Below are 144,179 nucleotides of genomic sequence, written 5' to 3' on the forward strand. Positions count from 1 at the left end.
GTTGCGAGCAACAACGCGATGAACCGGGGAGCAACTCAAACACGTCCCAGCCAAGTCGCACGGCGGCCAGCGCCGGCACCCCGCGCCGCGGCGGCCGGGGCAGCGATCCCTCCCTCCCCCGGGTCGAGCAGAGGGGCCGCGGGCGAGGGGGCTCTCCCCGTTCCCCCCGCTGCGCCGGGCCGGTGCCTTGCGGGGGACCGCGACAGCGGGCGGACTCTCCCCCGCAGGTGGGATTTGTTGGTTCGTTGGGGTTTTTCATGTGTTTGGTGGTTGGTTTTTTGTTTGTTTGTTTGCTTTGTTTTAACACGGTTTGTATCTGTTTCGTTTGGTTTTAAGAGAGTGAGAACATTTTAGCAACCCGCACGCAAACCCCCGCTCCCTCTGGAGGGATGGAGCGGAGCGAGGGGGCGAGTTGACGCCCGGGGTCCGCCCGGGGAGGCGAATGTCGCCTGCAGCGGCCCGGGGCAGGCCAGGGGCGAGGGCTGCCCTCCTCCCGCCGGTACCGCGGACACAGGCCTGCCCGGCTCCCACCCGTGTCCCACGGCCCCGGGCAAAACCCTGGCCGGAGGGCGAGGCCTCTGACTCCGGAGCCCTCGGGCCGGTTGAAGAGCCATGCCCGCCTCTTTGCCCCGCTCCGCACCGAGCCGGGAGAGGTGTCAGCCGCAAGGCTGGTCCCAGCGATGCCGGCGCGGAGTGCAATTGTCGGGGCGCTCCTGGAAGACCTATCAGCGGGGAGCGGCGGCCGCGGAGCCGCAGGTTACGCCGCTTTGGGGCTTTCAGGTGCGCCCGTGGTTTTCTGCCTAAAATCTAACTAGGTCGTAAAGAGGCCGGCGTTTGGGCTGCCCAAAGACACCGCCGGCAGCCAGCAAGGGATCCTCCGCCGAAACCGAGCTGCATGTGAGGCGGGGAAGCCCCCCCGCTCCCGCGGCAGCAGCTCGGCTCCGGGAGCGGCGGGCGAGGAGGCGGCCCCGCCGCTGGCCACGGGCGGAAGGCGACCTGCAGGGACTACCTGCTGTCTCCAAAGGGCTGCGAGTTGCTACTAGCACTGGGGATTCATGTCCTTCCGGCCGGAGTAGGGACACAGCTATCAATAAAAATATATATCTAGGTAATAGTGCTCGTAGGTATTTCAAACAATTTTTTTTTCATTCTTAAGAAAAAAGCAGGAAAAAAAAAAAAAAAGCATGGGAGCTAAAAAGGCTACACGCAGCCTTTTCATGCACGGCCGATTGGAAAGCAAAACAGTGCTTCCACACAGAGCAAGAATGGCCAGAAAACCATAAGACGGGTGGAAAGGCAAAGAAGAGTCTGATTTTCACCTCCTCAGGGCTAGACGGCATCAGCCTGGGAGCAGGGCCGCCGGCGGGCCGGGGCAGAGGGGCGGGGGGGGCGGCGGGCTGGGGCCGGGGCTAGCGCCCACGGGGCAGGAGCCGGCTGCTTGGGGTGGGGGTGGGGGGGCACGGGGTTACCGCTCTGTTTCCTAAATCGCTCCGTAGGGAAAGCAAATCCTGCAAGCGGTGATGGCTCTGAAAGACGCGCTCTCCCTTTCCTGCTGCTTCGGAGCCCGACTCTGCCTTTCGTCTCCCGCGGTTTGAGGACCCTGTTCGGCACCGGCGCCCTGCTCCCCGTTAAAGCCAACAGACGGCGAGTCCGTCGTCCCGTCCCGCCGCCCCCCCTTCTCCTCCTTTCCTCCCGGGTCGGGGCAAGACACTTCGCCCGTGGATCTGCTCTCCGTCGGGCTTAAGCGGGCAGGGGAAACTCTTTGTATCGCAAAGGACTCGAGCGATAATTAGGGATGAAATGCGCGTGGAGAGGACTAATATTATTTTTGGCTTGTGCGGGAATAATACAGATTTGCAAACCGTACGAATAAAGCCGGGGCAGGCTGGGAGGGGAGGGAGCGGGGCAGACCTGCGGGCTGCCGGCGGCGCCCGGGCTTGGTGGCGAGGTTTGCGCCGGGCTTTTCTGCTCGGGAGAGGGAAAACGAGGGACGGGATTTGCCTTTCGGCACTCGCGTGCGGTAACGGGCTGCGGCCGCGGGGTGCCCGGGGCGATGCGGGGGCGATGCGGGGCGGCGAGCGGGGGCGCAGCCCGAGGGGCACCGCCGAGAAGCCGCGGGGCCGTTTTCCTTCGTGGGGGATGTCGTGAGAGGATTTACCGAGGTGGCGGCGGCGCCTCTCTCTTCTGCACGGCGGCACGCTACTTCGAAATGAACACAGCAAACAAAATTTTTTACTTGGCTAATTAAAAAAAAAAAAAAAAGACGATTCGCGGCTCCTTTTATTCAGTTAAGAATAAAAAAATATGTCAAACGGAGAACTTCTACAGTCATATTACATTTTCCCAGAGACCGCAACGAGAAAAGAATACAGGCGCTCACTCGCTGGTTACAAACGCCACTCCGCAGGGGCGCAGACTGTCATTTTGTCAAGTGACATTTTGTCTGGTTCCTTTAATTTTTTTGAAATGTACTAATTTATCGGATTTTAAGAAAACTAAAACGCCTGGAAGAAACGGACGATTTTCCTCCCTCTTAGAGAAAAGCTTTTGCGTGTTGCTTTAGAAAGTACGGTCTGCGCCGTGGCTTCCCGGACCCTGGGAAGTTGTGCTTAGATGTCTGTCTCCAGGCTATGGCTCGAGGGGTCACAATGGCGTAGTTTTAGCAAAAATACCTCCGAAAGATACTGAAAAAGCCGCTTCGTTTTTGCGAACAATTTATTTCGCTGAAGAAGGATCAGAAGCGAAGGTGCAGGGGGGTGAAAAAAGATTCTATCGCAAGCGCTCGCCGTGAGGGGCGAACTTTAAAAGGAGAAAACGATATTTTATCTTAGAAAAAATATATGCAACCGTTGCAACGTAGAATTTACTTGTAAAGCGATCTGGCCTCGGGAAGGCTCTCGTTGTCAGGGCGGTGGCAGAGACCTTTTGCCAGGCGGGGTGAGCGGGGGGCTGGCGGCGCCGGCTGCCGGCTGGGGAGGCCGGTGGGGCCGGGGGCGCTGCCCCCGCGGGAGCGGGACACCGGGTCCCCGCGCGTCCCCTCCCGCCGAGGGCTGCGTGACTACGGGGGGTGCAGAGGTGTCCCTTGCAGAGGACATCTTGCAGAATCCCTCCCGGCAGGGTCCGAAGCCCCTCGTTCCCCTGCTGCCCTCGCTCCTCCGGGAGGTGCCTGCTGGCCGCTCGGGACAGCCGCCCATCGCCGCCGCATCCCGCCGCAGGCAGCCCCTCGCCTCCTTCTCCCTGCACAGCCTTCTCTGCCCGGCCGAGCGCCTCTCCCCTGTCCCCCGGCCGTGCGCTCGGGGCAGAGCCCTCGGCCGGACACCGCGGGCGGCGGGGCGGGAGCTCGGCGGCCCGGCCCCGGCAGCGCGGTCGCTCCGGCGCCTCTCCCGGGCCGTGCCGGGCTGCTCCCGGCCTCCCGCGGCCCAGCGGGGAGGGTCTCCTCAATGCCAGGCCTGTGTATTTGTAGTTTGATTTCGCACGTCAAGGATAATTTCTTCATACAACTTAATGGACGCGGCTTGACATCCATAATGATCGCTAATCATTCAAATTATTTTTGCTAGCGCCCAGACATGTTCCAGTTGTTGTGATAGATCGCGTTTCACCCATAATGACGGACAATTACCATTTCTAATTCGCCGGCTTTTGACACCTAAATCCACCCACCATATGTGGCTGAAACGCGCCGGGCTCGGCTGTGAGGAGGCCCTGATGACATTTGCAGCAAGCCCTTCTCCTCTGAGGGGGGCACCTGGGATGCCACCCCCACCCCACCCCCGGCACCCCCGGCCCTTCCCCAGGCCGCTGCAGCTCGGCCGTTCGCCATCGCAAGCCCCCGTTCGGCAGCTCCGTGGCCGCGGGCGGGAGTGGGGCCGGCCGGCGGGGACAGAAGTGAGCCCGATGCCTTCCAGGGGCGAACGGGCCGGGCTCGGCCTCGGGGACGGCCCCGGCCGGGAAAGCGGCGTGATCCGGGAGTCCGCGGCGGCCCTGCGGACTGCCGCCTCCCCGCCGCCGCACCGCCAAGGCGGCCAGGAAAGCCCGTGGGTTTAGTCGTGCAGGGCGAGAGGAGGCCGGCTCCTGGCGCGGGAGGAAGGCCCCGGCCCTCCTCGACGTGGGGACATTCGGCCTCGGACCGTCCTATACGGGACAGACGGATCAGGGCGCCGGGGACATGCAGTTGCCAAAAGGGCGCGGAGTGCCGGGGCACGTTTTGCCAAAAGCAACCGGGTGAGAATTTACCCTGGGTGATTCCTTGGGGGTTTTTTTTTTTTTTTGAAGCCGTGGCGTTTGGTTTTAACCCCCCCCCGCAGGCCCGACGGAACCGCCACGACACAACATCCACGGCCCCGCGGCCCTGCCCGGTGCTGCAAGGCGAGAAACCCCGCGTTCCTGCAGATCGGCAGGCACCGCTTGCTTCTTAGGCCCTGAATATTTCTGATGCACTAACGTTTAAAGAGCCACACGCAGAATTTCCTTCGGCAGGACTCACTGGCTGTGGATATCCCAGCCACGGCTGCAAGGAGGGGCAGAGGGGCCAGAGCCGGAGGCCGCGCTGCTCTCCCCCGCAGCGCAACGCTCGTCGGCGCAGCCCGAGGCCTGGTTAGAGCGACGGAGACGCGCAGACAGCGTCACGCAAAGACACGCGTGTTTCCAGTGGGACAGGCAGATCTGCCCGAGAGCTGGCCATCACCGGTGTGAGCGCCACACGCTCGAGCACGCCGCGCCGTTACCCGGGGCTTCTCTGTGCCCTCAACTCCTTGCCTTGCCGTGTCCCGAGCGCCTCTACCACCCCACGCATGGACTGGCGTCTCCCCGCACACAGCCCTTCCCCGCTGCCTTGGGCATCGCTTCCCTTTATCGCAAAAGCCTAAAAGCCGCCCAAACCCGACAGCTCCGCTTTAATACCCTTTTTGATTTTTTTCCCCTGCTGTTTCTTCGCTGGCCACCCGCAAAAACGCTGGCGGCGGCGGGAGGGCAAGGGGGCGCCGACTCCTCCCGAGGGGACGCGGCCGGAGGGTGCTGCGGGGACGCGGTGGCCGCTGGACCCCAGCTCGGGGCGGCGGGAGGGAACTGTCATCGGCGGGAAAGTGCTGAATTTTGCCTGACCGCCTCCACCACCCCGGCCCCGCTCCTCTGCGGGAGGGATGGAGAGTCCCCCCCCGCCCGGGGAGACCGCAGCGAAAGAGCCCCGGAAAGAGCAAGCGCACCGAGGCCTGCTTTGGGCAGCTGGGGGTGAGGAAGTGTGGTTCTCATAGTCTGTTTAACGGAGAAAGTGGAAGGATTTCTCCGTTGATATGCTTTAAAAAAAGGGCTAGAGGGATTGCCTGTCTGAGGTTTCTCCGTTCCCGGCGAGGCATTTTGGTTAGGAGGTCTATTTCTAGTTAAACTTCCACGGCATGTCTGAGGTGTTATTGTAGTTTCCTCGAGAACTAAACAAAATACTTTCTCAGCCCTCGATTTCGAGGTAAAGACGATGGAAAAAACCACCAGCCCGCTACATGTTAAAAATTAGGGCACTGCGAGCCAGCTAGTGCCGACTGACTACCAGGAGCGAGGGCTTCTCGCCTGGGAAGGGCAGGCTGGTCTGAAACGCCCCGGTCCTCAGGTGGAGCCGAGACCGCAGGGGAAGACGGCGGGGTGGACAGGGAGGTTGGGAGCCGGGACCCTCCAGCCTCGCTCCCCTCGCATGCAGGACACCAGCCCCGTGTCTTTGCTCCCCCCTTCCCCGGGTGCTTCATCCCACCAACCCTGATTTTCGCAGGGTCCTGAGTACCATTGAGCTCTCCCACCCGTGTCTGCGCCACCGGGGCTCTCAAACACCTTCTCATCCCTCCTCCCCTCGCCCCCCTAGGGATCTGCCCCATTTTAGGTTAATGGTAGAAGTGCTTGGCTTGAGTGTGCTGTAATGCCACGGCGTGAAAGTTTTCTTGGTTGCAGCCAGGAGGTTGGGGGGGTCCAGAACTGCGTCATGCAAAGCAACAGACCCCATGTCCCTCAGTGGGAGCAGGACTGGGGCTCAGGCGCTCGGCACTGCTAGCAAAGTCATCAAGGAGACCCCAGGAAGAAGTCCCTGAACTCAGCAGAACAATAATCATTAATGACCTTCACCGGGTTTGGACATACTGGTGTGAGTAAAGAGTTTTCAGAGTTTACTTCCCCACCAAGACTGCCGGTATCTGGACTCCAGATAGCTCCACTTCTGCCACATTTGACCTGGGGGTTTTGCCACGTTTTAGTTCATGTTCGCACTTTCTCCTCTCCGACCCTCACGTGCTCACCCTTGTTGATTGTAATGAGCTTCCTAAAACAAGGAACAAGACAAAACCATGACATTTAAGAACTAATAAAATTTTTTTATTCGACGACTTTGACAAAGATTAGGCTCTTACTCTATGTGTCGCTCTAGCCAGCTACAGAGATAACAATTTTGGAAAAAAAAAAAATTAAAAAGCTAACACCCTAGACCTCTGTTCTCTGCTAGGATAACCCCAGGGAAAGAAAAGCAATGTTCCAGCGACAGAAGGTCAGTTTTCCTTTATAACTTTGCAAGACACATAAAAATTATTTTATGTCTTAACACACCACCTTAAACCTGGAGATCTCAGAGATCTGCAAGGAAGCAACACCTGTTCCGTAGAGAGTGCTGGGTTTTTATTCCTTCTGCAGGGTATTTTCTAGGTATTCTGGGAACACAAAAGGTCTCCCAGCTTCCTAGCAATGTTCCCACAGGGGTATCAAGGAAAGCACCAAGTCCTCAGTGCTGCTTGCCTCTGTCCCCGCTCACAAGAGATCCAGCTGAACCAGCCTGTCATCCCCTGCTGGCTTGGTACGTGGTGCCTGACACTGCCATCTTGTGTTCTACAGTTTCAGCTATTATTTGCAAAACTAGAGTCTGCCACTAAGTTTCAATAAGAAGGTGTAATTTTTAAAGAAGGAGGTGTACCTCAGTCTGCAGACAGTTTAATACATGCTCTCAAATGGCAGTGCCAGGAGCCCATTTTATTTAATGCACTAAATTTCAATATTTTAGCCTCTAACAAAAAAGAACATGCCATTTTGGTGAATGGCTTCAATAGGTAAAACTGCATGAAAGAGAAAAGCTAAGAAAAATAATTCAGATGAGGCAAGACAAGGAAGTTTTACCCTAGCTGAATCATTTGAGCTGACTGGTGCAGACATTTGGACAGTGAGGACAGATGGAGGTGAACTGAGGGTGATATACCCATTTTGTACTCACTAATGCACGTGGAAATATTTTGGGGAGCTGGAAAGGGAGAGGTAAAATGGGGGCAACAGAGACATCTCTGGAAATGCAGAAGGCATGTCAAACCATATCTTTAAATTGTCTAATTTCTTTCCTTACAGAGAAGGCCTAGTTGCTTGTTAAAGAGAATGACCCAAAGTTTATTTAATGTTTCATGGCTTTTTTTTTTATTAGTTTTTGGTATGTTACGACCTAGATTACTTAAACACAGTTTTCTTTTTTAATTAAAGTAAGTATAGATTGCAAATCACTGTATCCTTTTAAAAGTATTAAAGTCATATAAGAATGGTGTAATCAGAGTAAGTGATGAAAACTTTCTGGTCAGGACTTCAAAACATGTCAAATTAATAATGAACAACTTGAGTAAGGTGTTGCAAACAATGTTAATTAAAAATGTCCACGTGCAGTCCCTTTGAGGGTATGTGAATAAATATCTAATAGTTTCTATTGGGGTCTCAGTTTATACTGAAAATGAGGAAGTCTTTATAATTCATAACTATTACAGAGTCTTTATGAATGGTCTTTCTCATATTTCCCACTGGAAACCATTAGATAATCTGTTTTTATTATACAGAGCCAAACATTTGGCATAGTATTTTTGTTTTAGAACAGACCACAGAGTCGTGGGGATATTAGCCATCTCATAATTTTTAGGGGTGCCTTAAAACCATGTACATTTATTCCTGTCTTGAGAGTTTCTTAAAGTTACAATCTTTGATCCTTGTTCTCCTAAAAATGTTACCCAAGACACATATAAAACAGGCATTAAAGGAGTTTCCTACCCTATGTTTCTTCATTAACCATCTACCTTACCACCCACCAATGCTGTGGATTTAAGAGTCTACATAATTGAGTCCGTAAATTAACAAAAAAATCCAGACAGCTGGAGGAACCAGGCAATAGATGGTACATTGGCCTTAATGTTCTCATATTAGCACATTAAACAAGCAGAAAGGGAGTTTTTAATTATGCCTGGGCTTTTTTTTTTTTTTTTTAAATGGCAACAAGGTACATGTCTTTCCCTTACCTTCCTGCAAAGTCAATGTGTTTTTTTTGGTCCAAAGCTGAATTAAGAGAGATAACAAAAGAATGGAAGGATTATTCTGAGTATCTGAGAAAGACTGTAATTAGGAAGTCATGGACTTCAAGCACAATCCCAGCTGGTGTTTGGTGTTCTAAACTGTGAGTTATTCAGCATTTCAAACTGACAGCTTGTAAATGTAATTTTTTTTTAAATGCAGAGCAATAAAATTTTGTTAAGTTTCTGTCATTTTGAATTTTAGTGGCTCAGACTGAAGCCTCCAGCCTTTTAAATCACAACTTGTACGAGCACAGCTCTAAAGCATTCACCATTCTTAAATGTGTGCTTTTCAAAGCCTTGTTATTGCCTTTGCTCACGAAACATCCTTGTCAGGATCCAGGTATGCATGTCTCACATCAATGGTAACCTGACAGGCTCATGCCCTCTGTTGTGTTTACATTGTGTATTGTATAAAGCTTTCTTCTCTTCCTTTTCAGTAGGCAGAAAATAAAACAGGGTTAGCAGTGATATCACCCTTCAGACCAGCCAGATTTCCTTCTTTGATCTCCAAAAAATTTCTCTGCAAGTGCATGGCAACAGTCTGGCTCAAGGATCCTTGGTTTGCACTTGAGACAGATACTGAAAGATTCAGGGCAAATGAAAGCATACCAACACCTATCAGTTAAAGCTAAAATCTAGCAGGGAATATTTTGGAGAAGTTCTTGCATGACAAAGTGAGATCAGTGGAGATATCTGGCAACATTTAATGGCTTAACAACACTTGAGGAGAAGGCGGTTTTGTGTAGGCAAAGGATCTTGGCCAAACAACTCAAACATTTATGAGAGCAATTTTATTCAGAAGATCACAGCTGTCACTGAAGCACCAAAGAGAAGTGACAGAATTGCACAGCATCCAACAGGTCTGTGATTGCCAGGGGATCTAAAATTCAGCCACTTCACTCGATGTGCTCCAGCAGTCACAGATACATATGTCAGTATGTGCGTCTGTGGGTGTGAGTGTGCATTTGTCCATTTAAAGGAATAATATCAATTCGAAATACCAGATCTTCTCCCCAAAACATGTACTCTAATTACAAGTAACCATGGCAAATTACTCCAAACATTTCGAATTGTGTTGCATGGTGAGAAAGATTAAAGAGCCAGCACATATAATTGTAAGTCCGAATCTCAGTTCTCATAGTACTCTAAATGTGTATTTTTTCATAGTATTTCATCAAGTCCATGTAATAATATGGTCCTTGTAATAATCTGGGCAAGCTCTTAGTTCATTTAATATATTGCCAAACTGCACACTAATTTTATTCTGTTTTTAACCAGTAAGAATTTTGCCTGAGTAAAGTAACTAAACTACACTAAACTAAACTAAACTAAACTACACTAAACTAAACCCAACAGGATCCGATCCACTATTAGATGATAAAAGGATCTGTGGTGGAATCCTCCAGACACTGAAAATAATACCTAATCTCTCATTAGTAACACTTGCCTGTTCTCAAAACCTTAATTTCAAGGTTTCATCCTGGTCTACTTGGGTACAAAATTAGATATGTAAATTCTGTTCCAGGTGTTGCTTTTAATTTTTCCTTGTGTGCTTTTCTCAGCTATTGCTTCCTAACTACTTTCTATATCCACCTGACTGTTAATACATCTCTATAGTTTGGCTAACATAGGTCTGAGATAATCATCCCATAAAGCTACTCCAGCTCCATCTAGAATGCCTAGGCAGTGGTAAATGAACTGCCCTCAAAAATGTAAAATTTCCTGGGAGGAAATTAGATTGGGAGCACACAGACTAGTGTCGAGTGAAAGCATTTTGGGTGAGTCATGACTTTTGATACCACACCAGAAGAAAATAAATACAAAGCAAGGTTTTGAAAATCAGTTACCCACGTACGTAATGCTGCTGGTCATACTCACTTACGGATATTGTTGTGTGCCGTAAGAAAGATGGACAGGAAAAGTGTCGGCAATTCTAGCCCTTTGTCATTCCAGCTGAGACACATTAACAGTGAGCTATGAGCTTTACTGTGTTAAATAATATCAGTAATATCCAAGAAAGTATATTTATTAGAGCTACAACAGGCCAGCTGCCGAATCGGACTGTGATGCCCAGCTGCCCAGCCAGGACATCAGCTCTCCAGTTTGCTGGATGTCACAGTAGCTGGAGGGACGGCAGGGACTTGTGCCCAGCCTCACTGCTTATGTCATGGCTTAAGTCACTGATGAAGATGAGTTCATGCAAAGACATGAGGCTGTGGTGTGGATGAGGTGTGGGTGCATGTTCATTGCTGCCAAATCTCTTGGTGTGGTGGTAACCGAGGCAGAGGAGGGGTAACAAATAACGGAGGGGGTGGGGATGATGACATGCGAATTGCTGCAGGTGTTTGCTCTCGGAACGTGAGTCAGAGCCCTCTGCCACACTGGGTAGTGACACAAATGCCTGTCAGGCACAACAGACATTTCAGAGCTGTTGAAGACATGTTACATTTAATTAATCAAATGGGGATAATTTTCTGGCAAAGTACACTGGGGTAGTTAGTGTTTCAGTCATCTTTGTCTGCATTCACTGACATGTTGCACTGAAATGGCACAGCTGATGAATAGCAGGATGGTTTGTGGAGGTAATGTTAGGCTTCATCCTCTCTTGCCCTGTATCTTATATAGTCACTAACAGCAGTACATACCTGAGTAGGAGGCTAGTAAATGACACTTTACAGACATTTCAAATTCATTTTGGACTGGAATAGTTGTCTACTCAAGAAAATCAGGCTCGCGTGTCTGCAGGCAGTGCAAACCTACCTCTCCCATGAAAGTTTCACAGGAAAGTGTGCATCCAGATGACAAATTCCAGACTGAGGTGTACACCTGACTGTATTGCTCATATACTCATAGCAGCTAAAAACTGTAGTCAGGCACGAGGATCTCAATTCACTAGGCGATGTACCCAGGTATAGCGAATAGACCATATTTGTTCCTTAAAAATTGCAAATTACAATCTAGGCATGAAGAAAGAAACAGAAACTTGCCACAGTCATGGGGGAGAAGCAAGAAACAATGAGACAATTTTATCCAGTATGACAGACAACTGTACTGGATCATCAGTACCTTCCAGCTGCCAAGATGTTTATAGACAAGGAGGTTGAGCAGTGAAGGAGCGGAGGAGTAGGTTCTTGTCTCTTCACATCTGAGTCCTTCTGTACTTGGACTGGTAAGGTTTTTTCCCATCCAATATGGGAGCTTCTTGAAAAACTATGTAGATGCATAACGAAACCAATTCTAAGTCTAGAGAGATATATTTCTGAAAAAAAGCTCCTAGAACAGGGATTCATGTTTTGCCAAGTGGTTCTCAACCCAGAATATTTTTCTATGCTATATAAAGACTAGTAAAGTAAAGCCTAGGAGTCCAGGGAACTAATTAAGTTTGAGCACACCGAAGTATGGTTGGTATGCACTGCAGTGAACACAGAGCTGCATGTTTAGGTATAACAGTCATGACTAACATCTGTAGTTTAGTGTTGGAGATAAATGTATTTTTGGAGAGGTCGAGGTAGGAAGCCCTGAGCCTTTGAGGCCGACATCATATATGACTTTGAGCAGGTCAGTTAGACTTGACAGAAGGGGAATTGCAGTGGGTTTCCCATGTCAAGATTCATCCAACTCATGTATGTGCAGTTCCTTGGACAGAGACCAATAGTGAATGATTATTGTTGGAGGGGCTGATCATAAAAATGCTGAAAGGGATATATTCACTGTCATAGGAGTCATAAAACATTTGCAATTAATAATTTATTCATAAAATTGAGTTTGTCTTCTTGTGTTCACAAGTAGATTATATCTTACCAGATTGGCACATTATGTAAAGGCACTTACTGATTGATGTACTTCCAAGGGATTTCTCCTGGTATAAAACTCAGTGTGAAAAAAGAATAATTAATAAGGACCTCCAGGCAGATGGAAGATAGGATACACTGCAAGACAGGCTTACTTCATGTGTCAGATTAATGTGACGGGTTTGTTTGCTGAAAGATTTTTTAAACAAGGGCGATATGGTAGATATCATCTATGTGGACTTTGATAAAGAGAGAGTAGCTACTCGTTAAGTTAGAAAGGTGGAAATCAGTAAAGTGAGGATGGGAGAACTAGCTAAAGAGAAAATGACGATGGATATTACTGAAAGAAGTAGGTTGCAGAGGATGGGCTACCTCAATGACAAGCTTCAGGTGCAATCTTGTGTACTGCATTTCTTAATGAGCTGCCTAAAAAAGTAGGGTTGTGCTGAATAACTGGTAGGAGGATGTTGGGAAGCTGTAGGGCAAGACTCAAGATATTGGGCCAAAAGAACTGGATAACTCTGTGGTCTGAAACATTTGATGTGGGATAAGATTCAGCCTTATAAAGTGCAAGGTCATTCACTTGGAAACTAGTAATCAAATCTGCAGAAGAAGAGAAGACATCATAGCTAACAATTTAAGAGGAGAGTGAGATGGCTACTAGGTCTATTGGAAATGCGATTTATTTGTAAAAAAAAAAAGAAAATGCAATTGTAGTGCTCAGCTATAAAAACTGGGGGGAAAGAGGAAGAAAGGGGGACATCTGAGGTTATGGCATTTTTCTTCCCAAGTAACCGTTACACATGCTGAGACTCTGCCTTCCAGGAAGCATCTAAACATCTACCTGCTGGTGGGAAGTAGTGAGTGAGTTCCTTTTTTTGCTTTGCTTGTGCATGTACATTTGTTTCACTTATTAAACCATCATTACCTTAATCTTTATTTCTTGCTTTTGCCCTTCCGATTCTCTCCCCCGTCCTGTTGAGGGAGAGTAAGCAAGTGACTGGGTGGGAGATCCACCACATGGAGTCAAACCACTAGGCTCTAGAACAGGCTGCCAGCAACAGTGGTGGGGGCAAATGACTATCCTGCTTTGTGATGGAACTTGATGGTTTTCTTCAGGAATTCTACAACAGGACACCAATAATTCAAGTGGGTCCTTCCAAACCTTCAGTCCTAGATGCCAGAAAATAATCCTAGAATTATTTTCCATGCTGTTATGAAAGGAAGAAAAAATTAATGGCTTTTTATCAGATTGGAACAGCTCAGCAGTGTGAGAAGGACAGCTTTCTCCATTATTCTAACAAGCATTATGGTTTGGAGACACAGAACAGGAGTTCCCAGTGATCCTGTGTTCAGGTAGAAAACTTCAAATTTGTGCGACCCTCTCAGTAGAAGTTAGATGGACTTTGTGCAAATTCCAGTTGCCTCTTTTATAAATTAGTTGTTGTTCTGAAGGTCTTTTTGACGCCTTCTCTTTCTCTAATTGTTGTTATTTAGCCTGGCCATTGCTGGGTTTTCTACTCTGAGTTGGCTAGCATGCTTTCCTTCAACAGTGAGAAAAATGTTTACCACACTGAAAATGTGGTGTGGCTTTACTAGCAAATTTGGCTAGTGGAAAGATCAGAGGACTTGTTTGTGCATTCACACAACTGGAGAGCAAGTTTCCAATGTGGGTTTTCATGCTAGTTGTGGCCAGAATTACTGTTCATGTCTTATATACTAGCCAGGTGTCAGTTGGCTATTTCCTTTTCCACAACGCAGGGAAAATTTAGCACCTTACACAAAGAAAAAGGCTACTACTTACTTTACTCTTCTCTCCCCAGCACAGACACTGCAGGAGATATGTTGTTTGGGACCACATGCCTTGATCACTTTTGCCGGAGGGAGGGTGCGGTTAGCCTTCTCTTAAACATTTAGCTTGGCCTCCATAGTCACATGCTTGGTGAACCTCACTGGTCCTGTTTTACTGGGTAGTTTGTGGGGAACATCTGGCTAGCGGTTCTTCTGTGTTTTATTAGGCAATGTAGTTCATAAAAGTTGCGGCCTTCAGTTTAACTATATTCCTGTGTGGAAAGTCTTGTGCACTGCAGCGCCTGGGCCAGAGACATTTACATCATTGTAATCCACAAGCACTTAATGCAGCTATTCCTTAAATGACCTTAGGTTAGCAGGAAGCAAGATGGAAGAATGCCCGTCCAAAAGCAAGGATTTCCAACTTGAGCAGGAACTGTTTTTTACGTGTACAAAAACAAGTGATTATTTACCATTTCCACTCAGTTGTCAGTCTAGTCAGCCGCATTAATCACTGAGTCTGACTCAAGGCACAGTAATCAAGCAGTGCAGAAGAAAAGACTATCTGGTAAAGACATTAGAGGTGATACTGATGAAGAAGAAACAGTTTGGTTTTTATTTGCAAATCTCTAGTGCAATTAAAAGTAACAGCTGCTTTCTACTCTGCTCCAGAGCAGAGTGGCAAAATCAACACAATAACACAGGTGAACCTGTTAGGTTTTTTTTTTAACACACGTTCCACTTTTTTTGCAACAGTTTTGCTTTTCTTTTCAAGAAGGACATTTTCCTTGTTCAAATAGATGTAATTTCAATTTCCACCTTGAAGAAGAGGAGGGTCTATGGATCCCAGTTACGGACACTTGAAATAGAAAAACTGATATGAATGAAACAAAATGGAAATGCATGTGTTTGTGTAAGCACAAGAAGAAACAGCAGAACAAAAGTTAAAGAAATGGCCTCTGTTGGTAACAGAGGACACAGCTCCTGTCGATCACTGAGAAATGTGTTGTTTCCATCAAGTGCTGAAGAGGACAGCATGACTCACTAGCTAATGACCCTGCATTCCTGACAAGGATGGCAAAAAGGTTGCAGACTCTCACACATGCCGTTCCTTTCTCTGTCAGCCCAGAATTCCACCTCATTCAGCTTGATTTGCACCTTTCCTCTGAGCCTGGGAGAAGCGTATGGCTCTGACACAGGGAAGGATGACACAAGTGATTCTTATTGTAGCTATTTCCTATGTAGGTAGTGATTTTTGGCTCTTTTGGAGATATTTGCATGTAGGAAATGCAACCTTATACTATATTCTGAAAAATTCACACATTCACAAAAGTCCAGTTTGCATTTGTACAATAGGCAGTTGCAAAAATAGTGTAACTGAGGATAACACAATTATTCAGTCAAAGTAACTTATGAACATGGGGCAAAGGAACCAAAACTGAAACTGTGCTATTTCTTCTTCAAACTGAAACTGATTACCAGCAATATTTTCTAATTAAACCAGAACAAAATGGTGTAAAAATGGTGGGGGAAAAAAAGAGTATTTCTGATTGCCAGTTCAAAACAACAGCAGAAATGAAAAGCAATGGCTTGCACTGAAAAATGTGACCAAGAGGGTGTAGGGGAAGATGTGAGGAAGGGAAGTGGTGGCCTTTAAGAGAGGCACAGAAATAGGCAGGTACCAGTTTCTTTTGACCCAGATGAGGAGTGACCTTGGTATGTGGCCCTGTCTCCCGGGAGGGAGGGAGATGTTGTACAAGAGGGGCTGACTGGAGAGAATGAATAATAAGAAGAGATCCCTACACTTGTTTCTGACCCTCAAAAATTCATGCAGATCTTTCCCAGCACCAGCTTCCTACAACACCCACTCAACCCTTCCAGCCCCCCCTCCTTACCTACATAAAACCTCTGACTCCTCCACTACTGCCTGTCTCCTAAGTCTCCCTGGCCTCTCCTGTCACTCTCCATTACCTCTGTCCACCCAAACTTACCCAGCAGCTGTAGCGACCCCACTTAGGGAGAGCTGCCAAGCCTTCAAATACTCAAGCCTTTTCAGCTAAAACTGAACTGGAACAACTTTGGTGATAATCTGAAGATGAAGAACCAAACTAAATGAAAACATTTATTAAACTCACTGCCCAGCTGATAAAGGTGGAAGGTTCAGTAGTGGCACAGAGCAACAGCAGCAACGATCGGTCTTACAGACTCTTAAAAGTCCTCAACTGAAAGTGAAAATCTACACAGGTGAAATCTAAGCCTTCAGGGTTTGCTTTTCTCAGCAACCTTCCAGGGAGTCCTGCAAGGCGCTTTTGAACACTTGGGGTTCCACTGATCAATAACTATTGGTTTAGGGAATTGAAAGGAAGTCATATAGCTCTTCTCTGACTTTTTCTGAAGTATAGAGACAGGAAACGGTCTATACCATTTGGTTTCACATACTAAAAAGGCTGATTTAAATCAGTAGAAAATGTTCAAGCTGAGTAGTAGGCCAAAACTTGAGAATGGGGTTACAATTACTTTCTTATTTGGAGCCTAAATGAAATATGGGAATTTAAAAATTGTTGCTATCTCACAACTGACTATATTCTCAATTACCAGTAGATTATCAGTGAAATTTCTTCATAAAGAAATAATACAAAGAATATAGAAAGTATAATGAAAAACAAAAAAGTAGATATCAAAACACTGGCTGATTGTCCACTAAACAATCACAGAATCACAGAACGGTAGGGGTTGGAAGGGACCTCTGGAGATCATCTCATCCAACACCCCTGCTTGAGCAGGGACACCCAGAGCAGGGGGCACAGGAACACGTCCAGGCGGGGTTTGAATGTCTCCAGGGAAGGAGACTCCACAGCCTCCCTGGGCAGCCTGTGCCCCTGCTCTGGCACCTGCACAGGAAAGGAGTTTTTTCTCATATTGAGGTGGAACTTCCTGTGTTCCAACTTGTGCCCATTGCCCCTTGGCCTCTCGTTGGGCACCACTGAAAAGAGCCTAGTCCCATTGTCCTGATGCCCATCGTTTAGATATTTATAGGTATTGATGAAATCCCCTCTCAGTCTTCTCTTCTCTAGGCTGAACAAACCCACATCTCTCAGCCTTTCCTGATAAGGGAGATGCTCCACTCCCCTGATCATCTTGGTAGGTCTCTGCTGTACTTGCTCAAGCAGTTCCCTGTCCTTCTTGAACCAGGGGGCCCAGAACTGGACACAGCACTCCAGATGTGGTCTCACTAGGGCAGAGCAGAGGGGGAGGATAACCTCCCCTGACCTGCTGGCCACGCTCCTTTTAATGCAGCCCAGGATACCATTGGCCTTCTTGGCCACAAGGGCACGTTGCTGGCTCAGGGTCAGCTTGTTGTCCACCAGCACTCCCAGGTCCTTCTCAACAGAGTCACTTTCCAGTAGTTCAGCCCCCAGCCTGTACTGGTGCATGGGGTTGTTCCTCCCCAGGTGCAGGACCTTGCACTTGCTTTTGTTGAATTTCATGAGGTTCCCCTCAGCTCAGCTCTACAGCCTGTCCAAGTCTTGTTGGGTGGCAGCAATGTATATTTATTTTCTGTGTCATTGGGTGACCCAGGCATTTTTCAGGGAAAGCTCTATTCAGAGGCACTGCTCAATGATTTTTTTTCTTAGTATTCTAAAAATGCAGAAGAAGAGTTTCAATTTATTTGCATACTGCCATCAATAAAAAAAATTGACTGCAGTGTGTTCTGTTTGTTAATTCCAGTGCTTTCCAACATGCTTCATATATTTCCTTTACTTGTAAAGTATCAAGCAGTTCAAGACTAGCTTCCTTTCATCTATAGAATGTTGTTCATATTTAGAAAATAAACTATTCGATACTGTAGCGACAAAAACATTTCAATTTGAAAACCTCCCTAGAGGGGATGTGCCAGTACCAACAATCTGTACATAAAATAACAACACCCTGCCATTAGTGTGCTTGCTGAACATCAACAAATAAGATGTGTAAAGATTTGTAGTCTGATTGTTTGCTCCATTATGCTAGTATAAAGTGAAATAATGGTAAACACCACTCTTTTGTAGTTTTATTCTTAGTTAAAGTATTAACTCCACAGGGCAGATTTAATCTTTTACGCTGATTTTTTTTTATATAGCCAAGCAGGATTTTAGTACACCCCTGTCATCCTCATCCATACACTTAGCAACTGCAAGGAGGCTCTTGGGGGCCGAGGTGTCCGATCACGTTACTATGCTGTCTCCTGGGCTAGGTTACATTCATCTTTCTCGGTAGTCAACAGCAAACATGCATGTTTATCGATATCAAGTATTCTTTGTATTTCTAAGACTATGCCTTAATATAGAAATGCTTATTTACATAGATCTGATAAACAGCCTCAAGACAACTTTAAGCCCACTAATGGCATATTCAAGATGAAGCTGTTCTTTCTATATTGTTCACTCATTTAGATGACGATACTAACTTTTAATAAGCTTGGGTGATTTGTGGAGGAATAATGAATATAAGCTAAGGGAAAAATTAAGTTTGGGGATATGTATTACAACACACATATTTCTTTGTCATATTTCAAATGAGAATACATGTAGCCTGGAGACCTGGAGCACCTTCCTCTCTGATCATCTTGCTATTGCATACGCAGCCCAAACCCCCCTAATTCTCACCTTGGGGGTTGAAGCTTCTCCCCAAAAGCACTGTGAAGCTTTGAATTAATCTTTTATGTTATTTCTTAATGTGATTGAGGAAGGATTGGCAGGAATATGAACAGTTCCATCAATGGTGGTTTATCAATCACTTGTCTGCCTCAGTGGGAGATATGGAGCTTCTAAATGTCTAATGCCAGTTGTACAACCATTCAGTATGTCAGAAATCATAAATGAAAATTCTGTGTTTGTCCCTGTTCCTCCTCCTTCCAAGAAATGCTGTTCAGCTGAGCCCTGATGCTGATCTTGCTGAAGTTCCTAGTGAAGAGAACTCAGAGTATAATTAGGCTAAAAGACGATTTGAAGTGGAAAATCCTTGATGAGTAACATGTTTAATTTGTTCTAAAGTATGAATAAAGTGACAGAGATGTGTGTCTCGTTTTCCATTAGAAATTAATGCTTTTCCCCCCCTTTTTCCGAATGTCATTGGGAAAGCATTTGGCCTCAATTCTACAAACACTTGAATACATGAGTAATAAGGAATCTTCTTGATCCTGCTGAGGATTGAGTAAAACAGTGTATTTGCAAGACTGGAAATTTCTGACACATATTTCAAAAAGAAAACCTGAAAGAGACTGAAACAGGAGTGATTTCTATTCACACATTACACAAGGTTGTTTTAAAAATTCTTAGCTTGATATTGAATCATTAAAGTACACCTACACTTTAAACAGCTTTATCTGGCTCTTGTGTTCAAGTTGTGTAAACTATGTCCAAAGAATTGTTATCATTCGTCATATTGGAAGGATATGTCAAATAGGGGCTTGCAGAGATCTGGTACTATTGGATATCTCTATTAATGACTTTGGAATAGAAAATATGATTCTTAAAGTTGCAGATATAACCAAGTTGGAAGGGATAGCATGCATTTTGTGGGCCAGGACTCTAAACAGAATTATATAGACAAATTGTACAAGTAGCCTGAAACGTAGGATGAAATTCAGTGCGGACATGAAGAAAGCACTACAGTTAAACAGGAATAAAACCTCAAAGTGTTTGAAATTCTGATAACAGGAGAGGATTCAAAGGTTTTTCAGTAAATCAGAAACAGTATGAGTCAGCAATGTCATACCGTGAAGAAAGCAAACATCATACTGGGATATATAAACAGGAGTCTCGCATGTAGGACACGTGAAGCAATACTTCCACTCCGCTCAGCACTCATAAGGCCTCAACCAAGGTACTGTATCCAGCTTTTGGCACACCACTTCAAGAAAGTGGAGGGGGGCCAAAGGAAAGCAACAGCAATAATCAGAAGTCTAGAAAAGACAACCCAGGGCAAGACTGAACGAAGAGGAGTTGTTTAGTCTATGGAAAAGAACACAGACTGAAGACACGCTAACAGTTTTCAAATACGTGAAAGGCTGCTGCAGAAGAGGAGGTTATAAACTGTCCTCCGAGGTCATCGTGCAAAATAAAACGATGGTTTAACATTCAGTTAGGGTGATGCAGACCAATTTTCTTACTAGTGGCCTACCTGGATAGGAAAGGCTTGAGTAGATCGCCAAAGAAAATGGTGGCAACCCTGTCTGGAGGGTTTAGGAGATCGGACAAAGAGTTGTCAAGGACGGCTGAGCTACAACGCGGGGAAATTAGTCCGGGCTCGGTGCAGCACTTGCTGCTGTTTGCTTTCTATGCTGGCACATTGCTTGAAAAATATAAATACATCTCGCTGCTGGGCAGACCCCCGGCCCAGCAGGCGGATGTAGCTGGGACGAACAGGCAGGAGGGCAGGGCAGGGGAGGGCAGGGGACGGGGGTCCCCCGCCCGGGCCGCCGGCTGCTCGGGATGGCGGAGCGCCTCTCCGCCCCCGCGGCCCAGGGCACCCGGTAGCCCCGCCCCGCGCCCCGCCCACAGCGCCCCGCGCCCCGCCCAACCCACCGCCTCTGACCTCCGCGTTCCTTAGTAACCGCGCGGGGCGTCACGTCGGGGCTGAACCGCCGTAGCGGAGAGTCGGGCTGAACCATTCACCTGCCTGCCGGGGGGGCACGGAAGTGCGCCCGCCCCAGCGCTTGGACGTGTTGCCGCGGCTCCCGCCCGCCAGCCACCCTCTCCCCCTTCCTTCCTGTGTACCGTTGGTTTCGCCCCGCGCGGGCCATAGCGACGGCGGGCGCGCTGAGGGAAGATGGCGGCTCTGGCGTCTGCAGCGCTGCCGGCTCCGTGAGCTCGGCACTCCCTCCTCTCCCTCGTCCCCTCCTCGCTCCTGCGCCCCGTCCCTCTCGGCCGCCCCCCGCCCGCCTCTTCTCCCTCCCCGCCGGGGCGCAGGGACCATGTCGGACTCGGAGGAGGAGGAGAGTCCGGACCGCCAGCTCAAGCTAGTGGTGCTGGGGGACGGCACCACTGGCAAGGTCAGTGCCGGCCGCCGCCGGTAGCGCCCCGCTCCCCCCCGTCCCCGCGGTGCCCCGGGCCCCCGCCCCTCCCCGGCGCTCCCGCGGAGTGAGGAGCAGCCCGGGCAGCTCCCAGCCCGTGGCGCTGCCGTTACCGCCATGCCCGCCGCCGGCTGACCGCTCCCCCCTCGCCCCCAGCCCCGCTCTTCCCCTTCTCCGGCCTCCTCGCCGGGGCGCCTGGCACCGGGGCCGCTGGTGCCCGCCTCGGCAGCGGAACCCGCTGCCGGGGTCTCCGTCCCCTCGCGGCATGCGGGGAGCCTTGGAGAACAGGCGAATACGGCTTTAATCCAGTTTTCCTGACCCTTAATAAAACGAGCGGCTAATAGCGTAGTCCCAGGGGTGGTACGCGCTGTGGCGCTTCCCGCCAGCCCCCTGCCTCCAGCGCCCCCAGACCGCGCTCTGGTGAGGGGTCGCTGCTCGGCCGGGGCAGCCCGAGGCTCCCCGCGGTGGCTGCCGGGGGCTGGGCCGGGGCCGAGCCGAGCGCCTCAACCCGCAGTTCTGCCGAAACGACGGGCAGGGAAGGTTGCCGAGCTGCGTGTCCGGGCTCTCTGCGTTTCGGCTTCAGAGCTGGTAACCTCGGGAGGTGGACAGAGCAGTTTGCATCTATTTGAGTTACTGTTTCACAGCTTGGAAGGGCACTTCTGGGTCAATTTAGTTTTTGTTTGTGACTTTCACGTTTTTTTTTTCCTCTCTATAATCAACATTATTAAGTACTATTTATAAGCAGTTTGTTTATAAACACGATATACTTGTCTTTTTAAAAGACAACTTTTGACAGAGTAGGAGGCGAAAGATACTTTGTTACCTATGGAGATAGTAACTGATCTTTCCTTACACGTGTGGACGTGCCTATTGCAATATGTAGCCTGAATCGTTTTGTGAGATACACATTAAAATAGTGATTCTGTTGTATTGAGTACTTGAGGAATACAGTTTTTCCTCTTATTAACTTGAAAGCATGAGGAGGCAGAAAGTCTGCCTGCCTCACAGTTCAGATGAAAAGCAGAAATATTCTTAGAGGTGGTTTAGATGAACTGCCTCCAGTAATAGAAATGAGCTCTTAGTGAAGGTATATACATGGTTTTGCTCATTTATGCAGAGCTCTGTGAAGAAACAAAACATTTTTTGTCTCCAGCAATTCTAAACCCAGTCTGAAGCGGTGTTGTATTTGTCTGAGTCAGTAGATGGGCAATTTCAAGTGACTATGTGATGAGAGCATAATAAATGCATAGGATTGACAGCTGAAGTGCTGTTTCACTGGTGGCTTTCCCCAGGAGTTTTCCATTCAAACTGAGGAATCCTTTCATTACTGCTGTTCAGCACCTTGTGGCAAGACCTCGTCAAACATGGATTTTCAAGCATTCTTGAGTTTTGATGTATATTCCTGCTGGTTCCTACCTCTCACCCGGGAGTTGCCCCTCACTGAATCTCCTGCTGGCTCTAGGAATCCTGTGCTTCAAGTGCAGTTTATTTTGCATGAACAGCAGCTATGCTATGGTGGGCTGCCTTTCCTCCTGTCCCCCCTAGATGATGCTGTAATAGAAGCTTCTTCCAGCCATCCTGATGGCCTGGCAGCAAGAACTTGCTATAATAGATTTATTGTAAGATCTTATAAAAATAAAGTGATTGGGTCATGGAACGGAAGGATAAAATGCACCTAGTGCTGTTTCAGGCACCTCAGAAGACTAAATTGTTGAGGTTCCTCTGTTGGCTACTCATTCCGCTTACTTCTTGAAACATGCCTATATGTTTTCAACTCTAAATAGCCTGCTACTCACAGCTGGCTCACAGCTGGTCTTTGCACACATGCATGCTTAGCCTCTCGTTTACTGTGGAAGACGTTGTTTTTTCTCTTCCTCTGTCACTGGCATCATTGGACAGGAGGACTGTAGGAAATAATAGAATATATCTTTGAAATATCGCATCTCATGTTTAGTGTGAGATGCTCACATTTGACTTCTTTCTATTGCTTCCCCCAGCCACCAAAAAAAAAAAGTGATTACTCCCTCTTGGCCATCTGGGCTGGTCTTCAGCTCTCCAGGGAAGAAAAACTATGTCTGTGAGCCAGCTGTCTGAAGGGTGAGGAAAAAGAAACAAAGCATTTAGAAGCAATGTGACTCCAGTTCTGTGCAAGGGTTGGTAGCAGTTTAAAACCAAATCCATGTCAGTTCAAGCTGAGGGTAATGTTTTTGCTTCCACTAGTTAGGAATTGCTCTATCTGTGATGCAAAGGAGGGATATTGTGCTTTTATTAATTTGTTTTGTGGTGGTTGAATGAATAATTGGATCCTTAGACTTTTAAGGGTAGGAATATGCACTGCTGGACCAAGCTCTAAGGAGAGGAGAGTAAAAAGGGAAGAATGAGAGAGAGTAGAATCTGGAAAAGTATTAGGGTGAAACAGATGGTAAGGAAATGGTAAATTGTTGTAAAGAAAGACTGAGGAAGGCAAGACTGGTCAGTGAGAAAATAATAATAATGATTTTAATGAAATAGACAAACTAGGAAAACAATCTGAAAAGGAATCAGAAGTGGGGACAATGTGAGATGAAAATAAACAGTAATTATTAATAGCAGTTGGCTCTTTGATTTAGATTACAGGAGGGAACATACATAAACACATCAGCCTTATGCATCTAGGTTTTAAAGCAAACCAGTCTTCCCAAGCCAAAATGATTTTACATTAAAATAAGGCAGTAGTACTAGTATGGACTGAAAAAAATGACACTATGATCCAGATATTTCTACTCTTGGCATGCACTGATTGGCTTGATATTGAAGTATATAATGATGCTGATTTGAAGTAGAATAACTCTTGTTTTGCTACTATTGAGAAATGTTTTGGGCCTCTGGTAGCAAATCTTGGAGCTATTCGTGGGAAGGGAGGTCCTGAAGAATAGGTGTGCAGGAGGAGCAAAGCAGCTGAGGTTCTGCCTTTCTGCAATCTGTTGCACCTGGGGCTAAAGTATGGTAGCAGAAACATCCTGCCTTTTCCTTCTTCTCTTGACAAAGGATGACGATAATGAAAGGGTAAATGCTCGACCTGGTGTGGGGATTTGCCGGAGCTGAAATGTAGGCTGGAATGCAGAGTGGTGTCCTGCTTGCTTTAGGATGCCAAACTTTTAAGCATTGTGTCAATTCTGGATCTTGTTGTTAAGCTCATGGGCTCAAAAACTTTATCAGTGTTGAACAGTGACAACAATGTTTTTGTCAGTCATGCAAATGGAAAATTGCATCAAGTGTCCTGTGCAGACTGGCCTAGCTTCATAGAGGCATGTCTAACGTCAAAAAGTCTTGATAGCTTTCTCTTTTTCAGTGACCAAAGTTTCATTAGTAGTTAGGAGTGGGGTGGAAAGATACCACCTTCAGGTGACAGAACTACTTCCTTTGTTTACAAAAGACTTCCTCCCCATAAAGCTAGGTTGTTCTCAGTGATGGATTCTCTGTGTTGGACAGTTACGTGGTTTTATGCGAGTTAAAGTATTTTGTTATTTAGCCTAGTGTTTCGTTGTTTCATTTTGTCTGTCTCAAAGTCCTTGCCAGTAGGGATAGGACATGACCGAGGGGAGAATGTTGATATGCTTGGAAAATGGCATGGATGCTCTAGAAGGGAGTGAGGGAAGGGATAGATACATGTTGCATTTTGGAAAGTGGATTCTCAATTGGCTGGTAAAGTTGGTATGTGAATAGAAATTCATGGCTTCAGAACTATATGCTTGCACTGAATTTGGGTTTTAGTTTTTCTTTCTTACAGCTGTGATACTTGTGGTTTATCCTGGTAGGCAGCTAAACACCACAGAGCGTTTGCTTGCCCCCCAGACCTGGGGGGATGGGGGGGGAATAAAATTTGTGGGTTGAGATAAAGACAAGTTCATAGGACAGAAAAGGAAGGGAAAATAATAATAATGATAAAAGAATATACAAAACAAGTGATGCACAGTGCAGCTGCTCACCACCCGCTGATCGATGTCCAGCCTGTCCCTAAGCAGCGATCGCCTCTCCTGACCCGCTCCCCCAGTTCATATGCTGAGCATGACGTCATATGGTATGGGATAGCCCTTTGGCCAGTTGTGGTCACCTGTCCTGGCTGTGCCCCCTCCCCTCCCAGCTTCTTGCTGGCAGAGCACGGGAAGCAGAAAAGTCCTTGACTAGTGTAAGCACTACCCAGCAACAACTAAAACATCTGTGTGTTATCAACATTATTCTCATACTAAATCCAAACCACGGCACTATACCAGCTACTAGGAAGAAAATTAACTCTATTCCAGCTGAAACTAGGACAATGCTGCACTTTGTCATTGCTTCCTAAAAGCTTTCTTCTATATGCTTTTACTCAAAGAATTGTCACTGGCAAGATTTTCTCTACAAGTTTCCATGTAGTCCTGGTGAGTAGCCAGTGTCAGAGCTGGCTGTCGTTGCTTGCTCTGTTTGACTTGTCTGCTATATGACATAAATATTGTTTGCTTTTTTCCTGTTTATTCACTATGTAGGTATTTAGGAAGAGCTTGTCAGCTATTTATACTGTCGCTTGTTGAGACTGAAAAATAGGAGCAAGAAATTGTCGTGCCTCATCTGTGATGTTTAATTGCATCTTCGTTTGCTTCCATTTCTTTTTTTTGTCTGAAAGGAGGGAGATTGTAATGCCAACTTTTAATAGTGTATTGCTCCTCAGAACAGCATGTAAACATTTGCTTTGAAGTATTTAAGACAAATGTGTGAACCTGCCAAACTGGGTCTAATGGAAAGTCTGCTATGAAAGTTGGTGGCCCGGCTGTCTTGGTGGAGATGTGAAGGAACAAATCCTTCTTCGTATCATACTACCCTCTGATCTCTAGATTAATGGCTGAAATTTTATGAATGGAGCATAATCTTTTTTAAAAACAGTCACTGATCACTGATTTGTTTTTACAGCTACAGTTCTACTGAACCATTATTTAACTTTGCTTATTTTTTACGTAGGTTGTACTCAACATATACTTCAGGCAAAACTGTCGTGGAGTCTTTTATGGCAAGCATGGCAGAGAGCAGTTTTAGGGTTGAAGGGAGTATTTGCATTGTAGATGTACTTGAATAGGCATTGACATAACTTCTCTGTTTACTGTTGTGGAGAAGTTTGAACTGTTGCTCTTAGTATTTTGTGGATAAATGCTTGTTCTGTGAATAAATAGAGGACTCTAGTCTGGTAATCCAACACCTTCCTCGAGCTCTAACATTTATTAGAAAAAAAAATTAAAAAGGAGTTAGTCAATGATTTTCTGCTATAAATTCCTTTGCATTCAAGAGCACAGTAGAGGAGAATTGTTTAAGAGAACTTTGCCGTGCTGTTGATTACTTGCTGCTCTTATTGGTTGGCTGTTAATTGAATGATGCTGTTTATTTTTACTAACACCCTTAGAAGCCCTCAGGGAATACTGAGTGTCACAGAGTGATAAAGCTAATATTTACTGAGCCCTTAAAACAAGAAGGGAGTGGTTGCTTATTTAATGGGGATCTAAATTAGTGTGTTGGAGAATACAGAATGCTATGATATAGGCAGATGATATTTTAATGTGTACTCTGGGTGCTGGTAACTGTTGCAAATAGGAAAATTTTAAGGAGAAGATTGTATGGTGTACTCCTGAAATGTTCTTACTGTTATCTACATCCTTAAAGTCATGGCATATTAAAAATAATGTCTTTGTAAACTTGACATGCTAACTGTTGTGATTAAAAGAATCAGTTCTACTGACTTTTTTTTAATACTACAGTCTAAATCTGTATTGAATTTTATTTTGTGCTTGTTAGTGTTACTGTCATATAGCTGCAGGCAGAAGAATCTTCTCACGATTCATCCTCTGTGATCTTTACCATTTCCAAGTGATATAAATATATAATCATACTCATGCTACTTCTGGTTTACTTGCTTTTTATCTATCTATCTATCTATCTATCCATCCTATCGTCCTCTCAGGGCTTGAGTTCAGTGAAATAAATGAAAATGTTGCTGTAGTCTTTAATTGATTTTTTGATTACTTCCTAAACTTATCTTCTGATGTCAAAATATAATTTATTTTACATATATATGACAGTGATAGGAATATAAACGTGATATAAGAAAACAGTAGATCTTGTGTTATTTACTTCACAGCTAATTTAATAGTTGAATAAAGCTCTAGTATGAATAGGCAAATATTTAATGCTGGAGCTCTGGTGATCATGTTTTCAGGCAAAAAAAAGAGTACGTTAACCTTTTCTTGTGTATATTTTACATTATTAGCATAATTTAGATCTTTGTTATAACCGTTCTATTAATAGAACTTGCCTAGTCTCATTTTTCAGAACTGTTGGCATTATTTTGCTATTGCATTTTTAACTAAATGACTTCTAACAGCAACTTCTAATAACTGTTGATGTAACTCATCTCTTCGGGTCTTGATGAACAGAAAGCTGGCAAAAAAATTCCTTCTTGCCCATTTTGAGTTTTCTCAGACAGTGGAAGGGTTTTGTGAGACTGTTAAGCTTTTTCCCCCTATATATGTAAACACGTATTTAGATTTTTTCTGCATTTACTTTGTTTTTATATTTTCCGATGTCATGTCAACAAGAGATTTGTAAGCGTACACCACTAATATGATGTATGATGTATTTTATCTATGTAACATTCATTTTTAATATAATGGTTAATATTTGCCAAAATATGAACTTCTGTATTCTTTTACTGCAATTCTGTTTTCTTTTTCTCCTTTCCTTTTTTTTAACCTTAGATTGTGGGGTTGTGGGGCTTGCTTTCTTTTTTCCCCTTCTATTTTTTTTTTTGCCTTCCATGGCGAACGTAAATTGCTAGTGAAAGAATATAAATGCCTTTATTACTTCATTAGGTTAGTTGTGTGTCCTTTTAGCAGTATGTAATAAAAGCTGATTCTTTATTAGGTCAACAGTGTATTGGGTCTACTTTCATAAAGCCACAAAATAAATCAAAGAAATAAGTTTCCAAATTTCTGCTTAAAGGAGTGATTTTGCAAATGTGCATTCATAACATGAGTTTAGTTTTTTCTGTGTACAAGAAAGTAGTCTTCTTATCTTAGACTTCATGTAATTCCTGATCCTGTTAGTTTGATGTACAGTGGCAGGAATCCTGCCATGCTTTGGAGCCCCTGTGGGACTCTGTGCTGTGCAGACATCTGATCCTTCCCAGAAAGTTGGTCTGGGATCATGGTGTTCTGTACCAGGGAAGGACCCTTGTTTTGGAATGAGTGATTTTTGGAAACAATAAGCTCTTCAGGTATGGATAGTGTCGCTTACATTTGCGTCAATTTGAGCGTACTAATGGTACCTCATTAAAATGTAATATTTTGTAATATTAATATTACAGTATCTTTGAAATACAGAGAAAATACATGCCTTGCTGCTTTTTGCATATATTAGTAGCCTTTGCCACCTTTTCTTACTATGTTGAAGTTGGCTGTAATGCTTGTCAATCCAAATCAATGAACATTGTCAGCATGCATTGATCTAAAAAATGCTTAATTGTATTTCATACTTCTGGTTTAACATCAAGTTTTTTTTGCTGTTTAAAATGACAACTTAATTTGATAATGTTCTGTTTTAGACATCCTTAGCCACACGTTTTGCCCAAGAGACATTTGGAAAACAGTATAAACAAACCATAGGACTGGACTTCTTCTTGAAAAGGATAATATTGCCAGGTAAGAGAATAAAAACTGACACTGAAACATTGGGTAGCAGTAAGACTTGCAGAAACAGATTCCTCAAAATAATGTATACTTAATAAGCTTAGTACAGTGCCTTTTATGGCAAAGTACATTAGGTTATTCAGAGAAAATTTTGTTAGTATGTCTGTGCTAGGTGACAAAGGGTTATGCATTTGAAACATCATATATCTTTAAGTAAAACAGAATTAAAATAAAAGGAGTGCTATCTATAGTAATGATTTTTACTATCTCCACACGTGGACAGCGAGTACACTCAAGTATAGCGTAACGTACAACAATGAAATGGAATTTGAAATATATTAGTTGAAAAAGTATATGTTTTAAAAGAAAGACTTTTTCTAAAATGAAATACACAACTTGTATTTGAGTTGTGTGAGAGAAGCATAATGCAGCTATGGAATTGCAGTGCTCTAATATGTGAATGCTGTTTTATGCAAGGCAGCATGAAATTGCTGGCATTTAATAGACCACTAAAATTTAGGGTCCCTCGGCACTCATAAAAATACAGTTTGAGCATTCAAGATGTTTCACTTCATGACTGCAAAGAAACTATTTAGATGCCAGTTGCAGCACACTGCATGGAAAATGCAAAGAAATAATTAAAAAAGAATAGTTGCTGGTTTCAGTTTGTCTCTGAACAATTGGGTGTTTGAAATAAGTCTTTTCATTGATTTGTGGTTGTTCAATTTCCAAGTATGAACGTATTTAATTAAACACATTTTCTTCTGGTTTCAGAAATCAGAAGTTAGAAGTTAGAAGACATACATGTAATTATTAAAAGTTGTAGTGAGATTTGATAAAGTTGATGCATGTTCTGTAGTGCTGTCTTTTTAACATGTGGAGGGCAGGGAGGGAAGCAAACCCATAAAATAAACCATTTTAGCTATAGCCTGGAGTTATAAGAAAATATATGCAGTTTTTGAACTTATTTTGTTAAAACTATATTGCCAATAATTTCTTGATTATGTTTATATATTTTCTTATGTGAAACAGAATAATCTTTTCAGACTATTCCTGCATTCGCTATTTTGGTTTGGCCATTTTGCTGTACTTTTTTAGTATCTGGTGAGTGATAAAGTACTAAATTTCAGTGCTTATTTCTCCATAAAATCAACAGAATAATTTTTTTATTGTCCTGCTCACGCCTCTAAAAATACCAGCGTGCATAAGACTTAACAGCAGTACTTGCAAGTGGAATGTGTACACAAATCATGCAGTGTGCATGCTGAGAACTTGTATTTTGCAAGTTTTTTTCCAGCTGTTAAGCATACAGAAGCTATTAGTACATTACTGGGTTCTGAATATTCTTGAGTAGAAAATTTGGAAAATTATCAACTATTCATTCATTCATGTTTGACTTTCTTCTAGTTTATTTTGTAATAAAATCAGAATGTAGATGAAAATAGCACCAAAATAGCAACAAAGTGGGACATCTATTTTCCTCATTTATTATTAACCAAATAGTAACGTTTGTGGAATGTATTCAGGAAGAAGCATTCTTCTGTAGATTGTCATTCTGGTTTTACCTGTGCCTGTATATGTGTTTAGGTATATATAGATTTCTGTATTTTATGGCTAAGCTGAACTGGTGGTGGGGAGTAAGAGGGATGGGAGAGGGAGGTAAAATTTCTAAATACTGGAATGGGAAGCAGTACTTAAGTAAGTGGATCTTTCTAATTTCTTGATTAGTTCAGGGTTTGCAGAGCTGCTATGTTGACTTGAAAGGTTAATTCATACTGCTGTACAGAAATCACAATGTGTATATCAGTAGGAAAAAAAGCCTCAATTTCTCCTATTTAGGAGGAGAATTGATGAGTAACTGATTCAGTATTTGATTTTTTTTCTTCTTTAAATGTAAGCAAAGATTTCAGACGTTAAAATTACTGATTTCTGGAATTGCACAGAAGGATACATCAGGCCACATTAGAAATGCATTTTGGCTTGTAAAATAAAGTACTGTTTTTCTGGGGTTTTTGGCTTCTTTTAAAAATAAAAGCTGTATTAGTCTCCAGTTGTTTTAGTAACTGGTGCAGTTTTGCAGTGAAAAAAGTAAATATTTTACATGGTAAAACAATATGGTGTAATACAAATAGTAAATACTTTGATTAGTTTTGAACAATATGACTTTTAGTGTTCAACTGTTGACAAATTCTCTTCATGCAGTTTGTTCAAAATATTTTTGTCAAATGCAAGTCAATTTCAGTATGTTTATTGATACAGTATTTTGTATGGTCTGGATGCAACCATGGTGTAGATTTTACTGTTTAAATAGTGTACCTGTTAGTCAGAGAGTCTGCTGATAGAGATTCTTAAGAGCCATAGTCAAATACTTTTAGGAAGGTTGTGGGTGCAGTCCAGTAAACAGGATTCTTGTGTCAAAACGTTTTAAAGTCGTCATTGCAAAAAGTGGGCAGACTCGTGTTTTTAGATACATCTTGACTGTGCAGCACTTTAAGTAAGGTTAACCAATGCACCAAGTGTACTTCTGCATGATCACTACTGAATCAGCCCAGTGGCTTCAGTTCATACCATAAACAATCTACATAGCTGCACTATGTTGCCTTGGGTATTTTAACTTCGCACTTGTGTGCATTTTCTACAGAGTGAAGTAGTGCAGTATTTTCTTTTTCTATATCATATTAGATATTATTTTTATGGGATTCTTCAGATATTTTGATTGGTATGTTAACCTTGTTTCTAAGAACTCTTATTAGGCATGGTTTCTTTTTGTTCTGTTTTCATCCACCAGTTTGTATGTTCCTCTTAAACCTGTGAAAAACCAGAAGATATGAAACTCTTGGCAGAAAACTTCATGTGCTACTATCATAGTTGTTAATTAAATATTTGTTAGGCAAATTGTCCGTAGTTTTTCCTTCTGTCAGAGTAATCCTGATATCCTTCTTTCTCCTCCAAAATCAATCAGAGCACAAAGCAAATATTACAGGACATAGCTGGAAAAAAGGGAAAATGAAGCAGTTTGCACTGGAGATGGTCAGCATGAATTTCAGTAGTTAGTGAGGCCTTAATTAAGAACCACTTCACCTTAAATGTACTTTCAAACCTTTTTTCCTCCAGTTTATTTTTTCCTGTTTTTAGCAAAAGAAAGTTAATAATTCATAGCAGTAGATTTTGAAGTTGAACGGTCAAAATTAGACCATTTAATTTAACTTTTTGCACTGAAGTTTCTCAGATAATTTCATACAGTTATGCAGATACTAAGCACAGTATACTATGCGTGATTACTACGCTTAGGAGGAAAAATGAAGTTAGAAATCTTTTAAAGCATTTGAATACAAACTTAGGCATCTGAAAATTGTTGAGTTCGAAAGCGATAATGTTTAAAGCTTTTTTTTTCCAAATAGCTGGCATGAATGACGTGGGAAGTTTCTGGTAGAAAACATACAACCAAGTTAAGGGGGGAATACTGCAGCATGGTGAGTGTTTGAGCATGTTTAGGTTGTGTACCCACTGACATTGCATAGTCATTTCAGACTCTGGATTCACCAGTTTACCCATGCGAGATACTTTATGGGAGACTCTCCTGCATTATTTGCAGTCGCTTATGTTCTAAGCTTTAAAAGGAATTAATTAATACATAGTATATGAACTGTCAAAACAGAAACTTTTTATTCTATGGAAGGTTGCCTTTATTGAATGGGAGTGTTATGATGTATTTACTAAGCTCCATGCAGAAATTCTTGATCTTATTAGATAAAACTCAGTGTAGCTTAAAAGTACTGTGAATAGATTGTCTCACATTTGTTTCTATATATTTGAGACCAAAGTAGCACTTCAGGATATCTGCGCTTTTAACCAGATTAAAGGAAGATGCATCATAAAAAATATAATGTGCTATATTTAATACCGAGTAGCATATATTCAGCTATATAGTTCTATTATGCTGTTTATATTCACCAAGTGCTGGGATATATTTCCATGGAGTACACTCCCTTCCATAACTAATGTGTGTTATAAATGGATGGCTGAATAGGTAACATTGTGTAAAATAAGGTTGTTTTAAAAAATAGTTGAATTAAGAGTATGTCTGTCTTAGCAGCCCAAAATACTGCATTCTTCTTCACTTGACTCAATTTTTGTGATGTGGGATTTGCTGTAATATTTTTAAAATCTAGGAATAAAATTAATAGTTATTATTTGTGAGTATGTAGAATTATTATTATGTAGGTCATGTGAGTTGTATATAGATTAGAAGAATTTTCATCAGGCCTTGCTGTAATAGAGTTTGGTGCTTCCAGGTAATCAGTACAGTTTTGAAAACAGTTCTTACCATGCAAAATGAGGCAGATTATACTTTAATATGTTTGTATGTATTTGGTGACATACATTGCTGTGTGTATGTTTAGTCTATGGGTTTGAGTTGTTAGCTTGTGGAATCTGTCTGACTTGTAGTATAGTAAATATTCTGTGTTTACATGGATTTTTTTGTTACTTTGTTTTCGAAAACCTGTTAACGGTTTTAGCATAGCTTAAGGATGGCTTAGAATAGAAAGGAAGATCTAGTCTTGGTGTAGATTCTTCAAAGATGAAATTATGTAAATCATGTCAAATTTAGTTGCCTGCTTTGGGGTGGTGGGTGGAGGAAATGATCATAGTTTGCATCCTCAAATTAGATGTGTCAGTATTTCCATTTTTTAATCTGTCAGCTGTGTAATTCTTTAACTGTATAGTGCTAAGAGCATCACTACCAAAGTGCAGTTACTGTGAGGATCTTCCCCGCTTCTAGATTTGTAAAGAAAATTTGTAGGTGGGGGGAAAGGGACATAGGGTGTGAAATAATGTGGTTAAGTTGGCATTAATTGTGTTACCTTTCAATTCCAAGTACTGTGCTGTAGAACTTTACAGAGAAAGTTTTACATGTTTCTTCGCTGTTATATGTTCATATGTCATATGATTTCTAGTCAGGAATGTTGTACTTTATGGAGTTCCAATTCTTTTCTGTTAATATTAATTATGCTAATATCTAGTTTTACTGCATCTTAATGACTTAGCTGGGCACATGTGACTTTCTTACAAATGATACAGTAATTTGTGTGTTGAAATTTAGTTACTATTTATTTTACACTTGTAAAAAGCTATTGCTGTTGATATGCTAGACCTGTATTACCTGCTGTGGTAATATATATTTAATTTTATTTGTATGTACATTTTCCAGGTTATATATCTTTATCATTTTCTTTTTCAGGAAATTTGAATGTTACTCTTCAAGTGTGGGATGTAGGAGGGCAAACGATAGGAGGCAAAATGCTGGATAAATATATTTACGGAGCTCAGGTACAGTATAACTTATGATAATTTGTTCTATAGTAATTATATAAAATTCATTGAAACTTTGTTCTTAAAATTATACAATCTTCCAGGTTTTGTTTTGTAGATCTCAAAAATATTGAATCTCTGCTTAACCTAAACTTAACTGATATTAATACACAAGTCTACTCTTGGTACATAGTTAGTTTTTTAGAGCGGACTTAAACAATGCAAGGGCTTGCATTTGTAGATCTGAATAACTCTAAAGAACAGATGTATGTTTCCATGCTTTGTGTCTTGAGTTAAGAAAAGCAATCACAGCAAATAGTAAAGGCCATTTGGATATCCACATGGTAGATATAGTGGCTGCTTTTAGAACAGATGGCTCCTGGGGGAAAATAGTAGAAGGAGGAAATTAAGAGCAATCCTACACCATTAAACTCATACATGCAACTGGGGTTATAAGAAGGCAAACGAAAGGAGGCAACCAGGTAGCTAAATAATTTTTCAGAACCCTTATCCAGTGAAAATTTATCTTGAGGTTAACTGAACAACTTAAAGTGAATGATAGGATTAAGTAAGAGCTAAATATAACAGTATTTTGAGTTCTGAGATGATTTAGGAGGATGTGCTATATGCCAAACTTCTTAACATGAGTGATCACAAAATGTATTCTGTTCTTTAATTTGGAGTTTGTAATGGGAACAATAGGCATAATGTTTTATTACATAACATTGTATTTAGCCAAAAAGAAAACAAATGCACCTATTTTTCCCTCAATACTTTAAGCATTAGGAATAAGGACTCCTAGAACTTTTATTGGACAGAAACTTGGTACTAATAAGTACAACACAGGGATGGCCAGTTAAGGAGATTAGGATTTATTAGTTAATAGGATAAAGAGAAACTTCTCAATTTAACATTTTGTCACTTTCAGAAATGTCTAAATGGTTTTTAGCTGTTGCTTCTGTTTTATAGCATTGTCTTATTTTTTAATAAAAACCATTTTGCTGCCCTGTTAGAGATCTACCAAGCAATAGGAGAAGGTGGCTTCCATGACAGGGAATTTGATTAATCACAAATTGTTGCCATATGCCCGAAGTAAACTCAGTGAAAGAAATAAAAGGCTATTAACTTTCTCTGTATTCAATTTGGTGATAAACTTAGCAGTTTCTTATCAGAAAAAACAGGTCAAAAAGTTAATACCAGTGCCCCAAAGTAGTGAAAATGTAGATATCAGTAAGCCTAAAGTTAAAATAGTCTGATTTTTAGTCTTTCTGAGCACATTAACAAAAAACCCTACATCTAGTCACTTCTCCTTTAATCCTCCCCCAACCCTCATTGTAACTCTAATTTTTTTAACGAACTAGTGGCTGTTCTTTCTCCCACTGTTGGCATGGATTGCCAGTGTCTGTAATAGGCTTCTTATCCTCAAAGCTGAGTTGTAACACATTTTTCTATTAGCTTTGTAACAGCACCTGTTAAAGACACATAAGACTATCCTTATTTTCATCAATTCATGAAACACCATGAATAATTTGGAAAGGCACTGCTTTCAGCTTATTTCTAGGCAGAAGCTTATTTCACATTGAACATCTGTAGCTTTGTTGAAGAAAAAGAAGAAAGATAAAATAGAACAAGCAGTAGTATTTAGGAAGAAAAAACCTTTTAGGTATGTATAAATTCCTGTGAATGGACAGCAAAGCAGCAATAAAGTAATTGGGAAGAGAATAACATGGAATTAGCAAGGGTAAATTGTGCCCAACTAACTTGATTGCCTTCTATAGTTAGATGATTGGTTCTGTGGAGCAGTGGATATCATTTACCTTGACTTCAGCAAGGCCTTTGACATAATCTCCCATAATATTATTACAGACAAAATGGAGAGATACAGACTGGATGGGTGGACCAGAAGGTGACTGAAAAGCTGAATGGACAGCTGGACTTAAAGGGAGATGGTCCATAGCTCAGTGTCTTAACTGGTGCCTGGTTATAAGTCATGTTCCTTAGGGGTTGGTACTGCGGTCATGTCTTAGTTCCATTGTTCAAATAATTAATAAAACCATTGTTTGTAAATTTGCAAATCACACCAAATTGAGGAGTAATGGTCAATATGCTGGAGGGTACGGGTGCTATTGAGAGAGACCATGACCAACTGAAGGAATGGACTAACAAAAACCTTGTGAAGTTCACTGAAGACAAATGCAAAGTCCTGCACTTGGGACGGAATAACCTTATGCAGGCTGTGAATCAACTGTCAAGGAATCAGCTGGAGACCATCTAGCGAAGGGCTATAAAAGCTGATTAATGGACTGGGCATCTCTTCTATTGGGAAAGGCTAAGAGAGCTGGGACCATTCAACTTGGAGGAGAGAAGGCACAGGGGGATCTTATAAATGTATATAAATACCTGAAGGGAGGGTATAAAGGAGGCAGAGCCAGGCTCTTTTCAGCAGTGCCCAGTGACAGGACCAGAGGCAACGGACACAAACTGAAACACGGGAGGTTCCTGCTAAACATCAGGAAACACTTTTCTGCTGTGAGGGTGACTGAGCACGGACACAGGTTGCTCCGAGAGGTTGTGGAGTCTCCATCCTCAGAGATATTCAAAAGCCATCTGGACATGGTCCTGGGCAGCTGGCTTTAGGTGACTCTGCTTGAGCAGGGGTGTTGGGCTAAACAACCTCTAGAGGTCCGTTCCAACCTCAGACATTCTGTGAAATGGCTTTGGAGAAAAGAAGGTGGGTGTCCTACTGGAAAAAAAACAAGTTGAATGGGAGTCAGCAATGCGCCCTTGCAATGGTAAAAGCTAACTGAATACTGGGCTGCATCAGTAAGAATGAAGAAGGCAAGTCAAGGAAGGCGATTATCATTCTGTCTGACTTTTTGAGGCTACATTTGGAGTACTGTGTTCAGTTTGGTATTCCCCCATGCAAGAAAGCATTTAAAATATTGGAACAATTCTAGCAAAGGCTACTGCAAAAGTATGTGTACCTATGGTGTGTTGCACTTGGTCAGTGTGTGGTGCAACTGGGATTTTAAACATCTTGTTTGTAAAGGACACAAGCTATACACTTAAACATAGAGTAGATTATTTGGATCTGTTGCAGAAATTATGTTCATCTGCATGTATTCTTCCAATTAAATAATTCAGATTTAAAGTACAATAGCTTGCAGCATGCCTATAGAATGCATCATGCTTTTATCCAGTATTTGCAGCTGCCCGCAGCCTTGAATAGACTTCATCTGATTGATCATTGTGAGATTCAGAAGTCACAAGTGGCTGAATTCTTGGTTTCCTGCTCAGAAATCCAAAGGTATGGTAAACCTGCTTATAAAAGTAGGTACAATACAATCTAAAGGTACCATGTATGGTAGACCTACTTATAAAATAGTAAGACCAGCTGGAGATGGAAGTTTTGATAATCTACAGCAACTGAAAAGGTTATCTTAATAGCAAGTGTACAGTTCACTTGATCTCGGCTGAAATTTGATCAGGTTACTGGGGGGAGTAAGTGGAGCATCCATCTCTACTTTGCTGTAAACCTTGCCTCTGGAGGTTTCCTTTTCTTTGAATGAGAGCTAAATCAATTCTCTAGGATAGATATTTTGGTTAAGGGACTGCTAAGGTGCAATTTTTTTACTGAGGTCTCTGATTTCTTATGCCATGTTTTCTAATTTGCTTGTGTGGTTGCACTTGGAGAAATTGCAATTCGCTTGTCCTGAAGAAGTTGCTTTTCTTTCCCCCCCTTTTTTAAAATCTGGTATTGCTCATCCAGAACAATATAGTTGCTGTATCCCATATTGGTAGCTGAATTTCACTGATGGGTCAGAAGAACGCTGCAAGCTGGGAGGAAATAAGAGCTCTTTGATCTTTATAAATGAAAGGCGCCAATAAACAGCTTTCTGTCAGTGTTGATTAAAACTGACACATTTATCTTGGAATTGAGAGAGGCTAAGAGTAATTGTATAGTCAGTTGCCACAGCTGAGCTGATAGACAGTAGCTCATTCAATTATGGCAACTCAATTGCATGTATTTGACCATATCCTAAGTATCAGCAGAGACAACAGTATATGTAGATTGTAAACTGTTTTCACCTGTAAAAATAGCATTTCTGCAGATGTGCAAGATACCATAATGAAGTTACTCTTTGCTAAAATTAATATTCTGTGACTAGAAAAAATATCTTAGAATTTTGTTCTGACATATTTCATGAATATTAATGAAAATTTGAAAGTTAATTTAGTTCCTTCATAATAGTCATAGGATAAGGGCAGCTAAGGATAAACCTGAAGAAAACATACAGTTTTAATTACTGTTTTCTGTAGCTTTATTTTATTATGACAGCTCTTGACATAAACTTCACACCTTTTCAATGTTGATTGTCTAGTGTGAATATATTGCCTGGTTACAACACTTCCATAATAGCAGTTCTGCTGTATAACAGCACTGCTGCTGTTTGCATGGTAAATATTTCAGAACCACTCCCCTGTCACACCCGTAATTGTTCCCTGTACCCGCATATCTAGTTTAAAGTATCTCTAAGAGCTGCCACACACTACCTCATAAATTGGCTGGTTAATAGGATGAGAGTACTGCAGATTCTACCTTCTCCAAAGATCAGCAAACATTTCTGCAATATTCGCAGTTTCCAGTGACTTATTTTTGAAAATACTCTGTAATTCCAAAACAAAAAGCACTCATATAATGTATGCAAAATGTTTCTCTTACTAGAATGCAATTATGCAAGCAGGGACTATTTGCCACTTTGCTGGAGATTAGAGAATTAACATGCTGTTCTCGGCACGTTGTCCTCCATATGTTTCAAACCTTTTTCATGGCAGGGAAATGTCCTGCTTTTGTGTAAAAAAGGCCAGCGTTAATTTTCCACCTTAATTCCTCATGCATAATGGGGAAATAACAGCTTTTATACTGCCTACCTCATCTGTACTCCATATACTTTAGGTTTGTGGAAAAAAATATATTTTTTTGTGAAATGAATGATGGGGTTTCTATGTTAAATAAAAAAAGGTGAAATAAATTTTAGCTATGGAGTTATGACTAGTCCTTCATTAATTATTTCTATCATGCTAAGTTGGTTATAGAGTGCTCTTTCGGCAAAAACCTAAGCAAGAAGTATTGGCACCTGGGTGCCATGCTGCCTTTTTTGCTTCTCTAAGATGTCATACCTGCCATCTTTGTTTCTTAAGAATAGCAAATATTGACAAAGATAAAAAAAAGTTAAGAATATAATGCATTATGGCCTAGACAAGAGGTCTGTGCAGTGGGTGGGGAACTGGCTGACAGGCCGCACCCAAAGGGTGGTGGTAAATAGCTCTTTATCAAACTGGCAACCTGTCACTAGTGGAGTCCCCCAGGGATCGATATTGGGCCCAATGTTATTCAATATCTTTTTAAGTGATCTGGATAACGGCACCAAGTGTAGCCTGATGAAGTTTGCAGATGACACCCAATTGTGCTGGGAAGTAGACACTCCAGAAGGGAGAGCTGCTCTGCAGGAAGATCTGGATAGGCTGGAAGAGTGGGCCAGCAAGAACCTTATGAAGGTCAACAAGGAGAAGTGGGGAAATATAATCCGGGAGTGCAGCACAGACTGGGATCCACCTGGCTGGAGAGCAGCTCTATGGAAAGGGACCTGGGGTCCTGGTGGACAGGAAGCTCAACATGAGCGAACAGTGGGATGCTGGGTTGCATCAAAAAGGGCATCACCAGCAGAGAGAAAGAAAGTCATCATCCTGCTCTACTCAGCGCTTGTCAGGCCACACCTGGAGTACTGTGTACAGTTCTGGTCCCCGCTGTACAAAAAGGATGTGGACAGGCTGGAAGGGGTCCAAAGAAGGGCCACCAAGATGATGAAAGGACTGGGAAGCTGCCATATGAGGATAGGCTGGGAGAGCTGGGTTTGTTCCTCCTTGAGAAAAAGAGGCTTAGAGGGGATCTCATCACCATGTACCAGTAATTAAGGGGTAGCCACAAAGAAGATGGAGACTCCCTTTTTACAAGGAGTCCCATGGAGAGGACAAGGGGGAATGGACACCAGTTGCTCTTGGGGAGATTCCGACTGGACATGAGAGGGAAATTTTTCACAGTGAGGACAGTCAACCATTGGAATAATCTCCCCAGGGAAGTGGTTGACTCAGCCACATTGGAGAGTTTTAAGATTTGTCTGGACAGGGTGCTCGGCCATCTTGTCTAGACTGCTCTTCCTAGAAAGGTTGGACTAGATGATCCCTGAAGCCTCCTCCAATCTGTGATTATGCTTTAGAGGCAATGTTTTAAATCATGGAGAAGGAGACCAAAAGGAAGTTAGGTGAGCTCTAGTTGCAGGCTTTGTTCAATTTCTTTCACCATAAATCCACTGTGAATATGTGCTCTTCCAAAGGTATAGGTAGGCAGCAGTTGGCTAGAGGACATGTGGCAGAGTAGCATTTTGATGAAGGATTAATTAGAGCTGACCAACCTTAAATGCTCAGATGCTATTAACTTTATCTTATATCTAACTCTGATTAAACTCTTCAGTGCTGAAGATTGTGTAGATAGTCTGCTCTGTTTTTGTGCAAACTCCAAAGAGAACTTGACCACTGGTGAAAGAAGCGTGCCATGTGCGTTCTCATTTACAACTTTTGGCCTTATGTCTGTGGTGTTTTTTTAACCTTTACAAAACCTGTCCTTTAGCTTGAGTTTCTTCTTTTCCACTGAGCATTTAATAACATCAGTATGTCCTTCCTAGAGCAAGGCTTGTATTATGAAGACAAATATATACATGCACAGGCATTTGGGTAGCTCTACAAATAGGAGAAGTTAACTCAGATGCAGGATATTAAGGAATAAATTGTACAGAAGTTGGAAGAGGGAAGTAGGTGTTTAATATTAGATTTGATTAGTAAAGTGAAGGAGGAAAGATTGCAAGGGAAAAGATAGGTGTCATAATTCTTAATTTCCTTGAAGGAACTGGTGAAAGCTGTTACTCAGAAATTAGCAGCAGCCATCTAAATATAAGGAAAAACAACTCTGCCAAGGAGTCGATGGCATTGAAGAATGAAATAGATTTGTATTGGTGTCATAGGGTAATAGGATTTGAAAGGATCTCAGTAGAGTCTGTTACCGTCCTCTGAAGCTAAACCTGTATGATGTCTGTTTAATTTTTATCAACCTTCAGAAATCCTTTGGTGACTCTGCTGTCCCTGAAGGTGGTGTGTTTCAGAGCTTCACTATTTTTATTGTCTACATGTTTTTTCTATGTACCCTTGCTATAATTCTTGCTATAATATATAATTCTTGCTCTAAGTTAAACCTATTGCTACATGTCATATTGATCACAAAGTTGTAAGAAAGTTCAGGGTGGAAGGGATCTCAGGAGGTCTCTAGTCAAACCTCCTGCTCAAAGTAGGGTCAGTTGTAAGATGGGACTAGGTTGCTCAAGGCTTTATCCAGTTCCTGCTTGTAAACCTATAAAGATTGAGACTGGCCAACCTATTCCACTGTTTGATTCTCCTCGTGGTAAAAAAGCTTTTCCTTATATTTAGTTTGAATTTCTCTTGTTTCAACTTGTACCTGTTGTGTTTCATCTTCTGGCCTTGTGCTCCTGTGAAGAGCCTGGCTCCATCTCCTTTGTAGCTTCCTCATGAGTGTGAGAAGGCTGCTTTTAGGTCCTCCTAGGGCCACCTCCTCTCCATGCTGAAGAATTCTTTTTCCCTCAGCTTTTCCTTATGGGACTAGTGCTCCAGCCTCTGATCATTTTGGTGGCCCTCTGTTAAATTTATTTGAGTTCATTGATGTCTTGACGGGCCTAAGGCTGGATGTATTACTCTAGGTATGATCTAACAAGTGCTGAATAGAAGGGACTAGCTGCCTTGATCTAGTGGCTGTGCTTCTGCTAATACAGAGCAGGATCACGTTGGCCATCCTTGCTGCCAGGGAACATTACTGGCTTATATTTGGCTTGCCGTCTAGCAAGACCTGCAGGTCATTTTCAGTTGCTTCCCAGCCAGTCAGCCTAGCCCCGCCCCGCCAGCCTGTACTGTTTATTACTCCCCAGCTGCAGGGCTTTACATTTGTCCTGGCTGAATGTTGAAATGTTCATGTTTGCCCATTGCTTGAGCATGTCTACATACCTCTGAATGGTAGCCCTGCCCTCAGGCATATTGACTGGTCCTCCCAATTTAGTGTCACTTGCAAACTATGTGTAAGAGCATATAAAAAGAGAGCTCCTGTTATCTTCTCTTGAAACTTTTATCAGCAGCATCATGCCTGTCATCAGTCTTGCGTTTGTTGAAACCGTCCAGTTTTTTGAATTTTCTGATGTCAGCCGTGGTTTCTAAACCTCTGATATTGTTACTGGTCTCTTCTAGCCTACCCGTTTCTTAACATTCGGTGCCCAAATCTGGATGCATTATTTTACCTGGAATGTTTCATGCCAGTGTGATATTTGCCTCTTTGCTACAAAAAGAGCTTGACATATTCAGTGTGATAACTCCTTGATTCTATTGTATAGAACTTGTTAAAGCCAGATGTTTTCTATTGTGCAGTTGATTATGGCCTCCTTTGAACTTGTCATGCTACTTATTGGATTGCATACTATTATTTTTAGATTGTTTCTCATCATATAATCTAAACTCTCCTCAAATAATCTTGCAGTCTCTACCAGTTTGTCATCTGTGAAATTAATTTAAGCGTGCACTTTATTTTACAATCTAAGACACTCCTTGTGAAACTATCAAGTAAAGCAGGGTCCAGACAAATACCTGAAAAACTTGACTTGAAAAAATATTTTCTATCGACAGTGGGTCATTGAACCAGTTAATTTTGTATGCATTGTATTGGTTTTTTAGAATATTTGTGAAAATTTAATGTGAGGAACACCATGCAGTTTTAGGGATTTTTTTTTTTCCAGATGTGAACACCGTCAGAGCAAATGCAGCAGAAGCCAATTGTGACTTTATTCCTCATTTATAAGATGCTTTGTTAGGGTAGAGTGGAAAGCAGGGGCAGAAGACTGAATAATTGAGAGGAAAGTGATTTGTTGAGAGCTGTTCATAGAATTATGGAGGGGAGAAGGTGGACATGTGGACTGTTAACAGGCTGTGATTTATAATATTGGATATTGGCTCTGAGGAATCCTCAGTAATGTCTTTTTCGTAGCGTGGCTCAAAACCTCTGAAATACATGTGACTCTGTTCTTTTTGACTGCTTGAACACATTCTTAGTTTCTCCTTTGAAAGTTTAAAGATTGCCAGTACTTCTTGCTTGTTTTCTACAACAGTGCAGAAAGGCATCTGGCCGTTCTCCCTGAAGAGCAGAGGTGCAACAAGCAATGTGCAGAAATGTATGATTAAGCTGCTTTTTCTTTTTCTTTTTTCTTGAAAAAGAGAACAGTGAAACTACAGATAATATTAGCTAAAATAGAAATCCTTCTCCAGTGTGATTTTTACCTTCCTACTAGCATGAACTGCTTTTTGGGTTTTACTGAAAGCATATGCAGTTTGAAATATTTCTAATATAACTAATTGTGCTCTTTACTGAATTGCAATATATTTTTTCTGCCCTTGTAGTTCAGTTGGCATCTGAATTTGGAACACATAGAACGCAGGAGAAATTACTGTAATAAAATGTGTTTATTACAGAAGCTTATAATTCCTTTGATTATTTCTCAAAAGAGACAATGCCATTATTTGTTAATGCTCTGTTTTATGGTAATAATAATTTAGACTGATGCAAATGTTACCATGTTCAAATATTTTTATAACCTGTAACGCTTTAAATATATCTTTTTATTTAGGGTATTCTTTTGGTTTATGATATTACCAACAGCCAGAGCTTTGAAAATTTAGAAGACTGGTATAATGTGGTAAAAAAGGTGAATGAAGAATCAGAAACACAGCCACTTGTGGCCTTGGTTGGAAATAAAAGTAAGTTATTCATACTTAAATATTAATTGAAATACTCTGGGTGTTGCTCTCTATTGAAGAAATGGCACAGGGCATATATCTTTAGTAAAATGAAACTAAATGCTTCTTATGTGTTGTTGCTGTGTACAGACGACATATTTGCGTGCACATCAGGGTTCTGGTTCTGGGCAGTTAAGTTGAGGGACTTGCTGCATCATGCTTTCCCTAACCTGCAGCCTCTCTGCCTGTGTTTTCTTTACTTGGAGAGCAGCACGCAGGAGTAGAGAGATCTCTCACCCATGTTTGAATTTGATAGGGCTTCAGGATATAGCCATGGCATGCATCTAGACCGGAGAACTGGGAAGCATTCTTGGATCTAATAACAGGTATATCTCATGGTTCTGTATGTCAAGAGACTGCTAAATTAAGTACTGGTATATATTATTTAAAATAGCTACACTATGCACAAGGCATAATGGTTATGAGCTGCTTATTAGTCTTTTTTGCATGCCATCTGTAGTTTTGCACGAGGTTACTTATTTCCTGTTGATCCTGGGATTTTTTTTTTAACCTGTCTTCTTTTTGATCATGGTTTGATAACAACGGTTTTCTTCTGACCACCAAAATATGCCACTTTAAATAACCATCACCTGGTTAGTTTCCTAATTAGATGAATTCCAAATTTCCCTATTTCCACCTAAAAACCTTACAGAAACATCCTTATTAGCATATCTGAGGTCTTAAACTTGGCTCTCTTACCTTTTTTCTATTGAAGATGATAAAAGCAACAGAAAGCAGTTTTAGAAACCAAGTGGTAGAAGCAGATACAGAATTTTTTAACAATGTAAATATATTTATTTTAACAACAAAAACTATATTTGATTTTTTTTTTTACTTTCCAAGTAATTTGTGTCCATGTCACAATGTCCGTATCATGGACAAGCCTGAAAAAAGACCTCATCCAGCAAGTTAGTATTGTTTAAAAGCATTTGAAGACAATGAAAACACTTTAATTCAGAACCATTAACTGTAGTGTTGCTGCTGTGATGCTGTAGTGTTTTATGATACTAATTATGAAAGACTAATTATTTTTCTGGGAAGAAAACACAGAAGCTCTTAGAGTTACAATATATAAATAGCACTTCTGAAAGTGTAACATAAACAGTGTTGTACTCTAGCAGACCAGAGTCAATAATACAGATTCTGTTGAAATTCAAATGAAAAATATTTTTCACTGATTTATATTTTGCCCCCGAATTGGACTTCCTAGCTGGAGTTCTGCAAATCTTGTGAAGTATTTACAGTAAGATACACTGTAACATAGGATAAATAAAGTTCTTTTGCTGGAATGGCACCATTGAGGTAGAAAATCAGACACTGGTTTCCATTTGGAGGAGTTTTATCTCTGTTACATACCTTAAGTATATATATTTTTCCTATATACATGCCTGCAATTCTTTAAAATCCTTTTTCCTTGGGGGCATCTGCAAATAGAATATGGTTTCATAGATGAGTTTCCAGGTAACGGCTGACACTGACTAGTGAAGGGGCTTCCATTTTATTGAAATAGCAGCTGAAGGAACACTGCTTGCTACCTTTATTTTTCATTCAGAAGCTATGTATAAAGAAAAAAAGCAAACTTGCTTTCACGTGATTCTAAGGATGTTTGGTTGTTGTTGCACTTGTTGAGTATGCAGTGGATGCTGCTTACAGAGGTAATTTTTTGCCTTTTTTTAAATTTCAGTATAATAAAAATTAAGCTTTTAGAAGTGTAATGCTTTTCTGAATCCTATAATAGGAGAAGAATGTCTAGGAGGGCTTCCACTCCAATACTTCAATGACCTGTGAGAGGTATCTGTAGTCAGGCTCCTGTTGTTACATAAATAGAAAACAAGGGTTTTCTATAGAATCATGGTGTTGACTCTTGCATATTATGAAAGGATAAAGCTACCAGTACTAACAAGTTATTCAAGTGGAATCACTGTGTTCAGAATAGCTCAACTTCTTTACTCAGTAAGTGATAAGACACTGCTACACAATGAAAGAGCAGTAGTAGGTTTAAAGCCAAGAAAAGCCATTTGATGAACTGATGAACTTAATTGACCTCATGCATCACACAGGAGAAATACTTCCAGTCACTAGTTTCTGTCTCAAGATTGTACTTGGGTTTTGAGTTACACCTCTCTTTCAGGAAAATATCCAGGTATGCTTAAAGACTAGAAACATCTATATCCACAGGCAAGTTATTCTAACAATTTTCTTTCCAATAAAAATTTTAAAGAATTCTCAAGAATGCAGTTATTTTCATTTATAGCAAGTGGAAAGCATTGGGCCAGTATTTAGATGCCTGGGTAAGAATTAGGAATCCCAGCTGAAACCAACAGTTTTGAAACCTTGACCTTAGTTCAGTGCTGCTCTTTTAAGTATACTTAGTTTGGGCTTAGGCTGTCATTTGACCATTTTCACTTACTAATGCTGTCTGAAAGAAATGTGTATTTTTCCATTTTGGGTGAATACACCTGGGATCTCTGCTGTAGTGCTTCAGAAATAAGAATAAAGCTATGGTTTAAAAAAAAAAGCTTGGAAGAAAACAATGAAAAATATTTTTGTTCACAATGAAATACAAAAAACTGTGCACATGAATCCTATGAGATAAAAATCATTTTCTTGGGTAATTTTGTCATTTAGAGCAAATTACTTCAGATGTAGCAGTATATGGTGCATAACTGTGTACTTGCTGCTCAGTTTCCTATAAAACTGCATGATTTATTAGTGGTTTTTTGTATCAGTTTGTAGTAATTCTGTGAAATGTGTTGTTTGTAAGAATTTCTTTAGTATTCCACCAAACTTGAGGGAATTGTTCAGTTTTGATTTAAATGAATCAGTGCTAGTTTTGACTATTCTGTTTTCTTGTACATTGCAATAGGTGAAGCATGAACACAGTCAGCTACTGTGTGTCTGTTTAAAGCATGATAATTAACTTCAGAGCAGAGGCAATTTATTAAAATGTCCTGTTGTGATTATAAGAGATTGTTTTACTCATGAAATATTGGAAAGGTAATTTCTACATACAAAGCTCTGATCAGTCTCCAGTATCTCATCCGTCAGAAATTTGTTTGAAAATAATAAGAGTAGTACAAATTGGAATCTCCTAAATCTGGACCTCCCCACTCCTCTTTTTTCTATTTTTTTTTCCCCTCCCCTCATTTTTTCTTTTTCCTTCGGGACTAGCTAAAATGAAGGACTGTCACTTCCCACTAATTTATTAAAAATAATTGGGAGAACAAGAGCTTCAGAGATGCAATCCTCATTTGTGAAAGAGGTGATTTATTTAAGGTGACTGTCTTCCTCCTGGGTGTTTAGTTTTATTTGTCATTCTTTCTTCCTTCCTTCCCATATTTTTTTTCTCCGTAGCCTGACCTACACATTTGGTCAGAGAGAGCAGAAAACTAATTTGAGTCAAGACCTTGTCCAGACAAGCTTCCTGCACTTATGTCCAATTATCAGTTAATTTTCTGTCTTTCCATAGATTTTTGTCTGTTCATTTGGTAAACAACAAAAGGATTTGTAAAATTTGGCGTAGAATTTTTCATATTAATTGTAAGTCATAAGGTCTTAATAATTCTAAAATTTACAGTTGGTGTTGAATCTTAAATGTAACTTTCCTTGTAACTTACTTTGTGGCATTTTAATTTTATTTAATACAAAGTATATTTGAAGCGTACTTATTTCTGTGTTGCTAATACCACTTCATTTGCACCAGAAATAACAGAGTAAACCTTAAGATCAACAAATGCTTTTGAGTTTCAATGCAGTAACTTCAAATTTTATAGATACGTTGCTGTCAGATACTTTGTCTTAGGTTGTATAGGATAAATTGAACTATAGTTACCAGGTGAATACATTGTGTTTTGTACACTTAGAATCTTTGCTTAAATTTGGTATTGGCAAAGTTCAGTAATCGCAATGGATCTTCTAGTTGTCAATGTGAATTAGAGAGGTTTTACTGTGTTTTGTATGACTGATGTATTTCTTTCCTTTCTACCTTGACTGCTTTATTTATTTTCCTCTGCACTAATCTATAAGCAGACTCCTCAAGTGTTGTACCAACATTTTCAGTGGGTATATTGTAAACAAAAATTAACCCAGGTTGCATGGGAGCTACACTCATTTTGATTTATGGCTACCAAGATGATCTTAGGGCAGTGGTTATCTGTAACTTACACAGGGAGTAGGAATTATCAGGTACCAGTGTATAATGGATGGATGAATTATTTCTATTCTTAGAGATATTAACCAGATCCACTCCTCAATAAAGACTAATAACTCAGATTTTTAAACAGTCTTCATGACAGATGAGGGCACAGAGGAGAATGCATCAACACTAATTAAGAATGTTGACCGTTTGTTCGTCTTAGCCATGATGAATTGATCTTGGAGTGCTATCTCTGAACAGGAAGTGGTATGCTGTTACATTGTGAAGTTTAAAGGTTGCATTTTAGCGTACCCTTTAACTTGCATTTACATACAACGTAAAATGTTTTTGCCTACCTTATCTGAGCGCAGAAAGAAATATTTTTCAGTCCAGATACAAATGAACGTTTGGTGTACTGTGTACTAATGTGAATCTGGTAACAGGAGAGACCTAGTCTGCTTTTAGACTCTGTTACTGCCTTATACACTTAGTCTCCCCAGTTGTTTTCAGAAAATTTCTTCATTAATACTAATTTTGAGATTCTGGCTTATTAAAATACAGAAATATGCATTCATTCTCTTGTCTCTCCCAACCTTCCCCAGATGTTTTCTGTTCTTGTTTCCTGTGGGCTTGCACTTGTTAGGTCCTTCACCTCTAATTAAGACAAGTGTTGAGCAGTAAATGCAAAGATCCCTGTTCTTTTGAGTCTTATGCCTGATTAAACTAAAGTTCCTGTATGCCTGACAGCAGGTCCAGTCACCTGAGCCTCACACATGCTCCTGGGACTGGAGGGTAAACTACTTACATGTAGACTCCCTTAAAAAGAAAACCTTGTCCTGTGCTACGGTCAATTTACCAACTCATTTGAATAAGTGTAGAATGCTACCCTGTTTTAAAATATGTATAGAATGTTTGTCTCAACAAACTTGTAAGATTAGTAGAAAATTGCAGTCTTAGGGATTTGTTTGTCTCAATGGTTGGGCAACTTTTTAAAAGTTGTTTTTAACAAGAAACTTAAATTAATGGAAGGAAAAATCACGGGAAAAATCTTTTATTCACCTTAATAATATATTTCTAACCCAGTGTCTGAATGTGCTCTGTATTACTTTAGGGATGGGAGCAATCTAGAAACATACACATTTTTGAATTATAAAATTTCCTTGCTTGTCTGAGAAAGCGTCTGACTTGCGAGATTTTGATCGGAAGTCATGCTTGGCATAATATTAGTGGTGTTGGCTATCATCACTGCCAAAGTGGTCTGTCTAGTTATGTCTTTTAAGTTACCATGTGAGCAAGTCTACTAAACTGTGATATATGCCACACAGAGATACATAAATGGAGCCTGAGCTTCAAGTGTAGTTCTTTAGAAAGTAGCTGAGCTCACAGAAAATTATACAGAACCAAAGAAGGAAGGTTTATTGCTGTTGTGTAGTCTTTACTTAGACATATTCCATTGGCTGAGAAGGGAAGACACTTGGCAGGATAGATCACAAGGATCTGGGCATGTGTAGTCTGTTCTGGCCCCAGTCTCACAGTGTAATCTGCTGTGATAAATGTATCTGTTGCATCTGGTTGCAAATCAGCCCATGTTTTACTTGGACCCTTCTTTCAGAATCCTTCATAAAATGATCTCTTGGATGGGAGGTCACAGTGGACACAGCAGCTGCTAAATCACCTGGTTAAAGTCAGATGTTCCAGCCATTACTGGAACAGCTATATGGGATAGATTTTGATGGAGGCTCTCAAAAGCCAAGTGGCCTGTGCCAGAGTACTAAATAAAAACATAGAGCAGAAAGGGGAAATCTTTTCTGTCATGCTGTTCAAAAGATAGTTAATGATCATTATCATAATTTTCTGCCCTGCCTGTCTTAAGACCAGTTTCTGATGTTCAACACAGGTAGGATTAGCTAGTAGTGAGATGGCTTTTTGATTTGTCTCCTGCTGCAGCATGGGATTCCGTACCTGGATGAAGCTGAATAATATATACATCTTGGCCACAGAAGATCTGTTACTGTAATACCACTTGTCTCAGTTTGAGATTTGCACAGCTAGACAGAGCCGTGATATAAACAGGTGTAATTCTATGACAGTCAATGAATTTGCATTGATTTGAACCAGGACAGATTAAATATTTTACAAACTGTTTGCTGAAATTAATGTTTTCTTGTTTGGATCATGTGGTGCTTTAACAAGAAAGTGAGGGTAGTCATGAAGTAGTCCAGCTGATAGACTGTTCCTATGTTATGCTTCTTTATTTTAGCCAAGTGTGAATAACTTGGTTTCTTCTTCCTGCACTTAGAATCTTAAAGCTGCACTTCAGTTTTTTATTTGTGCACATAAGTTTTGCCTGCTAAGACCAATCAAGAACTAAGGCAAAGTTCAAGGCCCTGGTGGAATACAGTTAGAGTAGCTGGAAGTCAAACGCCAGTGTGACAGAAGTGCCAGTAAATAATGTATTCTCACTCACTAACAGTTATGCTTAAATTCAGAAAAAATCTTCGAGGATGTCATTGAAAAATGGAAGTAGAAGTAAACCATTTAAAAACAAAGGTTAGAGCAGTATATGTATCCTATTTTTGTAATAATACACAAATGAAATGCTGAGAGATCTCTTACTGTTTCCATGGATTTTGTCTGTAGTTTATTTAGCAATGTAGACATATGTCTAATAAAAAAGATGCTGCATAAACCATAGTCCAGGCTGAATGTGCTTCTGTTTTTGGTTTAGGTAGAAATGTTTTTTCTGGCTGCGTCCTTCATACTTAGGTCTTCTTACAACAAATGGAAAGCCCTTAATTGTACCTAAGGGAATAGTTAATCTACGGTGGACATATGGTGGACAAAAGCTGAGTCTAGTAAATGAAAAAAATTATAAACAGAAAATGTGTGAATGTCTGCACAGTCTGAGAGTCATGGGAGATACTGTACTTTTGGATTGTAGCTTATTTTAAATTAATTTGCTGTCCTTTTCTATTAGTACGTTAATGGAAGTCTGTGCAGCGTAAAATACATGGTTTTAAAGCCTGATCAATTTCATGTCTATTTTATTGGATTGAAAAAAATACCTGTTTTTCAGAGAGGACAGAATTTCTTTTCTTTGCAAGTTGTCCTGCTCCCATTGCAGGGACCCATATGACATAAATACAATTTGATTTCATTAGTGGAGTGAAGCTCTCTGAAATTTTTAAAAGTTATAACATTTGATTGGGGGCAGTTAATCAGCATTAACCCTGAGCAGCTCTTGCGCTTTATGGATTCAGGCATTATATGTGGTTGCACTGCTCCAGCAAAAGGTTAAGTATTAATGGAAAATGTTCACAGCTCTTTTACTCAAAGAAAACATGTTACTTGTAAGTTTTCTTTTGATTTTACTTTTACAGTTACATTGAATGTCTTCATTCATTTAGCCATCCATAAAGCAAATATTGTTGCACATGCAGTGGATAATAAGTCTTTTTAGGACTACTTGTGTGGTATGTCACAGATCATTAACTGCAAGTAACCACCTGACTTGAGGGAAGTCTGGAAGCATCATTACAGTGAAATAAGCTTTTATTTCTGTATCACTGCAGCACATTGATTTGTAGGAATGTCTCCATTAGCTACTGTGGAAATATATTCTCATATATTATTATTGAAGGAAGCTGATGAGAGAGGATAACCAAATTTCAAGTGTGAATAGGGCATTAACATTAGGATTTTGGACAAAGGGAGAAAAAGACAAGTGCTATTGTAGCATTATTTTCTATTTAAGAGCTAGATAAGTCAATAACGTAATCTTCTTGTAATGCTTCACTGTTTCAGGGTCAGACTAATAAAATATGGTAGCAGTTGTACAGTACTTATGTGTACACTGCAACTTGAACTGAAATGCATATAGTAACTGCCATGTTTACTACTCTGTACAGGCAGAAAGTGTGGAAGTTTCTTCCTAATCAGCAGGGAAAACTTAAGCTTTTTCTATTTATTTTGATGAACCATAAAAACTTAAGATATTTATTGGAAGTAACCAGTAATTATTTCAGCTCAATGTAGAGGATGAAGGATAGCCTGTGTTAATATGGGAAATAATCATAATGGATAACCTTCATTAATGTGATTAATAGGAGTTTCTAGTATGAAAAATGCAATTCTGAAACATTGTTCTGAAAATATTTTAGAAAATTTGAAGTTCATACAGAGATTAAAGTTAAAATAATACTGTAGGATTATCTTGCTATGTTACTGTTTTTCAAAATGCTTTGCTGTCTGATCCTTTAGAGGAAAATACAATAGAAGACAGGTAAACGAGTAGAGTGTTCAAATCAACCTCTCTTAGTGGTATAGTGTGAACTACGTGCATGCAGATTTAAGAATGAAGAAGAAAAACTATGGGGAATGCATTAGATGTATATTTTAAAATTGTATAATTGCCAGGACATTATCGTGTTTATTAGGGATTTGCAAGAGAAGTGGAAATTAATGGTACTATTTCAAGTTTAGTCCACAGTTATAGCTCCATATACTTGATATAATGAGACATTCTGAGTTTATGATGCCCATTTCAGTATAGGAGCATGTATACTCTGCTAAATGTGTGCCTTTTAGATAGATCTTTAAGCATATTAATGTCTTCATGACATTAGCACCTCTGGTTATGAATTCTTCATTGTTCCAGTATTTGAGATGGTATGCCTTAACGAGGTTCTGAATGAGCTGCAATTTCTTTCTGCTATCTACTTTCGTTTATTTTATAAGTCTTTTGTGTTTTTTTTTTTTGAGGGAAAAAAGGTATTTCATTATTTGTCTGTGTAATACGAGACTGTGAAGTTGTTACCAGGGGAGTAACTACTAAACTTTGTTTGATCTTAATAGTGCACTGAGATAAGCCAGGTAGTTTAAATGCAGACAGCATCGTTGTTACTGTTGTTATTTACACTCTGTGGTTCCAGCCCTCGTGATACGGAATATAACCTCAAAATATGTTTGTTGTTTTCAAGGGAGAGATCTAAGATTCTGTAGTGCCAAAAAAAATCAGTGTTAAAAATCGATTAAGATTTGCTGAAAGGTTGATTAAGAATGTGGAGTACAGTGATGATGAATGGTAAATTAGAAGTCTAGTTTGTTTATTTAAAAGAAGGTCTTAAAAGAGGAGGGCTTTATGTACATTGTACACGGTTTCTATTAAAAAAAAAAAAACATGAAATGTTCATGATATATTTTAGCTTGTTTAACTCAAATTTTTTGCAGTAGTAGTGCTTTCAAAATTTTATCTCCCTTGTTTAACAATGCAGCAGTATATTTTGTGAATATGACAAAGGCATTGTAAATACGTAATTTCTACTGAACCTTTTGAGGAAGTTTAATTTCGTTCCATCCATTCATGCTTTGATGCTCTGAACAAGAGGAGTAACATTCCATCTCATCCAGATTAGTATTTTTAACACTTAAAAGTTTTTACAACTGTAAAATGAGCCATACTACATTTGCTGAATTCTTTTGTTTGGTATGGGGAATCACTGACCTTAAGATAAAAATTTTGGTTGTTTACATAGATGTAATTTAGAGCATGTTTAGTGACTTCAGATGAGCTGCTCCAAGTTTACTCTGGCATTCTCATGACTAGCCCCTAGATTATAATATTCTTCTTGATTACTCTCTCTTTCTCTATCTCTATCTCTCTCTATATCTATCTATCTATCTCTCTCTATATATCTATCTAGTGTTCGTTCTTTTGCAGTAAGTACTGGCCAATATGTTTACTTAATTATGCTTGATAATAGGAGTATATCATACCAGTATGATACTAGTATGTGATGGTATAATTCATTAAAGTTTTGAAACATGTATACCGAAAGAGGAATAACATTACCTTTTCCTGACTTCGACTAGAGAAGTCATTCCTAAGCTTTCCTCATAATAGCATTTGAAAACTTCCATCAGAATCATTGCTCTTTTACTTCAGATGCTAAGCAAACACAAATTCAAAAAAAGCTATAGATTAAATAATTGAATGGAACACACAGAATAGTAAAATGTCTTATGAAAGGGTTGCTTTTGGAAAATACTGGGATATAATAATGTATATTGAGGGCAACTTTAAAATGCTGGATTTTGCAATCTTAAGCATCTTTTGTGGTAGATAATTTGAAATGAAGGCTGGAAAAAATAAGATTTGTACAGATAGCGCCCGATTCTGTGGAAAGAAACAGAGAACCTCAGTTGGTAAAAACTTACTTTATACATTTATAGAAGTTTGAAAAGTCAGTTGCTGTAGGCATGCTGAAGGAAGAAAGCAGAGTATAGGAGTTGCTGGTAAGGCTCTTAAAAATATTTTTGAAACAGTTGAACTTATGTTTGGCTGCCCACATGAAAAATGGTGGCACTTTGGAGTCTACTTCTCAGTCCCCCTTCAAAACCATTATGGAAAAGCTTGAAGTATTTTGATTTAGAGATACCGCTGCTATGTCTCATGGGAGGTACAGTGCTGATTCTTCTCTTGCCATTCTCCTACAGGCAATGCTCCTGATGCCATGGATATAAAGGCTGCTTTTGGTTTTGTTTTATTTTCACCTTTGTCTTCAACGATGTTATCACATCCTCTTACGTATGATAGGACTTTGTGAGAGTAATGCATCATAGATACTGTCCAACTGGCAAATCCAAACTTGGGAGAAAATAACAGTGTAAGACAAACAAAAACGCCCTCTCATTAGGCACCATACTGATCTTTCTGAATCAAACTGTTCCGTTCTCTGGGTTGGAATTTTTTTGGGGATTTAGTTTTATATGGAAAAATGAACCTTTTTGAGCAGAAGAAGCAGTTTGCAATGTAATGAAAAACCCCTTGTAGATCTGACTGATAATTCTGGACTAATCCAACTGTAGAGAGATTCCAGAGTTTTTGATTTTGATCCATTGCTCAATTCTAAGAATACTGTTGTGTTGGTTTATTCTAATAATGTTATTCTGTACTTGCAGATAATCGTGGAAAAAAAGCCTAGTTTGGTTACATTGCAATTCTGTGAGGTTAAAAATGGTTTTGTATGAAGAAGATTGACAGTTCTTTCACAGCAATATTCAGTAAACAGTGCTGTAGAGAAATTTTCTAGAAAGCACTGTATAAAGCAGTCGTAAAATATGGAATACAAGTTCAGGCTGTAGAAAGATTCTGGGTTTTCCTAGAAGTTACGTGTTCTGTTCTTTACTCTGCTAGTTCTTGTCATCCTACAGTAAGTTGATGCTATAGTAACTAACTTTCTCCAACAGTACTCATGTTTATCAGGAGCAATTACTGAAAATGTCTGGACTTAGTAATTTTGAACTTACATGTTTAGGGTTTTTTTATGTGAAGGGCTTTTATTTCTTAAGTTGTCTCAAGCTACACAGTAGAAGTAAAGGAAACAATGTAATGAAACAACGTAAGAGCAGTCATTGTAGAGATCTCTATTGCCAGCTAATAGATTGCCTAATTAATAATTAACAGTTTTCTTGGGCTGGCTTTTTAGAATACATTTGTTAAGGTGATCTCATACTCCGTAAGTTTTGCAGTTTCATTTTGGGAATGGTGTATCCAAAAGGTTTCTAGAGAATAGTTCCTGGTGTAGTTGCATGTTGAAGAGGTTGATCACTAGGGCAATAATGCTGGTTTCTGAGCACAGCCAGTACTTTCTCCAGCTGCTTTATAGTGATATCTTGAAGCTTAAAATGTAATCTATATTGGTAAGCCACAAAAGCCACTATATATTAAAGCAGACTCTGACAGTAAATCAAAATTGAACAGCTGGCAACACTACTAAAGTCATAAACTTATTTATTAAAAAAACTAAACAGAAGAATTATATTAAAAAGAGAGGAATATGTTCTGCAGACCAGTGGATACAGCTTAAAACCTGGAAAGTGCTGCAGATTAAGGGCCCAATTTATGAACATCTGTTCTGGCAGTTTCTCTGAGATTCTCATGTTCTTTACAATAAAAGTGTGAAACATGTTTTCCCCCATACTAATCATGCTTTTCTGCAGTTCATAAAACTTGCATTGAGCCTTATGCAACTGGGCCTGTCTGCTTTATACACTTGCTAGAGTAATTACTATTCATGAAAGAGTAAGTACTATAGCAACGTCACAATTCCACGGTCTACGCTTATCCTGACTTGTTCTGAGCAAGCTCGTTGGCTTCAAAAGCAGTGAAAAAACACTGAAGTTTCCTTCATATATTTAAACTTAAGAGTGTGGCAATGAACTAATAATGGAAGCGGGCCACTAGAGAGCAAAATGGACAGAAAAATGTCTTGTACGTGGTTTCTCTAAAATTGAAGCATACTTACAAATCCGCCATTTTGTTCTTCAACAGTCATCAAAAAAACTGTTACCTCCTCTCATCTCTTACTTTTGAAATAAATTAACACATAATGATTATTTTAAGTATGATGTTTACACTGAGTAGTACCCTACATTTTTGTCATATTGACGGGTATGTGGGGATAAGCGTTAGGACATTCTTGACCTGCTTTGAGAAGGAAATGAAAAATCATAAATTCAGAATTGAGAGTCTGGTTCTGTCAGCGGTACTGTTTCGCCTTTGACGTCAGTGTCACCAGGATTTGTTTTGGAGATTTTAGCAACAAGCCCTGGTTTATAATCGGGCTTGGTCTGCATGGCATAGGACATAATATGTTGCTCTCTAACTCTTCATCTCTAGTAATTCAGACTGAACTAGAATAGATCATCATGAAAAGGCCATGAGTTTTTCTCTCAAGCAGTGCATAGTCCACTAACATCCCAAGCCCTGTGGCCATTTGGAGACAGAGTCAGTGTCTCAACAAAGTCAGAGATTAGGAAACTAAGGTGCAGAGGGAACACTGAGCAAACATGCAATAGAACCACTTTTTTTGTTCTAAGCAGATCATATTGCTTTGTTGATGAAAGTGGTTGCACTTTCTTTCCTTGAATAGTTTCACTGTGTTGTGCCTTTATTTATTAGGTTGTGGTACCATATACTTTAATAGTTGTTTAACCTGAGAACGCTTCCAGCTAAGAATCCTTAAGATGGGAGAATCTGTGTGCTTTTTTTGGGAGCTAGCTTCTGATACATTTAGGGTCATACTGACTGACAGGAGGGAAAAGGAAGAGGATTTCTGGTATCCTTTGGACAAAGAACTATCTTATGGGAACAAGGCATTTTCTGTTTCCATGTGATCCATTTTTGAGCATTTTATAGTGTGGGTGCATCTCTGTGGTCTTACTTGTAGTGTCTTCTGTGATCGCTGGCCCAATTTCCTTTTCAGCTAACTTGTGGAATATTAAGAAACGGTATTTCTGCCAAAGGTATATTGGTTATTAATAGTTCCTTTTGTCTTTTCATTGAGTGATACTTTTATAATTGATCTATGTACATATGTAGTGCTGAGGGCAATACTATTAGGCAACTAAACAGAAAGTGACTTATACCCACTTCATAGTTGTGGAAGTTAAATTTTCCTTCTGCTCTAATACGAAACATGTTTTGTTAATTGGTGCACTATGAATCATTTTATCTGTCAGTGGTGTACAGTATAAATCTCAGTTCTTAAAGCATGGTTTTATTTGTAGAAGCTATATTTGCTTATCAGTGTGGTTACCTGTGGTGAACTTTTATTTGTTATGTTTACGTTTGTGCATTTTAACACAACAATTTGTATGCACCTGCATAAAATGTTTTACTTGTGACCTGGGTTTCATTTGTCAAACTGTGCTTGGATTCAGCAAGGAACTAATCCAACAGAAATCAAGGCTTCATATCATCAAAGACAATATCAAGTTATGTCCCGGAGGAACCCTAGGCAGGGATCCAGGTTGTAGTGTTTTTTATTGGGCCTGACTAGAATATTCTGGATTCCTGGTTTTGATTAGGTCAGATTTTCATATTTGTTATGAGTGCTTTATTTCTTATCCTTGAGTCTCTTACATGTGGGTAGACAAGGGAGGCAAACAGATGACTGCATCACTAAAATTTTCCACCTGCTTCCCTCTATTAGGCTCTGCTGTTGAAGCTGGATTACATCTCTTTTTTTTTTTTTTTTTTTTTTTGCGCACTTCTTTATCCCCTCTACTTTCTTTATGCCTAGCCCCTTGTGCGCTTGGTGCAAAAGAAATGCTCTTAATGTTGTTGGTTTTCTTTTCTGCTCAGAGATGGTCTGGGAGTGCTGCTTTATCAGCCTGATATGGACACCAGGTTTTTGCTCTTTCTTTTTTTTTTTTTAAATAATTATGTTTTGAGAAGTGTGGCCTACTTTGCATGCTTTTTTAGCATATTAGGCATCTTATAAAAATTCTAGCAGCTTCGCTGGCTGAATAAACTTGATGGATGAACTACTAAGCTCTTTTGGTTTAAATAGTAGCTGTACTAGTGCATTGGAAAAGATTACTTTTGGAGCTGCTACAGTCTACAGGGTATATAATCCATGTGGATTAATGTGGCATTTCCTTCATAATCCTATGAATTTTCTGCCTTAAAAATACTTTTATGTTTTTCCTAAGAGTTTTAGTAGAAAAGACCCTTTAAATATGTGGCGATATCTAGAATTATTATATTGTCATTGTGTGCTTTTGTACTCAATGTGTACAAGTAGAAATAAACTGTTGCATTTTTGTTTTTTCTTTCTGTGTTTTTTTTGTTTGTTTGAATTTAGTATGTAGTGCTACATTTGGTGTATTAAGTAATTAGGCCAAGAGGGCAGAATTTTTGTGAATATGCTGATGCTTAAAAATGTAGACTCCTGTCTGGTGGGATTTTCAAATGTGGTTAATCCATTGCTTAGTTGCTTTGGTACTTTAAAAAGTCCCCCTAGGAATGCCTGCTTGTACCTTTCAGTATCTCAGTACTGTTACAAATTTGATTCTAAATGTTTAATTGTTCCAAGAAGATATCTCAATGCAGAGGAATTTAAATTCTTTTGAGAACCAAGACAGTGTATTGCAATATTAGTGAGCTAGTTCTGAGTTCTGTGTCTGAGTTTTCTGAGTTCCAAATGCATTTGGGAATATAGAATCATTAAGGTTGGAAAAGACCTCTTGGATCATCAAATCCAACTGTCAACCCAACGCTACCATGTCTCTTAAACCATGCCCTGAAGTGCCATGTCTACACATCTTTTAAATACCTCCACCACCTCTCTGGGCAGCCTGTTCCAATGCCTGACCACTCTCTCAGTAAAGAAATTCTTCCTAATATCCAAGGTAAACCTCCCCTGATGCAGTTTGAGGCCATTTCCTCTCGTCCTGTCACTTGTTACTAGGGAGAAGAGTCCAACCCCCACCTCGCTACAACTTCCTTTCAGGTAGTTGTAGAGAGAAATAAGGTCTCCCCTGACAGACCTTATTGAAACCTGTAAAACCACTTCACTCTGGAATTAATTTTAGGCTTGTTCTGAGGGAAGGGCATGGTAGATAGCCAAATTCTATTATCTTTTCAAAATACAATTTAATTTAATTTTGGAAAACATTTCTGAAGAAACATAGAGTTAAATTCCTGTTAGCTAATAAAGTCGCTTAAGTGTGGTGAACACTTAGTTTTGTGAAACTTATTTTGTGTGTTTACTCTACCTCACTTCTTGTTCTGGAATTCTTTTCCCTAGTATCAGCACAGCTGCATCATCCATTTCCACGGTCCTTTTAACCTCCACTTTTAATTAAAAAAAAATTAAATCAGATGCTGTTTAAAGCTTCCCGTTTAGTTTTGGGAAAATAAAAGTTCACATCTAGCTTAGGCGTGTGTGTGAACAGCTGTTAAAAGCCACAAGCAAAACGATACTTATAAAAGTGGTGGGGGGAATTTTAAGAGCAAGCTGCCAGTTTGACTGTACTTTTCAATAGCTCTTCGCTTTCAGCCAAATGGTTTTAACAATAATTTTCTTTGAAAAAACCCTGTGTTTTATAGAAGCAGCAGCCCAAGCAGTTAGGCCAGCGGTAATAGGAGGCAACTTGCCATTTCTCTTTAACTTTTTATGAAAATTTTCTTTGAATCTGGGGAAATTGTTCATTAGAGAAGTTGGAGGGGCTGATGTCCACCCGTGCCCACCCACCATGTAGTTACATCTGTTCTCATCTGATTCTGATGAGGGATCTCATTTACTGAAATTCCCAAGTTCCAAGACTTAACATAGAAGGATAATACTTCCCTTGCACCATATTTTGCAAGCATTATAGTCCTGCTCATGACTTAAGCATTTTGAGGTAATCATAGGATTTCTTTTTTGAGTCTGAGTCACCAAATTTGACTAATTGGTTGGACAGAAACATGCAGAGAATTTATCAGATGTTGAATATTTAAAAGAAAGGGGAAAGATTTTGACCATTCCTTGTTCAGTCCACCTTCTGTAGTGTAAGGATCTCTCAGAGGGGGAAAAAAAAAGTTCCTTCAAGAACATTGTCTTTTACTGATGTGGAGGGCTAGAGTATAAAATGCTCTGTGACCTAATAACCACGTATATGTATCTCTGGAATTTGTTTGGGCAGTTTTCTTTGGGCCCTTCCATAAGCGAGACATCATTGCTGCAGCACCTTCCCAGATGTATGGTGGTGGTCTGTCTGAACAGGCATGACCAGTCCCACTGTGGTAGGGAGGACAGTAAATTTGTGTAGCTCCAGCTTATTGTGTCAGTGTGCACTAATACTCATTCAGAGCTTGCATCTGGATGTGGAATTATCTTCATCAAGTTTGGAAGCCTAGAAGGTATATGGCTGTAGCACTGGTCTGGGCTATGTGTGGCATATAGATATAACCTTGTACCTGTGAGTGGGACAGAACCAACTTTGCATGGTAACTTGTGCTGGTCCACTGAGCTGAGATGTCCCCTGAGCCCCACGTTCTAATTAAGTCTTTTGGCTTTTTTGGGGGGACAGCAGAATGATAATAATCATAATGACTTTTGAAGTTTCTTCAAAGCTGCAATTTTTTTAAAAATTGAGGTTGTTGAGGTGTCTGTTTAGCAGATTACAGCCTGTGTTAGCTGGTGCCATCACTAAAATGGTCTGTCTTGGTATTTGTTGCTTTGTTACACTTCTAACTGCTGTGCTGGGGTTTCCACACTTGTGTTATGCCTTCAGTATTGTGTTTTGCCCCCAACAGTGTAGCCTGCAGTGTACAGCCTGTTTCACATCTGAATGTCCAGTATGGCGTTCATTTGACACATCTCTCATGCAGTATGCCATGTTTTCTTTGCATGGGCAGCTAGCGATGAGTTAGGTAGCAATGTAAATTCTTTTAAAGTTATTTTGTCATTGGTTTCTGCTTATATACATATGTTATGAATTCCTGTTATTAGCAAGCAAGAACCAATCGAAGTGTCAATTACTTCCAATTTCTTGGATGTCTCATTTTTGTGTTGTTTAGTCAAGAGTTCCCTAAAAATTTCCCACTACCACTTCTGAAAGGGAAAGAAGAAACAAGCAGGACAAATGAAATTCCAGCTGAGTAATTTCCTTCCATCACAGTGAGTATCCCTGGTGCCAAACTGTAAAGCTTTCATAGGACTCTGTCTATGCTGGGATTAGAATTTTGGGTATAAATCACAGAATTATCCTCAAGATTTGGGAAAAGTTTAGGTGGTCCCAGCCTACACAGTGCATGTAAGAGGGCAATAATGATCAGAGGAAGAAAAAGCTTTTATATGAGGAGTGACAAAATAGGTGGAGTTCCGTAGCAGTAGGAGAAAGACAAACAGGCGTATAAAACCGTGAGAAGAGACTAGAGAACAATTATGTGGCATCTTTTCAATACAAACCCAAGGAAATCTCATGCCATTTTATTAAACAGCAAGCTTAAAATACACAGATGAAATGACTTTTTCACATTGTGAATAATTAAACTGTGGAAGTCCTATTCATTGACTGTTGCAGAAGCCAAAAGTGCACATGGGTTCAGAAAGGAACTGCAGAGATTTTTGAAGGGCTGGTCCACCAGTGACTATAAAACATTTCAGCTGTATTCCTAGCAACCTGGAGATGTAGTGTCAGGCTGAGGAATGCAGACTGCCTGAAAGTGAGGTGTGTATCAAGGAGTGATGATTGTAGTTGTAGTGTTTCTTGTTTTCCTTCCTCAAGTCCTGCTGTTGACTGCTCCTTGAGGTGGGTTATTGGCATGGGTTATACCAGACCTTCAAATATCAGATTTTTTAAAAAAACAAGTTCCTGACCTGGAGCTGTTACAACTTCTGCTCCCCTGTTCCACCCTCAGAAAAAAAAAAAAACCATAAGAGCGAACAAAACACCTCCCCTTGCCATTTTGCTGTCAGTGCCTTAGGTTGTGTAGCTGTATTTGGGTATTTGTAGCTGCTTGGTTGGAACAGTGCAGGTGAGAGAATGTGACCTGGATGCTGGTGGTTGCTCCACAGTCTCTCATTTATTTTTCAATACAACAGTCTTTGGGTAAAATAATTAAGAAATCTGTGGGACAGAGAAAAGCACTGAGTATCTGAGTAATCCCTAGTGATTAATTTTAGGCCCTCATACTGTTAAGACCCTATGCACTTCACAAATGCAGCTGTTAGTCACGCAGACTCTTCGAAAACCCCACTTCTTGCCTAGACTAAGTTAAAGAAGTTTGTTTTGCTGAAAAGTTCTGAAAATCTAACATGTTTAATCCATTTTTATAGATACATTTTAAATGGAAGCATGATGGTGACACTCTTGTTCGAAGAGTGCTCAATAATGGCCTAAATTAATGTTTAACCATTAACTAAAGTCTCTTTACTATCCTAATTCTGAAAACTTCACCCATGGAAATAATGCCTGCAGAAACTCCATGCCCTCTTAATGCATATTAGAGGAGGAGGAGTGTACTAAGTCACAAAGAAGAAAGGTCATCCTCAGGGCTGTGCTAAAATTTTAGTAGATAATATCTTGGGGCTATTTATGAGGGGCTTGTTAACTTCTTGACTCGTATTCTCCCTTTTCTTTTCAAATGTAGCAAAGGAAGTGCTACTTATCTTTGAGGACTCCTAACTATAAAAAGTAGAGTGGGTTTGTTTAACTGTTTGAGGTCATGACTGACCAAATGATTGGGGAAAATACAGTTTCAGCATCTAAATTTCTTTGTAAGTCAGGTGTAGCTGATTTCTCTAACTTCAGTAAAAATTGAATGAAGCTGAAACTTTTAAAATCATGTTTGGTTTTAGGGAGTTTTAGAAAAAAAGTGTTAAAGAGTTTACAAAAATAAGTCCCGGCTGAACCTTAACTTGCTTGCTTAGTAGTTTCAAATTAAAGTGAATCCTGACAAAAATTTTTAAGACTGCGTACACGTGTCCAAATTCAGCTGTTCAGTGTTGTCTTCCCCACACCACTCAGCCCAGCCTGGGGAGGTGGTTTTGCAGTTGACTTAACCCAGTTTTGCTTTTGTCAGCTGTAGTTGGTAGGAATGCACAGAGAGTTGGTTCAGTTCACTGATCCAACCTAAAGTGAACAGAACAATGGGAGGAGTTCTTGTTTGAATGAACTCATGGATTCTTTTTATTCTGCAGTGGTACTATCACATGAGAAGGTTTGGAAATGCTTGGCCAGCAGCACAGGGAAAGCCAGGGCCATCCATTTGATTTGCAATTATGTTAGCTTAAGCTGCTAAAGAAACTACCACTTTTCTAACTCTAGTTTCAGGCAGGCCCCTTCCACTGAACCACCTACTTTCTTAATGAAAGGTTTTGCCAGTGTAGGTTTTTTGTTTTGCTTTGTTTTTTGTGTGAGACAAGAAGAGGGAATTGGATTGCTCTGCACAGCCAGATGGCCAGGTTAGCTCTAAGAGTAGTATGGTCCCTGCTTTCTTAGATCTGTAACAATCAAATTATGTACAAACTAATTTTTTTTATTCCTTTGGGTCCTTTATGCATTATATAGCTTTTTAAGTCTTCGATGAAGTTGTTAATGATTTTTGTTCAGTCCCTCATATCTAGCTTGATGAGTTGGTTCCTCTTGCTCATTTGAGACTGGTCAATACTGTGAAGTTATGATATTAGTATATTCTGTCTTAGTGTGTCCACTATTTGATGTTTTTAATTTGTTTGGAAAAAGAGTAGATATAAATATTGTAGGAGAGTTTTTTTTGTAGCTTTTCCTCAGTATCAATTTTAGGCTTCTATTAAGTTAATGAAGTTTTGGACCAAAATGTTCACATTATGATAGAAATCTGTGTCAGGAAGAAACAAGCTGTGTGCCCGTTACACTTGGAGACAAGAACAGTTCTTCAATACAACGACGATTCGGTGGTTGATGTATTGATTGCAATTCAAGTTTTCCCCCCCCCCCCCCCGGGTGACTAGTTAGTGATAATGAAATAGGTGAGTTGGCAAATGTGAGAGAGTTTTGTACTGTCCCACTTCTGCTGTCTGGTTTGAAGTCATCATGTTGTTGAAATATAGTTTGAATTCAGTTCTGTGTAGTCTTCGAAATGCTGTGGCTCAATTTAAGAAATAGCTGATAAATTCACTATCAGTGATCTGAATATGTTTGGTAGTTAATCAAAGTATGTTATATTTCTTTACTAAGCAGTTGTACCTTTTTCTTGTAAAAAGTAATTTAATATAAAGTTGAGTTGTACTATTAATTTTTTAACTGCTAGTTGAAAACAGTTTGGCTTGGTAATAATTAATTACAAAAGCTTCCAAATGGAAGAAAAACTGGGCTGCTGTCAAACAGGATTTGATACACATGGAACAGTTAAGCAGTAATAAATTGCCTAGTAACTGAGTAATTTCACTCAGATATGTGCCAATCTTGCCTCTAAGTTGAAAAAAGTTTGGAAGGACTGATGTTTGAAATTGCTTAATGCTGGAGGTTTATTGTAATAACAGTAATACTGACTTGGCCTGATCTTTGAACATTTAAGGCTTGTTTTTATATCCCAGTGAATGATTCCATGTTCATTTATCATTTTTGTTGTGGGAGAGCTCCCAGAGGGGTATGTAGGAGAAGTACTGAGTGTCTCCAACTCTTTATTACATTTGCTGGAAGCAACAGTGGAATTAGGCATGGAAGGGCCCTGGAGCTGACTTGGGTTGGCTGTGTTAGGAGCAAGTAATTCAGAGTATTGGATAAAAGCATCACACTTGAGAGGATAGCCAGTTTTTTAACATGGCTGTTTGGTGTGAAATCAACAGAAGGATACCTGTGGAAAGTCTGTATAGATTGATGCAGCAGCAGCCATCAAGAATGCTGGAGTGGGTCTTGTGAGGAAGTGTTATTAGGTAAATGCTTTTTATAGGAAGAGTTTTTGTATTAATAGTTCATTTCCGTGACTTCATGAAATATATTACTCTGAGATATGTTCCTACGCATTATTTTGAGAACACTGTTTTAGGAACTGGTATGTAAGGATAAAGCTTTTCACTTGATGTTATACTATGTCCGGATTTACTATTTTTGGAAGAAATTACTTGTACAACTGTATCTAGTTTACAAGGCACTGTAGAATGTTTGAATTATAGGCAGAACTGCAAACATGGCTAACATTTGGTTGGGGTTTGGCGGGGGAAGGTAGGTGGAGTTTTTTGTATTCTGTCTGTAACTACAGGCTGCATCTAATCTCTTAATAAGGAGATATCTGCCTTTAATAACGTGAAAAATTTAGGTTTTCATATGCAGTAGTGAGACTGACTTTGTAGCTTGCCTGCCCTTTTGAATTCTGGTACAGAATTCAGCCCTTCTGAGCTCACTGAGGCTGCAGTTCCGCACTCGGTTGTTTTTGTGGTGAGGCTGGTTTACAGCTTGAAGTTAGCACCACTGTGCCACGGGAAATCGGTTCTGTGACTTGATCTGGGTTAAAGAGAACATTGCAAATAGAAATGGCTATTTTTAACATGGATCAGGTCATTGAGCTTCATAAGCTCATACGAGTTGCATGGCCTTCTAAGTAGGTGAGGAGAGAATAGCACACTGTCACATGAGGGTGGGAATGAACAACAAGGAGTGGGACAGGTTGGTGAGATTCTCCAAGCTTTGGTACTGGTGATACCAGCTCTTGAAACTGTGGCCAGAAAGTCTTGCTGTTGACTGCAAAAGGAGACAGTTGTGAGTGACTGAAGGTAGGACCTAAGAAATGTTGTATGAGTTTTCATTAAGATCCCAAGAACCTTGAGTTGATGAAATTATGATGAGCATTATATTTAGCCCGTCAATCCACTAAATCTTTGTGAATTTTAGAACGATAAATCATTTAGTAGTGTTCTTAGTATTTAACTGAAGATGACTATACCTTGCCCTGGAATTGATAAATTCAGTGGTGATGGAACAGATACATCAAAATTAGAGAAAAAGTTTGAGGTGAAGAGAAGCTGATCCATCCATAGCTTGCAGTTATATTGGACTAGCACCATCTTCTGAATGTTTAGTACATTACAGCTTTACGTCTTCGCTAAGGTATTAATGTTTAAAAAAAATATTCACTCAACTTTGAATTTTAGTAATCACAGTACTGTAATATCTTTTTTACACTCTATTGAGCTTATTAAACTGTTAAATGAAAAGAAAACAAGGACTATCTATAATTGAATTTGTGAGAAATTAAGATTTTTTTTTACACTTTTAAAATCTCTGTCCTAAAAAGTAGATTTAATATTACAAGGAGGGAAATTTTGTGGGGAAAAAAAGCTATTTGAAGTCCAGCAGTTTGACACTAGTAACTCAGCTAAATAAATCAAGTTAAGCAGTTTTTTACGTTATTTCAGTAATCCTAATAAAAATCATTTCATGTTGAATCAAAGAAGGGTCCATTACTATTTTGCCATCAGCAAGTTTTGTTTCAGAGTGCTTGGGCAGTCATTAAAGTTTGATAAAAGGAAGTTTGGAAATGACTGTCAAAACTGGTAATGTGTTATCTAAAGAAAAATGTTTTTTTGGAAGTTAGGCTCATAGAAATTAATTTGTCCAGAGGGGTTCATATGAACATTTTAAAATGCATATATTGCAGTCATTGTAGTGTTAAAAATAGACAGATTCATAACCTTGTCATTTCTCATGTGCTGCTCTGTAAAAGGTAGTGTTATATTGGTGAGAGAAAATGTAGATTCTAAATGGTTAACTTTTTTCTTGTTAGCGTCCCTAAAACATTGGCAATTAGAAAATGACATATCACTTAAAACTCCATTTTTTGTGTGGTGTTTGTGAAGGATGCTGGATCCAAAAAGTGAAATACTGTATTTATTACTGGTTGAAACTTTTAAGAATGTGAGAAGAAATGCTGCAGCTAGAGTTGCAGAGATACAAAGTAATTACTACATATTTTTATATTGTGTTGCATTTGAGTTACTTAATTAACGGAATCGCCATTTCTCCAAGATGGTCACCCTGGTGCTATTACAGTATCATTTATAATTTCATTGTCTAATGCCAATGCGTGTGCCTCTGGGGATGGAATTCCAGCTGCTGTTCAGCATCCTGGATTATGGTTTGTGTGAGTACAGGTGAGTTTGTTTTGTTTTGCCTTCTCGGTGTCGTTAAAAAAATAAGCCTTTCCCGACTGCGTTCATGTGCTTGCTGGTCACTGTGACTGCCCAGTGATTTTTATAATTGAATTAATATAGCAAGAAAAATCCAGCTGGGGGGGTTGTTCTTCTGTCCCAGCCATTTTCTCATTTCTCCCTGTCTCCAAGAAATAGCTATTTATAAAGATGTTTGAGTCCAAATTGACAGCTTTACCTTAATAAGGAAGTAAAAGTAATGGCTATCAAATTTCTCATTGGCAGAAAGATTAGGAAGCCTGAACACAAGTGCTAAAGAAGATGAAAGATGATTGCACAAAGCAATAAGTTCATGGTTCAGTGAATCTTTGTGTGATCTTAAGCAGGGCGTTAAAGTTATCTTTTCATACATGTTTTATTTTTCCATTTGTGAAAATAAGAATAGTATTTGCCTAATCTACTGGGAAGAGAATCAGTCAGCAAATGATGTATTAGTAATTGCAAAATGCTTATAAACTGGCAATAAGGGCTATGTAAGAATCTGACTGGTTAAAAAACAGTGAACAAACTGTCTTCTTCCCAGGAGGAGCTTGTAACCTTAGGACACATTTATTTGTGTAAAGTAAAAACTAATTAACCAAAGGCGTGAAGTTAGACAACGTCAAAGTCCTGTGAGGAGATGCTTTTGGGAGAGGGTGCATTAATGCACTTGCTGAAGCTGGACTGTTCACTCTCCATTCCAGTATGCACAAAAGGATTTCGTGTGTTTCATTCACACTCCCACTTGGTTGGTTAAGCTTACCCTAAGGGCGTGTTTATTTAGGTCTGTACACTGCAGACAGTAAACAGAGATATGTAGTAAAGTCATCTACACAGAGGTCTGTACTGACACATCTGAACTTCTTGTGCTCAGGTTAATGCATTTCAAGTTAACTTGGTCATCTCTCTGCTATGCCACTGTCTGCCGTCTAGGTATATCTTCAATATACTCAGTCACTTGAGTTGCAGGGTGGGGACATGGCAGTCAACACATGGCTCACTCTCCTCTTTTGCTTTCTCTCTGTCCTTATGAGACCCTTTTGAAAAGGCAAAAAAAAGGCAGAATTGTTCCAATGATGTTTTAATCCTAAGATAAATCTACAAGGTGACTTGTGTATTTGTTTAATAATATCATCTTTTTTTGAATACTTGTTTCCAGAAATGTCTGCGTTAGGGGTAGGGGTGAGAAATAAAGGTACCTGACAGAAGGGATCAGATTCTGTCAGTGTAATCTTAGGATGTTCAGTCAAATGATAAATGGTTGCAAGAATTTCTTTCAATAATTTATTGAAAAATGAAAATGGGAAGTGTCTAGCTGAGGAAAAAATATTCTTATTTTCTCTTTAACTGTGTCTCTTCAAGCTGTGTAAGCCAGTCATCTGTCATCTTAGTTTTGAAAAGAAACTTGGATGTATTATTTTTTTCTTCATAAGAAATTTTACTTTGGTATGAAGAGATGCCTGCTGTTTGTATTTGCAAATGTTAAAATACCTTCTTAAAAACGACCTGTCATCTACCAAACGTTGTACATGCTTGTTATTAGGTGAGAATCCTGTCACAGTATGTTCTCTATAGTTAGCTGCGCTTGGTGTGCTGAGATGGAGATGTTTACTTCTGGCTGCTCTTCTTGCTTTTTATTGAAACCTCTTTTAAATCTTGGGAATGTTAACCTTATTAACCTTTTTTCTTCAAAAGATGCACAAGAACCACTATGTTTTATAGCTTTAGAAAAAACGCTGTAATCCTTTATTATTTAACAGTATTTGAAAGTCTCATTTAATATGGGATGTTTTCATGCAGAAAACTTAATATAAAGACTACAGCTACTTCCATAAATACAAATCAAAGAGAACTTGTAATGCTAAATACATTCTTGTTGTTTCCTGGGTTAGAACAAGCTATTAGCATCATCAGCCTGATTTTATTGTGTGAAGTGGCCTTATTCTAGGAAGCTCATCACAGATTTGGTTCTTTGCATGTCATTCTTGGAGAGGAAAGAGAATTCCACGTGGGCTTTGTACAAGTAAGTGGAGGCCCATAAAGGAGGTATGCATAAAACCAGGCAAACCTCACTTCACAGGCAAGACACCTTTCTTTTTTTAACTGGAGGCCTAGGAATTGCTCACCTCTCATTTCCCATATCAGGCATACATTTTCTTGTCTTGTATCTGTAGGAATTTGTCCTTCAGTTTAGAAGGAGCTCAGTTCATAGATTTAGCATTTAGAATGTTATATTTTTCTTTAAAAATTGACAAGCATATATACTGATAATTCAAATTTTTTTAGAGGAGGAAGTGTTAAAATAGTTTGTATAAATTACAAGAGTTTTTAAGCTATCAGGGTGTTTTTGCTTTCTGAAACCAGTAATTTCCTGTTGTAGCTGGAAATGTTAAGTATAGTTTTTTAAGTATTAAGTGCAGCACCAGCTATTACTATTCAGCCTTAGCAAGTCTTCTAATACGGTGTTTGATTTGTTACTAGGTCCTCATAGGGAAGCATCAGCAGTAGAGTGTACATGACAGTGAGAAAGTAAACACATGCTTGCAATCAAATTAATGTATTTCATCTGTCTTCAACTAATAACAATCTGTCATGCTATCTATCTGAGAAGGGGCATAAACAGTTTATTTTGTGTTTGGAATAACTTCCTGGAGGTAGTTAATGTGACATGTAGTTTGTCTGACATGAGTATAACCAGATCAACACTCTAGATGTTTTCTTGATAACCTAAAAAAATTACTGAGAAAATCTGTACTGGAACTATATTTATATTTCATTCTGAGCTTCCTTAAAACAGAGTAGTGGCATAGTTTTCAGGACTTCTATGAAAGAGTTTTCTTGGCAGTTATACAATTTCAGTGTGAGAAAAAGATTGAAAGTATTAATAAAAATTTACCTATAAGAAGCTGCAGATTGCACTCCAACATTCAGGTTTGAATATTCGAGATGTGCTGTAGTAATTTAAAAGTACCAAATGAAAATGGATTTTTTTAAAAGCTAGGTAATGCACAAGGTCTGATAGTACTGCAGACTTGGTACAATTTGTTGTCATATTAATTTGTTATTATTTCTGCATAATTCTGGTTATGTTATTATATAATATAACAATTATTATCAATAACAGATATTTGTTAGATCAGATGTATTTTTAGTTTGCACAGAAAGAACCTTTGTGCTTAATTAGAAAATGAAAGTGCACTTGCTTGAAGTTGTAAGTAACCCATTCAAATATACTTTAAAAACTAAGGCATAATGAAATAGCTCTGTCTTTTAGTGGGAAAGCAGTAGGTTACTGGTAAGCTGAGCAATAAAAAGTTAGGGAGGGTTTTTTGTTGCTTTTTTTTCTATCTTCTTGAGAGTGATGGCAGAATTAGAATTAAAGCTGGCTGATATTGCTTATGGCAGAAGAGGCCTGAGAGGGGTTCCTTGTGGCCAGAGCTGTGGGACTTGCCAGGCTACGCTCTGCCGAGGTGCTGTGGGCAGAGGTCTGATAAGCTGGGCAGAGAATCCTGTTACTGAGAATGCTGCTCCCAGTATTCATGACTTCTGTTTTATTCTTTATAATAGTGGATATTTGGGCATATCTTAGAGAAATGCTATTTTTGTTCCCTTTTTCATGCAGTTTTGCTTATGCATGGGAGAAGCAGAAACTTCACACTCTGAAATTAAACTGGCTGCACTTGCTGAGCAGTGTATACTGCATGAAGATATTACTGTATAACAGTATTGCCTTCATCACTCTGTTAGGTTTTCAGGCGCTCAGACTAGGTTTGTTCTTAAGAAATCAGTCTGGAATAATACAAAAAAATAGGATGAAAAAGAGATCATCATATACAGCCCCCTTTTTTTTGACCCTGGAGTATTTTCAGAAGAGAAAATATGTACATAATTTTAAGCACATGTAAATCAAATTAATAAATTATTAAAGCATTTTACTTGTCATGTCTGTGTGGGCTAATCATGATAGCTCATTATTTAAACATTATGTAATTGTATACCTTGTGTGAACAGCTGCAAATACTTTGCAGAAAGATTTATATTTCTTTTTTCACAGCATACTATAAAAGAATATATTTTTGTGCAGTACCGTAGATTAATATAGATGCTTACTTATAACTTTAAAACTATCCTTGATTATATTGAAATATAAGATAGTTATAATATGCATGATAACTACAAAACTAGATAGTTGTAAATTCATGTATGTGTTAATGCCAATTTTAATAGCAAATACTGTCATTATCAATAAAAGTTTTAGCTTAAACAGGAGAACAGCCCCTTTGTTACAGATTCCCTTGCAGTTACTACAATTGCAAGCTTTGAAAGTGAAAGTCGGTCAGGTTTGGGTGGAGAGGCATCCCTTTACTGAAATTCTCTGAACTGTCTCTTTTAGGTTTCTTTTGATACATATGGCTTAGAAAATGGCTAGGTTAGTTATCACTGGTATAATAATCTAAAATGACTGTATAGTGCCTTATAGTTTACAAGTGTAATCTCATGATCCAGGAGGAATGCCAACAAACTATTAAACATTCAGACTTGCTCAACATGCATTATGCATGCCACTCAGCTGTTTATGCCATTTTGAACAAGTACTGCCGCTATTTTTTCAGCTGCCTGGAAGTACCTGTACTAGTCATAGATTTGTGTTTCTTCCAGAATTATCTGAAAGGAAGATTCATGCAAAATGAATGTTCTCTGACTTTAAAAGACTGTAGCTTTACATGGTGTTCTTCTCTAGTGATGTTATGAAAGAAGGCACTGGCAACCCTGTGGGAAAGGGAGCTAAATAGCATGAGTAGCAGCCTTTACATTCTGCATAAAATGATGTTATGTTGTCTTTTTAGAGTATGTGCATTTATTGGCTTGAGTGACAATATTTAAATGAAAATACACTGTTGCTACATTTTTTGCATTTTGAAAGATTGTAAAATCAGAACATTTGTCGTTCTTCTAACTCTTGATATGTATTTTAAAACACTTACTGGCTTCATGTTTGTACCAGTTTTATTACTCTGGTAAATTGTTCCATATGTAATTAATCATGTATTTTATTTTAATTATGTAACTAATTTTAAGACAATACAGCCGTGGGATTTGGTATCACACTTTATTCCTTGAAGCAAACTCTGGCGAACTGATTATATTTGTTCTAATTCATTTCAGTGAAGCAGGTGAACTAACATAGTGTCTGAGCTGCTTGACTATTGGTTTTCCACACACGTACGGTGTAATGGAATGGAAACGCTCATCTGTCCCTGCACAGTGATGCTGCATGGCTTGTTGCAAGCCTTTTTTTATCTTAAAGGAATGGTACATATATCTAAATAGTGTAGAGGGACAAATACAGTGTTAATTCACTTACCATTAGTGGTTTCAGGGTCTCAAGTCAAAAATAGCAGAATTATTCAATCAAGACTGAATTGCTGTTGGATGGCTGTGTGTGGGTAGACCGTAAGCACCCATTTGTGTTTTATCTAGCGCTATCTAGTGTTCTTCTATTCCCTTGGTACTACCCAATAAAACACAATTTCAGTGACTGACTCTTAATTTCTAAAGTAATACAGAGATTTGACGTTGAATAACTATTTATACTGTCTGAAGTGTTTTCTCAGAATTTTTTTATCATTTGATATCTAGTCTTGTAGACAATCATTTAAAATACAATTTCCTTTTCCATTTTGAGTTAACACTGTCTATCAGCTTTTCACTGCAAACAAGTGATGTACATCAGCAATTCAAATGATAATGAAAATGTTGTTAGAATAAATGACCTGAAGATGTGATCTAATCAAATCTTGGTGGTCCTAACTTAAAACGACTCTTTTGTCCTTGTCGTCTTTGAAATGTCACTTGCTCTTCACAGAGGTGACCATGATGGTGTTTACATCTTTTTTGCTTAGATAGATTCTGCAGTTTTCTTCTTACCTGTCTTTTCTCTCACATCTTCAGGAATGCCTTGGAGTATATTTGGGATTTCTACAGGAGTTTCATACTTGTCTCCTAGACTCTGTTTTCTTTTTCACCTCACTAGATCTCTGTTTAGTCTCACCTAGAAATCAAATTTGAACTCTCCAGAGTTCATTAGAGGCGAGTCTTTTAGCAGGCCTTACCTGCTTTTGCTACAGCAGACACTGATCTATGCTGGTTTCATCTGCGAGGGGAGTTTTTTCACTTGGATCTGTCTGGCTTGGTGAAAGTCATGTCTGAATTCCTGAAGTTCCTCATATATTTTTGTTGTGCCAGGTTCTGTATGGGATACCAGTACATACAAACGCATACAGATCTGTTAGTTATGGAGCAGCACTTTATGTTGCTAACTTTAATGAAATGACTCTTCACACCAGACAGGCTTAAAGGTGAATGTTTGGTTTGATTCCAGAGAAACAAAAGGCTGAGCTCTTGGCTAGTTAGTTAGAAACAGAGTTGTGGAAGAAGACAGCTAAGACAATGGAGATAATTTTGGAGAATATCTGGCAACTGTGGGTGTTTTTGTGTGTGTTACACGAGCTTTTTAGTGTGTTGTTCAGGCATAAAAATGAGCAAAGGGCAGCAGCCCATATTGTGAATGCTTTTTTCCTCAGAAAGGGACTTCAAAATTACTTTGGGGGCTGATGAGCCCCTTTTTCATTCCTCATCAGGCCAGTCTGGGAAACAATACTATGACCTCTCTCTCTCTCTCTCTCTCTCTCTCTGTCTCTCTCTCTCTCTCTCTCCCCCTCTCTCTCTCCCCCTCTCCCTCTCCCCCTCTCCCTCTCCCTCTCCCCCTCCCCCTCCCCCTCCCCCATTGCTCATGATGTTCTCCTGATGTCAGTTTTTACCTGGTTTATTTACGTATTCCATTTAATGCAGATATACGAAGTGGTTCCTGTATAGTCAGGGAATTAGCAATGTTCTTGTACTCCTTTGACGTTTTAACTATTGCTTTGCTAACTTCTACTTCAACTGCTGTTCCTGTTGGTCCCATTTTTAAGACTTAGAATTTTAGAAGTGGTAGATCAAAGAAATGCTCTCGCTGCTTTCTGTAAAATTTACACATCTCGGGGTTGCTTTAGCTTTTCGTGGTCAGAAACCATAATTTATTAATGGAGATAGAAGAGTTTGTATCCAAGCATTTAATCCAACGTACTGGTTTGTAACACTTGTGTGCTTTAGAGATTCACTGTTTGCAAATAGTTAAATCTCTCCACTTTTCAAACTAAAATCCCTGTGTCTCCTTTAGACATCCCATTGTGAATTTCTAGCCATCAATTTACATTCTACTTGGTAAAAATGGACCTATTAATTTTCCCCTGCTGTTGTCTTTGTCATTCACTTCAGATGAGGAGGATAACTGTACCATCTGGTGTGTAAACTTCGCTTTGGGCCTTTCTCTAAATGTTTGTGTTTGATGTGTGTCCAAATCTTCAGATTCTTTCTTTGAGACCTTTGTTAGATATGGCCTATTATAACCATTACCACAGTTAAAATGTTCTTATTTTGCATCTTAATTTCAGTAATTCCTTTTTCTTGGCCAGTGAAATGTTATCTAGTAATTTAGAATATTCTGCAAGATCATTTTCCTGCTTTGTAAAATCAAACTGTATTTATGTATCTGATTCTCTTTCTTTCTGTCCAAAACTTATTTGTCTTTGCCTTTAAGCTTTTCATGGCTTAAGTGCATTCTAGTATCATCCTTCATCCCAAGATATCTATTCCTGCTGTTAATTGGCTCATCAAACCAGCCCACGTTGGCCAGCTGTTAGTTTTCTTACTATAAAGTCACTGCATTCCTTATAAACATCTTTTTAGAAAATCATTTTTCTTCTCCAAATCCCTCCTTAAAGTCTTTTTGCTATGATGTCTAAATAAAATCTGGACAAGACTTATCTCCTGGTGTGCTAAGAATTCTGCCTGTCGAGCTGACCAACATCAGACATTCAAGAAAGAGCACTGGTGGGTAACTATTTGCTGTATTTTAGCTGATCTTTAGTAGCTGTCTATGATTGCCCTTAGCCTGTGGCAATGCGAAGTAATTTGAGTTAGCATAGTCGTCTTTCATTGACTGCTAACTGCAACTTTTTATAGTTAAATATTTATTAACGCTTGAAACCCTTTTCTTGTACTAGAACTGTGCCCTCTTTCTTTGAGAGCTGATGTAACATGAATTGCCTTGCATTTACTGTGGGCTGAGAGTGTGCACATGGACAGTTACCTGGCAGTTATCTGGCATAACAGTAACCATACAGTTCACAGCAGACTGCCTATAATTCAGAAGGCACAAGGTGAAATACTTGTAAGTGGGGAGAGGGACTGAGAACTACACAAAATTCAGAAACATAATTTCACCTTGATTTTCACTTCCGGTCTGTTAGATTTTAGGATCTTGTGTGCTTTTAATTTCTCTACTGTAGTAAAGTATCTGCTTCACCAACCATGTACTATTCCTGATGTTTCTTCAAATAGAAGATAGGAAGCATTTGAGGATATGATTTCCAATATGGCCGTGGCTTTTTCTTCCTGAAAGTTCATCAGTCTTTTGGCATGCTGTTGTGTTCTTCTACTCCCTATTCTCCCCTTCCTGGAAAAGAGAGTTTGAGAGAGATTGTAACTTGTGAGCTTGTCTTCACAGACTTATGTAAGCATGTCTTGGTATTTTTGAGGGATACAGTGTAAATTCTATCTATCTATTTATTTTTATTGTAATCGTGTGTAGATTTTTGGAGTTCAGGTATAGTTGAAGAAATACAGTGAGTGAAGTTTAGAGGTAGGGTTAAGGTTGCTTTAAAAGCTCTTCAAATAGAAATAAAGATAATATGTATTTATTTTTCCCAAAAGAGTAATGTCACTGCTGTTTTCCAAGCTGTACTTAAAGCTAATATGTGAAGAGTGAAAATAATAGTTAATAATTATATGGTTTGGGCAGTAGGCTGTATTTTATTCTTAAAGCCTTTCAACAGAGGCTGTCTTCTGGTAGGTGTTTTTCAGAGAAAAGAGTTAAGTTGCTGTTACGTAGACTGCATCAGTTTTTAACAAAATTCATATTAACTTTGGGTTTTATATTAGTAAATGTATTTGTTCTTCCTATTTTTTATGAAACTATATATTTTACTTTTAGTGTTATGGAAAACTGTATTACAAACCTTAGTGTTAATAGCTTAGTATTTTAGTCCTTCACAAATTAATGCCTGTGGTAACTGGATGATTTTAGGCCTGTTCTTATAAACAAGGCCTTACTGATGTACAAGGAACAGTAATATGTGGCAAAAACTCAACATTAACCAAGGTAAGCAGTATAAATGGGGTGTAGGAATCCCCTGTTAGACTAAAAATCTCCAAGAGAAAATCTCCAGAGCCTACAAATTAAAGACCTCCAATATCATTTTAAAATAAAGCCTTTTATGTAGTAGGAGAGCATTTTTTCAGCTGATAATCAAATGACACTATTATGCAGGCTTACTAGATTTGCAAATTTACAAGTTTTTACAAGTCAGTTGGGTCCCTTCCTCAGGAAATCAGTTTAAGTTTTTTTTTCCGGTATTGACTCAAAGAGCCTGGTTGTCCTTAAATCCTTCTGAATATATTTGCCTTATAATTTGACGGCATTGAGTCAACACCCTTATAGGAACAGTAATGCAATAAAAAGAGAAACTGTTCAATATAGGTTCCAGTTACCTTGGGATCAGATTTGGAGAAACTGGAATGTACACAATAAAACCTGTGCAAGACTTGAGTTCCATGTTGTTTTGGAAGCAACCAGTGCTTTTCAACATAAAATGCCATTTAAAAGTTTTGCTCTGCTTCCAGTGGTTGTAAAATGATAAAAATGAAAATACATATGACTCTTGAAGTATGCATTTTGCTGTTTTTAATTTTCTGAACTGTATCTGTGTGGAATTGAAAACTCCATGTACAAGTAACTAAGCATCAATTTTTTACTCAGTTAATTTTTTTTATTATAGTGAATGTTTTGGTCTACCATGTTCTGCAATAAAATTCTGTATAACTCATTTACATTTTTTACTTAGAAAAATATGTAGATTCAGATGTGCTTAGTGAACTCTATTTTGTATAAGTCTTTAGATTACACTGGAATCTCCAACATGCATCATGCTTGCAAACAAAGTGCTCCAAACTTAGTTCCGCCTCAGGTTTTTGTATGCATTTGGCAGTGAAGTTGTTACACATTGCTTGTGTGTATTTAAAAATAAATTTGTCTGTTATTTCAGATATGAATTTGTTGCATTTGATGGTATCATTTTACTTGTGGTTTCATTTTAGTTTTGCAAATAAAATTAATCTGAGGTGATTAGTTATTTTTATTTTGGCAGATGATTAGAAAAAGAAAGAAACTTGTATTTGCATACCTCTGTAAAGGAAAAGATTACATCTGATGTATTTCCGATGAATAATTGCTAAGACAGGTAACTAACTGAAGCTCCATTGTAGTAATTTTTCCTTTTTTCAACTTGTTTTTAGTTGACTTGGAGCATATGCGCACAGTGAAAGTTGACAAGCACCAACGATTTTGTCAGGAAAACAGTTTCAGTAGCCATTTCGTGTCGGCCAAGACAGGAGATTCTGTAAGTAAGAAAAAGAAAATCCTTGTAGATGTCTTTTTTTTAAAGAAAGCCATTGTTAGCAGCTTTATTATATTTCATGTATTGAACCATTGAGAACTTTGGCTGCTGCAGGCCCTTTTTGCCTAGGTGCTTGTGTGAAAAATAGATCTTTGTATAAGTGTGTATGTTCTTTATTAATTAACAGTGGCTTCTCATCTGATTTGCAGTTTGAGGTACAGATTTTAATATGGAAATGGTCTAGCTTACACATCAGCATGAGTACTGAGACCAGCTGAATCTCTGTTTGCTGTCAGCCTGTAGTTAAATGTATTCCTTCAATCCAGGTGGAGGCCCATCTATAGGCCATCAATATAGAAACTTTCAACAGTTGATAATGTCACAAGACCCTTTTGTGATCAAATTTTTAATATGGGTCCTGGGCCATGAGATACACTCCCTCTGCCGCTCCATTGAAATTTGAACGTTCTGATATTTGTAATGCTTTGCAGAGCACATTTTTTGAAAAATCTTTTGACTCTGAGCTAACTGGGTTATTTGTTATAGTTGGAAGCCTGTGGAAGAAAAGTTCATTTTCAGTTGACTGTATCAGTCAAATTAAATCACACTGTATGTTTTGCTTGACTTCCCTGACATGCCTAAAGACTTTATCATTCCCATAAAAGTCCTGTATCTGTCTCCTATTTATGACACCATAATTTACTTTATTTTTATGTTATTGAACAGTAAGACCATGTTCAATTCTATAGAACTATAATTCTGTAACATAAATAGAATAACTTGTTTTAAGGTCTTTGATTAAACTACATTGGACTGCCTAATTTTATAAGATAATAGTTATTCTGTAAAGTCTAACAATGCTGCTGTTACAAATGCAGTGAATCCTGATTCTCCTTATAGTTTGTGTTAAATCTTTGGCATAATTTTTTTTTTCCAAGTGTGAGAATTCAAGCTTGAATTTCTAGCATAATATGCTAGAAACAAGAAAAATTTTGTAATGCTTCTGTCAATGAAGTGTGCATCTGATCAAATTTATTCCTTTCTCAAGAAGACAACCGTTTTGTGGGATTTGGTAATAGGAAGAAAAAGCAGTTCTTCTTATAAGGTTGATATATTAAAGATTCCTTCATTGTTTGTAATGTTAATTACATCTTTTTAATTGATTAATGAATTACAGCAACATCCCACTCTATATACTGATTGTACTTTTTTTAACTTACTGTTTAGAAACAAAAGTAAATCTGAACATTTCTAGAAAACATTAACCAGAAATCTCTGTTTAAATATCCACTAACACAAGAAGGTATGAGATACAGTTTACAGTAGTTCATTTTTAGTTTCAGTATAGATTTGAATTAACTCTTTCACTGTTACCGCACACTGGCCTTTCAAAATCTTCATGTATTTGCATAGTTGTGCAGGAAAGAGGGTGTTTACCCTAAACAGTGATTTCAGAAGCAGCCATCCATTGCTACTGTGGATGCAGACTAGAGGACTCTTAAATACTCAGTTAAGATAATGGATTTGTTTTGTTTACCTCAGATCTTTCCAACAGACTTGTTTGCAAAAGATAATTTCATATACAGAGAAAGCCCAAAAGTCTCCTCAGAGGAGAAAAACTTCCATGAAAGATGTAGTATAGCTAACTGTCCCATCAAATTGCTAACTAAAGCACTGAATTCGCACCTGGTGCTCTGTGCACAAAGCGTCCTCATGGCTGGTGATCTAGCTCAGTACACTTGAGAGCCTGGTGTGGGTCTCTGGAAAAGGTAAGCCTGTCCAGGATTTCCTTTCTCGCTGTGTGGATGCTAGTAGAATAGATGAGTACTAGACACAGTAGTTGAGAGAAAGAGAAATTATTTTGGAAGCTACTGTGACTTGTTGGTTGTGCCACTAATTCGTTACTAATTTCCATGTCAGGTGTAAGAAGAGATTGTGTAAATGGTATTGTTTTGAATTTTCATTGAAAATGACTAAAAGCTTTTACACAGGCCTTACTTTTTGGGGGTGGCAGCTGCCTGATGAAAGGCAATGTTTGTCCATAGTTTAGATTGTGAGCTGAGTTAAATTATGTGGATGAAATATAAGGTGTAGCTTGATGGTAGAGTGTTCAGCAGCAGCGCGAGCTTTAGCTGCTCCTCTTTAACATCTGTTGTGTTCTTTAATCTCATCTAAAGTGTAGCTGCCTAAACAGTAAGATTGGTGGACTGGATTGAGATGAAGTAAAGGAGTTATCTAAAATAGCATTGCCACCCCATGTCATCTGTCAAACCATGTCCCAAGTCTAACTCTGCTAGGCTGGTGCGTGCTGTACACCAGCCATCTTGCTTGTTTCCTAGGTACTTGTGTTCAGTATAACGCACGTAATGTTTTGCAGGACTCTTCAGAACAAGTGTATCATTGCTTGGCTTTCATATTGTGAATGTTTTTAAATGTGTACAGTAGAGATTTTGGTGATGTTGATGCACAGTTCTGTTGTCCTCCATTTCAGAAGCCTCCATCTGTATTGCATGATACACTGGTAACATATTTTTGTGCTAAACATTAGTGAATACCCTTATTCATATTTTATAGCACTGAGAATAGTATTTGAGAGGTGGGTTGTGTAAAAGCTTGTTTAAACTTAGGTCTCCAGAGGCAGAGTAGAAGTGTTGCTTAACAATGCAGCATACTGTTCATTCCTTGTAGCATTGTTGAGCTGTTTTCTCCAATTTTTAAACAAAATTGAATGTGCCAGGTGAGGTTATTTTCAGATCTGTTTTGCGCAGGTCATAATTTTGTATATTTCATTGTTTACAGTTCAAGAATGGTTTGATATGTTTGAAAGAACCTCGGGGATGTCAGGGATGCCTGTTTTTAATCATTTAAATGCAATTTAATTTTTTTTTTCCATAGGTCTTCCTCTGTTTTCAGAGAATTGCTGCTGACATCCTTGGCATCAAATTAAACAAAGCAGAATTGGAACAGTCACAGGTAATTTTCCACAAATACATGTTTTTTCTTAGTATTTTATTTTGTATTGAAAAAATAATTGCAGATTAACAACTCTTTAACTGTTCTTTAAAGCAAGCTACATCTGTTGTTCTGAAGACAATTATTTACTTTCACAACAGCTTTTTAAAATATCATAATTCTTCATTCATCCATGATGATAAACTTGCTGAAACAAGAAAATGTATGTTCAAAAAATTAGGAAAAAACTTTAGTTTGAGAGTTGTTTGTTTAAAAATAGGACTTAAATTTTTTTTTAGAAATTAAAACCTCTATATGTACGCATATACAGGTACCACGGAAGACACTCTTATATATACATTGATTACTGTACATTGATGTTAGATACAGTTTTTATGATATTGTTCTTTTTTAATTCTTTACATATTTAACAATAAATTTCATTTTAGAACACTACAAATTTAAGTGATACAAGGCATAAGCTTCTGTGAGTGGAAATGTTCTACATCGATCTTCATTGTAATCGTGCAGGAAAAAATATTTGTCAGTCAGAGTCAGGAATTAACTATGTGAAATCCTGTGTTTGGTTAATCGCAGATTTTAGTTTTCATTGTGTGCCTGATAATACAGGACAAGAATTCTTTCCTCAGTAGTGGCAGTCTGCCTCAGGGAAGGAATATTGACTTTGTAGTCACTGTTTCCCATTTTATTCTGACGTGCAGATGAGAAATGAATCCTATTCTGGTTCAGCATGCCCGTTCTCAACAGCAGGCAGACCTGTAGAATCACGCGTTTGGGTAGCGATTATGGCTCCCTGGCATCTGCAATTATTTTCGCACTGTACCCGTACCAAGTAATCTCCCCCTAAGGAGCTGCATAGTTTCTGCCCTTGCATTTTCTGTTTTGTTCTTTGCGTTATGAGTGTTATCTTGGGGATTTTCTGCCATTTCCTCTGCAGTAAGAAAGGGCTGAGAGAGAGAAGAATGTTTCCCAGCAGTAAGTCAGAAGGTCATCAAGAAGGTTGTCCCCCATTCTCTTATATTGGTCAGGGATGAGAATATAGCAATTTCACTGTGAATACATGGCAAAACCCTGCTGCGTGTCCTGCTCTGAACTGTAGCAGAGCTTTGCTGCAGTTCATGCTGTTCAGTAATTGATGTATGTGAAACAGCTCTAATGAGAACACCGTTTTATGACGTTTTATGAATTGTTCAAATAAGCAATCAAGTAAGAGTTTTTCTAATATAACGCCTTTCCCTTACTACCCCCTTCCTAGTTCCTGCTTCTAAAAATATATTTCCTGCCAGGAAGACTGTATGCATAGGTTTAAACGAAAAAGATTTTATACAAACCCAGTTTCAGAAACCTCAAAAACAACGCTTATAGTACTGAGGCAACCCTCACTATATAACAATGTTTGAGATTACAATACACTTATTTTAAATTTACTTATTGAAGCAAAAGGTAGCTGTTCTAGTGGTGTAATATCCTGGAACTGCTAGTTACTACCGACATTAAAAAGAACCGCAAAATAAGTCAACAAGTTTATTTAAAAGAAAGGCAAAACATATCTTACATACAGCTTGGTCTCCTGCTTTTTGAAATATACAATAAATATGTAATTTCTGAAAGTGTTTTGCCACAGCAGTGTTTACAATCTGTATTGAAGTGGTTAACTAGAAAACTGTATTAGAAACAGTAAAATGCTAAAATATACTCGTAGTGCACACCTAACAAGCAAAGCTAAGGAGATTTGAAAAGCTGTAATTTATAGGTGGAGAAATATTGTGTCTTTTCAATGATGTGTTACTACTAAGGCATCATCCATCTATTGTTCTGAGCTCTATGGTTATTCGCGTATAAATAATTCAGCACATAAAGAGTTCTTTAATTTTTCTTTAGTTGTTTGGCTAGCACTGGAATATCGGTCTTAGACCTCTCGGTGCGGTGTGGTGTCGTGTTCTCGTAACTGAGGGGTAAGCTTGTAAACAGGTATGCAGATACCTTAAATTAAAAAGAGAATATGGGAAATGGGGTTGTACAGAAAATGGAGGCTTTCTACAGAAAGTGTCTATTTTTAGGCTGTTTTTAAAATAAGAAGCTCTATATAGCCCTGACTCAAGAGTACATAACTTTCTCTGTCAAATTGGTATCAGCTTTAAGTAGGCTTCTTCCTACCTTAGCATTGTAATTACAGTTCTTAATTTTGTTGAGCAGATCAATGGAATATGCAATACGTCAATCAAAGTCAGTATTACACAAATTGCAGTAGCAATAGCTTATAAATAGTTAATATGTATAAAATTAAATACTGTGACCAGCACAGTACTGTTATGTGAATACAAGTTTAGTGATTGAAAAAAAGGTAAAAAAGCCCCTGAAAAACCAAGAACAGCAACAAACCACCCAACAGCAATAGTAGAAACAAAGCCAGTAAATGGATTTGGACAGAAGAGAAACTTCACTGTCGCCATTCAGGTACAGCCCAAGTCACACTGTGCATGTAACTAAAGCTGGAAAGCAGCTGCCTGACTTTGCAAAGTTCTGCTAATCAAGCGTAGTTTTGATCTATTCCAAACAAGCAACAGTTCTTTGTCTTTGTTACCTGTAAGATGTTTGCTTCCTTTCAGAGTACTATTTTGGGCCATAGGAATTACCCACATTTAAGTCAGTGAGAAACCAATGGGAATCGTATTGGAGCGTCTGTTAGCTCTGCCTTAAGGTTCATTGTTTTACAGAACCGAATACCTTGGTCACTTCTGAAGACAGGAAAGGTAAAGTCTCTATGTAAAATAGCAGAAGGAAAACTTTAACCGCGATATCCTCAGGGAGATGAATAGAAGGGCATTTCTTGAGAGAAATTTGTTAGTCTGCAGTGGAAAAGACTAATTGAAGGAATTTATGCTGTTTCCCAAAAGCATGGAGCTGGTCTCCTGGCTGGAAGGAGGTGGTGTTAGATGATGCTGCCATTACTTGGTTTCTGGTTTACCACAGACTTTTTGTATGATGGGTAGAGGATCCTTAGTGTGGTGGTGGTGCCTTGGTTGGTTTGTTTTGTGTTCCCTCTCCCTGCCTGTAAAATGAGCAACAGTCTTCCTTCAGTTGTAGAACATTTACGTGAATATGTTCCTTAAAATTTTTATGCATTTAATACTCTAGCTATTGGACTATACAAGTAGATAGATAGATGGATGCTAGATAGATGCTATAAAGAAACAAACAGAAAAAATACAATAGTAAGTGCAACTAATCTTTAAATCAGTAAGTATTGCAAATGTTGACTTAGGTTTAATTTTTAAACAAAAATTAAAATACATTTTAGTTTTTACAAATGTGCACTATTTACATGCTGGATTATGTCTTTGAATTTTCCATATTTTGTGTAATGTGAGGTTTCCTCATTTTGAAAAATGAGAAGGTTGTTGCTTGTACATATTTGTCAGAGAACATCAGATGTCTTCATTCAGTCTAGATGGTAACAAAGTATAAGATGAAATACTGAGTTTGTGTAAAATGGCAACAGTGAAATGCTAGGTGTGAATTATATTTTATGACGCATTTCTTCATTATTACTGATTGTCTCATATTGAGAATACTCTTTAAAAATTATTTCTTGCATTTTTGATTTTTATGCCTGAAGATCATATTTCTTGTTTAAAATCACTTCTAATTGTCACAGTCACCAGGAAGATCTTAGAAGTAACTGACCCACAGGTGGTTAGAAATAAGTAAGAGGAATCCCAAACACATTATTTTAACTTGTATGAAGTTGCGGGGCTTGACTCATGACTTTAGAGCTTTGATAACTGGCAGAATTGCAGAAGCTCTTGTGAAAAGTGGATGGGGTTCTTGGTCCTCTTCAAATTAACAGCATAACTCATGTTAAATAACTGCAAGGAGAAGCCTTAGAGAATTACCATGCATTGTTTTAGAAACAGCTGCAGCAGTTTAAGATGTTAATGCAACCCAAGCTATTTGTTACTGCCCTTTTGCTGGAATTTATCACTCCCACAGCAGAAACAGAAAATGGAAGGCGATCATGTGCCTTGGCCACATCAGGGTGAAGTCGAGCAGCTTAGCTTAAACTGCTGCTGAAAGTTGTTTTTAAGTGAAGCTGCCAGAGTTTGTGCTGAAGCGGATGAGGTGCAAGTACACGTTACATTCCACCAGCTCTCCTTTGGCAGCAGTGATCTCCAGCAGAGGAATAGGACAGACATTTGGGGGTGGTAAGTTTTTAAACTATCTCAGCTAGAGCTACTAAGCCTTGTCTGTTAACATGCTGAGATGACCGTTAATCAAACCTTTATTTGGTCAAAACTGTGGTGAAACAAAGAACTAGATTACTCTTTATGTGTGACTGGAAAGTAGAGCATGTTTTTGAAGTGGAACAGTTCCAAAGTAAGAAAATTGCAGATTCTGACTTATTTTCAGTCCTCAGTGTACTCTCCCTCTTAAATCGCAAGGGTCTGATGAAATTTGAGGAAATAGCTCCTTTACTAATCAAATGTTTTTCTTTCTATATTTTTTACTTTCAACCATAGTGTAAAAACTGCATGGGGTATAGCTTTGTTCCATGGCGTTGGCAAAAGCTAGCATTTTTGTAAATGATGTATAGTTTTCTCTTTAACTAAATGCCAGTTCAGCAAACTAGGGTGTGTGTGCCAGCAAGAAAATGTTTGGCAGATAAGTCTGATTTGGAATTCAGAGCACCTGCACCAAGAAGGGTTATTTCTTTTACTGACAGTGGTTTGAACCATTGCAATTATATGACTGACATAGAAACTGATACAAAGAAGCCCAAGTTTTTAATTACTGTGAAGTTAATAAAAGAAATGTTGCAGTGGTATTTTTTTACTCTTATTTAGAGTAAATTCCTTTGGAAAATCCAAGTAATTTATGATAGTCAGTTTCTTGCTACAACGTGCCTAAGCATGGGTCACTCACATGCCTGTGTTTACAGGATGGGATTTAGACCAATGTTTTGAGGAACAATTAATTGCCCACTGATCGCAAGACTTTTTTCTCCCCCTCAGCTCTAGGCAAAAGATTGGTATGAAGAAACTAGGTCCTGTGAGGTCAGATAACACTGTTTAATGCTAAAACTCCTACTACTGCCTTACATGGGATTTGGCAACCTTTCCCTTGATAACATCAAACCAGGAGTCCAGTAAATCATGAGTGTTGTACACTAGATAAGATAATATGAATGTGATCAATTAAACTCAAGAAGAGTACATCAGCAGCTAATAAATCCAGATCCCTTACCAGCCAATTCAGTTATTGTTGCTTGTTTAACATATGGTTTTTATTTACAGAGGTAATCTTTAACATATACTGTTTATATATTCATATAATACATATAATAATATAGTTTCCTTTAAAATAATAATAATTATTCAATTATCCATTCATTTTAACCTTGAAAATAGGTTGCATAAAATTTGAATTATTTGGAAAAAAAAATTAAACTGGTTTAGGGTATTTTTTGTAGCAGACCTACCTCTTCTGTTAGTTCTTTGCTGAAATTGTTCTATGAATTTTACTCCCCTTTGCACGAACACTCTTATTAATAGTGAGAAAACTTTCAACAGTTTTGTTTGTCTTTAAGGGGAAAAATGAGAGCCTTTTATTTTATATGAACTAATGAAAAATCAAAGCTTTGCTGCACTTAGATGTGAGGTTGTTAATGTATGTCACTGTTTTTGATTATATATATTTAGCTGTAATGCGATAGTTATGTAATGGAAAAGATGTGTGTGTACATCTAATGCAGTTGTTAAAATTGTTGATAGGAAGCTGACTAATATTTAAGTACCCTAGTCTTAAAGGAACAGGCCTTTGTCATCTTCTCTTCCACTGAATTGCCTTCCTTTTTATTCTGTCCCTTCTTCTGCTTTAATACACTCTCGTTGATTGCATGTATGAATATTCCACTTCAGTGCTTTGAAAGGGCATGTCTTTGAAGCAGCTTGAGAAGCAGCCCTGATGCTGTCAGTGACACCTCCAGCTAGACATGTTGCTTTTGTGTCACCGTAAGGCCTATAAAGAACCGCATTTTTGCTTTGCTTCCACATAATCTTTTTATGTCATTCATTCATTCTTTTCAACTACTGATCAATCTCTCCATTTTTTTCTCCCTTCTCTTTTCTTTTTACATTCTTCTCCTTGCCCTCTATCCATTACGTTGATGCATGATTAACAGCATGTTGTCAGGGCAGAACTAGTGAAATATCCTGAAGAAGATAACCAATGTCACACCACTTCCAACTGCCAAAGCAAAGTCTGCTCAATGCAGTAGTTCAGGTATTGGTGGAAAACTTGGGGTTTTTTTCAGCCTACATTTCTTTTGTGTGAAGTAACAACTGTTAGTGTTATTGGAAAAATACATTTTTTTATCTGTGAGCACTTGTAATACCATATTAATTTGGAACTCTGTGTACAAGTATCTGGTGTTTCTAATAACCACATAGTTCATAGAAACTTTGAAATACTTCATGTTAATGTATTAGGAAGGTCCTTCAGTGCTGTATATCCAAAATGTTACATAGCTTCCTCAGATGAAAATGGGCACAAAATTGGAATCTCATTTCTTCTCCTCACGTAGGAGAGTCTTATCAGATGCTTTGTAAATAGAGTGGGTATTATCTGATGGATATGTATCAGAAAATAAATAGTTAAGGTATTCAGATGTTCTTTCTATGTTAATTTTGTCTTTAGTCAGTCTGCCTATCAGGTTTTGGTTTGTTTGTTTGTTTTTTTTTTAAGTATAGTTGCATTTGAAATTTGCTTTGAATTCTGCCCATATTTTCCTGTGCGCAAGTTTGTCCTTACTCCAAGCACTTCACAATTTCCAATTACAGCTTAGGCAATTATTCTTAAAGAATGCCATAGTCTTTGTGAACAGATTTTGTTTCATTATTTCCATTTAAAAAAAAAATTAATGGAAGTAAAGCTGTATGCATTGCTTTTGCAAAAAAGTCATGTTCCTTTTGTGGTGTTGTGAAAACCTACCAAGGCACTTCTGCTTAGTGTGAATAAAGTGGTATTTAAAACAAGAATTAGCACCTGATAAGACTTTCTATCAGGTAATGAAAAAAACCCCTATGTCTGTTTTGCCTCATTTTTTCTTGTCATATTAAAGTAAAATATCTGTTGAATGCTTTGCCAGCATGAAGGTATATTTTCTGATTGTTACTGTGTTTTCTTTTATGACAGAGGGTGGTGAAGGCAGATATTGTCAACTACAGTCAAGAGCCTGTGACAAGAACCGTTAATCCTCCTAGAAGCTCAATGTGTGCAGTTCAGTGACGATGCTGCTGCTCTCTGTTTTGATACCTTTGGTGGTCCTCTTACCTTGACACAAGCTCTGGGGTTACCAGGAACTTTGTTTTAAAAGTGACCATCGCAACAATGCAATTAGAGGTTTCCAAAGCATGTTGCACCATTGTACATTGAGAAGCAGCAGGCAGTTTTGTGACTGGACGAAATTCGAACACGAGACCACACACTTTGAAAAATTAAGATCTATATTCTTGTAAATTATCTTTAAATAAAGCAGCATAACTGTGTTTATATGTTTCCTCCTATCCATTTGACTGCTACCAGAATAAGAATGGATGAAGTCTGGCATTCAGGGTACTTTTAAAGATATCACCACGGAAGGGTGTTTTGCCAAAGCATTTTTAAAATTTTTTTCTCTTTTTTTTCTCCTGTGATCTGAACTAACACTTAGCAAAATGTAACTTGGAAAAGATACTGCTGGAATAATTTTAAGCAAGTAATATATTTATCTAGGTATAATTTGGAAAGTATTCAATTAATACATATATATAGTGCAAAATGTATAAATTGTATCCAGTAAGAAACAGTGCTTGAAATAAAACTGTAATATAAAAATAGTTACTTTTCTCAAGTCTGAAGTTGCCTCCATGGATGCTCTGAAAAAATGCAGTGGTTTTGTGTATTTTTATTACTACATCAGCATTAGTTCTTGCAGTAGTAGATATGCCCATGTGTCTTCATGAATATAGATGAACCTCAGTCAACAGTTTGGGCTGTAAATGTTGAGTGATATATTCAGCATGCATTAGAAACTGTTGATAGATCAGTTAGGATCAGTCATTTTTAATAACTAACGGAATGACTTTTGGCCTGGTACTCTTTTCTTTCTAGTTCAGAGTAAACAACAAATAAAAAGCTGTCTGCTCTGTGATCATCACATTTCTCCTCTGTTCCTTTTGTAGCAGTCTCTTTCAGACATGCAGTTCTCTGCTGGCACATCTGAGTAGAAAGCTAAGGGGAGGAAAAAAAAGCCAACCTGATTCCAAACTAGGAATCTTTTCCTGTTTTAACTCTAGAATCTGTTTTATGAAGTAGAACAAAACATTTGGAGATTTAGAAAATTAATGAGGCTGAGTGAAGGAAGCCTGCATGTCACAAGTGAAAATTAAAAGCTCTGTCAAGTGAGTGTTCCTTTTAAGCTGTTCAAGCAAGGGCTTAATAGTTGGGACTATTAAACGATTAATAGTTAAAATAGTTAAACTATTTTAACTGTGTTAAGAAAAGTGGATTGCAGATAGCAAAAATGTGTTATCTGTTATTATTTCTGTATATTCCAAATTCATTGAAAAGCTAAGTTCACTTCTAAACCATTCAACATGCAGCTTGTCACCTAGTTTTATAACTACATGATAATGACTTAGTGTTGTAATGCTTCATCATTCAAATGTGGGAAGTTCTAAGAAACAAGCTAAGATATTGAGAAATTATGCTACACTGAGGTAGGTGCGAATTTGCAGTAAATTATTTATTCTAGGGTTACAGTCTTGCCCCTGTCCCATGGAGTTCATGTGCCACGGCATAGCTTTGCCTTATAGTTAGATGCAACTGAAAGGTGACCTACCTTCTGCTACCACCAGATGTGAACTTCTGTTCAGTTTTTCTGAGGTAGCTGATAAGTTTACAAGTTTATGCCATCCAAAGCATGTAGTAAGTTTTTTTTTGAACCCTCACATTGCTTGGTGTGTTTGTGTCCTGAACTCTGCCCGTGCGCTCAAATATTCATGAGAACAGCCCCCGCTCTGAGGAGCCGAGCACGACCCGGCTCAGCTGGATGGCTAGAGCCATCTTTCTGTAGTGCATGGGAGTCAGCTTCCTAGTCCTGCTTTCCAAGTAGCACGTGGCATGGTCTTAAAAACCAAGCAGTGCTTTTCTCTTAAAAACTTCTGTAATCTTACTTTTCAGAAGAAAATGCTTTTTCATAACTTGATAAGCAAAGTCCATTGTTACCCTGAATAATAAAAAACTTCTGCTTTTACATTTGGGGTAATCCTGCAGTATGAAGGCTGTGATGCATGTCCCAGTCCAAGCTATATTACAGATGGATTTTGTGTCTCCATCTCATCACAGTCTTTTATTCTCAGTGCCTGTTTTTCTAGCTGTCTTTGACTTACACATCCTTTTTTGTTTTATTCCCATTGATCTTGTCACTGTTTTCTGTGTTAAAGCCCTACTTCCTCTGAAGATATTTTTGTTTACATTTCCAAGCTGCTCTCATTCTTCCTCCTCAACATACATGTATATTATTTATGCTAACCAGGAATCTCTTGTCTTCTGTGCCCCCAGCCCCTCCTTTGGCTGCCCCTCTTAACCTCCTCGGGTTTTCTGTATTGTATACTGACTTCCACTCTCCCTGCCTTTCCCTACCCTTCCCACCCCATTTAGATCCATTACCTGTCCACATGTTAATCCTTACAGATGAGCTTTGCTCTTTTTGCTCAGCCCTGGGGACCCCACCTTGAGCCTTTGGATGCCAGAGACAGTCTAAATCCTTAGCTGGGGTAGCTGCCTTTGAAGTGCTGCAGCAGCTGTGGTTGAAGAGTCAGAGGTGCCTTTGCCATCCATACGGCCCAAGTTCCACCAGGCTGAGCAGAAAGGTCAGAGATAATTCTGGAGGATTAAGCAATATGGAGAGAGGGAGTAGACACTGTTCTGCAGGGAAAGCAAGGGCTCTCTAGAGACTGGAGGGACAGAAATAAACTTAGTCAGAGGGGTGTGTAGGGGGAGGCAGGCGAGCACACTGCCCTGTGCCCGGTCTCCTTCCGTAAGTAATGTCCCACTACTGATCCACACAATTCTCATCTGGTGGAGTTTAAGTATGTGCCCTATTAATGCACTTAGAAGTTTTTTGCAAGGTGAGAAGTGGTTGAAAGCAATTCAACAGACAGTAATGAAGTTAAATAATGCAACACTTTCCGAAAGTGAGGTGACATATGCTTAATGTCCATTGACATGGGGAGCGGGCTGGGGCGGGGGGGAAGCATGTTTTTTCCTGAAGCTGAGGCCAGATGAAGGGAAGAAACATGTTCAGGCCCTGATCTTACACAGATCCACACTGGTGAAGTGATCTGCCTGCTCAGAGCTGTTGCAACTAATCATTTCAATAACAGCTCTGCAGCTAAAAATTGTTTCTAAGTTCAGCTCCTCGCTAGGGTCAGTCTCATGTGATGTTCCCTCCGCCGGGAACCAATAGGTACGTTGTGTCTGCCTGTATGTGAGATTACTAGTGCTTTTAAAACACGTATTTGAAGTGTTATTAGACTCGTGCAACTCCCTATCTTTTGTGGTTCTAAAATTTGGTGTGGTCAAATTGAGCCTCTCTCAAACAGCAGTGTGAAGGTATTTTCCTTGCTGTGAGTGTCAGACTCTGCGACGAGTTTATTATCTCACTGAATACATCGTTCTTTTGACAGTTCTTAAAAGTTATGAAAGCACACAAAGCTGCTTTTTAACCAGAATAAATAATAAAAAAAAATACACATACAAGGTCAGTAGAAAAATTATGTGAAGTGTGCTCTTTTGAGGAATTTGAAAATTGTTGGTGCTATTTATCTGCATCATTAGGCATCTATTTACCAAAAAACCCTGTTCTATACAGCACTCTTGGGGTTTCAGTGGAACTAAAGGGCTTTTGGATCAGATGGCTCTTCTAAATGCAGAGCTAATTTGCTTCTCAGAGTAAACACTGGCAAATGCACCTGATAATGAACCTGGTAGCCAAAATTTTATGATAATTTTATAATGAAAAATATCATAGTGATGCTTCAAGTTGGCTATTATTTTGCTTTTTGATGATGATGGCAATTTAAGTTGAAATTATATTTTTCCTTTTTACATTTTTTTATGTTAAGAATATGGTTGCTTTTTCACAAAAGAAGGTTTGTCATCTTTGTTTCATGATGATCATGACCTTTTCATACAAGTTATAGCTTAGAGTACCGCTTAGAAGGTTGTCATGGTTTAGCCCCAGCCAGCAACTAAACACCACTCAGCTGCTTGTTCAGCCCCCATGTGAGATGAGGGAGAGAATCGGAAAAGTGAGAAGACTTGTGGGTTGAGATAAAGACAGTTGAATAGGCAACGCAAAAGCCGTGCACGCAAGGAAAGCAAAGCATAACAAGGAATTTGTTCACTGCTTCCCATGGGCAGGCAGGTGCTCAGCCAGCACCAGGAAAGCAGGGCTCCATCATGCGTAACAGTGACTTGGGAAGACAAACACCATCACTCCAAACGTACCCCCTTCCTCCTTCTCCACCCAGCTTTATATACTGAGCATGATGTCACGTAGTGTGGGATATCCCTTTGGTCAGCTGGGGTCAGCTGTCCCAGCTGTGCCCCCTCCCAGCTCCTTGTGCACCCCCAGCCCACTCACTGGTGGGGTGGGGTGAGGAGTAGAAAAGGCCTTGGCTCTGTGTAAGCCCTGCTCAGCAGTGACTAACACATCCCTGGGTTATCAACACTGTTTTCAGCACAAATCCAAAACATAGCCCATAGCTACTGTGAAGAAAATTACCTCCACCCCTGTCAAAACCAGCACAAAGGCGTCCCTGTTTCAGGTGTTGATCTCAGACAAAAGTTTTAGGTGTCACTGGGAGTAGCAAGTGGTGCTGAAGCCGTATCACTCTGTGCCTGTGCCACACCTGGATCACTGCTCTGAGCTGGCCCGACAACTGTAATTGACTGAAAGCAAAGCAAAATCCCCCAGAACTTGTTGTCTTCAGTGCTTTCAAAGTAAATCTTGGTATATCTAACTAAAGCTGCCCTGACCCGTTTATGTTCTGTCACTGAGAGAAGACTGAATTGCTGTTCCTTAATGTAATTAACGATTTTATAATAACAGGAAAATTCTGTAGGAGACTTTTTCCTATTTAGAATACTTGCATTCATTTCTGATCTACCTTAAGAGTTTGTGTGAGGGGCCTGATAGATGTATTTAAAGTGGCATTGACCTTCATAGAAATTATATTTACAAAGCTGATGTGATTAACTACTTTTCTTTCTGGAATTTGAGCATTATTTCCCAAGCAAAGAGGTTATTCCACAATGTTGTATTCTTTTCTTTCTCAGTTCAAGTTCTGCTGCTTAACATATCATCTGATTTCTTTAGGCTGTCTTTATTTAAAACCAACTCATAACCACTTAAAATGTCAAAATAGCTGAATGCTGCTGAAAAGAAAAAGACAAAATTTATCTGTGTTTGCGTAGGGGTAATGGCATACGTATGAGATTAAAACTCCAGTCCAGATAATTCTCCATAGGAAGCAAATTTATGCTCTGATTTCAGATGCTATGAATAGAATGTGATTAGAATTTAATGTGCTACAGTTTTATTTGCAAAATACACAGGTCCTATATAAACCCTCTTTTTATAAAGTACTCTCTAGAAGCCTTGGGGATCCCTGTTTAACTTGCAAATGCCGAAGTCTGATCTTCCCCAAATAGAAGATAGTGAAGCTCCTGAGTTCCATGAACTGATTTCTATTTTCAGCTTCCCATAGAGAGCTGACTGTTCAGCCAATTTAAAGTTTTTTTTTTTTTTTTTTCTTCTCTACTCCATCTTCGTTCATTTTGGCACCATTTTGAACTGGAAAACTTCCAGTTAGCTAATTGGCCATTTGCCTTGTTTTATGTGGGGGTGATGTCAAGTGCTGAAATAACCAATTGACTGAAAGCAATCTTGTTTCAAAGGCTGGTCAGAACCAAACCTCAGAAGGTACCAATTTCAGGTTTGTTTTGTATTTAACCACTACACAGCGTTCCTTCTCCTAGTGGACGAACCTCAGAGAAGAATATAGATTTGAGGTCAAGAGCTTGTGTTTGCTCAGATACCACATTTAGTGCACTGAATTCTGGAGGAAATAGGATTCCAGATCTTTTTTTAATTTCAAGACTTTTCCTACCTCTGCTCTCTAATGCTATATTGACAATGTTTTTATAAAAATATTAATTCAATTCCCCATTTAAAAAACAAAATGTGGTAATTATACTTTGGTTCAGGAAAGATTTTATTTTCTTTTAAGGATGAGTGGAAAAGACTGCCTATGTTGTATCAGGTATCGCTGGCGTAGGGGAAGGTGATTAATACACATTAATAATCATCTTTACTTGTTATGATCTGCTAAATGTCCTAGATTCAGCTTTCTACTTGCCTTATTTTAAATATTCTTTAGAATGATCATTATAAATACAAAATAAAATACCAAACTGTTTCTAACTTATTTGTGCCTCAGAAAGGTGGTCCTGCAAACTGCTCCAGGCAAACATTTTTTCTTTGCTAGCTAAACTCCGTTTCTGTCCTTTCCTGGGCTGATCCATACCAGGTAGCTTGCAGGATCATGACCTACTAATCCTTTTTGATTTCTGGTGAGCTTTTGAAAACAAAGTAGACCAAGTAACATCAAAGGAGGATTTAAAAGACGAACACTGTGCCCTGAGAAGTAAATGTTGCTTTGGAAAGCATTCTCTCCTTTACAGAGGTGAATGCTGTGGTTCAATACTATTCACCAAAAGCACTTAAGCATATGCTCAAAATTAAGCTTGTATTTAAGTTCCCTTGAAGTCTACGTGATTTAAGTACACACTTGAAGCTAAATACATTCTGGCATATTTTGCTGACACAGAAATTCTGGCTCCATTGAAATAAATGCCTTTGAGGCTAAAGTTCTTTCAGGAATTTCAGTGTTGTTTCTTGAATTTTCTACTCATTGTAAAGGATAGAAACTAAAGTCACTCTCAAGGTAAAAAGGAAAAAAAAAGAAAAAAGGTGTTTCCCATATATTCAGTTGCTTTGCTAATATTTTTGCCTACCATGAATGATACAGAAGTTGCAAAAAAAAAAAAAAAAGAAATGTGTTTCAGTTGTGTGATCAGAGTGTTTACTTGACATTGGGCTAGTTCCTGTTTTTGGAACAAATGCTCCTCAGATCCATAAAGAATCAGGAACAGAGAAAAGAATCTGGAGACGCTTGGCAAGTCTCACGGCAAACTGAATACCGACAGATAGTGCAGGAAAACATACCAAGCTCCCATTTGTAGTGTCTGAACTGCAGATCTGACATGGAGGATAAACAAGAGCCAGTAACTCTTGCTCAGATTTGGGGAGGTATTTGATCACCATCTTGGAAAAAATGAAGTGTGATTTCTGGATATATTCCAGTATTTGTCAAAGAATGGTGAGGCAATGTTTAACTGCATAATGGAAACTGGAGAGAAATTTTGACATCCCACTCATCAATCCAATTGCTTTTTTATCTCCCCACTGTCTTGGAAAGAGAGCAAAGTGTAAACCAACATTTGGCACAAATGGGCTGTCTGTGCCATTTAGCAGCAATTTGCATGTAATTGGTAACAATTATACAGACAACCCATTTATAACAGTGAGTGAGCTCACAACCTAGCATAAACTACAAGAAAACTAATCATATCCCCCAGGAATCACACACTGATGTAAGAAAGGAAATGGGAGTGTTTCAGTTTAACCTCTTTCCTGGTTTTATCCCCCAGAAATTCAGGGATGCAAATAAGCCTGTACTCAACATGTTACACATTCTGAAATTAAAAGCACAATTTGTGTGTGTGCCAATTAAGCTTGAATATAATCAAGAGTCTTACAAGAGTGCTCACTATCTTTTTTTTTTTCCACTATGGTTCTGCTAATCTTTCTGACTAAACGGCCAACCTTCTTGGCCAGACCAGCCAGCCAGAGTTTAACTCTATCTCCATACAGTCCACAGCTGAGTTGATTAGATGGCTTTCCAATCTCCTCTGTCAAAAGCACCTGGTAGCCAGCTGGGCCCCCAGCAGTGGAGACTGAGATGAGAGCCAGTGGTGATGCTGAAGCACAGCTCGAGCATGCCTGGAGAATCTTCTGTCAGATTTTGCAGTCGCAGAAGTGTAAGTTAATTAATTGAGACACAATTAGTTTGATTTTGTTTTGTGCACGTCACTAGCAGTTGAATTTCTTCCGTTGTCTTTACCTTTTTTATTTTACTTACGTGTTTTTAATTACTATTTTTTTTTAGGCGAGTTTACTGTGGCTTTTTACTTGTGACAACAGGTTGGATGTTTCTGCATCCTCCTGGATGCGGGCATAGTCTTCTCCTCTTTGATTAAGAAGCTTGTGGCAGTGCAGACTTGCTAACCATACTGATTCAGGTTGGACGCTAACCCAGGTTGTGGAAGTCTGGAAATGCCAAGTGAATGCTCCCATTCCACGTGCATTGCCAATCCAGTTCTTCGCAGCTGTTATGTAGGTACTTGCACGACACCCATGCTGTTGTATTCTACCTAATGCTCTCTGCTGGTGTTGCTATCTGTGTATGCACTGCAAAAAGGTGTATCTGAGTTCATATAATTTAGCCCTGTTAATAGAGTTTCTTTAAAATAAATATAGGGGGAAAACTCAGAGCGATGGATAATGGGGAGTGGGAAATCCATGCCCTCCAGAGCCAAAACTGACTCAAAGAAAATGCAACAATTTCAAAACAAGGGTGGGTTTGTTCCCATACGCTCATCTCCATAATAGCACAAATCATGTCCATGAAAGAAGGCTGTGGTCGGGGTCCATGCAGGGTCTTCTGTATCATGTAAGGCCTACACTGATCTGTGGAGTGGCCGTGTGGAAAGGTAGAGAAATGCTAGATGGGATCGGGCTGTTGGCTTGCATTTCGTTATACAATAAAGTCCTATAACTCCTTTTGTACCCAGATACTTCACAGTGACCACTCATAAATTATTACTACCCTCTGTGCACATGAACCTCCATTATTCAGTAGATGTTTCTCTCTTAGGGCTTCTGTGAACAAAAGTTCAGGTTTTCTGAATCAGGTTCTTAGCATTTTCCAGTTTCCTAGGCTGCAGTAGCAAGGATGAGGTCAAACCTCATCGCAGAAGAGCAGAAGAAAGTTGATTCCGATATCTGTATTCATCTGAGGAGTAAATAGTGGTACCACACTCCAAGTGTGCTTTGAGATGTTCGTCTGAACAAGTAAATACAACTTTCAACATTTTCTGACAGCTAACTGGAAACCAGTGTAAGAGGCACAAATCTGCTAAATCTGGCACAGATATTTGCAACCATGGATTTTCCTATTCTGGCAAAATGTTGATGCTTCCAACAGAAATATGGTAGATTATGGCAACTGTAGGGTCCATGGAGACCATTCACAATGATCTGCTACTGGTAAAAATCCTGTTATTCAGCGTATGAAAAATAACTTTCCTGGTGGGTTGCAGAGGGCTACATGCAAGCTAAGCTCTTAGAAGCATCATTATTTGTTTCTGGGTATGAAGTTAATCAGAGCTGTGTACTGTACCTGGTTTGAATCATCAGCAGGGGACTTAACTGGAAAGAAAGAAGGAGGGTAAAGGTGCTTGTCAGAGATCAGTTTACGTGTGGAAACTGCCTTTTGCCGCTTACCTGTATTTCTCTCTGGATTTTTACAGAGCCAGAGATCTGTTACCATGGCAGGTTTATCAGACACTAAATATTTCCTGCAATGAAGAAGTGATTTTTTTCTCCAGTGTAAAAGGTATTCTGATAATGACCACTGAATCTGGCTCAGCTTTGAGAAAGTTTGAATCCAGATCCTTGTGCAGGCACTGACCTCATTAGCCTACATCATACATTTAGTAGGATGCTGCAATATCCATTCAGAAAAGTGGTATAAGTAGCTGGTGGCAATTCTGATCTTTGTGATTGTTTCTCTATTCTTCCTACCCCCCCCCCCCCCCCCCCCAAGCATGCTGGAAGTGCTGGGCAATGAAAAGTAGTGAATTGCAGAATACTGGTGGATTTCTTGTTTGGTGGTTTGTTCCCCCCCCCCCCCCCGCATAGGACCTTACTAGTCTAATTGACACCTATTCACCAAGAAATTAAAATTATAATATCTTTAAGATTATCTGGAATGGAGCATTGCAGATGGGTGTTTTCAAAAGAAATTGGCAGAATGGCATCTCTGGCTCCAAGCTGGAGGAGGTGCAAATGCTTCCTGTGTGCCTTTGCACAAACCATTTAAGCTGCCTGTGTCTTGCGACTCTTTGCAGGGTGACCATAATACTCCACCCAGCAGAACTGCCACGGACACTTGTGGGAATGTCCTGTGCTGGTGTGCTGTGGTGGAGTTGTAGTTTTGACTGATACCTTGCTCAGACATGGGAGGCATCAGGGAATATTATCTGGGGTTCTTGCTAGTGATTCCATTGATCGACTGTGCAGTCTGACGGTGTCCCTCCTGGAGTCAAATACATGGGGCGGACCCAGACTGGTGTATTTTGGGTAACAAATATGTTCAAGTTTATAAAACTTATCCTAGCAAGGTTAGCTGACTGTTTGCATCATACAAACCATAAACATGAAAAAACCTTGTCCATTTCTGCTTAGAAGATACACAAATGACAGCTGAAGGCTAATGCAAAGTGATCGCTGAGGTATTCTGTCAAAGCCTGGGGTGGATGAATGCTTTGCAAGACTTGCTAGCCATGTAAGTCTTGGGATTCTTTTGAATTAATGAAAAAAAGATTAGTCTTTTTACTGGCCTGCCCCTTTCCTTAATTATTCTATTAAGACCCAAAAAGTTACCAAAACCATCTTTTAAAAATTTTTTTCCATTTTTCTTTTTTTCTTCCTTTAAATGTTCAACTCATTAGAGCAGTGGTTTCTGTTGCATACTTGGCAACTGCAGTCATCCTCAACAGCAACCATTCTGAGCATAACTGATTCTACTATTGATATGTACTTCAGTAGGACATTATATTGCTCACACACACATATATGTCTGTGTGTATATAAATATATATATATATAAGCCTGCATATACCTGTGCACATATATATGTCTTGGTAGTTGGTGCTAGCAAAGTTTTAGATATATGTTTGGTCCTCTCCTCACCTATTTGCTCTTTTAAGCCAAATGTTTCACAACTGCTAGAAACACATATTAGATCATGTGGCTAAAACTTGGAAATACCTACAATTATTAATGGTATATATTAAATATAGCTGTCTCTAGGCTATGTTGACTACATTGATACAGTAAACTAGGCAGGTCCAAGGAGCACTGCAGATGACTGGAACATTGCACTGCTGTGGTGCAGAAGTGACATGTGGGCCCAGATCTCATCTTCTGCTTTTGATTACATGGTTCAGTAAAAGCTGCAGTGGGAAGGAGGGAAATGGGAAGATGGCTGGAGAGTAGGTATGCAAACCAGCTCTTGTCATTTCACCAAAGCACTTGGATGTTACCAGTAGTATCAGCCTACGACATTTCAAATCCTCCACTCCACTGTCACTAAGGCAGCACAATTATTTATATGGCCATGTTATAATTTGGGCTGGAAAAATGATCCAGCTCAAAAAATGTGGAGGAGGAACATAAGAGAATGAAATTTTGTTAGAAGGCAGGGTCGATGTGGCCTGGCACATATTCTTTAAGCACAGCTGAAGTGACAGTGAGCTGGGGCACAGAAACACCACTGGTCAGTGTTTCAGTGAAGACAGCTTCTCATGGAACTGCAGACCTGGGAAAATGTATAGCTCTTTATGACCTGCATTCCTCAAGATGTGCAGAAGTTGTAAAGAACAGTGACCTTTTCCTCATCCTTCTCACCACTGTCTGACCTCCACTGGACATCAATTCCACCTGCAGAAAGTCAGACTCCAAACCTGTCCTTTCCTGGGCTCCCAGATATTCAATTCACATTGTTTTCCTTGCATGCTGCTATTAATGGCAGAAACACAGCAGATAATATTGATTTTCAAGAATTTCCCCGTTTTTTTGCCAAGGCAGCTGCCTCATCAAAGAACATCTGGCACCAAAAAACAGACCTGACTGTATTCCATATAGGGGGTATTTCAGAGATGCCTGAAATGAGGCACAGAATACCTGAGCACCTAATTGCAGGGCTAGGCTTACCCCAAGTTCAGGAAATTGATTGCTGTAACTTCTTTCTCTATAAAATCATTTGTCTATTTTCTTAAATTCAGTGAAGAAAGATTATTACCTTAAGTTTAAAATGACCTGCCCCTTTTCTGTATGTCTGCGGTGGTTTCTTGAAACAGCAGAGGAAAAAGAGAGGAAACGCACCAGGTTGCCCTTTCAGCCTATCTGAAATCTATTGCAAAGAAATACTTTACATTCCTCCCTGGGTTTTCTGGCACTTTTTTACCAAAAGGAGCAGATGCTGTTTTTAACATACCTGGCCTTTTTCTTCTTCCTTCTGATGGTGAATATGTGTCTTAAGGGAGTGTAATTTAATGGCAAAGATGGTTTCATACTTGCACATTTGCCCTGAGCCACCACTGCTCAATTCGGGGTCTGCGTTAGCTGTACAGGAACTTCTGTGTTACTGACAGAAAAATTTCTACTTCAGCGCTGAACAGTGCTGTCTAGGCAGATACCTAGTCAGAAAAGCAGTTCTGGTTAAATGCTGTCAACAAGACAGTTAAAAAGAGAGCCAGCTTCCATGGATGGAGCCCTCGGATGGGGGCCAGGAGACCTGAGCTTCTCTCTCTGGTTCTGTTATGGACATGAAGTTGTGTGGTGAGATTACAAGGTTTCTTTTCCTTCAGATTAATACTTCACAACTTGAGGAGACAGCTGGAAGCATAATAAGGTGGGTTGACGTCCCTCACCTGAAGAGTGCCCTTTTTAGAAAGTGTTAAAACCACAAGCAGTGCAACTAATTGTGGCAAAAATGCAGAGGCTCCGTGATTCAGGGTTGCTTCTATACTGAGCTGGTGTGGTCTTTGAAACATTTGCTAAATTTTAATAAATAATAGATGCATGAATGATGAAGGGTTTATCCATGTAGCTACCCAGTACTTACTCTGCTACTTAACAGAGACAGGAGATGGTTTTCATAATCAAGGGCAGGAGTCCAACTATTACTAATTGGTTACCATTTATGCTCACAGAGTCATTGACCTTTCGATTTGTAATTTATGAGAGAGTCTTACATCTGATGATACTTCAAAATATTTTAGATCTTACTTTTTATCCAGACCAGCTGAATAAATGTTCTAAAAAGTCACTGGGATTTGATATAGCTGAAATAAACCCAGGACCGTTGGTTGTTTTTTTTTTTTTTGTCAGTGTGTTGCTAAATTTTTTTTTTTTTTTAACTTGAGACATTTTAAAGTTGCAAGCAGAAAAAATTTATCTGCCTTGGTCCTTGATGTTAGGAGGTGAGGAGGCTTCCCACGAAGACTGAGTGCTCCTGGTTGCTGTGAGATCTTTAGACGGTGACATTGCAGGGGTGATTCTTGTATGAATTATTTGATAAAAGGAAAAAGTTAATTTTGCTTCATACATCTAGCAGGGTTTTGCTACCAGGGCTGATACTGCACAGAGGAAGGCCACTCCCTCTGTGCTGTCATGGTATCATTTGGTCTACATAAATGAAACTGCTTTTCTGTTGTTCCTGTGAGTGCTTACAAGGCGCTCAGCTGCACTGCTGCCCTGTGAAGAGGAGCTTCAAAGGAACAACAGTGACCGAGGGAGCGCAGGCAGTCCTCCAGCTTCAAGTACTCGGCTCGAAGGCCACCAGCCTTGGCCCTGAGCACCTACAGTCTGACTGTGAACTCTGAAATGTAAAGGCAGTGCCAGGATTTTCTTCAGACTCCAAGGTTTAAAGTAGCTGCTGGGGACTCAGTGTTTGAGAGGCATCTGTCCAGAGGCCACTGTTGGTCTCTTCAGACCACTAGGTTTTAGGACAGTAAAGATTTAAATTAGCATGGCATTCCCCACAGTGCTCTGTGGTTTCCTCTTAGGAGCTGATGTAACTTGTGCTCAGAGGTACTGCAGAAGGGACATATTTGATCCCCACAGCACCCACAGCTGATTTGTCTGGGCTGTACAAGCCGCATCCTCTAATGCGGCTATGCTTGTTGGGTTGAGACCCTGCAGACAGGGATGCAGAGAAACACAGCCTTTATAAAGGGAATCTGGTTTTGTGTTTGCGAGTGACCAGCTCATCAACACAGCTTGTTCCTCGACGTGCAGGACTGTGTTGATTTGACGGCCCAAATGTGTCTTACTGGGAGAAAATTTCCAAGAATATTTTTTCCAGTTACTGTAGAGACAAGAAGTTTTAACACTGTGTTTAAGCTTAAAAAAAACCCCAAACCAGTCTTGAAGTATAATTTCATATTACTGTTATTTTTAAAAAAACCTCAAATCTGCAAAGACAGGAAGAGTTAATTCAGAATATGTAATATATTTTGCTTTTTGGATTAGACAATACGCATAAACAACACTTTTCACTACAACTATTAACATTGCCTGCTTTCCATAAAATTACCTTTCTTTCCTTGGCATGTTTTGCTGGGAACTGGCCCTTAAAGTGGTGCAGAATGAAGCACCCCTGACCTTGAAAGTGGCCTTTGCAAGTGAGTGCTTCTCTCTGCTCCAGAGGGTGTTTTTAACCCATGTGCTTATTTTTTCTCAGTTCAAATTCCTTTTCCCTAGAAGCTGGTGTCTTCTTTTATCAGCAGAGCTGCTGCAACTTCTTCTGCAAAGATTTACCAAGTTAAATTATCCATTTCAATTCCCTGCATTCAGTCTGTAAAAATTTGCTAAACTTTGGCCGTTTGGGCTGGTGTTTCTCCTCTCGAGCGGGTCTGCAGGAGTCAGAGAGGAGCTTCATCGGAAGGGGTTCAAGGAAGTCAAGATTAAACCCCTCCTTTTTTAATTTTTTTTGCTGGAGTTACGTCTTGGATGGAAACCTCATTCTCTAGGTGTGGCTGAGACCAAGATTACATGAGGTATTGGGTGACTGGGGCGTGAAACTGTGGAAGGCAACAGCCTGCCAAAGGGATTGGGACCAAGCGGAGTGACGGAGGATGGAGACAGGGGTGTTGTGAAAATATGTGCGTGGTTGAAGCACTCAGTTACTATGGGGATGTGCAACACCACATTCACCGCTGAGGAAATGAATCCTGCCCTCACAGCAAGGCTTTCATGCAGTAAATAACAGAATGTGCCGCACCGTTCTGGGTGAGGGAGGGAGAAAATAAGCAATGTCTGGGGGAGGGTTTCTTTATGGAAAAGAGTAAGCGGTGGTGTAATGAGAGACCGTGTCAAAACGTATATGCGTGAGCAGGCATATGGACCTGTGGAACAGGCAACTTGAACTCTGGCTTTTTGCTAACTTTTCAGTGTTTGGCTTCAGAGTCTTAATGTTCTTCCATATGGCTTTTTTTGAATATAATATAATATAGGTTGAATATGATATACATGTATAAATAAATATCCTATGGTGGAGCCAAGGCTGCCATGTGATGTGCAGTGGACTTCAAGGCAAATTATCTTACATTTTAGTTGGGTTTTCAGTTAGATTCAGCTGGCAAGATTATAAAAAGGGACCTTTTCAACTTCTTAAAGTATATCCCTCAAGGTTATTCCAAGTTACCACAAAGGGACTGTGCTGGGAATGCATGCATGTTCTTAAAGTTCAATCAGTAATCTGTGTAAATTCATTTTAGTCTGTGGGTTTTTTTCTTATACCGGTTGTTGCAAGTTATTCATGCCATAGGATCATTTGTTGGTTTTGCACATTATTTTTGTTTCGTTATGGAAAGCTTAAGACTGAAAAATGTGCTATCTCGTTCTCTGTTTCCAAGTTGCTTAAGGATTTGTGATGGTTATTTCTACACTGTGAAATTAGAGCTTTTTTCCCTGTAAATGCAAAGCTTGACTGTGTGTATCCATGGTTTGCATGAGATAGCTTTCGATCCATGCGTAGTACCACTGGCTGGCTCTGTGTGAGCAGTAGGTTGTGAACATAAGTGCTAGCAGGATCCAAGGCCTAAGTAAATAAGCAGGGTGCAAATACCAGTGCAATGAATCAGCAGAAGAAATAATCAACAAGGGAATAGTATTTGCAAATAAATTTTGATTTATTTGCCTAACGCTATTAAATAAAAGATCTGGAAAAATTAACTGCTGTGATTATCTGACAAGTGAGCAAAATTGCCAATAGTCACTACCAGTTAAGCTCGGAATTAGTTAGTCATAGCAGGCTGAAGGGTAAAAAAATTAAAGTACCAATATGAAACGCCAAAAATAACTGCAGATAAAACAGAATGTTAATATTTTTTTCTCTTTCTCTGGCCTCCTTGCCCCTCCCCATCTGGTATTAATTTTGATTTGATTTGATTTTAAATAATCTTTAAGACATCAAGGGCGTTAGGGCTTTGTAGCTTTAGAGCACTTGGTCTGCTTTTCACATTGAAGTGAAAAGAGCATACCTTTGAAGTATGCTCATGGTTCAGAACGGAATACCCCCACCCCCTCTTTTAGAGTAGAGTGAACCTCAGATGTTTTTAAATATTGGCTTGATATGCTAAGTTTGAAAACGTTTTGGAGCAGTTTAGTTTCCTCTTGAGCTTTGTATCAGCCTTGAGGGGGATGCTGCTGACTCAGAGACAGATGGAAAGATGTATTTAACAAGTGGAAGGTTTAAATGAAATTCTTGTTCCCACTCAGTTCTACACTGCACAGTCTGGATTGCGCTGCATGTTGCCGGCTCCTTAATTGTCATGAAAGCTCCTATTATTTCTCAGAGTGCGGAATGATGAAGGTCATAACCGAGAGACTATGTTTTTATGCCAGACAAACTTTCTTCCTATGGATTCTCACTCGTGGTGCTTTAAAGTCTAAGAAGTATTACTTGTCACTCAGAGGTACCTAATCTTAAAGCACACTGTAACAGCAGCATGGTAGCATGCCCTGCTAGTGAATAATGTTTTATTTTAAAGGTTGCCTAAATAGCGAATGGATTAGGCATTCCACTTAGACATGGTACTTGTTCTTATAGCAGGGGAGAGATGGAAGTTTTGTTCTTCCCTTTTGCTGAGGCCATTTAAGCTGGTCTATAGGAAGATGCCATTACTCAGCTGATCAGCAGCATCTCTGTATACGGTAGCAGCTCTGGCCATCTCTACAAGGCTTGCAGGAACTCAGCTAGAACAGGACCGCCTTCCTTGGTAGGACCAGCCGTTTGTCAGCTGCCTCATGCCTCCAGGGGAGGATGGCAGGGAGTCCTGCGGGTGCTGCAGCTTTGAATGTCTCTTTTTGCTTGGCCAAGTGGACATACGGCGCTGCTGAGAGTAAGACAGTAGTAACACAGCGACCTGCTGCAGACCATTGCACTTCAGCTACTGTGTATTTTGATTACTGGGGGATGAAGCAGTGAGTTTACTTTTCCTTCTGAGGGCAGCCTGGGAGGTCCAGGCTGGTCTAAACTGAGAGGCTTTCAGCCTAAACACCCATAGCCATTCTCGGATAGCCGACTGTAGGTGTGCCGAGTGCTGGTATCATGGTATCAATGCTCAAGAGACCGTGGGGCAATGCAGAGTCCCTGGCTGGTGCTGCCAGGCACTGCCTCCACGGGCAGGCAGTAGTGCGGTGCCATCTGTTACAGGGAGGGGCAGTAGTGAAATAGTCCTCTCTCCTGTACAGCACAAATCATCTATTGGAGTCTTTCCTAGAATAATACCACCTCCCTGGGTCAGATTTTGTTGTCATATCACAATTTTTTGCACTTTTAATGTTAATGGAAAATATGAAATCAGGGAAGTGTCTCTGATGGTGTGCTGCAATATTACATGGTAACTGTGGTGTCTGCCTTTTGGGGAATGTCACTATTTGCTCATCAGTGTCAATGTGAATTAATTTGCATTAGTGCAGGACTATGAAGTTCTTCACGTGGATAAAAGAAAATGATTTAATAAGAGTGATATATATTTTAAACCTATCCTTTCTTTGTCATGGTTAAGAATGCTACATCATTAATATTCTCTATGTAGTAGATAGTTTTATGAGGAAGGGAGCTATTGTAAGTGTAAGATTTACAATTCCTTTGTCTAACTTTGTGAAACAATATTAATTTCTCAAGCTACTGCCTAAAAGAAAACATGTCACTGTTGATTTATAACCTTTGGTCAAATACTCGCATAGAGTTTGATCCATCTGTTAGGTTGTACAAATTTTTAGAAAGATTAATTGAAGCATGTAAATTACATCTTGTTGAGGTTTCTCCTTGTCTAACTCTGCGTCTGTCAGATAGATAATTACACTGATTAAATTTGTCAAAGAAAAGGAATTCTAACCAGATGTGTGAATAAATGTTTTATGCTGTTATAGCAATTGAAATCTTCAGTTGAGGCAATAACTTAAGGAAGCATTGAATTTATTAGACTTAATAAAAAGGGGCTGTTTCCATGAAAACACACATGAGATTTTACAGCAACAAAAATATTTAATATATTTGTTACATCTTATTACGATAGTTTCATTTTTTTTTCTCTGCGTTTCTCTCAGTGCATGTAGAAATACAGTGCTTTGAACAAAAATTGTTCACCGGGTTTTGGTAATCACATGTTCAGATGGGTAATGTCAGACCTGTGGTACTGAGTATGTTATACAGTGGTGGGTTTATGGATTGAATCGCTGTATTTATTTAGGAAGCAATAAAGTCCTTAACTAATAGCAGAATGTGAAACTATAGGAATCTCATAGGCTCTCATACCCTATGGAAAGCAGATGGGCTTCACAGAATCTTTATGTAAAGTCTTTCCATAAAGACTGATCTAAACTTCTCAGCAAATGTTTAATACATCCTGAATTTTCTACCATGACATAATTTGCTTATCAGACACATGTTAGAGCTTATTGGTTCTAAGTGAGAACACAGTAAGTCCTCTTAAGTAAGATTCACAAAGACTAAAAACTTACGTGTATAATTTTGGTATTTACAGAGTTGTACCAGGGAAATCCAGCATGGATGCGTTAAAGCATAGGAGTGTAGTAGGTGTGTGGAGACCAAGAACAAGGAACTTAATGTGTGGGTTCTCAGAGCCAAATCTTTTATGAGCTAGCACTGTGTGAATTTTACTTTTATCTTTGGTAAGAGAAAGTGTCCTAGACCTGCTGTCACATAGTAAGTAGTACAGTGGATAGGAGTTAGGACTGCTTTTGTTCAAACTTTGTTCCTTTGTGCAAATCAGAAGCACATCTTGCATTTACTTACTATGGGCAAGAACACCTTGACAAAAGGAGTTTTATTTTATATGTGAAGGTGACCATAAAAGAGCAAAAGGTGATTCTGTTGAGTAGTGAGAAGGCGAGAGAATAAAATGTACAATGATAATTGTTTTGACTTCTCCATACGTGGATGTGAATAGCTCCAGTAACCGTAGTGAGACTGTTTATGGTAGTGAACTGTTTGCCCGCACATTGCGGCTGTGTTCGTTTATTCTGTTGCCATGCTTTTACAGCTATATGAGACACAGGAAATGTAAAGCTATCCATTGTATATTCTCAGTTTTCTGAAGTTGGTTGTTTTGGGTTTTTTTCCCCCGAATAAACTTGTCTTGAAAAAATGCCTATAAGATTTTTAGCTGTAAAATTCTAGATTCACCATGAACATTTAAGACAAATTAGTTATTTTTAGTCCTGTCTATCATAAGGAATTTTACATGACAGCTGGCTGATGAGGCATAAATTGGCATTCTTCAGTGTAACTGAGACGACCCTTCCTTGCTTCCAGTCTTTGCAGTCCCTCTGCTAATCTGACAGCGCAACAAAGGTGACCGGTGTCTTTGGCTTTTAAAAGAGTTCAGGTGATCTAAGCCCAACAGCTGTGTGTTTTCTCCCATGAACATCTGGCACTCATCGTGGTATGTATTGTTGTATGTTTTGTTTTACATGTGCCAATACTGCCTTAAAGCTACTAGAAGACCAAAGTTTATTTTGGCTGAGTAGTCAACTATTTAGAATACACAATAATATAAAACTGCTCATTTCCCTCCAAACTCCTACAGCTGTTTTGATAAGTTATAAAGCAAAGAGGGAAAACGAGACATGACTGTAACGATAAGATGGATTCTCTAGTGCATCGTCAGTGGGCTCACAGCTTGGGTGGTTGCAGGTCAGATATATAAAGGAAAAGGGATCATTTCACACTGGTATCCATCATTAGTAGTAACTTAGGACAAATATTAATATTAGTGAAATCAAAGCTCCTTGAGTTTTAAATGGGCTAGTTACATGTAATAAACTACTTAAAACATGATGAATAGCTTTAGAATTGTAGCCTCTTCAGCAATTAAATGCCCATTAAATAAATTTCTGGATCTTTTTAGTCACCGAAATGAATTATTTAAAATTCAGTATATTAAGATGAAACCACTGATGGCAGTAAGGGTAAACCTAGCACTGGTTAAAATGTGGAAGGTTTTCCTGAGCAATGCGCGTGTGACAGAAAGATGATTCTGAGGTATTCTTTTATTATAATGACTTCTAAATAATTTGTGTCTGTAATAGTTTCTCTAATAGGGGAAGAAAAGATAAATTTTTAAAACAAGTAAGAATCTCCACCAAGCTCATAAATTTGTGCAACTTTAATCAATGAGTTAAACCTTCAGTCTAAATATGATTCCTGCATGAAAAAGGTTAAGTCATAAAAGTTCTGTTAGTGGATCATGAAAGAGGAGCTATTCTGGTATTTTCTGCATAAATTAATATCTAATGCCTTGGAATGAACTTACTCAGTGGTCTGCAATGGAAACTTCAGGTGATACGTTCCCTTGTTCGCTTTCACATATTCATCACAAATTACAGAGCGGCTCAATTCTGTGCGAGACACAAAATGGAAACAGTCCCTTGCTCATTGAGTTTAGTGCTTAAAGGTGGAAAGAGAATATGCACTGGGAAACCCACTGGAAGGATTAATTTTCAAGTTATATTTTTAGACAGAAGAAGATGGAATTAATTTGGAAGTGAAGGTGGCATCATATTTATCATAAACCCCAGTTTTGTTTCTTTTTTATGAAATGCGTCAAGCTGTCCATTGGACCAGCCATTTCAGACTTGCAGACCCTACAGGCCCTGCCATCTTTGGGTATACTCTAAGACAAAAAAAAGAGGCAATTTAGCATTGTACAGAAACCTGCTAGCAATTATATGTAGCAAGGAGAAATTAGGTTGGGGAGGAAGTATTTTTAAAAGGGTTCTGCCCTGTCTAGTTGGAAGGTCCATTAACTTTCTGGTAGTGTGGAAAAAAGCCACATTCAAAAATGGGGCAGATAGAAGATACTGCTGTCTGGGCAAAGGAGTGAGATGATTGTTAAGCAATGCCTTGAAGGTAAAGACAAGCTCTGTTTTTTTGTTAGAAATGCTTAACATAAAGGTGTTAGGAGAACACAGTAGTGGGTGTTTGTCTTAAATGGATTGCAAGGGAAAGGCATGGGAAAGTTGGGTGTGTTTTAAGTGTTTTTACATTGTACTTATACTTTCAGAGCTGTTATCCTGCCTCTTGGGTAAATAATATTTAGAAAATATTTATAACATATACAGTCAACTTGATGTTTAGGTCTTTCAGAGCCTAGGGAAAAAAAAAGGAAGTAGCAGCAGTGTTAACATAGTTCAACCCTTGTGTACTTGAATTGTAAACTCATGGAGGAAGAATTGTACAGGGATATGTTTGTACTGTGCTTGATACAGTGGGTTCCTGGCTTCTGTATCTTGTTATAATACAAATAGCAGACAAGATACATAGCTACATTACAGTGGCTGTATTTTAGAATTACAGTTCAGACACTAGTGATCAAACCAGTGGTAAAATGGGATTTCAGTCTGTCTTCGCACATGTATTATTTGAAAATAAATCCTCAAATAAGTCAGGACAACTATAGCTGTAGGGTGAGCAGATGATCAGAGTTCAGAGGCCAGATAGTTAGTGGAAGGAAAAATGGGCTCTGGAGTTTCCTTTGTTTCATCCATATATATCCATAATCCATAGAGCTGCAAAATTGCCTTAGCTTGGCCAACTATTGCCGCCTCCTTTTCTCTCCTCTCTCCACATATGGCTTCTTTCTGCTCATACAGACTACGGCTGTAGAGCAAGTAGCATGCAACACTAAGGCTAGTGTTACACTAGCCTTGTCATTCCTGTGCTTATTCTCTTCAGTACTTGCATGTGGCCTTCATCCCTGGAAGTAAAGGCTTTTCCTAAAGCATTATCAGTTTTTAAGTGCTCTTGGATGTGGTTCTTAACACATACCTGAGATATTATATTGAAAGATACAGGACAAATGTCCTTATCCAGAAAAAATGTTGTGTGTTTTTTGTTTGTTTGTTCATTTGTTTGTTTTTTAATGATAAAATGAGCGGCTAATGTCTTGGCGAGGTAGCACAATCAAGCTATGAAATTTGTTCACAAGCTTTTCCTGTTCTTCTATGTATATGACTGGATCAAGGGTACTTGCATTTTTGATGCTGGAGGGAGGTGAATGTTTCAATGCTAATATCCATTCTGGTCTTCTTGGGCAGCCTTGTGAAAATCCAACTTCTTCCCTTCAGGAATCACAGAGAAGATGTCAGCTCTGCTATTCTGCCTGCTCCGCTTGAGTGGGAATCCCACCAGCTCTGCCCACAGGAGGAAAGCAAACAGCAGCAGAGATGAAACCCAGTGTGCATGTGAAAGAGGAGAATTTTGCTTAAGGCATCTGAAGTATCATGGGAGGCTTAAGATAAAAGTTGTTTTTGTGTTTAGAGTGCAGCTGTGGAATATCTGGCCTCAGGCTCAATAGCTACCAGGGACTTTTAGCTGCGTCATTTGATGGTATAAAGTTTCAAGAACCTTGATTCTGCACTGCTGACATTTTGGATGCAGTAGAGCCTGCCTCTAGTTCTTTAGCTGAGTTTGCTGGAGGGCATAAACTCAAGAATTTTTCTCCTTTTTTTATTGGGTAGGAGAGACTGACACTAGCTTTACGTGCAGATGAATTTTAAGTATCACTTCTTAAAATTCTGTTTTTTCCACAAAGCCTACAAAAAGAGTAGCAGGCACCTGGCAGGCTGAGACTGCTGCACTTCAAGATGACTCATTCAGTTTTCTTCATACTTTCCCAGCTGCCCATCTGCATTTGCCTGTACCTTCTTGTCTGATACCGGAATTGCAATGTTTCTGTCACAGGGGTCGTTTTCCTGCTCAGGGTCAGGCTACAATTAACACACTGATGTCCATGCGCAGCACTTGTTTTCCCTGCAGCTAATCCAAATGCAAACAAAAATGGGTTTAACAACACTTCAGGAACTGCAGTCAGCACCTCTCACTCTGCAGATGCCTATGATTGCAGTTGCTTACACGTGCAGGCTAAATCCTCACGGTGTAATTCCTCTTGTATGCATATTTACGCTTATGTCACTCTCACCAAAATGCTTTACTTACTGGAGACTTGGGAATGTATTCTTTTCAGAGGAGAGCAAAAAGATATTCCGTGTCTTAGGAGGATGCATAGCCTGAAGAGACACATTTTGCCAGATCAGGCCAAATTGCAAAGATGGTGCTCATGGTATATTGTCTGTGGCTTCGCTTTGCTTTTATATAGCCATCACGCAGGGGTGATATTAGCTGGTAGACTGCTTAAAAAATGGCTATATTCTCTAAGACTCCCAGGTGAAGTATGAACTCTGTATGAGCTCTCTCAACAGTGGACACTTTCTCTGCAGAAGGGTACAAAATCCTTCTGCAATGACTCAGTATCCCAAATACTGCGCACATGGCTTGTAAAAACATTCTATGCTCTTTGAAAGTGTCAGTCAGTCTCCATATCTCTGTAAATAGGTCGACATCTTTTCCCAGGTAATTGAATGATGGAAGGGAGAACTCATTTTGTCTAATTTCAAACCCAGTCAGATATCATCACTTTCAAGTTTCAGCTCAAGCTTGAACATTAATAGGTTCATGTTTCATTTCAAGATCATGGTAAAGGAGCTGGGAAAAAAATAAATGAAAATATAAAGCAAAAAAGATAGTGGAGTGCTTCTCTCTGGAAAAACAAACGGAGGTTGAGAGTGATAAAGAAACAGGACTAGGAAGGGCAAAAATTTGTACAAAAATGTCAGCACTCTCTGTACTGTATGGGCCAGTCACTGTGCTGGGTTTGGAGAAGTTGCTTTATCCATGAAGAACAGGTTTCCATTTAATGGCACAGTTAAAAAAATAAATTGCCTCTAACATAATAAAAAAGGTTTAAAGAGGGAAGAAAGAAGAATTTTGAAAACTTTGATCCTCCTTACTACCAGTGCTCGCCAGGAAGATTTTCCACAAACTTTTCAGCTTAGGACAACTTTTCCATGTCTTCTCATCAATTTTTCTTTACTTCTGCAGTGTTCCCACTGAACGGTTGCTGCATGTTCAAGTCTGGCTGGCTAAAGTGGGGTAGTGCTAACTTTCAACACTTACTTTAGAGTCTATCTTTTTTGCCTATTTCTCACCTGTCCTCACTGCAAAATGTGTTATATGGCAACTCTAGTGCTACTTCTTAAATTTTCTTGGTCAAAAAAAATAATTTGCATGTTCTGCTTGCTTGTTTTCTTGCAATATGGTGCTTGTATTCCTTACTTGCAAAAATGACATCATGACTTGTTGCTTATGATGTCTACAGTGTAGTCAAATACAAAGGACTGGCTGGGAACAGCTGAAGGCTGGAAAATTTTTTCTGCTTTCAGGTGAGTTTTTCTCTGAATTTTTCTTTGCCTTGAATCGTGTGATCCCCCTTCTGCTCAGGTGCACAGCCAGGGAAATGTGGAATCTGGAAGCTCTTGGAAAGAAGATAGGAAAATTCCAGGCACTGATATGTAAATGAATGCACACAGTTCTTCTCTCAAAAAAAAAAAAAAAAAAAAAAATTTCTGGGCCTTAATAATTTCTCCCTTTTGTAGACCAAACTAGTTGGTCAGGATCATAATTTTGTGTCCATGTCTACTGATTCTGTGTCTGTGTCAACCTGGCAGGAGAGTTGACAATAACCATGCTTTTTGACTCCCAGTGTCAAAATCTTGTAAGATGCATTAATCTTTTCATCCCACACTCCTAGATTTTACTTTCATATATTTTAATTGGCTTGTAACATAACAGTACCCCTCTCTCTGTGTGGACCCTGAGACTATAATCCTGTAACAGTATCTAGGAGCAATGGTGCTCTGATTAGCTTGCAGTGGTGATTAATCCTTTTTTTTTCCCCAAAATGGCAGTTGTTTATATCATTGGTAGCGCTCTCAGTTCTGACCAGCCTTTTCTTATCAGTCAAGTCCTTTTTCAATACCTGGACCTGGCAATAGATTTAATGCATCAATGCCAAGAGCTATTTTAGAGCCATTAACCACAGCAGTGCTTACAAATCTTAATGCTACACCCTCCAAGCAGCACCCTGATTCCCAGTCCCCATATTCCACTTCCTTCCCCTCCTCTCCCTGTCCCTACCCCACCAAATTATTTTAAAATAACCCTGTCATTCAGACTAGCCTGGGATCTTCAGCAGTTTGTCCTGCTTTTCCAGTTTCCAACCATACATTGACTTCCAGTAGGGAAAAATAAAGAATTAAAAAAGGGGGAAAGAAAAAGGGTTTTTACTTTCCTGAGCCTGGATTAAACATCTGCCTACTCTTGGCACTGTCTCAATCTGGGAATTTAACAATGCTGTACTCTGAGTTGGCCAGTAGGTGTCAAAATAACCTGTCATTTGAACAACTGTAGTGTGTTACTGATGGGAAACTGGTAATCTTTTCTCTTGTCTAGGGTTTACGAAGAGTTGGGCTCCACAAATATCTTGTGTCCTTACCCAAGAATAGAGCTGATGTTGCGGAAACTTATTGAGTTTGTCACTGCTGTAAATAATAGTATTACAGTTGCTGTCTGAAATCTAGTTAAAACAGTAGATACTGGAGGTTTAGCCAGGGTAGTAATGCTGTAGCAAGCCATACACTCCTCTGCCTGCCTTTCCATCTCCCCCAGTAATATATAGCAAACTGGACATATGCTTTCTAATAGTCTGCTTCTCGTGCTGTCATAAACTGAGATCAGCATTTCATTTTGCTGGTCTTGTTGGCTTCATTTTCAGTCCTTTTATCCCACCACACAGAGCTGACCTTAAACCTGATTTTTCTGAATGTCTTGTACCCAAGAGCAGACCCAACAAGATGAGTTTTGCCCTCAGGGGTGCAAGGTGGCTCCTGCTGACTTTAGCTCTCAACATGACCCTATAAAGTGAAATAGTTGAGTCATTGCACTCAGTGTCTCACTGAAAAGTTAGGGACCCCCTGTACATACTCAGGGTATTTGGATTAAGGACAATTCTCATGTTCTTTGAGCACTTCAGTTTAGAAGACAGAAAAATGATGTTTTTGTACTGTCTTCAAAATCAACAGCTCATATAATAAACATATGTGTGAACATTCTTTTCAGCCTGAAAAGTTCCTGCTTGTTAATATGGGTAAATTCTGTGGTCTCAGTTTGCCAGGATGAATGTAGGCACAGGTTTGCTGCCCTAAAACTTCACATGCTTGTACAATTCTAGTTTAGTATTGTGAAGGAAAAGGTTTACCTGGGTCTATAATTGTAGATTTTATAAACAATTTTATTTGTGTTTCAGTTTACTGATGAAACAGAGTAAAAACATAAGCATTGAACAGAGATTTAACCTGTCTCCTTTGGGAATGGAGTTTTATCTGACTTTTTAGTTTCTTCAAAATGCTGTATGTGAGTCTGTGTATGGATGACCTGATCTTTGTGAAAGGCGCCATCACTATTAATTTCAGTTTATTTCAAGCTTGGTCACCCACATGTGGCAAAACAGGCGGTCCTTTGGCTTCAGTGGAGATTCCAGGCACAGGTCTGGCTGAAATATTGCTCTCCTGAAAATCAGCACACTGCCTCTGTTCATGATGGTGATGTACCAAATTAGCTACAGAGTAAGTGAGAGAACTAATGGCTTAGCAGAAGCTTCACTGAGAAAAAATTTCTGATTTTATTTAGGGTTTTCACTGGAAAAGAAATTAAAAGCTGAGAACTGCAGTGACATGAACAACAGACAGATATAGACTGGTCCTAAAAATACAGTAAGGCTGGAAATGAGAAGGCTCCCACCCTTCAGAGCAGTGAATTTCTGAAAGTCTTCTAACTGAATAGGAGAAACAAAACCCATGAGAACAAAGGAAGCCACAATTTATCTGAGGCAAATTATACAAAAACAATTACCTGAATTGGTGCTTGTGAGAGCCAGGGCTGGATCTGACAACCTGAAGGGCCCTTCCAAATATGTTTCCCTTGAAAACAATACCTGAAGCCATGTGTTCCCTCTCTGATGCTGCAAAAAAGCCTGTGTTCATCTCACAGGATTGCCTGGTATTGGGTACCATGAGGGATTAGATGAGGAATTGGTTGAAATCTGTTGGTTCCTCTTTCTTTTAGAGTGTGTCACACTGGCAGAAATGCAACACTGAAACATCTCACCCAACAGTGGGAACTTGTGAAAAATACAGCTGGCTGTTGTTGGTTTGACCTCTGCCAACTCTTCGGCTTGTCACGGTGTGGGTTCCTCCTTACTGCTTTGTGTTCATGGGTGATTGTGGTGGAAAATTTGCTTTCAATTAGTACAAGACCAAACCCAGTAGAAAATATCAAAGTATGGAGGAAAAATCAACCCTAAATGAGTCCAGAAAGTGCCTTGGCTAGTAGGTGAACCCAAGCACAAAAGCCAGTCAAAGTGAGTCTCTTCAGCTGAGCAGGGTGATCAGGCAGGATTTGGTTTGAACCAGAGAACTCTAAGTGATAAGACCTTAGAATACGTCATACATCTGGGTGATACGTTGGTTACTTGACCTGGTGAGTAAATATAATTTATTTTAGTAAGATTTTAAAATTGGAATACAATGTAAATTGACTCCTGCCTTTCAGCTTTCACTTATTTCAGATGAGTTTCTGATCCTTAATGCCACACTATAGTAACAATAATAAAAAAAAGCCTTTTTAATACCTCATAGTAGCTGCCAGTAATAACACTGGTTTATAATGAAGCCAACAAACACTGAAATTTGAACAATTTGTGAAGTCAGTAGAAAATGTGTAACCACATACTCAGGCAAATAGGCTTTTCTTATATAATAATCACCCTACTCTTATAAAAAGCAGATGCAATTTCAAAGCAATAGAAAATATGTGTGCTGCATATTGGAATAGGCGTGTTTAAGAAATCACCTCTTAAAAAGTCCATGGCTTCATGTTTACTGTCCTTGTCTCCTCCTTTTTCCTCAGTGAGATTGTTTTCTGGTCCCCCCTCACCCCGCATCGAAGGTGCACACCACCCACCATGATCATGCTCCGTTAAGATCTTGTGCTAAACAAAAAAGTTCTACGGAGCTTTCATTTATCAACCTTCCCCCAAAGTGCTTCATGCATTTCATCAGGGATTTGCAAAACTATTCACAGATTCGGAAGCACACACTGGAGCGCATTGATCGATGGGAGAGGAATTCAATGCCCGCCCAATGCTGTTGAGCAAGCCTGGTTAGTGGTTTGGGACAGGAAGTGAACAAGAAGAAGATAATGAGCTGAGGTAGTTGATTAGGTCCTTGTTTAAAATGGATTGGGCTTTCAAAGTGCTCTTGGCATTTAGAGCCTCACTTTTAAGTCTCATTCAAAGAACGCTATTTTTGAGAAAAACATAATTTAACATGCTGCTGGGTATTGGTTCAGGCTGTCCCAAGTAGGTATTTTACCTTGCAAAGAGAGGTAAAGTGCAAAACATTTCATTATCACAAAATATCTCATTTATTTATATCCACTGATTTTATAAAGGTGATGTTCCACTGATGGACAGTGATAAATACACATGTAAAATCATGCTCAAGGTGATCAGTACTGCTTCAAGACAGAATGGTGCCCTGTAAGCACAAAGACTTGTTATCTGGATTTACCTCAGTGCACTCCATCCAAATACAGTTGCAGCTTAGTACTGCTTATCTTTGTTATCCTATTAATTAAAATAGAAATGCTTTCATAGGCAACATTTCCCCTTCTCTCCTTCAAAGTCAGGACTGGTGTAGTGTGGTACGACGTTTCGATCTGGAATAAGAGGGTTTGCTCTTGCAAACAGCTTCAGAGTGTGTCAGTCTGAGCTCTTTTATTCTGCACTGTAGATGTTTGGAAAATTGCTGCGTCTCCTCAGCTGGGTATTCTCATTGCTTAGCACATTCCCTGCAGCCCCTGACAAGAACGTTACTGTGGGAACAGGGGAATGTCCAAAGCACACGATGTTCTGGCAAATCCCAGCTGGCAGGCAGCCCTCTGGGGTCACAGCTAGCCAGATGTGACGTGGGCTGCTCTAAATCAGACCACTGGCAAGCTCGAAGGACCAAGAAATTTTTTGCTACATCCACTTACCCCCAGCAGATACTGGGGCAGCTGAGGTTAATGGCTAACATAGTGCTTCTTAGCAATTTTGAGGTGGAACATTGATCACTGGTTTCCATGAAGTATTAAATGGTACATTTAGTCTCTTGACACGAGAGACTATATAAAAACATGTTCTCTCGTACATGAGAGAGAAAATTATGATGCTTAAAGCATTAATTTACTCCACAGTTTCTATCACAAAAACAAGGGGCTGACAGCAATGTTTACAGTTTTATTTGACTCAGAGTTAAATGGGACTGTTCTTGTGACCAGCCATAAATAATAATGAAGTCATTATAATTAGAAGTTGAATTATTTCTGAATCTCATAACCAGGATTGGGGTCCTGTTGTACTAGGTTATTTATAAACATGGAATAGAAAATTATTTCCGACCATTTAATGGCAAAAAAGGACAAGACATGGACAAATAACCAAACAAAAAGTGGAACAGCTAAGTGAAAGTAACTGTATGAATGAAGGACATGATCCTCGCAGCCCTATGTTAATACTGTTTTTCATGATCATAGGTGAAATTGTGATTACTATAAACAATCCATAGCTGGTTTTTAAAATGACTATATCCTGTATTTAAACAAAATTCAGTTGGAATAAAGACTCTGCACAATTTTATTAAATTTCCTTCATTATAGTGTAATTCTTGTGCAGACAATGTTTGTCTTGTAAATAGTTATTTGCCATAGATTATCTCATGCATTAAAGCAGCCATGATTTTTAATGTCTTTTAACTTTCTTTGAGTTGTTTAGTTTAGTTGTGTTTTAATCACAATCCTAGTCAAGAGGTGAAGAATAAATAGTAGATAACAATGATGAATGAAGTTGAGTATCACAGAAAATAGGTGTCTGATGCATCTTCTGCTGAAATCCAGGAATAGATCCCTATTGACTGTAGTGAAAACAAATGGAGAAATGATCTTTCAATTCAAGTTGCAAGCTTCATGAAAAATTAGTCTGCATAGTTAAACCAACATAAACCCTCAGCCATGAGGCACAATAGTACTGTAATTTTTAGACCTGAAAGGAGTTATTAGTTGAAGAGCAGTTTTATTTGTCTGAGAACAGAGTCGTCCTTTTATGTTATTGATTATGGTAATTTAGGAAGACCTGGGTTGTCTTATGAAGGACAGAATAAATTATGACAGAGTATAAGTATGTGTAGATGAGGTATAGCTGTATGGCATACCATATAAAAATGCCATATGACAGTGAATTTTATATTGGTTTTTTTTTACTTATTGCCTAAAAATACTAGATCAGTTCTCAGATGATAATTTTTTTATGATAAGAGAACAAGAACAGAAAGAAAAAAAAAAAAAGGATTGTTACATGTCCTTCTGTGCAGCCTAGAAGTGTTGCTTATTTATGGAATGTAATGCTACTTATTCTGAATGTTGATGAGCTTACCTTTTTCACACACAGCTGATTCTTCTCAAGAACTTTGGACTGCACGTGTAACTCTAGTTGCATTCTTCCGTTTCCTGAAAGGGATGTAGTTTAATACTAAATTGTTTGGGTTTTTTTCTGACCAATCTCTCTGAAACACATTCATTTCTACCTGGGAGACAGAGTATTTCCCTGCATATATCTATTGGCTATGCAAAACTCTTGAAGTGCAGTTTGACAGAAATCAGAATTTATATATAACTGACCTGTTTTCATGCTGAAGACAGCACCAGCTCTAGGAGAGAAGTTAAGTGTTGACCAAAGACTATTTGGCAAGTGGCAGAAAATTAGTGGAAGCAGCAAAGACATGAAAAGCAAAGACATGAAGTGGTGGACACTTGAAGAAAGCTCTTGATGAATCAGAAACCAAATAGTATTTTGTTGATGCAAGAAGAAAGCAAGAGGAATACTTTAGACACATACATTAGATTTATAACCTGGCCACAGTGAAAGTTACTCCTATGAACAAGTGGAGGACATGGAAGCTTGGTAGACATAATAGATTATGTTAAACTTATGGTTCCCTACACAGAGGAAGGCCATCCAGTAAGTGTTTTTGGACAGCTAAGGCAATTCTATAATGGGGCTGTAGACTGGGGAGAAAGTGGAGATAAAAATAACAGCTAAAAATAGGTGTGGAAGATAAAGGAGAAAAGGCATAGGCAGAGGATGGAGTCTTGGGATTCTTTGTTGAAAGTGAGAATGAAAAGAAAGTAGAGATGTTGAATAAGATGTTGAATGTGTACTCAAAAGGCAAAAAGCAAAGGAAGGCTGGGTGTAAAGAGGAGAAGCATGGCAAAAAGTTTGTAAAAGCAGATGAAAGATGAGGGACAGTGAAGGTGAAGCAAGTACATCTGGATTGAGGTAGAAGGTGTGCTTCACTGTATCTAGAAAGACATAATTTCAAGGGAGAAGCCATACAACTGAGTGAAGGATGAAGTCAGTGGGGAAGAATTCAGTATGACTGTTCACAGCAACTGTTGAAAAGGCAGAATAAACGGATGGAAGCCAGAGGAGTTTTTGTGGCTTTCTTCTTCACACAGTGTAGGAGAATAAGGCATGTTTCTGTCATAAGTGTGAGGAAACTAATGAGTGAGGGGTTAAGGAAAGGCAGTGAGAGTAACAGGACAGCAGGAAGGATGGACTGGGTCAATGTCTGATGGTGGGGGTTAGAGGGGTAGCAATTCCCACAGTTACTGTGGCAGAGTGAAGGAGGAATAAACTTAATATTAATAGTTTTTCCTTCAAATGTGGTCTCATTTCTCTAATGGCTTTGTGATATAACACTGCTGATAGCCTCCTGACTCCCCCTGATGTCCAGACAAATGTATGCACAGGCCATAGGCTCTTCTGCTGTTATGCATACTATGCAGACTGTGTTCCAGTATTGTGTCCAGCACTAATGTTAAAGGAAGGGTCTGCTTTTTATTTTCAAGGACTCGGGCTTTCAAGGCTTTGGACTGAGTGCCAAAAACAATTCATCAGGAACACTTTACAACTCAGCAATACAAAACCTGTTAGGATACAGATCACCCACAAGACAGATTTTGGGGAGGAAATATGTAAAGCACTGGTTGACCTCAGCATGATTAATGGTTTTTAACACATTGAACTCTGTTGCTTAAAACGTGAATTTTACATTGGCTCACCCATGGTTGTTTATTGTTATTTTTTGAAGGAAGGGGAGCCTCCATTTGTGAAACTTTCATTCGTATAGAACTTAATGACAGTCCATGTATAACAGCAAAATATTTATATTGAGACACAACTGTTCCAGCTCATTGTACTTCCCCTCAGCAGTTTGTTCCCTTCAAAAGCAGCCTTTAAAAATTATAGACCTTGCAGAGTTTGTGTCAATTATCTCTGTTGTGAAAAGATCATTTATGGGATATGAAGCTTGTTTACTGGACTAGAGCAATGAATGAGATCTATTCTATAACTACAAAGCCACCCAGTCCCAGCTCGTTGGGTTAAGAATATCCTGAGTTGGAAGGGACCCCTGAGGATCATCAAGTCCAAATCCTGTCTCCACACAGGGCACCTAAAAATTAAACCATATGTCTGAGAGCCTTGTTCAAATGCTTCATGAACACTGACAAGCTTGGGACCTTGACCACTTCCCTGGGGAGCTTGTTTCAGTGCTTCACCACCCTCTCAGTGAAGAACTTTTTCCTAAAGAAGACAAAATAATTTTGATTTTCCGGGCTAACACAGGCCAAGCATCTGAATGACATTTAGTGTACCTGTATGTTGCTAGGTGCTTGTAGTGATGGGCTACATCTGTTTTCATGTGGTGAGTGAATTCACCCCTCCTCCTGAGCCGCGTCATACCCAGTAGCTTGGTGCTGTCAACTGCTGTGTTCATAGGGCCTGCAAGAAGTCACCAAACAACAGCAAGTGCTCCATGATGAAGAGACTTGCCATCTCGCCTAATCCAAGCATTCCTTGTACTCCGTGTTGCTCAGTGCTGACACAGGGGACATAATTTCCAATTAGAGACAGAACACTTCCTTCTGGTTGCAGCAGATCCTGTGTTCAGAGACACTTGGTCATCTGCACATAGAGCATGGGATTTGCTCGTGATGTGCTGCAGCTGAAGTGAACAAGGCTGAACCCATTTCTGCTGAGAGTGGATGGGATCCTGCTTTTCCTACGTCCTTCTGGGATGAAGCTGTGCAGCAGCTGGCAGAATGAGAGCTTCCAGCCTGTGACTCCAGCACTCCAAAGCTGTCCTGGACTGTGTACCAGCCACGTGCTCAGGCGTCTCGGTGCCAGGCACACCAGGCCTGGGCCTACTGCACCGGGGAAGGACTGCTGCTACTTATGCCTCCTAAGCCGATCCATCATTTTTTCTGACAGGACTTATGAACTTTCAAAGCCAAAGGACTCCTTCCCTTGTCCTAGTTTCAAGGAGGCCAAAGAGATTATATTTTTTTTTAAGTGTTTACCTGCAAATGGGATATGATTTCTTTCTTAGCAATATTGAGAAGGGAGAATAAGCCAGGGAACTGTTGGTAGCCGTGAATCACACACACAGTCAGCTGGAGGGTTGGTTCTCTTCCAGAGGTTTCTGCATCAGGTTAAAGAATTAGGGCTCCCTATTCCTTCAAGTCACTTCGGTGTCACAGCAGTGAAAACCAGCAGCAGACAAAAACCTACTGTGCTAGAAATGCTCTGGTACTAAGTGAAAAGGAGGAAGGTGGCACCTGTTTCGTAAGTACGTACCTTTAACCTAGAGCTACAGCTTTTGCCTGGTTGACCCCTTATATAAGCAAAAAGTCCAGACCTGTTTCTGTAAGCTCGTACTAACCATTCATCTCCCAATAAGACAGCCTCCATATTTCACCCTTGCTCTGACTAGTGTTACTTGTTAATCCTGAGCTAAGTTTAGAAGAGTGAACATATTACACAAGGTTTATACCAGCTAGTTCAAGTCCTTTAGCAGCTGGTAAGTTTGTCAATTCACTTAATGAAATAAAAAAAAAAGAAATTTTGACTCTCCTTCCTACTTTTTCTTTCTTGCAAGAGTTAGACTCCAGCACTTTATTTTGCTTCATATATGCTTTAAAATTTTTCATAATTGCTTAAGAGCAAGTTCAAAAGTTATACGTTTAAGCTCCTTAGAAACAAAGATGTTTTTAGAAACATTACCTAACGTTTTGGAGGGTTTATTGCCTGCTCTTTTCCTTACGGAAATCATGCAGTTGGAATCTGAAAAGTGGTTATCCACAGGAGTATCCACTTGCTATTTTGAGGTGGTAATTCAGAGTCATGCCGTTATGACACAGTATTGAAAAATATTAAAATTAATGTAGGAAAAATAACTGATAGTTTTTCAAGTAGTTAATAGTGCTGTCATCATTGTAACATTTCATATCTGTTTTCTACACAAACCATCCTGACCAAGTGATCTACATTTTAAATATCAGGCATAATCTAGAAAGAGATGATATTATACAGAAATATTTATATGCTCTTAGCTGGCCAAGGCCAAAGAAGAATGTGTCTCATCATACCTAGAGCAAATTGTTTTCTCTAGTAGCAAGACAAAGCATGCAAGAGCCCCCAAACTTCTGAATTTTACCATGTCTTCTGCCTTTTTTTCTGAAGGTTTCCCTGGACTGCATGTTCATGTGCAAACGTGAGGTAATATCTAAAGAAAATATGGAGCATGCCCATGGACACAGGGACAATTGGTGAGAAACTTAAATTTTGGCAAACAAAGAAGATAATGGAGGTGCTGAAATGAAAGGTCATGTCTCAGATGAAGTAATTGCCTTGTGATGTCAGTGTGCAATGTGATGTTTTTGGGGACGGTAGGAAAGAGGGAGAGGGTGTAGTGCAGGGGTGACGCCTTGAGGCTCATTTCAGGAGTTAACAGTTGGTTAAGGCAGGTCACTGCTTTGTCAAGCTCTGACACAAAAAAATATCTAGGTTCTTCTCAGTTCTGGAAATGAAAGTTACAGCTTGTTAGTTATAGTCTGATTACATGTTTATTGTTGGAAAACAGAATGGAAAGCAAATGAGATTATCTAAAGAGAAAGGTCACTAAGTAGTGCAATTAAAAAAATAATCTTTTTTCCCTGTTTAACCATTTTCCAAATGAAAGTTTTTTTTTCTTTTGCTTCCAATGCAAATTAGGTTTGTTTTGAAACTTTAGTTGAGTTGTAAGGGGAAAAAAAAAATCCATATATTCAACAGGTAAAACAGCAAACAGCATGAACTTTTCAGTTGACCTGTACACTATTATTTGTTTATTAATGCTTTCAATACTATGGCTTTTCATCCTATTTTGGACTGGCTAGCCATTTTGTCGTCTATGTGGAGCGCTTCTAGAAGATCAATGACTATTTAGAGAGGTTCTGTTCTATTTGTGCTTATAGCTCATGACTTTGTACGTATTTCCTGCTTTCTGAAACAAAGTAAATGAAAAAGTCAAACTTTTCCTCTAAGTTACGTGCTGTGAATAGGATAGAGATGTGACAGGTATTATAGGTGAATGGACCTTTTGAATTCTGGAATATCTTTTGGCATTTGTTACAACCATCAGAATATATAAGACCATAGTTCGGTTTCTGGTGTCCATTTGTAAATGGAGGGTGGATACAGTGGCATAATAAAGATAACATATCTTTGGAGTTAGCAGAATGCCATGGTGACACGTGATACAAATCCTACTTCTGGTTCAAATGTGGCACTGAAGGAAGAGTAAGAACAATGCCATGTGTCTGTTCCCGTCCTCCCTCTGTGTTTCATAGTCCAAAGTCACCCAAATTCGGGGTCTGGGTACTGCTGAGCCCTTGCAAAAGGGGTAGGTTATTGGTTGATGCAGACTCATAAGTGTTAAACAAAATGTGTTTTGTTTCCCACGAGTCTCATCACACAGTACGAAAACTCATGGAAGTAGATTTCAGCCCTGGTTTACAGCTGTAATTTCTCCAAAATACTGGGTTTCTTTCCTTCTAAGTCTCCCATCTTAAGGTTGATCACTTTAACTATTAATTCAAAATGAAACTCTGGCCCACTATGTCTGCTTCTGGAAAAGGGAAGGAAAAAGGAAAATAACTGAAACCTCAAATAGAGGATTCACTTCCATTATTGAATTTTATAAGGTGATATGTGGCATATAAAAGTCTGTATTGGTAGCTTGGGATCACATGCTTGTGTTTCTGCTCTCTCTCATCTGGAATGAGCTTGGACTATCTGTGTTATGGTTTGGACTGGAGATGGTTTTTCCCTTTCTCTCAAATTGGTGACTACAGGATGTGGCAGTTCTGATTATACTGAAAATTGCTGTAATTGTTATCAGGCAATAAACATTCAATATATTTTTGTAAGATGTAGAGCTTAGTGGAAGTTTTCCAATATTTGAGAAAATAACTGGAAGCAAAATGTTAAGGATACAAATTGAATTTGGCCTTTGAGTGCTGAGAAAGTTGGCCTGCTGTATTCTGTTAAGAAACTGAGGATTACTGTAACACAGCGATGCAAGACATGTTCTCAGCTAAGAATTAATATGAATATCTTTTTCATATAAAAACACATTGTAAGTAGTGCAGGAATGCATACCTGTCATAAGCATAACTGCTGTACAGAAAACAGAACAGGAATGTGAATTAAATGTTCTTACAAAGGACAAAATTTTCCTCTTCGGTTCTCTCATAGGCCATATATGGGCAACTTCTATCAAATCAGCCTGCAGTGAAAACTCTGTATTGTGCATTCACCTTTAAAGAAACCAAAAGGTAATGCTTGTATAATTTGGGTGAGAGCTCTTATTTATTACTCTGAAATTATAGCACTTTTTAAAGTACTCCATATGTGTAGATGGGAGTGAAGATTCTTAAGTTGTTAACATTTGATCTCCTGTTATAATTAATCAGATCCAGAATGTAGCTTAAATAATGTGTTTATATAGTGTTGTCTAAGAGTTTTACTTAAAGTCTTGTTTAGAAACTGTCTGTATTGGATGGGATTAAATATAGGTACGCTCTTTTTCCTTTTCATAAAACATATTTCCACCGGATATTCCTCTTACTTTAAGAATTGATGATTTTAGAAAAGGTAAAGCTAATTCAGAAACCCTGTAAGTATTTTATCTGCCTAGTAATGCCCATAACTCACTCCCATGAAACATTACAGGATGGGAATTAGGTTCTTGGATTAAAAAGCTCCCTTTTAAAATAAACAGGAGGAAACATAGGGGACAGACAAAAGAGTGTAACTTGTTTAACATTTAACAAGCCTTTTGATCCATTTTCTGGACCAGTTGCTGTGCTTTTGAAGATAAATGCAATTACATTAGATATGGGGGTGGTTTTCATGCACTGGGGGTTGAGAGAATTTTGGTTCTTAACAGAATGTGAATACTTGCATCTGCCTCTAGGGTGACTTTGACCATTTTTTCTGAGTTAATCTAGGAGAAATCCAGACCTCACTGAAATCAGTGAGACTGCTCATGGCCTTTAACAGGGCCAGGATTTTGTCTGTGAAGGTTCGACCTTTTAGTCACTGGCCTACTCCAGTGAAGCTACATTTAAGCTTTTCTTTTTAACTACTGCAAGTTGCCTCATCCTGGCCCTAGACTGCAAAATGACTCCCAAGACATTGTCTTTCTGGGAAGTACATTGTTGGTGATCTTAGCATGGCCTCTTGTTAGCTGAAGAACACCAATATTTTGATGAAAGGCTGGGGGCCCAGTAATAAAGTCTGAACATTTGCTATGTGGTGGATTATATTAGGCTGAGTTGGGTCAAAATGCTGTCTTGTAAATCTTGGCCAACCAGTGGGAAGCTTCTGCATGGGATCCTAATGTTAAACACAGGCACTCGGTCCATATTGGGATCTCTGACAATGCTGTAACAAGGTAGCACTAATAATGGCTTGTACAGGAGCAGAGATTTATTTAAATATTTATTTAATTATGAAATTTGCTTATTAGAGTAATCTTTCCCAGAAGTTTCATCTAGTCACAGTATGTTCTATAATTTTTTGGGGTTATGTAAAATTCTGGGATTGGCTGTGATTTTATTTTGTTATCTTGCATAGTTACTGGAGAACATAAAGTAATGGTGGTATGCAGTCTTTCTGATAATATGGGAGAGTTGAAAAGGTAATTTTAAGTTGTACTGAGTGCAGAAGGAGGTAAAATACATTGGATTTTTTTTTAAAGTGATGACCTCTAGATTGGACACTATCTAACCTATGGTTTTCAGTCACTTTAAGATAAGCAAAGATTTAGAGTTCTGAATAGTCCGTGTGTATGAAATTCTATGTTTAAAATATATGCCTTCAAGAAGACACATAATTCGCCCCTACTAGATTCCTCTCAAAATTGGTAATGAATTTTGGATTAAACATATTAAAACAATTTATGTGTCTGCAGAAACTACTCCAGTCTCCACTATGTGTTGCTGGTTTGCCACTCTGTCATTCAAGTCTTGAGTCTGATGCAGTAAATAGAAATGTTATTTTTACTTTAGTCCCTTGCCGGCCTGCTGTGTGTTAGCCACACAAGTAACTCTGTGGCAGGTCAAACGGAAAGTTGGCAACTTTGCAGCTAGGACATCTCTCTGCAAACAGCACAGGCTATTCCCATCTCTTTCCTGGATGGCACTGGAGTTTCCAGGTCCTTGTGACACTTGTGCCTTTTTTTCTTCTCTGCTGAGTGTCTGCCTGTGCCTTGGCCTTCTTGGGTCCTCTGTTCCTCTACCTACAAGAAGCAGTTAGAGGCAGGTCTGTGACGGAAGGCAGAACATTGCTTGTGAGTGGACAGTGTGTTTCAGATAAAAGAGTGAAGGGTGTGAAGTGGCTCAATATATTGCTGCAGGAGGGGTTCACTGGAGCCAGGAAAATCCAGCTTGTCCAGACTGGCTCTGCTTTCCTTTCACCTCCTCCTGTGAGTAATGCAAGTTGTTTATTTCTTCATCCCTGCCCCTGCAGAGAACAACTAGGCGTTCATTTCTTTTCCCACCTCCTCCTCTCCTAGGTCTCTCTTTGTTCCTTGAAGAAACAAGAAGGAACAGGGGAAGGGAAGCACTGCAAGGAAAAACACTTTCACTCTGTTTGCTCACTGGGTCACAAGCCAGTGGGGCCAGAATCAGATGAATTGCCTGAGCATGGGGAAGAGCGGGACACTGTGACATGTAGAGTAAACATGTCCCTGGCTGGTGCATGCATCCCACCTCAGCACCTCTCCTTCTTCCAGACCCAGAGCAGTGAGAGCCCCTTTGCTGTTGTGTTAGATTCCTTTGCTGCTGCCTGTGTGTTTCAATGCAACATCCTCCTGGAGACTTCAACTAGGATTGATTTTTAAAATTAATTAGAACCTTATCTTCCTTTTCCTTTAATAGTTCTCTATAGTAATTTCATCCCTCTGTTTTTAAATTTCTAAGCAATTTCTGAAATAGATGTGTATTTGATAATTTACAGTTTGAAGAAGGGGTTGAAAAGATATTAATCTCATTAAATGGGAAGACACTATGTAATCTTCTCAGCCATTCCAAGTTTCCCATTAATATTTCACAGTCTTTTTACTATTTACTTTGTATCTCTTTTCTTGAAAGTGTTTATTTTGGGGAGGTCAAAACAAAATTCTCTCTATGTCTCTCATCAGCTGTAAGATGAATGCATACAGTTGGAACAAGTTCCATTGAAACTCTCGTGCAGAATAAACAAAGTCCTGACCGAAGGCTTGACTCATGATAGATCTTTAATGACTATTGTCATGAAAAAGTAGTTAACATATTCTCCGCCGAAAAAAGGGTGTAGCTTTGCTGCGGAGTCAGCAACACATCAAAATAGGGACAACTGAGGGAGAGATTCAAAGGGCAAGGCTGATACGGAGCCGATGGGTATTGGAAAGAACATTAGCAGCTGTGTGTTCATTAAAGAGGGTGATGCAAGTGTGCTGGGGAGGTCAAGTATGTCATGGGGAATTTCTGATGTTATGGGGTCAGGCTCTTGAGATGGAATCAGCCTACAGAAATGGGTATTACAGTAGGGTGTTGTAAGTCTGTAGTCACTACTTAAGCTTTTGTAGGCTGTATCATACTACCCTGTGGTAAAGCAATTTTGCCTCAAATGTTCCTGTACTCTGTGGGGAATCTTGGGGATTATTTTTGGAAGGGAGGTTTGGTATTTCTATAGATGGAGCTAGAGAGCAGGGAGATGCCTATGAAATTACTGCACATCCTTGAACAAAGCAGATCTGTTTCTACTGCCTTTTCTACTTGTGTGACAGTTAGCGTAACACTTGGCAATCAACAAACGCTGCATGCTGCTCTTGTCATCATGCGGTGGGGCAGGAAAACTGCTGACATGGAAAAGTGCAGACAAAATCAAGCAAAATGATTCATGGCTTGGAAGGCTCTGTGTCCTGGGGAAAGATTAATCAAAACTGGCCCAGAGAGCTCAGGGACAGTAATATACATGCATATTATAGTTACTGGGTGATAGAAAAATATCTTTGGATGAGTTGGGCCAGATTCACAGATGATATTTTAGGAGGCGCATTTATTGTTTCTTGCTGTTAAGAAAGGTCTCTCTTGTAAAAGTCTAATCTCCCAGTGAGTGAGGGGCTAGAAAACCTGCATTGCATAGCTTACAGACCTGTGGCATTCACAAACAGTCCTAAGGAGGACTGAGTGGAAAGTCCTAGAAAATTACACTTTCAGGCCATTGCTTAGTGAAGGAAAGGTGCTATGAGAGCCGTGGGACAAGCTTATCAAAAGGAAATAAAACACTTCGGTCCTTGAACAGTTCAAGTATCTGAGAGTGGTGCAGGCTGTGATCTCATTCTCTGTGGCAGTGAAAAATTAAAATTCTCATTTTAATTTTGGTATTATATGATGATCACTGTATTTTGGAAGGTGTGCATTTTTCTTTCTGTAGACTTGATTACCTTTGAGATGAAAAAGATTGGAACAGTCAAAGATTTAATACTAGTTAGAAGAATAAGAAAGAAAACATCATTTTAGCTAATGGGAAAATATATGCAGATGATCTGAGAAGAAGGAATGTTTTAGACTAAACTGTAAAGGGAAATAAACAATTCACTGAGTATGAGTAGGGATTTTTTTTTTTTCTTCAAAGAAACTTCTGAACTCATTGGCCAATTTTAACTGTATTCAAGTGCCACCGTTTTCTCAAAATTATGAAGTTCCTGTTTATTATGAGAAAACTAGAACTAGGAAAGACATAAGTACACCTGTGGAAGGAAAAGTTTCAGCACACATATCCTAGCCAAGCAATCAGCACACACAGCGTTTGGAAACAAGCACGGCGTGCGCTGCCTCTTGCTTGACCTGAAGCTGATGGATATGGGAGGGATGGAGGGCAGTGTGGATTGCAGGGAGGGGAATTTGTCAAAGGAGTATGGAAAAGGGGCTTGGGCTGTTGCAGTATGGAGGGGGGAATGATGCAAGCCACAAATCTGTAGGAAACCAGGCTTTATTAGTTTGACTGCTTTTGGAACAACTTGTTTAAACTTCCCTCGTAGGTAATTAACTTTCTAATGGCACTGTGAGATAGGCCACCTGCAGAACCCTTGGGCAGGGGGATTCACGAGCATGTATGGCTCAAAATAGGGCCTCATGGAAAACTAGGCAAAAGTGTGTTAGAATAATATTTACATTCAGTAGCATTAAGTACATCTGTTTGTTATTAGTGGGAGGCTGGACTGGCAAAAAATCTTCCACAAGAGAGTGACCCAGCAGCAGAAGGCCAGGTACCTCTGACAGCTTTTCTACAGCTACCAATAGAGCTGTTTTTAAAAGCATGACAAGATTTCCTTCTCAATGTCAATTTGAATACAAAGGGGATCAAATTTTGATTACTGGAACGTACGGATGTTTCAGTTCTCTCCCTCTAGGTCTCTGATTTTGAAATTATTTTCTCTGTTACTCCTGTGTTTACACGGATGTGAAGTTTTCATACAAACTAAGGGAGCGCAGCTCTGGCTGAAATCAGTTCAAGCCAAAGATGATCAGCCTGTTTGAAAAATCAAGGGTGAGAGATGTCAGTCTTAAACGTAAGAATTTCAAAACTCCCTAGAATATTATTCAATAGAAAAAATATTATTGCATCTTGTTTAGTCAAAGACACAAACCATGATATTTTTATTTGTGTAATTAAGGTTAGTTCTCTTAATCATAACTTTGTCTGAAGATTGTACACATAACTGCCAACAAGGATTACTGATTTCAGTGTAGTTGTGATGATTTAAGCTACCTGGAAATAATGTTTAACTTCAAGTGGAAAAGCTTTGACCTAACTAAGAACAGAGTCTAGATGTTTCAGTCCTATGTCTTAGACATATGTTATGTACATGTATGTATGCACAAAACAGTATTAGAGAGATGGGGTGTTCTTGCTTTGGGTTTAGGAATTCCACTGACCTCAAATTCAGATTATTGGGTTCAATTTCCTGTTCCACTATGGATTTGTTCAATATAAAATTTAGTAACCATTCCCCTAACTTGTAGCTGTTATCTGTTTGTTATCTATATCTCTTTCTCTTTTCTCTTTACGCTTGTAGGAGCCTGAAAGACAAGGAAGAAAAGACATTCTGTATATGTGTGTTTATACATTACACACAGCACATAAAACCATGGGGATCACCCACCTTTGCTAATGAAGTGTCTACAGAGATATCCGCAGAGAGATTTCTAACTCTGAAAGCTGTTATTGCAATCTCTTTTTAACCAAAGATTATTCTCTTTCCTCTAAATTACTAAAAGTCTTTCCATCCAGCCCTTCTGCAGGTTTCCTTTAGCTTTCCAGTTATATTCACACTCACTGTAAAGAACCAACGACTTCTCTGGGCTGGTGTCTGCTGTCTCCGGTCACTGAATGTTTGTGTCAACTGGTCTACACCTTAAGTGGTCTTCAAGGTATATATATGCTTAGACATTATGCTATACCTTTGTCTCACACCTATAAATTGGGCTGTACACTCTTTGGGATGAAGGATCCTCAGGCTATTTTGTTTGCACAGCATATTGAAAGCCCGATATAAATGATAGAGCTCAGTCCTGCAGCCCAGCCACAGGCACCCGTGTTATTGGAATCCCCTAGGGTGTGTGAGGCATCTCTGTGGGACTAGCAGGCATCATACATGAGCTTTGAAGGGCTTGCATGCCCCTTGAAAGGTGTGTTCCTCCTGTTGGAAACCAGAGGATACCCAAAGGTATCTCTGCTGGCACTCAGCACTGTTACTCACCTCAAATCATACAAGCAGACATGTGTTAATTATGTAGCTTCCCACGGTTAAAATTGTCATGGAAATAATTTCTGAAGAGAAGAAAAAGCAAAAAGTCATTTTGATTTGACCAAATCTGGAAGAAATCTATCTCAGTTATTCTCAAAGAGAATTAAGCATTGGGACATAAAAGATCTCCAAAAAGAATTAACACAATAGCAACAGATGTAAAGACCTGTGTGTCTGGAGCTTAGCAGCAGAAGCATCCACCTTATCATGAGACTCAGAGTGTTGTTTTGTGGTTTAGAAAAAGCAAGTAGGTATGACCAAAATGACTGTCCTTTGGGAAGATGGAGTCAAAGGGCACATGCTTGAGAGCCACAAATATGAGCTATTCAGAAGACAAACAAAGACCTCTAAACTAAAATGTGCAGGTGACTGAAAAGGTCACCCTGTGAAAAGCACAAAGAATGAAGCAAAGGAAGGTGATGAGGTGTGTTTGAAACAGTGGCCTCATCTCCTGTGGAAGTGCACTAGATGAGGAGCAATGTGGGTCAGTAGATCCCACGCTGAAGTTGGGATTCTCCAAGCTCCTCCAGTCTGCATGAGGCCTTGGGACACAGCTGCTCATTTAATGACTAGTAATGTGGGTGGTAATGTGTTCAAAATGTTGGTTTCTAGAGCTGTGCTATTTAAGCAGTGCAGAATGGCAAGACCTTTTGAAACAAATCTTAATATTTTATAAGCTGTATAACTGCCTGAAAAAAGGAAGCAAAAATTCATTCAAATATAGACCACCTACTTAAAATGTAACCCTGCATGTAAGACAAGCATTTTTTAAATAAGCTCAAATGCAAGCAGTGACTCACCCCTTTTCTTCTATAAATTTTTGTGTGGTGTGTTTCTATTGAAAGTCATTTAGTTTCAGAAAGGTATGGACCTGATTCTCTGCTTTCTTGAGCTAACTCCTGTTAGTAGAAAGTAGGTAGATTACTCATTCCTTATACTCATTACTTATTCCCCTCCATCTCCCTGCCAGCTGAAAGCTTCTGCTCTGAAGTTGTGTTCTCTGATACCAGCTCTAGGCAATGCTGCCACTTGTTTTCTATAAACCCTTTTCATGCTCCTGTGAAAGCTGAAGGCTCTACTAAAATCAGACATCCTTTTTCAAACCAAGTTTTATATAAGTAAGATAAACTGCGTTCCACTCAGGCCTACCAGGCCTGCTCTTGTATGCTTGCTTTTCAGTGTGCTTATTTATTTCTTTTCTTTACTCCAACTGTTGGTTTGTTGTTCACCCCCAATCTTCAAACCATTACAACTATTTGGGTGAGTCTTATTTTGTTATGTGTGGTCACTTATCTGTTGCAACCCACTTACTGGCTTCCACATGTTGGTAAAATGTTTTTGGAAGAGGGGATTAAGTTACTGTTTCTAGCTGTGAATTTGTTTGGTCACTTGGACACGTTCACTGGGAGGTGAGATCCTAGATTCCGTACAGAGCCTTACAACTGGAGATTTTCTATTTTCTTTCCTCACTGTGAGGGACCTCACACAGGCTTTCCCTGTGAGCCCTGCTGCAAGGAAACGTGTGTAGCATCACAGCTTTACTCTAGAGCAAAGTGAAATCTTTTCAACCCAGCTTCTGGTATTCACTGCCTTTGGGGTATTACTTGAGGTGCATGCCCCCAGCTGTAGAATAGAGAAACAGGGATCATGAAAGGTCTCTCAACACCCTTAATGACTATTGCATGAAATGTTTCTTGAATAATTCCTGACAAAATTGTTTCAGTGAGTGAATCCCATCCTTGCTTTTGAGTTTGAGTTAAAATTGGGGAATCGGGAATCCAAACAGGGATGTTTAGCTATGAGTGCTCAAAAACGCTCCACAGTTTCCAGATTATTTTTTCAATGGGTGTTCCCCATTAGAATAATTTCCTACAAATTACAGTGCTACTTTGAGAATGTAAGTGTTGGAAGCATTGACTAGGTTATGTTTTAGTCAAATCTGTTTCCTTGTAAATGTGACTGATTTAGATTCTACTCTTATTTATGAGCTTTTTGCTGGTGCCTTCGCATGACCATTTTTTGTACTCGAGCGTGTTTGGGTAAGATGACTTTTCTTGTGATTCTTAGCGGTTCATAAAAATAAACAACATGCGGTGAGTTTGTTTTTACACAAACAGGGATATTTACATTATATGGTTCTGTATAATTGGCTTTGGGCATAGCTTTGGGAGATAACAGTTGAGGCAGAGGTGAAGAATCTTCAATCTGCTTCATTATTTCAAGCCAAGTCAATATACCTAAGCAGCACAAAAAAGAGAAGACAACTCTTTTGTCCCCGCCTCCCAGTGGTGTTTTCCATGGATTATGTGCCATGCCTCAAATATCAGTAGTGTGGCCACAGGCTGCAGTAGGAGAACCACCTTCATGGACAAGCATAGCATTATGCACAACATGAAGTTGTGTAGGTTTGTCCTTTCTAGCCTGTTTCAAATAGACCACTCTTCTGCGTTTTCTACAGTTGTGTTCTTCCAGAGCCCTTGGAAGATATGTTAATTTCTTTTCCATGATGTTGCATGGGATAGAACTCGGCAGTTTTCCAAGACCTCTGGTAATGGAATTATGAAATGAAAAAAGACAAGAGAAGCTTCTGTTTTCTTTACAAATGTTGTATATGATACAGCAATAAATGGATGCTAATAAAATGGAAACCAGTGAATTCAGTGTCTGCTCTTGAGTGGTAAAGTATCTGAATATTTATAGTAGTATTTTATCTGAAAAGCTGGGTATGATTTGATGGAATATGCAATGGCTTCCTGAAACCTCTGGGCACCCAAATAACTGAACAAGATTGTCATGAATTTGAATGTAACTTTCACATCTAGGACTGTGTATGCACAGGCATTTACTTGTGTGAACGTGCAGAGGAAAACAGAATGTAATGTCTGCTAGGCAGCCAATAAACTTGAGTTATATCTTTCTGTTTCCCTCAGCCAGGAAGTCACCCAGCTATTTTGAAATCTGTATCCATGAACCTGGTCATACATAAGGTTCTTTCTTGAGGAAAAAAAGGACAGGAAAAGATTTAAAATATCTTGAAATTTCCTACCCCTGTTTATCTCTTGATATCTCTTGTTTCTAGCCTAAAGGCAAGAGTCCAGGAGTTCTTTCCAGAAGTCCTGAATTTTAAAGGGGTCTTTTTACAGCAAGTAGGCAACCAGTGAATCTTTCACTCAAGTGTTTTCACGGCTGACATGTGGTCCATCTCTTTGCAAGTTCCTAGGAAGTTTGCTAATATTTAGATACTAGTGGATGGTGATGACAGTCAGACGACAGCAGTTTGTCACTAGAGTTGTCAGTACTTTCTGGAAAAAGCTGAGCAGGTCAGTTAAATCCCTAGCCTTTAATCTGGGCAATCCATGTTCATTTTCTAGCTCTAGTACAGATATCAGATGGGATTTTGAACACGCTACTCAAAACTCGATTGCATAGTAGTAACGGTTTTAAACATATATATTTTAAGGTAGTGTCTTTAACTTGTACAACTCATAGCACAAATGAAAAGCTATGAAAATGAACACACATGAATGAAAATTCTTTTCACAAATGAAAAGAATTACCTGAAATTACAGAGAAGACAATTGTAAAAGGAAAGTCATTGCCTGTGGTATCTGATATCCTATCACTGCATATGTGCAATATCTTTGTAGCAAAGTAATAAACAGCCACGTGCTAATGAAGAGAAATAGCAAGAAGGTGTGGAAAGGCCATTTGAAAGCAGGAGAGGAAGGAGGTAGAAAAGAAGAGTCAGAGGAAAAGACAATAGATGATAGAGATCTGGGCTGGTCACTAAGTATTTGATGTTCCTTACTTGTCTCTAATAATGGATTTTTAAGTTGCTTTACATCCATATGACTGATGCCCAGGGTGGAAGGCAATCCACCCTTTCCTCTTGGTCAGAATGCCCTTGTTCTGTTCTGTGCACTGATTTACATTACTATCACTGCAAAAACATTGCTTAATTTCTGAATTTTTGAGAACAAGCAGGATGTTATCTTTGTTGGGTTCATGAGAGGTTCAAATTTGCATTGAGCATCCTTATGTCTAGTGATTGGTGGACCCTTGGGTATAAAACCCAGAATTATGGAATTATGTATATGAGACTAAATTCTGTTAGGGTCTTTTTTTTAAAACAAACAAACAAACAAAACCAACAACAACCAACCCACCAAAACCTAACCAAAAGCCAAAAGAAAAATTGGAGGACTTTCCCATGACTTGTATAAAGGTTTGCCTATATCTTTGTCACAGTACTATCATTCACACAAGAGGAGCTTAAACTGTACAAAGTCTTTCCAACACTCCAGAGACTGTATTTTTAGTGATAGCTTGAATCCTCTGTGCTCTTTCTCATCAGTTACTGAATGGATTGTGGAGAAGCGGGATCTGGGAAATTCCTGGATCGTATCAGTACTAAACACCTTGCCTGAAAGTAGATTTCTGCTGTACCACATTGTCATTATTCTTCTGCACCAGGCTTTCACCTTCTAGGATCTGGAATGGGAAAACACCACATTAACAGCTGACTTGGCGAGAGTTATGAGGTCACTCTCTATCCAGTCCGCATATTCCAATGACTGGCTGCAAATCTGTAAATCTGATTTATACTCCACAGTATTACACTATCAGGTGTGACAAGGAAATCTATTGGCTCCTAGAAGAATAGTCTTTTAATACAGCAATGATCCCAGAACCTCAAAAAAAAAAAAAAAATCATTAATTCTTTTAAAGTGTGCTCATTAGAAATGGTTAGGTAGTCTGAAATATGCTAAACTTAAAGTAATGAAGACTTAGGAATTTTCTGGTGAAACACATTACATCAGAAAATTCCAGCTTGTGGAAACAGAAGCCATCTGTGAGACACATACAGTTTAGCTAAGTCTCCTAATGTGAATTTTTTTGAAGAAGAGTTTTGGAATTGTTGAAATATCTTTCTGACCTTTCTGGAAGCAAATTAATCCATTTTTCAGAAAACTTTTATTAGGAAATTTTAATGTATACTGTTTCTTAAAAATTGTCTTGATCTGAATTTTTGTCCTGATTTGGGATGGAAAAGGATTTAAAATAGAGAAAAACTTTTATGGAGTAACAAAACAGATTCAAAATAATTGTTTTGAAGGTCCAAGCTTGGGGATCATCTGAAGAGTGAAAAAAAAAAATTTTCCCTTCAAGCAGGCTGAGTTATCATGTCATATTTCTTTATGCATATTTGATAATTCTATTAAGTATTTTAAATGAAAAATAATGATTTCTAATAAATGTGTTCATTTGAATGTTAATTTCCTACCAGAGGCACAGAGAAGTTGCTTGCCACCAAGTAGCATTCATTAATAGTTGTGGAAGGGTGAGTCATAGGTTCATTTTACAGTTTTCTTAACGATTATTGTCTAGGCGAGCACTTGCTTAAAAATCTATACTATATGAGTGATCATAGTTTAATGGCAATGCATGTTTGTACTAGAGGTAAAACTCCTTAAAGTCCAGCAGAGGACTTGGGCTAGTCATGGGATATGTGCCGTCACATGCCTCTGCATGTTGCAGAGTTTCTGTTTCAGTCTAGATTTGGAATCTATCATTTATGAGTAGCTCAGTAACTGAATAAATCCAGGAGATCTGAGATGTTATCAGTATCACGTATCCCTGGCCAGATGTAACTGGAAAAAATGTATTTTTGAAGGAAATTAAGTATTAGTTATTTTTATGAAATGCACATTGCTCATGTGGTTACTTAATCTGTGTATTACCCACACCGATAAAGAGGAACTTCAGTTCTTAGTGTAGTGTATATTTAAAAAAAAGTATTTTGCCTTCACACACGATGCGGGCTGTCAGGACCAGTACAGCATTGGAAAACTGGTTGATATTTCTGTTTAAGAAGCAAAGTACATAAAACAAAATCCCTGGAGGTATCCCAGATACCTCTGCCATGTTCCTTAGAAGGCTTCTAATTGGACAGAGGTGCCCTCTGTCCATGCACAGAGCCTGGCGATCAAACACACGCGGGGAATTAATTCCTGCAGACTTTATAGCCACTGCTGCACAATAACAATCAATACTGAAATAAATGCAGAGCACTTTTGCTGGTTCATTCTCAAAGAAGTCCACAGACCACTTAAACAGTAGCGCATTGATTTTTCTCACCCTTGGAATACAGCGATCCTGTGTCAAAACATGGCTGCCGCTTAAAAGCACCTAGCAAAATTGCACAGGATTTAGGACGGGAATTAATACTCATGGTAAAAACTACAGAGTATTTTTAAGAATACAAAATATAAGAGCTATACGGATCATATCTGTCTTTTTTTATGTACATCTGTCATTACTGTTTGACTTCAGAGCCAGAAATCTGCAGAAAGCAGCTATTTTATCAATCCTTAGTCAAGGAACTTCTCTTGCTCTTCCATGATTACTTTCTTTTTTTTTTATCTCTAGTACTGAACTTCTTACACTGTGCATATCTGCAGTCTTATCAATACCAATGGTTGAACTTGGCCAAAGCTGGAGAAGCGATTGTAGTACTGTTGGCCAAATTTGTTTATTAGTCTAGTTAGATACCAGTAGCAGAGAAACAGAGGACGGGAAGTCAAAATACTCCAGGAAAGAGCCCAATCCCCAGCTGTGCTTGAACAGCCTGCATTGAAGTCTGTACTTACAGAGCTTAGCTGCTCTTGATACCTAAGCCAGGCTGATGGAAGTCGGTCTGGTCATGTCTCTCTCTGCCGTGACCATGCTTGAGTGCACACTGTGCAACCTGTCCTTCCTAAAGTAGTTCTGAATATGTGTCACATATAACATTGGACTCCTTCACAAATGTTACCTCAGGCTGTCAGCCCTTCTCCATGAGCTTGGAGCTACCACTTAAAAGAAAAGTTCAGTACTTCTTCTTTGATCCAAATGTATTTGTCTGCATTTGCTGAGATTAAATGCAGGTGATTTTTACTTGAGAATCCTGTTTTCTTTTGGTTCTTTCACATCTACCTTAATATTTCTTTTCAGTGAGGCCAGAGATGTAGTGATAATGTCCTTAGTTTTTATTTCTCTTTTTCATGGATGTGTCCATATCTATCCCAATAATTCAATTTATAGGAAGATGACCCAATTTCCTTTTCAAAATTCTCTTGCTAACAGTAACTAATAACTTTTCCTAAGCTCTCTGAATTCCTGCATAGAAATTTGAATTTGAGTTCTTCATGGTTTCTAGTACTGAGCTGCCTCACACTACCATGTTATGCATTGGCTCCTCCCTTATTTATAAGAAACTGATGGAAAAAGATAAACAAACTATACCATGTTTTTGTTTTTTAAGAATTAAGGGGAAGAGAGTGTCAAAGACTAAGCAATCTTCCTTTTTTTTCCCCTGCTCAAATTCAGAACCCTGCAAGAATATCCTTGATAATGAAAGCTCTATCATTGAATGTGCAGAAGTAACACATTTTAGACTCTTACCTCAGATGAAATTGCAAGGTATGATTGATTATTGATGGAGGGTTGGAGTGGTTTTCTTCTTTTTTTTTTTTTTCATGGTAAACTCTAATGACAAACTGTTAGAGGAACTACTGTGTGTTCAGTAGTGAGGAATGAAGCTCTGAAGGTCTGGAAGTTTGGAAAAGTTCAGATGCCTCAAAATGCTTGGATTCATCTCAAATTTTTTTCTTAGCTGTGTAAATCTACCACCCGGCTGTCATCCTCTGAGGAATTAGGAAAAAAGGGTATTTATAAGACAAATCGTTTGGCTGATGGAGAGAAATATGTTAGCAATATTTTTTTGATTCACATTTGAAAGTAGAATATTTCTTCCATTGCAGTACGAAGTCAGGGCTGCATGTAGGTTCTTTCCAGCAAACTTACAAAAGCCTTTTTCTTTCTGCAGGCATTTAGCCACACCACCGTGGGCTGTGATCTTGTCAGTTCTCATAAGCTAGTAACACCAATGGTAACAAAATACTTTCCCTAGTTATAGGATGTACATTTCCATGAATTGGTTTGGTTCATCTCATATATGAAGTGTCAAATCTTTTTTTTTTTTTTTTTGAAAGCATAAGGAACACTGGAAGAATTTTGAGCAGTTTTCTCGCTATTAGAAGATAGTTAGGGAAGGAGAAGCTATTTCTTAAAGCTGATTCAGTAATGGCAAAAACCTGTTGGGCACAGGCATACCCTGAAAGGCTGGTAGCACCTCTCTTGGTGGCTGTCCTGGTGAGGCCAGCTGATTAAATCAGACAAGATTGGGCCCAAAGTGTGTAAATATGCTAGTAATTCATGGTACAAGATTTTGCATCATCTGCAACGCAACTCAGCATATGGGTCAATAACACCATAAAAGACAAACTAAATGGGAACTCTCTCTTCTTTGCTATATAAGCAATTATCTTCCAGGTGGATTTAAAAGGGCTTTACAGCCTAGCTCGTTTATACAATGTGTTAATGTGTATTACTTCTCCTGCCACTGAAAGCCAGCCACTTATGAACTGAAACATGGCATCTGTTCAACAGCGTGCAGCAGCAAACTGCAGCATGGCAGGCACTGAGCGCAGCAAACATCTCCAGCCGAAACAGCCCTGAGAGTGGCAGGAGGGAGAATTTAAATTGCACAGTGTGTGTTTAGGTAGGACTAGCAACTTGAGGTGACTTGTGGAAAAAATTACCTGGGGTTGTTAGTGATCGGTGATCGGGATGAGCTTAATCCTGAGCCTTGCTTAGAAGATGGCATTGCTAATGCTGCGGCACTCCCTGGCACCATAGTGTGGCAGTGGATCGTTGTTGACTCAAAAGGAAAAGAAACTTTTGAATATGTCGCCAGCGCTACCAGCAAGAGGAGCTGAGTCTTCTCCTCTTAAACAGACCCTGCAGACATAAGTACAGCTCAACATCTGAGTTCATCTAACAACTCTGTTTTCATTTAGTAATATTTCTATTGGTAATACATCTTTGAATAGGTAGGTTATTAGAGAGAGAGATGCATTTGCTGCTGTGTAGCAATAGGTCTCTCTTCCTGTGAAAGCAAAGCATTATGAATGCAAAAGACTTTTCTTGCTAACACTGTTGAGAGGATGGAAGTTCTGGTGGGAAAACTTCCAAGTGAAACTTTGGCTTCACTCAGCTGGAGTGGCACAGTCTCCGTACTAACAGCACCTTTTTTCCCCCCCTTTTTTTTTTTAGACCACAAACTTCCCCGTGTCACAGCTCTGTGCAAATATTTCCCATATGTCAGCTGGCTGATCCAGTAATCACTTAGGACTGGAGTGTAAATTACACAAACGGCAGCACACACACAAATTTCTGACTTGTACAATTCTGTAATTTGTGAGATTTAACTGTGGTGAATTGAACTCATTTTAAATTAAAAACTTTCTTTTAATAGCCGTATAGATTCCATGCTAGAAGGGCTATTATTCTGTCTCCCACTTTACTCCTAGCCAATGTAGAATGTCTTGCTTGTGTTTTAATGGTGCCTCTCTTGCTGTTTGCTTTCTCCATTTTCTTTCATTTCCAGTGTGCTGTCATTACGCCATGAACTAGATTCTTTGGGTAGAAGCTATCTTTTTTTGAACATCTAGAATGTGTATGGCGTTTAATAAACAAATTAATGACGTATGCTATTCTTTATTTTATATCTGTAATACTGCTCTTGAGCAGTTGACGGTAATGTTTCAGACAGGGTAATAGCCAGAGAGTGTTTTGATTTTTAGGGAATGCTGGGAGGCTTTAAATTAATCTTTTCCTTCAAGGTGGTAGAAGTGCACTTCTCAGCACAACATTGTCTGAGTATACGCTGGCATTCACAGGAGGCAGAAGAAATATAATGAGGGGGATTGGGGGGGACAACTTGGATTTCTGAGACTTTTTAAAAAGAAAGGCTTCTCAGAAAAGAATGCTTTGAACAGCCTTGGCTGCAGGTTTCAGTCTCTGCTCATGTGTGCGTGTCTGTGTGCGCTGGGTTCTTCTTGCCCCCAGCAGCGACTGGGCTGCATGGGGCTGGTGGGCCAGCAGTGAGCTGGGGGGAGCTGGTGGCTGGCTCCGGGCTGCGATGGAGGGGGTGGAGGGACCCGCACTCCTAACTTTGCAACTGTTAGGAGCAAGAGCTCTTGGTGATGGAGTCACCTTCTCCCATGTTACTCTCTCTGCATCTGCAAAGATTTAGAAGTATCTTTGCAGACACTGTTACCGACTAGTCTTTACACCAGCTGTAATGGTTCCCTTGCAAGCCTTACACTTGCTCCCTTTCCCTCTTGCTTTCCTTTCTTTGGTTACTTATTTTTCTTGGGTTTCTGCACTTCCCATTTCTTTTATTCCATCTTACCTTGCCTCCGTTCTTTTAGTTTATTTTTTGTCCTGTATCCCCCTTTAATTCCCCAACATTTTTTCTTTGTAGAACAGTTGCAGGCATGGACATTGAATGCTGTGGAAAAATAGAATAAGAATGGTTTCTACATTGGATATGTATTGGACTTACCTGTCCTTTTCCCCCAGCTCACATTCATCCTCTCTTTCACAGTTGTATTGATAGTAAAAGCATATATTTTGTGCTGAACAGTACTGTGAATGAATGCAGCCTACAGTATGTTGTGAGCAGATTCAGTGACAATGATTGAAGTGTTTGTTGGGTTATAGCTCACAATAAAGAGGTTGTAAATGTGACATTTGAGTTGTATTGCTTGGTTGCCATTTTTATGAGCCTCTGTTTCTTCTTTCCTTCTTTTTTTTTGTGTCGTTTCTGGAAGTAAAAAATATGCAAGGTATCTTCCATGGTTTTAGATAATATTTTTACTTGATTGTGTAAAAGAATCAGTCATTAAATGTAGGCTCTAGCCTCATCCTTGAGATTTAGGAGGAAAAAAGCCCAAGCCCAATAGGCGACTTAGTAGAGTTTCCACATTGTAAGTGACATTTGATGAGCCCTGACAAGAACACCCACCAACGTGGACCTCTACATGACGTGAATATTTGAGAAAGTATGCAGGTGCCTGCAATCTTTCCTCCTCTGTGTGGCTGCCATGATCCAAAGGGTTAGTGGAATTGGCTTACATAAGGATCAACTAAGCCAAGCTGGCTGGTACCATTAGAAAAGACTTGTTCTGTGTGTCCCCCAGGAAGATTTCTGAGTGGTCCTGGAGTGTCTTTGGGGATGACTCTGAGTTCAGGGTAGCTTTTAAGAGTGGGGAGAAGTGCAAGCGCTGTGTGATCTTCCCTGGGTAGAGAGAGGAACTCTCACAGAGCATGGTAGTCCTTGACCATGCTTGAAGGTGCAAACTATCTCCCTGCACCTGCTGGAATAAAACTGGCCTTAGATGTTCTTTTTAAAGGTTTCTTTTAATGTCTTTGTAGCAACTCTGTAGAAATCATGTAGGAAAATGAAACTTTTCAGTTGCAAGCGGAAGAAGTAGAGCAATTCTTCACCATACTTTCTATAACTCAGAATTATTTACTATAGCAATTATTTCTGGGAGCTCAGAGTAATTTTAGTATCTTTTTTTTTCTGGCAAAAACCCACAAAGATAAAAATGGCTCTTGCCACACTGATACAGTGGCAACCACTGCAAAGCAAAGTGCTCCCCTGAGATGTGAAACTCAGCAGTTTCCCACTGAGTGCTGGACCAGCTGTGGAAGGAGGAGGAATAAAAGGTGATATGAGTAAGATTTATGCTGATGTATGAGGTGAGTGTAGATTTTTTGCTTAGAAGTTGCTAGAAGGTCATGGTATTTTACCTACTGAGATTTATACATTTGAAAATGAACCTCCAAATGGGAATGTTTCCAAAGTCTAATAAAGCAGAGCTATGCTCATACACTGACCTTGGCAAGCCTGCAGGTAAGTTCCACAACTTCTACCACCTTATAAACACTAAGATGGGTTATATAGAAAAAACTATAGAGGCTCTATTTAGAGACTTATGGTAGCAAGTAGGCAGAAAAACTTCAAAACCACCAACTTAATTTATTGAAGGTCTCAACAGGAGTATATAGGAAAAAAAGTCTGTCTTCTACTGCAAATATTCCCCCAGCAACCCAATCTACCCACCAAGAGTACCCAGAATTTAAGGCAGGGGTTGGGGGAGACATGTTAAACCTATACAGTAATACCACTAAACCAAACCCGAAGGATGAACCTGAACCTGAATCTGTATTTTACCTGATTAACTCAGCAAGAAAGCACATGGCTGAGAGGGTTTTCAAGCTGTACTTTGTGTAATTGTATATTATGGTTGTAGACAACACAAGAGAACACCCACTGGGTCTTAGGCACAGTTTTAAAAGTTTTCCAGCCTGTCTCTGGATTTCATAAAGGTATTTAAATGTTCCTTTTGTGGATCCAAGTTGGGAAAACACAGGTGAGATCAAGAAGTTATTC

At 39.5% G+C, this 144,179-nt stretch overlaps 1 protein-coding gene across 2 annotated transcripts; it reads left to right on the forward strand.

Moving 5' to 3' along the window:
- Positions 1-20,685: 20,685 nt before the first annotated feature.
- RAB28 (RAB28, member RAS oncogene family) lies at positions 20,686-89,239 on the forward strand. Of its 2 annotated transcripts, none has more exons than XM_075091853.1 (7): positions 20,686-20,957; positions 28,582-28,678; positions 33,909-33,997; positions 43,771-43,900; positions 77,975-78,078; positions 80,971-81,048; positions 88,243-89,239. In XM_075091853.1, the coding sequence occupies exons 1-7, from the start codon at positions 20,880-20,882 to the stop codon at positions 88,333-88,335; spliced, it is 669 nt and encodes a 222-aa protein (XP_074947954.1). In that variant the 5' UTR covers positions 20,686-20,879; the 3' UTR covers positions 88,336-89,239. The 2 variants fall into 2 exon arrangements, with proteins under 2 accessions (XP_074947954.1, XP_074947955.1); XM_075091854.1 differs by lacking the exon at positions 88,243-89,239 and adding an exon at positions 87,230-87,380 and having other exon boundaries at positions 20,699-20,957.
- Positions 89,240-144,179: the final 54,940 nt, after the last annotated feature.

This window comes from Phalacrocorax aristotelis, chromosome 4 (assembly GCF_949628215.1).
Source record: "Phalacrocorax aristotelis chromosome 4, bGulAri2.1, whole genome shotgun sequence".
Taxonomy (NCBI): Eukaryota; Metazoa; Chordata; class Aves; order Suliformes; family Phalacrocoracidae; genus Phalacrocorax; species Phalacrocorax aristotelis.

What these genes read in the sequence shown, in the direction of transcription:
- RAB28 (XM_075091854.1), top strand. Translation starts at nt 20,880, where the DNA reads ATGTCGGACTCGGAGGAGGAGGAGAGTCCGGACCGCCAGCTCAAGCTA. An exon ending in GGGACGGCACCACTGGCAAG is followed by an intron (nt 20,958 to 28,581) that starts GTCAGTGCCGGC and finishes GTTCTGTTTTAG; the next exon opens with ACATCCTTAGCCACACGTTT. An exon ending in GGCCTTGGTTGGAAATAAAA is followed by an intron (nt 43,901 to 77,974) that starts GTAAGTTATTCA and finishes ACTTGTTTTTAG; the next exon opens with TTGACTTGGAGCATATGCGC.